This window comes from Salvelinus fontinalis, chromosome 13, assembly GCF_029448725.1.
Source record: "Salvelinus fontinalis isolate EN_2023a chromosome 13, ASM2944872v1, whole genome shotgun sequence".
Classification (NCBI taxonomy): domain Eukaryota; kingdom Metazoa; phylum Chordata; class Actinopteri; order Salmoniformes; family Salmonidae; genus Salvelinus; species Salvelinus fontinalis.
In genome coordinates, this window is record NC_074677.1 from 41459491 (window position 1) to 41599543 (window position 140053).

At 42.5% G+C, this 140053-nt stretch overlaps 5 protein-coding genes and 1 long non-coding RNA gene across 10 annotated transcripts; 4 read left to right on the forward strand and 2 right to left on the reverse strand.

The window, feature by feature from the left end:
- The first annotated feature begins 2076 nt into the window (after nt 1-2076).
- LOC129868704 (uncharacterized) lies at nt 2077-5101 on the forward strand. The gene is made up of 3 exons (XR_008761794.1): nt 2077-3688; nt 3800-3923; nt 4191-5101. It is a non-coding gene; the product is annotated as an uncharacterized LOC129868704 (long non-coding RNA).
- Nucleotides 5102-13491: 8390 nt separating this feature from the next.
- On the reverse strand, nt 13492-16665 carry LOC129868705 (gamma-aminobutyric acid receptor-associated protein-like). 2 transcript variants are annotated; one of them, XM_055942888.1, is made up of 5 exons: nt 16647-16665; nt 15581-16080; nt 15094-15172; nt 14894-15012; nt 13492-14671 (listed from the first exon to the last, which is right to left on the reverse strand). In XM_055942888.1, the coding sequence occupies exons 2-5, from the start codon at nt 15668-15670 to the stop codon at nt 14591-14593; spliced, it is 369 nt and encodes a 122-aa protein (XP_055798863.1). In that variant the 5' UTR covers nt 15671-16080; nt 16647-16665; the 3' UTR covers nt 13492-14590. The 2 variants fall into 2 exon arrangements, with proteins under 2 accessions (XP_055798863.1, XP_055798862.1); XM_055942887.1 differs by lacking the exon at nt 16647-16665 and having other exon boundaries at nt 15581-16368.
- Nucleotides 16666-24870: 8205 nt separating this feature from the next.
- On the reverse strand, nt 24871-47212 carry LOC129868706 (CTD nuclear envelope phosphatase 1A-like). 2 transcript variants are annotated; one of them, XM_055942890.1, is made up of 9 exons: nt 47034-47212; nt 46616-46849; nt 35892-35958; nt 33849-33979; nt 33646-33717; nt 30860-30970; nt 30483-30594; nt 26170-26254; nt 24871-26040 (listed from the first exon to the last, which is right to left on the reverse strand). In XM_055942890.1, the coding sequence occupies exons 2-9, from the start codon at nt 46718-46720 to the stop codon at nt 25965-25967; spliced, it is 759 nt and encodes a 252-aa protein (XP_055798865.1). In that variant the 5' UTR covers nt 46721-46849; nt 47034-47212; the 3' UTR covers nt 24871-25964. The 2 variants fall into 2 exon arrangements, with proteins under 2 accessions (XP_055798865.1, XP_055798864.1); XM_055942889.1 differs by having other exon boundaries at nt 46616-47212.
- Nucleotides 47213-58333: 11121 nt separating this feature from the next.
- On the forward strand, nt 58334-71750 carry senp3a (SUMO specific peptidase 3a). 3 transcript variants are annotated; one of them, XM_055942891.1, is made up of 12 exons: nt 58334-58514; nt 59216-59440; nt 61605-62293; nt 62565-62744; nt 65632-65746; nt 66000-66147; nt 66481-66528; nt 66768-66845; nt 67111-67248; nt 67778-67861; nt 67953-68003; nt 69325-71750. In XM_055942891.1, the coding sequence occupies exons 3-12, from the start codon at nt 61654-61656 to the stop codon at nt 69433-69435; spliced, it is 1593 nt and encodes a 530-aa protein (XP_055798866.1). In that variant the 5' UTR covers nt 58334-58514; nt 59216-59440; nt 61605-61653; the 3' UTR covers nt 69436-71750. The 3 variants fall into 3 exon arrangements, with proteins under 3 accessions (XP_055798866.1, XP_055798868.1, XP_055798867.1); XM_055942893.1 differs by having other exon boundaries at nt 59228-59440; XM_055942892.1 differs by lacking the exon at nt 59216-59440.
- A 10767-nt stretch (nt 71751-82517) lies between these two features.
- LOC129868708 (eukaryotic initiation factor 4A-I) lies at nt 82518-123921 on the forward strand. Its single transcript, XM_055942894.1, has 11 exons — nt 82518-82624; nt 92800-92857; nt 93069-93201; nt 93831-93970; nt 94668-94836; nt 96685-96794; nt 111628-111771; nt 115630-115767; nt 118643-118732; nt 119100-119179; nt 122843-123921. The coding sequence occupies exons 1-11, from the start codon at nt 82602-82604 to the stop codon at nt 122985-122987; spliced, it is 1230 nt and encodes a 409-aa protein (XP_055798869.1). The 5' UTR covers nt 82518-82601; the 3' UTR covers nt 122988-123921.
- Nucleotides 123922-135610: 11689 nt separating this feature from the next.
- Nucleotides 135611-138064, forward strand: LOC129868710 (transcription factor Sox-19a-like). The gene is made up of 2 exons (XM_055942895.1): nt 135611-136563; nt 136839-138064. The coding sequence occupies exons 1-2, from the start codon at nt 135908-135910 to the stop codon at nt 137149-137151; spliced, it is 969 nt and encodes a 322-aa protein (XP_055798870.1). The 5' UTR covers nt 135611-135907; the 3' UTR covers nt 137152-138064.
- Nucleotides 138065-140053: the final 1989 nt, after the last annotated feature.

Sequence of the window (140053 nt, forward strand, 5' to 3'; positions counted from 1 at the left end):
ACATCTAATTGACTCAAATGATGTCAATTAGCCTTTCAGAAGCTTCGAAAGCCATGAAATAACTTTCTGGAATTTTCCAAGCTGTTTAAACGCACAGTCAACTTAGTGTATGTAAACTTCTGACCGACTGGAATTGTGATACAGTGAATTAATTATAAGTGAAATAATCTGTCTGTAAATAATTGTTGGAAAAATGGCTTGTGTCATGCACAAAGTAGATGTCCTAACCGACTTGACAAAACTATAGTTTGTTAGCAAGACATTTGTGGAGTGGTTGAAAAACGAGTTTTAATGACTCCAACCTAAGTGTATGTAAACTTCCGACTTCAACTGTATGTATATAATTATTGCCGCTAGGGGGAGCTGTGGCATCAATGGAGTGTTATTGAGATCGTGAGGGTCTTGTAGATTTCTTCTTCAATCTTGGAGAATGACTACTGAAAACGAACGTTAATTTAGGTATATCATGTGCAAAAGTGAAATATGACTCAAAATGTTGAGGTAACATGGTTAATTGCATAGTCCAAGAGTTTGGAGATGTTTGAAGGCAATTGAAGGGAGTTTTAATTAGAGGTCGACCGATTATGATTTTTAAACGCCTATACCGATATCAATTATTGGATGACCAAAAAAAGCCGATACAAATTAATCGGACGATTTATATATATATATATTTGTAATAATGACAATTACAACAATACTGAATTAACACTTTTTTAACTTAATATAATAAATAAATAAAATCAATTTAGTCTCAAATAAATAATGAAACATGCTCAATTTGTTTTAAATAATGCAAAAACACAGTGTTGGATAAGAAAGTAAAAGTGCAATATGTGCCATGTAAAAAAGTGAATGTTTAAAGTTCCTTGCTCAGAACAAGAGAACATATGAAAGCTGCTGCATATACCCTGACTCACCTTGCCCTGAACGCAAGAGAAGTGACACAATTTCCCTAGTTAATATTGCCCGCTGACATGAATTTCTTTTAACTAAATATGCAGGTTTAAAAATATATACTTGTGTATTGATTTTAAGAAAGGCATTGATGTTTATGGCTAGGTACATTGGTGCAACGATGGTGCTTTTTTCGCGAATGAGCTTTTGTTAAATCATCACCCGTTTGGCGAAGTAGGCTGTGATTCGATTATAGATTAACAGGCACCGCATTGATTATCTGCAACGCAGGACAAGCTAGCTAAACTAGTAATATCATCAACCATGTGTAGTTAACTAGTGATTATGTTAAGATTTATTGTTTTTTATAAGATAAGCTTAATGCTAGCTAGCAACTTACCTTGGCTCCTTGCTGCACACGGGTAACAGGTGGTCAGCCTGCCACGCAGTCTCCTCATGGATTGCAATGTAACCGGCCATAATCAGCGTCCAAAAATGCCGATTACCGATTGAAACCGGCCCTAATTAATCGGTCGACCTCTAGTTTTAATGAGTGAAAAACTGGTTGGTATTTTCGCCATTGTAAGTAATGGAGTTTTTCAAGGTTGCTAATGGTTTACATGTAAGAGAAGGGATTAAGATGGCTTTATGTTTTTCAACAATGTTTTAGATCCAATTTGTTTTATTTTCCATGAACAAAGGCTCAGTTTACTATAGGTAACAGTTCGCTAGCTTGATGCTAACCAAATTTAGTTTGGCTAAGCGCTGGTTCGCTCTAGGCTAGTTGGTTTCAGTCAATGGTAGCTTACATGTTAGTGGTTAATAATGCAATGGTTGTAGCATTGTTTTGCATAGGCCTCCAGTAATTGAGTTTTTTTAAATTGACACTGATAGTACAGTGAGTTATATATAATGTGAATGTGCAGATGTATGGTGACTCCAGGTTTGGATGAATGGACCAGTGGGATATCCATGGGCAAGTCCCATGGAGGACAATCTGAAAGTAATTATCTTTGCACACAAAAGCAGCGTCCTCCAGAGTACTCACCCTATCTCCTGCTGTACGGACAGAAGCCGCAGCTGTTTATTATCAGCAAGCTGGAGAGGTTACAACAAACTCTGCACACCGCACAGTTCTATCAGAAGCTCCTCTGGGGCAGTCCCAGCAGTTGTCTTATGTATGGCAAGTTATATTTGCATGATTTAGCATAATTCATTAATCATTACCGGTGGCTCGCGCATGTGACTGACCAATACCTCACAAGGCTTTCTCTCTCCAAGTTGAGACCTTGAAACTGAGATACCTCGGTTGTTTCCATAGCAACATTCTGGGCGTACTGCCAAGTTGCTTATCAGTGACAGTGAGGATTCCTCCATGCACGATCAGTCAGTCACCTGCATGAACCCATCGAATTGGTTCAGAGAAAAGCAGCATTGATTTGATAGACCGCTCCTGTCTCAGCCTCCAGTATTTATGCTGCAGTAGTTTATGTGTCGGGGGGCTAGGGTCAGTTGGTTATACCTGGAGTACTTCTCCTGTCTTATCCAGTGTCCTGTGTGAATTTAAGTATGCTCTCTCTAATTCTCTCGTTCTCTCTTTCTCTCTGAGAACCTGAGCCCTAGGACCATACGTCAGGACTACCGGGCATGCTGACACCTTGCTGTCCCCAGTCCGCCCGGCCTTGCTGCTATTCCAGTTTCAACTGTTTCTGCCTGCGGTTACGAAACCCCCACCTGTCCCAGACCTGCTGTTTTCAACTCTTAATGATCGGCTATGAAAAGCCAACTGAGATTTATTCCTGATTATTATTTGACCATGCTTGTCATTTATGAACATTTTGAAAATCTTGGCTCTCTCTAATTTTCTCCTTCTCTCTTTCTTTCTCTCGGAGGACCTGAGCCCTAGGACCATACGTCGGGACTACCGGCCGTGGTGACTCCTTGCTGCCCTCAGTCCGCCTGGCCTTGCTGCTATTCCAGTTTCAACTCTTCTGCCTGCGGTTATGGAACCCCTACCTGTCCCAGACCTGCTGTTTTCAACTCTTAATGATCGGCTATGAAAAGCCAACTGAGATTTATTCCTGATTATTATTTGACCATGCTTGTCATTTATGAACATTTTGAAAATCTTGGCTCTCTCTAATTTTCTCCTTCTCTCTTTCTTTCTCTCGGAGGACCTGGGCCCTAGGACCATGCGTCGGGACTGCCGCCCGTGGTGACTCCTTGCTGTCCCCAGTCCGCCTGGCCTTGCTGCTATTCCAGTTTCAGCTGTTCTGCCTGCGGTTATGGAACCGCCACCTGTCCCAGACCTGTTGTTTTTCAACTCTTAATGATCAGCTATGAAAAGCCAACTGAAAATTATTCATGATTATTATTTGACCATGCTTGTCACTTATGAACATTTTTGAACATCTTGGCATAGTTCTGTTATAATCTCCACCCGGCACAGCCAGAAGAGGACTGGCCACCCCTCATAGCCTGGTTCCTCTCTAGGTTTCTTCCTAGGTTTTGGCCTTTCTAGGGAGTTTTTCCTAGCCACCGTGCTTCTACACCTGCATTCTAGCTGTTTGGGGTTTTAGGCTGGGTTTCTGTACAGCACTTCGAGATATTATCTGATGTACGAAGGGCTATATAAAATAAAATTGATTGAAAATTGATTGATACAAACATAACATTTCCCTCACAGTACTTTGAGATCACTGAAACCCCACCTGATGTGGTGGAAGATCAGAACGCCTTCGAGGACCACTTTCAGACACGGGCTGAGAAGGATGTGGAGGTATTTGACCAGGTAAAAAGGATTGTCCGCTGTTAATTTATTTTCTGGCCTTCCAAGATATATATAAGAGATGTATTTGTAATAATATTAAGTATAATTGCATTTATTTATATTATCATCAAGTTGAGACTGAACATGGACAAGGCGCCAGGAGAAAAAGAAGGAGAGCCACCGGAGGAGAATCAAGGGGACTAAGTGCTTTGGCATCTGGGCGAATGACTTGGCTTGGAAGAAAGACGAAAGGAAGGTGAGACCTCGAAAACCTTGCTGCTCTTTCGCTCCTAGCCGGGGTCACCATCCGTTAAGGTGAACATGAAAATCTCAGATGATAACTTTTTGCTTTTGCCTCTTCGTTGTGGTCTACCATTAACATTATTGCATGTCTAATCAAACATTTAAATTAAATCATTCAATAATTGTATTTTTACATACCTGATAAACCTGTTACCTGTGTGTTCGCTTGTTTACGTCTGTCTCCTATCCTGTTCCCTTTAACTCTGCTCCTGTTCTCCAGGATCTAGGGGTTCTGCCCAACACCCAGACATGGATCCACCTGATGTCCTCCATTACCAACCACCCTCCAACTTTTCATTACATCAGCTACTGTTATTATCATGTTGTCATTATCTGCTAAGAAAGAGCAAGAAAACTATCATACTGGGCACATAATGTGAGCTGCACAGATTAGCTAAAAACACGAGCACTGCAAACACTCAGAACAAAGAGAGCAGCAGCGCCTGGACTTTGCAGTCTCCCTCTTCCGAGACTGACTACCTGTTGAAAACCAGTGACGGGCAGAACCTCCCATCCACACAGCACCCACCACCTCTCTATTCACCTATCTACCAGAATTCCGTATTTCAGTCATACGTATTCTATCTTTTTGGTCTTTTGCGGTAACCTACCACTAATATTCTAAATTGCGGAGCATTTAATAAACCAACCATACTTTCCTGTGATGTTGAGGCTGAGCAAGACCTTCAATAGGCTAGTAGACTATGCGGAAATAATCGTGTAGTTATTCATTGATATAGCCTAGATCGCTTTATATAATCTGGACCATTGTTTGTTCTAAGTCTAAGCAAACAAGGGCTATCAAATCAAATCAAATGTTATTGGTCACATGCACATGGTTAGCAGATGTTAAAGCGAGTGAAGTGAAATGCTCATGCTTCTAGTTCCAACAGTGCAGTAATATCTAACAAGTAATCTAACAAATTCACAACAACTACCTTATACAAACAAATGTAAAGGAATGAATAAGAATATGTACATATAAATATATGGATGAGCGATGGCTGTGCGGCATAGGCAAAATGCAGTAGATGGCATATGAGATGAGGAATGTAGGATATGTAAACATTATTTAAGTGGCATTATTTAAAGTGACTAGTGATACCTTGATTAAATCCATTTATTCAAGTGCCCAGAGATTTGAGTCTGTATGTTGGCAGCAGCCTCTATGTTAGTGATGGCTGTTTAACAGTCTGATGGCCTTGAGATAGAATATGTTTTTCAGTCTCTCAGTCCCAGCTTTGATGCACCTGTACTGTATTGACCTCGCCTTCTGGATGATATCAAAGGTGAACAGGCAGTGGCTCGGGTGGTTGTTGTCCTTGATGATCTTTTTGGCCTTCCTGTGACATCGGGTGCTGTAGGTGTCCTGGAGGGCAGGTAGTTTGCCCCCAGTGATGCGTTGTGCAGACCGCACTACCATCTGGAGAGCCTTGCGGTTGAGGGCGGTGCAGTTGCCGTACCAAGCGGGGATACAGCCCGACAGGATGCTCTCGATTGTGCATCTTTAAAAGTTTGAGTGTTTTTGGTGACAAACCAAATTTCTTGGTAAGCAAATTGGAGTGGGTCTAGGGTATCAGGTAGGGTGGAGGTGATATGATCCTTGACTAGTCTCTCAAAGCACTTCATGATGACGGAAGTGAGTGCTACGGGGCGATAGTCATTTAGTTCAGTTACCTTAGCTTTCTTGGGAACAGGAACAATGGTGGCCATCTTGAAACATGTGGGGACAGCAGACTGGGATAGGGATTAATTGAATATGTCCGTAAACACACCAGCCAGCTGGTCTGCGCATGCTCTGAGGACGCGGCTAGGGATGCCGTCTGGGCCGGCAGCCTTGCAATGGTTAACACGTTTAAATGTTTTACTCACGTTGGCCACGGAGAAGGAGAGCCCACAAGCTTTGGTAGCGGGCCGTGTCAGTGGCACTGTATTGTTCTCAAAGCAAGCAAAGAAGTTGTTTAATTTGTCTGCGAGCAAGACGTCGATGTCCGCGATGTGCTGGTTTTCTTTTTGTAATCCGTGATTGACTGTAGACCCTGCCACATACGTCTCGTGTTTGAGCTGTTGAATTGCGACTCTACTTTGTCTCTATACAGACGCTTTGCTTTTTCGATTGCCTTGCGGAGGGAATAACTACACTGTTTGTACTTGGTCATGTTTCCAGTCGCCTTGCCATGATTGAAAGCAGTGGTTCGCGCTTTCAGTTTTACGCGAATGCTGCCATCAATCCACAGTTTCTGGTTAGGGAAGGTTTTAATAGTCACAGTGGGTACAACATCTCCGATGCACTTGCTAATAAACTCGCTCACCAAGTCAGCGTATACGTCATTGTTGTTGTCTGAGGCTACCCGGAACATATCCCAGGCCACATGATCGAAGCAATCTTGAAGCGTGGAATCCGATTGGTCAGATCAGCGTTGGATAGACCTGAGCACGGGCGTTTCCTGTTTAGTTTCTGCCTATAGGATGGGCGCAACAAAATGGAGTCATGGTCAGATTTGCCGAAGGGAGGGCGGGGGAGGGCTTTGTATGCATCGCGGAAGTTAGAGTAGCAATGGTCCAGAATGCTACCAGCTCATGTCGCACATTCGATATGCTGATAGAATTTAGGAAACCTTGTTCTCAGATTAGCTTTGTTCAAATCCCCAGCTACAATAAATGCAGCCAGTTTACATAGTCCAGTGAAGTTCTTTCAGGGCCATCAAGGTATCTGCTTGGGATGGGATATACACGGCTGTGAATATAATCGAAGACAATTCTCTTGGGAGATAATGCGGTCGATTGTAAGGAATTCTAGGTCAGGTGAACAAAATAACTTGAGTTCCTGTATGTTGTTATGATTACACCATGAGTCGTTAATCATAAGGCATACATCCCCACCCTTTTTCTTAGCAGAGAGAAGTTTGTTTCTGTCAGGCACGATGCATGAAGAAACCGGGTGGCTGTATCGACTCTGACAACATATCCTGAGTGAGCCATATTTCCGTGAAACAGAGAATGTTACAATCTCTGATGCTTCTCTGGAAGGCCCTTTTCTCTGATGTTTCTCTGAACTCGTGCCCTAATTTGGCCCACCTTGTTGTCTAGAGGTTAGACATTGGCGAGTGGATGGTGTGCTCGCTTTCTAAGTCTCACCAGTAGGCCGCTCCATCTGCCTCTCCTGCGGTGACCGCAATGTTTTGGATCAGCCTCTGGGATTAGATCCCATGTCCAGGGTGGAGGTCTGAACAAAGGATCCACTTCGGGAAAGTCGTATTCCTGGAAACTAATGTTGGTAAATTGACGCCGCTTTTATATCCGATAGTTCTTCCCGCCTGTATGTAATAACACTTGAGATTTTCTGGGCTAACAATGTAAGAAATAATACATAAAAAACAAATTACTGCATAGTTTCCTAAGGACCTGAAGTGAGGCGGCCATCTCTGTCGGCGCCATCTTGCTAAACAGACACTTAAACTAACACATGACGCGCAACACATGTTGATGTTTTTAAGGCGTCGTGTCTCTGACTGATTCAATTATGTGACATGCTATTTTATCAAATCGATTACCTAACGTTTGATTGATTACGTGATTGAATTAAACGGCGCAACAATCAACTTGTTAATAACCTGGGGCACCACGGAAGAGTGCTTATAGAGCTGCTGTCTTCCGAATAAACTCTTAAAGATCTGAAGATCTTTTATATCAATAGCAGTCAATTATTAATCGTCACCTTATTCAGTCTCATCTGAATGTCGTAAAAGTCTTGGTTATCTTCACGAACACTGGCTAACAAGTTGAATCAGCAATACAATAATTGGCTTAAGTATTTATTTATTAAATACATAAATAATCAGAGAATTACATATACACAGGATAGATCATACATCGATTACTAATCATGTCATGAAAGAAAAAGTCCCTAGCGGACGAAACCGATATGACGGCTGGTTACACAAAGAAAGGGGGTTGGGTTTGAATCAAAGAGCGGGAAGACTGAGGGACAAAGGAGATTGGGTCTCTATCGGACATTGAAAAGCTATGCTACTGTAAATACAGAATCTTATGCATTATATCTAATAACTGCCCATTCGGAAAAGTAAAATGCAAGATATATATTTACACTGATCTGCACTTCGATAGATGGGTCGAAGATGGAAGACTGGTTTGCCCAGCAGAGATCGCCCTTGTCCTTTGTAGAATCTGTCTGGTCGTAGTGTTGTAGGGCAGATACGTTGTACCCTGTCATTCTTATTAGGAGAATGTCTGTCCTTTCCTAGGCCACATACGTTTACAGCTGCAGCTGATACCTCAACTTCTAGGATGTATCACTTCTTCTTTAGTGAATTAGAGTTCAAGGTTCATACCATTTTGCCATAATCAGCTTGTGCTGAATTCTGTCTGGTCTAGTAGAAATTCATCCTTCCAGCATGGTGATCGTCACCTCCACGTTGAAATTAGCCCTTTTAAACGTATGGACACCAGTCCTCACGTCGTTGGGAACTAAGGTTGACTTCCGTAAATGGGCTTTTGTGTTAGGGGAGAGAAGGGCGTGTTTCATAGTTCTCAACCAATGATGTTTACTTGGGCATGGCCACTGAGTGAGCATAGTTTACTTACTTACTTAAAACAATTCTCTCATTTAGAAGATAAAATTACATTTAATATTTTCACAAATACTTTCACATTTAAACATTTAAATTGCACAACAATGCCATATGAATCTGATAACTAAAATGTGTAGACTTTCCAAGATACAATTTATGTTGTCCTATCCCCAGATATAATGTTCCAGACACTAACTGATCTAACATCATATTCTTTAAGTACCAACGGACACTTTAAACTGGTTGGATTACAGAAATATTGTTCCTTTCCCCAACCTTTTGATATTACCATACTCTTTCTATGTTAACAAAGGGCTTTCCAAGAGTCCATTCTGTAGGGTGGAGAGAAAAGGGGGAAAGGTATTTATGGGGGTCATGAACCTCATACAACAGGGCAATGTCATGACAGCGTTCATGTTAAGATCTTTCATAATAATAAACTTACAAGCGACTTCAACACGTCGGCAGTTTGAAGCATTAGAAAAACACTTTTCTCCATTGACAGTCCATGTTAATTCATGGCTGTATTTTATGGCACTAGGAAGACGTTAGGTGACTTGGTGGGAGGTATCAGTAGCTTCACAATGCTTAATTCTGGCACTTATCATCCCCCATATAAGCGCAAAGCAATATACAGGTCTTTCCCAAGTTGCGTTGCATGCAGAACCTGCACCCTCTGATCTGAAGAAACACAAACATCACAAGTCCACTTCTGGTTACCTTAACTCAACAGCATCATATTCTTTTCCCAGTCTCCATTTAATTTGTTATTAATTTTAATTTTATCTTAATTTAACTAGGCAAGTCAGTTAAAGAACCTCTAACGAGCCTCTACCCCAGATCCGGGAGCACCCCCCCCCCCCCCCCCCCCCCCACACTGATTAGCATCGCTAGCATAGCGTCACAATTAAATAGTAGCATCTAAATATCATTAAATCACAAGTCCAAGACACCTAATGAAAGATACAGATCTTGTGAATAAAGCCACCATTTCAGATTTTTAAAATATTTTACAGGGAAGACACAATATGTAAATCTATTAGCTAAACACGTTAGCAAAAATCACCATTTTTCTTTGTCCACCATTTTCTCTCAACACCAGTAGCTATCACCAATTCGGCTAAACTAAGATATTGATAGCCACTAACCAAGAAAAAAACTCATCAGATGACAGTCTGATAACATATTTATGGTATAGGATAGGTTTTGTTTGAAAAATGTGCATATTTCAGGTATAAATCATAGTTTGCCATTGCAGCCAGCATCACAAATCTCACCAAAGCTCCTAGAATTACTACAGACAGAAACGTGTATTACCAATTTACTCATCATAAAACATTTCTTAAAAATACACAGCACATAGCAATGGACAGACACAGATCTTGTGAATTCAGACAACATTTCAGATTTTCTAAGTGTTTTACGGCGAAAACACAATAAATCGTTATATTAGCATACCACATACGCAAACGTTACCCGAGCACTGATTCTAGCCAAAGAGAGCGATATCGTATCATCGCCAAAATATATTAATTTTTTCACTAACCTTCTCAGAATTCTTCAGATGACACTCCTGTAACATCATATTACAACATACATATACAGTTTGTTCGAAAATGTGCATATTTAGCCACCAAAATCATGGTTAGACAATGACAAAAGTAGCTCAGCTGGTCAGAAAATGTCGTGCACCATATTAGACAGTGATCTAGTCTTATACATAAATACTCATAAACTTGACTAAAAAATACAGGGTGGACAGCGATTGATAGACAATTTAATTCTTAATACAATCGCGGAATTACATTTTTTAAATTATCCTTACTTTTCAATACAGGTTGCGCCAAGTGAAGCTATAGCAAACAAGATGGCGGCATAAACGTTTAACATTTATCGACAGAAACACGATTTATCATCATAAATTGTTCTTACTATGAGCTGTTCTCCCATCAGAATCTTGGACAATGAATCCTTTCTTGGGTCTAATCTTCTTTTGGTCGAAAGATGTCCACTTGTCCGTCGAAATGCCCACTAACGTACGACCGGGACCCCGAAACGTGCCCGGAGCTTCAAAGTCTATCACAAAGCAATGCCTCAAAATCGCACTAAACGGATATAAATTGCTATAAAACGGTTTAAATTAACTACATTATGATGTTTCTAACACCTATAACAAGTAAAAAGATGACCGACGCTATATTACTGGCTAAACCAATGCTTGGAAAAAGGCCAGTCAGATATCCTTCTCGCGTTGAGCACAGTGTCCAAAGGAAGACTTACTTCCGGTATTTTGTCATTTATAGAGCCAATGATTGCGCAATCGACTCCATTCAAATTGTCACCACTTACTGACATCTAGTGGAAGGCGTGGGCAGTGTTTGTATCTCATAGGATTAACAGAGACTTTAAAAACTGATCTGGAACCAGAGGCCAAGATGTCTAAATCTCACACACTGGGAGGAAAAGTGCTGTAGAATGAGTTCTGTTTCACTCAGAGACATAATTCAAACGACTATAGAAACTAGAGAGTGTTTTCTATCCAACAATAACAATAATATGCATATTGTACGAGCAAGAATTGAGTACTAGGCAGTTTAATCTGTAGAGACAATTATGCTAATTTGAAACAGCACCTCCTATAGTTGCAAGAAGTTAAAGAACAAATTCTTATTTTCAATGACGGCCTAGGAACAGTGGATTAACTGCCTTGTTCAACGACAGATTTTACCTTGTCATCTCAGGGATTCGATCTAACCACTAGGCTACCTGACACCCCTAAAACAAGGGTTAGGTCTATATCCTCACATACTCCCACAATTTGAGCCCTGCTTTTAACTATAAGACATCTCCACAGAAATGTATAGCCTAAGGATTGCATGGTGACAGTGATGTGTATGTTGAACTCTGGAGAAAAAACGAGGTCAAATCATGATCCAGCACATCGCATCAGTGATTTTCAGGTCAGAGAAAGATGCCCGAGTTTCTGAATTGGAATTCCGAGTTGGATGAAAGTTCAAAACAACAACAAAAATCCCAGCCTGGGCTTATTTTTTCCCCAAGTTTACAGTTGTCATGAACGCACTGGAAGTCGGAAGTAAGAGATTGCCGAGTTCCGAGTTGTTTTGAATGCGCCACAAGAGACCTAGGCTACTTCTTATTTCTGAAAAGGGCTACCTCCAACAAAGAAGCCTTGTGTCTGTATTGATGTGAGAAATAGGCATCTACACAGTAATGGTGGCTGGCTACGATATCAACTACACTAATATTTTTTGCATTGAGGTAATATGCCCATTTTCGCTAAATCGACGAACGAAATTGATTAGATTACTCTGGCAATTAAAAATATTTTTTATATAATCATCATACATGTAGACGTTTATAAGGCATTCATGGTGAGATCTTTAATAATAAACTAAACAGACATTTAAACTAACACGTGATGCGTTCATGTTAAGATCTTTCATAATAAAAAACTTACAAGCGACGTGAACTTGTCGGCAGTTTGAAGCATCATAAAAACACTTGTCTCCATTGACAGTCCATGTTAATTCATTGTGGTATTTTATGGCGCTAGGAAGACATTAGGTGACTTGGTGGGAGGTATAAGTAACTTCACAAGGCTTAATTTTGGCACGTATCACCCCCCATAAAAGTGTGACAAAATATACAGGTCATTCCCAATTTGCGTTGCACGCAGCGCCTGCTCCTTCTGATCTGATGAAACACAAACAAACATCACAAGTCCACTTCAGGTTACCTTAACTCAACAGCACTCATCTTTTTCACCCAACCTGAAACCACCCATGGAACAGCCAAAAGGCCTGGTTCCACCCTCAATGCAAGGCTCGGGCTCCTCACAACACCTTCTACCCCTTCCATTTCACCTAGAGAACTCAAACTGGTGTCAGGCTCACTCTGAACTTGACACCAATTTTCCTCGACATACCCTCTCCCTTGTTATTGCTAGCTTCAACAGATTCAAACCTATCCTCGGTCTCCCTCAGTCCATTCAACCTCCTCTTTCTTTCCCTCCAATCCTCTCCCCACAGCTAGATGATAGGCAGTTCATAAAGGTAGTACTGTATCTTGAGAGAAGGGAGCATAGACTAGACTGGTTGGTGTGTTTGTTCAGCTATTACATTCCATTCCATAGAATGAATTGAATGGGCATCTCCATTCAAGTCAATGATGGAATAAGGGGTGGACTGGCAGCCATTTTGAGTGCACCCATGCCAGGTAGTAAAAGCTTGGTTGAAGATGACAACCTAGAGTATAAGCAGTAAGTGTACCCTTCAATCTGTGCTGTAATTTGTTGAGTTAACTCAACTGACATTACAAATAATACATCCCATTGCATGAGCATCAGTTGATAGAACATTCCAAAATACCATGGAAATGATTGCATCAGAATACCAGGCATGCAGCCATTGTGAGTTCACTCATGACTTTACCAGTCAAATTGCCAGGGTTAGAGCTTCCAAGCCCATTCTTTTCCTGCCATTCGACAAAGAGACTTGCCTTTCGGCACTCTTGAAATATGAACATTCTATCATTAATGAGTTTGAAGAGATCAGAAGATTTTATCCTGATTCGGTAACCCTCACAGCTATCATCAAATCACAAAGTTTATTCATCTTACACTGATGGGGAAACTTTCTTAATTCATACATGCTCCTACTTGGGTGTGCCATAGCTTTTTGGTCTCTCAATGGCCAATACATAGCATCAGCGATCCAGGGTTTATATACATCATTGCCTGCTACCCTTTGATAGGCTACAACTGTCTTCTCATAATAAAAAATAAAAAACTACAGATATCGTAGGCAATCAATAACTATTTGCACGTGAACATTTCATTTGCTTCATTGTTTACATGGTAAAAATTATTAAAACAGAACAACTAGACCAAAGATTGAGCAAACAAACATATTGCCAGTTTCCTGGACAGATAAATAATAATTTATTCAACTTTTATAGCACTATTCATTACATAAAGAATCTCAATGGGCTTTAAAGCTAAACAAAAATGCATGCAATTTAGAAAAAACATCACAAGATGGACAATCATTAGAAAGTTAATGGCTTGAGTGGTCATCTGAGGGAGGTGGTCACACAGGGAGAGAAAGAAACAGGTCTGGCTTTCAGGCTAACATATCCTTCATATCACCGAAATATCCTTCATTGGTCTATGCAGCTACAGTAAGATACATCACCAAAACAGTCCACTGAAATGTTTGGGTGCAATGTCAATGCATACATAAATGTGTATAGGTCTAAAATCTAATCTTTCAAGTAAACTAAAAAAGATTGCTAGCGACAGAGTAATCGGGTAGATTAAGGGCCTGTTTCTCAGACAGACTAAGCCTATTCCTAGACTAAAACACATGTTCAATGGAGAATATCTATGGAAAATTTGTTTTTAGTCCTGGACAAGGATTGAATTGTGTCCAGGAAACTATCCCTAAGCCATTTGGAAGGTGAAACGAACAGACATAAAACTGTGCTGTGGATAACTATGACAGGAGAACACAGATGTAGATTTGGTAGTCAATGTTAAAGCTAGAATACTTAGTTGTAACAACAGTTTTGGGAATAATAAATACATTATATATACACATTGATTCTTGAAAAATATAACTTATAAATGCCTCATGAGCTTAGTTCAACTGTCGAACCCAAAATAGAAGCTTGTTTTACTCCAATGTTGGTAAACATAAAAAAAACTGTATAGCCTCAAAATATTGTTAAAACTATAATTTTGATATCATGCATGGTCAGTCCTTGCATCAATAGCTCGGTCTATGAATTTGAGAGTGGTTGCATTTCTACAGGTCCATCCCGCCACTTTTTTACCAAAACAGAGGCGGGATGGTCGCTTTGTTATTGTTTCAATTAAGGATTTTAGCTTTAAAAGGGGCAAGAGGGTTTGAAAGTGCATTAAAAGACTAATCTGATGGCAACTAAATTGCTTTTATTTATCTTTGTGACGATGCAGAGTCAGACTGCAGATGTGCTGAAAGGTGGTTAGCTAGACTTTCGTTTGGCTGTCTCCGTAGACACTCTCATCACTGTAGGCAATGTAAAGAAAGAAGTCCTCTTCGTGGTGTTCCTATTACGCAGAGATTCAACATTCGGTTAATCAGGAATGTGTTTGAGACAACATAGAAAATCAAGGAACATTTCAGGATAAGTAGGATAGACCAGATGTAGGATGTCAGAAAGGCAGGAATTCCTGATTAATCAGGAGGAAATACCACAGCACCATTCATAATGTATAAGAGGGAATAAAAAATAAAAAATGAAGCCCTGCCTGGATAAATAGGCTCAGTACCTGGTAAAGTAGTCCCATGGTGGCTGAGGTGGGAGGAATGACATTGTTGACAAAAAAGAAAAGGGCATCCTCTGCCCGCAGGTGAATCCTCTTCCGTATCAGGAAGTAGAACTGTCCCACTTAAGAAATAAGAAAATACGTTAATTCAGATCAAAATGTGGAAATAGACAACACAATTCGATACATGTCCTGTATCTCACCTGTAAGATCAGAGGGTACAAGATATTTATTCTTGTCCAAATCACCAATTCTGGCTTTGGGGGCTTTCTCCACTATCACCTGCAAATTAAATAAAAGCTCCAGGCAGTCAGATGACTAAAAATTAATTCATGAAATTACCGATTCTCAAAGCAACATGTTAAAAAAAATATATATATATATTGATATTGTGTCAAAAAGATGTCAATTTAGCAAAATAGCTAACAGCTAACGTTAGTTAGCTACCTAGGAATGTAACATTAGCTAGCTGGCTAGAGCGGCAGTGTAAAACGTTCAATCAAAAACAATCTGTGACCAATTAATTTGAAAACTTTTCCCAAAGATGTAACCATATATGTTAAGGTTGTAGCTAGTACTAACACTGTCTATGTCCTGAAGTTCCTCTCTTTGTTATTGTGTGGGTTACAGCCGACAAGCTAAGCGGTTAGCATTTCGCAAGCATTGGCTAGTTAGTTAGCAGCAACTCACCGGTACTCTATCTGGGTACTTTTTCCTGATCTTTTCCCCCTCCGATCTTCTCTTCTCAAATGGGTGCTCTTCTTTATACAGGAATTTCATTGTCACGGTTTAATTTTCCTCCAAACTCTAAATTTGGATGACAGTTCAAGCTAGCCTGCCCTGTAGGCAGCAAAATTATGCAATTCTATAAAATCTGCACTTCAAACGCAAAACAAACAATATATCATATGCTACTCGGAACAAGGAAACTCGGAAATGTCCGACATGCTGATTCGTTTAACGCGGAACGTGTATAACTACAACCAGTTAGCCAGTCGGAAATGTCTTAGTTTCCTTGTTCAGACTAGCACATGAAAGCAGCAAAAGGCAAAATATTTTAAAACTGTATTTTCCGAGGATGGTAGACTATGGTAATGGGTCTGCAGGTGATTTTGTAGAGGGCAAATCTGGGAACCAGGCCGAGTCTTACAGCAACTGGACTTCTCCTCTTCCATTCTGTATCAGCAGCTCTGGGGGACAAAAAAAACAACTCATCACACAATTCAGAATAGTAGCGTCATCCTATCTATGAGCCCTCTGCCTCAGAGGAATACAACAGTGCTATCTCCCATTTATCTCACGCTCAGGCGATTCGTCAAAATATGTTCTCAAAATATCAGGAACTGTCAGCCAGGTTAAACAAAAAAATATGGTACTGTGTCCAGAGCAATTTTTTTTTAAACAAATGCTAGCCAAGCCAAAAAGTGAGTCAATCTGCAAACTCGTGGTTTAAAACGACCGATACACGCAATTAAAACTCAACGTTTTCCAGGGGTGACAGTAGATTGAATGACTTACTGGTACGGGACACCCAAGTGCGCCCACGCAATTTTTGAATACTCCAAAAATTACAGGGTAGCCTACTCTGCTGACACTGACAAACAGATCAATACAAACGGTTGTCTGATCCATATAATTGACCTACAAAAAGGGGATATACAAATACAATGACGTCCATCTAACCTGGAGGAGGAAATTGTCCAAAAACAAACGTGGTACTGACCCAATGATAAAGACCGTGAACATGCACACTCACCAAATCGTATAGCCTACATTCGGAAGGGCTCGCAATTTGGGGAGTGCGCGCTGCAAACGCCAGATATATGATTGTTAAATTGCGACTGTCAATGAAAAGCAGAAACCCAGCCAGGCATATCGCAATATTTAAAAATACAATCGCGGAAAAACTGTTTGGGAAACAAATGGATATTGCTGTAAATAGATCGCAATTAAGAGACTCCAATCTACCATTTACTTAATTTAGGCTACTGTCCGCTCAACTATTTTATTGGCACCCGCGGAGAACATCGGCCATATCATCGTAAGAAGCCAATGATCCTCTGTGGCCAAATAATGCTTTCTAGTGTAGTAGCCTATTTTGAATTATTTTGTAAAATTTCTGTATATACATGAGTAAGATTATTTTATTAAACATTTATTTAACCAGGTATGCCAGTTGAGAACAAGTTCTCATTTACAACTGCGACCTGGCCAAGATAAAGCAAAACAGTGCGACAAAAACAGTTACATAAACAGTTACATATAAACGAATGTAGTCAATAACACAATAGAAAAAAATCTATGTACAGTGTGTGCAAATGTAGAAGAGTAGGGAGGTAGGGCAATAAATAGGCCATAGAGGTGAAATAATTACAATTTAGCATTAACACTGGAGTGATAGATGTGCAAGTAGAGATACTGGGGTGAAAAAGAGCAAGATAAATAACAATATGGGGATGAGGTAGTTGGGTGTGCTATTTACAGATCCAGGTACAGTGATCGGTAAATTGCTCTGACAGCTGATGCTTAAAGTTAGAGAGGGAGATATGAGTCTCCAGCTTCAGTGATTTTTGCAATTCGTTCCAGTCATTGGCAGCAGAGAACTGGAAGGAAAGGCGGCCAAAGGAAGTGTTGGCTTTGGGGATGACCAGTGAAATATACCTGCTGGAGCGTGTGCTACGGGTGTGTGTTGCTGTGGTGACCAGTGAGCTGAGGCAAGGCGGGGCTTTACCTAGCACAGACTTAAATGACCTGGAGCCAGTGGGTTTGGCGATGAATATGTAGTGAGGGCCAGCCAATGAGAGCATACAGGTCGCAGTGGTGGGTAGTATATGGGACTTGTGACAAAACGGATGGCACTGATCAATTACATCCAGTTTGCTGAGTGTTGGAAGCTATTTTGTAAATGACATCGCCAAAGTCAAGGATCGGTAGGATAGCCAGTTCTATGAGGGTATGTTTGGCAGCATGAGTGAAGAAGGCTATGTTGCGAAATAGGAAGCCGATTCTAGACTTAATTTTGAATTGGAGATGCTTAATGTGAGTCTGGAAGGAGAGTTCACAGTCTAACCAGACACCTAGGTATTTGTAGTTGTCCACATATTCTAAGTCAGAACCGTCCAGGGTAGTGATGCTAGTCGGGCGGGCGGGCAGCAATCGGTTGAAGAGCATGCATTTAGTTTTACTTGTATTTAAGAGCAATTGGAGGCCACGGAAGGAGAGTTATAATGGCATTGAAGCTCGTTTGGAGGTTTGTTAACAGTGTCCAAAGAAGGACCAGATGTATACAGAATGGCGTCGTCTGCGTAGAGGTGGATCAGAGAATCACCAGCAGCAAGAGCGACATCATTGATATATAGAGAAAAGAGTCGGCCTGAGAATTGAACCCTGTTGCACCCCCATGGAGACGGCCAGAGGTCCGGACAACAGGCCCTCCGATTTGACACACTGAATTCTGAGAAGTAGTTGGTAAACCAGGTGAGGCAGTCATTTGAGAAACCAAGGCTATTGAGTCTGCCGATATGAATGTGCTGATTGACAGAGTCGAAAGCCTTGGCCAGGTCGATGAAGACGGCTGCACAGTACAGTCTTTTATCGATGGCGGTTATATCGTTTAGGACCTTGAGCGTGGCTGAGGTGCACCCATGACCAGCTCTGAAACCAGATTGCATAGCGGAGAAGGTACGGTGGGATTTGAAATGGTCGGTGATCTGTTTGTTAACTTGGCTTTTTAAGATTTTAGAAAGGCAGGATAGATATAGGTCCATAACAGTTTGGGAGTGTCTCCTCCTTTGAAGAGGGGGATGACCGTGGCAGCTTTCCAATCTTTGGGGATCTCAGACAATACGAAAGAGGTTGAACAGGCTAGTAATAGGGGTTGCAACAATTTCGGCTGACAATTTTAGAAAGAGAGTGTCCAGATTGTCTAGCCCAGCTGATTTGCAGGGATCCAGATTTTGCATCTCTTTCAGAACATCAGCTGTCTGGATTTGGGTGAATGAGAAGCAGGGGGGGCTTGGGCAAGTTGCTGCAGGGGGTGCAGAGCTGTTGACTGGGGTAGGGGTAGCCAGGTGGAAAGCATGGCCAGCCGTAGAAAAATGCTTATTGAAATTCTCGATTATCATAGATTTATCGGTGGTGACAGTGCAGTGGGCAACTGGGAGGAGGTACTCTTGTTCTCCATGGACTTTAGTGTCCCAAAACTTTTTGTAATTAGTGCATCTTGGGACACTAAAGTCCATGGAGAACAAGAGTACCTCCTCCCAGCTGCCCACAACACTGTCACCACCGATAAATCTACGATTAAGTTTTGGGACACTTTTCCCTGAAAAGTTGCATATCGCGGGGGCTATTTGATAGTAATGCAAAACGCCATAGGATGTTTTTATGTTGGTCTAATCAGGCTAGGCCTGTAGTTTTGGCAATTTCATTCAGTTTACTTTAGGAAAAGCGTAGCTTACGCTAGCCTTATGGACAAGCCGCCAATGCCTTTCAACGTGGCATAAAGACATCCGATTGTCAAACAATCACGTAAAAGGAGCTCCTGGAGGCTAGCAGCGCACATTGGTTCACTCCAAAAAAGAATTAGAGCATCCAAATCCCGACAGTGCACTGTGCACCTGCAATTTGATGAATGAAAGAGACAGTTACAAAGCACATACGTGTATTGTAATTAAATTCTGCGATTGTCTTTAGGCCTACACATGTAGCCTGAATTGATGCATCCACTGTTGTCCACCCGCGCCTCAGTCTCCGCCTTGACAAAATGTAAGTGTTCTCCTCAAACCACAACAGAATTGGGAGCATATACAGCCCGGTTTCCGGTCAATTCGCACATTTTTCATGCGGCTTACATGCAGTAATGTTAAATAATGGTGTAATAGTCTATAGTTTTTGGGGGTATGATGTGAAAATTACATTTTACTGGTACAGCTTACTCCCACTATTTAGTTTACCAGGTCCCCATATCGGACCGCCTTACTTTCAACCCTATTGTTATCAAAAACATAAGAGCTGATTAAAATAACAATTAAAAACCCCTACAAATAATGTACAAATGTACAGGAGATTGGTGCCTAGGCTGCTCCGACTTTAGTGCGTTCAAGACAACGGTGAACGAGCCCGACTGGAAAAATCTTTTGAAAGGTCGTCCAACTTGGAATTCCAAGTCGGTAATCCGGCATCTTTGAGCACTAAATTTCTGACATGAAGATCACAGACGTCATGATTTTACATTTTTTTTGTTCCTACAGTAGTTGTTTTGAGCTCGGCAAGAGTATCACAGTATGAGTCATAATACCCATCAAACCTAGCAGTCAAACAACGTAATGGTTCCGATAGTTTTTTTCCCATAGAGGATTTTAGGAACACTTAATATAAGGGCTGTTTCCAATGTAGTCTTAGCCTGGCATGACATAAGTGTCAATCTCTCTAGGACAAGGTGACTTATCAATATGTTTGAATGTATTTACTCCCCCAAAATGAAACGCTAATTAGCTGCTTATGTGGCTATCAAAGTATTACAAATACATTTTTATTTGTCACATACATGCTTAGCAAATGTTATTGCGGGTGTTGCGAAATGCTTGTGTTTCTAGCTCCAACAGCGCAGTAATATCTAACAGTTCACAATCTAAAAGTAAAATGGAATATATACATTTTAGGATGAGCAATGTCGGAGTGGCATAGACTAAAATACGGTAGAATAGAATACAGTATACACACATGCGATAAGTAAAGTAAAGATATGTAAACATTATTAGTGACTAGTGTTCCATTTTTAAAGTGGCCAGTGATTTCAAGTCTATGTATATGGTGCAGGGTTACGTAACCGGGTGGAAGCAGCCAAGTGATAGCTATTTAACAGTCTAATGGCCTTGAGGTAGACTGAAAAATAGCTTATTTCGGTCGCAGCTTTGATGCACCTCTACTGACCTCGCCTTCTGGATGATAGCGGGGTGAACAGGTCATGGCTCGGGTGGTTGATGTCCTTGATGATCTTTTTGGCCTTCCTGTGACATCGAGTGCTGTAGGTGCCCATCGGGTGCTGTTGGGAGTCCTGGAGCGCAGGTAGTTTGCCCCCGGTGATACGTTGTGCAGACCGCACACCCTCTGGAGAGACCTGCGGGTGTGGGCGGTGCAGTTGCCATTCCAGACGGTGATACAGCCCAACAGGATGCTCTCGATTGTGCATCTGTAAAAGTTTATGAATGTTTTTGGTGACAAGCCAAATTTCCACCCAAGGCGCTGTTGCGCCTTCTTCACCATGCTGTCTGTGTGGGTGGACCATTTCAGTTTGTCAGTGACGTGTACGCTGAGGAATAAAAAAATAAAATAAACTTTCCACCTTCTCCACTACTGTCCCGTCGATGTGGATAGGGGGGTGCTCCCTCTGCTGTTCCCTGAAGTCCACGATCATCTCCTTTGTTTTGTAGACGTTGAATGTGAGGTTATTTTCCTGACACCACACTTCGAGGGCCCTCACCTCCTCCCTGTAGGCCGTCTTGTCATTGTTGGTCATCAAGCCTACCACTGTAGTGTCTGCAAACTTGATGATTGAGTTGGAGGCGTGCATGGCCACGCAGTCATTGGTGAACAGGGAGTACAGGAGGGGGCTGAGCACCCACCCTTGTGGGGCCCGTGTTGAGGATTAGCGAAGTGGAGGTGTTGTTTCCTACCTTCACTTTCTGGGGGCGGCCCGTCAGGATGTCCAGGCCCCAGTTGCACAGGGCGGGGTTCAGACCCAGGGCCCAAAAATGTAGTTTTGATCTTGGAGGGTACTATGGCGTTGAAGGCTGAGCTATAGTCAATTAACAGCATTCTTACATAGGTATTCCTCTTGTCCAGATGGGATAGGGCAGTGCGAGGGCATCGTCTGTGGATCTATTGGGGCGGTAAGCAAGTTTAAGTGGGTCTAGGGTGTCAGGTAAGGTAGAGATGATATGATCCTGAAGTAGCCTCTCAAAGCACTTCATGATGACAGAAGTGAGTGCTACGGGGCGATAGTCAATTAGTTCAGTTAGCTTTCTTGGGAACAGGAACAATGGTGGACATCCTGAAGCAAGTGAGGACAGCAGACTGGGATAGGGAGAGATTGAATATGTCCTTACACACTCATGCCAGCTGGTCTGCGCATGCTCTGAGGATGCGGCTAGGGATACCGTCAGCCTTGCAAGGGTTAACACGCTTAAATGTCTTACTCATGTCGGCCACGGAGAAGGCGAGCCCACAGTTCTAGGTAGCGGGCCGCGTCGGTGGCACTGTGTTATCCTCAAAGCGGGCGAAGGTCTTTAGCTTGTCCAGAAGCAAGACTGTGTCTGCAACTTGGCTGGTTTTCCCTTTGTAGTCCGTGATTCTCGGCCATATATGTCTCGTGTCTGAGCCGTTGAATTGCGACTCCACTTTGTGTCTGTACTGACGTTTTGCCTGTTTGATTGCCTTACGGAGGGAAGAACTACACTGTCATCAGCCATATTCCCAGTCACCTTGCCACAGTTAAATGGAGTGGTTCGCACTTTCAGTTTTGCACGAATGCTGACATCTATCCACGGTTTCTGGTCAGGGTAGGTTTTAAGTCACAATGGGTACAACATCCCTTACACTTCCTGATAAACTCAGTCACCGTATTCATGTATTCAATGTTATTCTCAGAGGCTACCTGGAACATATCCCAGTCCGTGTGAACAAAACAATCTTGAAGCGTGGATTCCGATTGGTCAAACCAGCTTTGAATAGACCTTAGCACAGGTACTTCCGGTTTGAGTTTCAGCCTATAGGAAGGGAGGAGCAAAATGGAGTCGTGATCAGATTTGCCTAAGGGAGGACCGGGGAGGGCCTTGTAGGCATTTCGAAAAGCTGAGTAGCAGTGGTATAATTTGTTCTCAGAGCAAGTGCTACAGTCAATGTGTTGGTAGAACGTCAGTAGCGTTTTCCTCAAATTTTCTTTGTTAAAATCCCCAGATACAATAAATGCGGCCTCAGGATGTGGTTTCCAGTTTGCATAAAAGTCCAGTGAAGTTCTGAGGGCCATCGTGGTATCGGCTTGAGGTAGAATATACACAGCTGTGACTATAACCGAAGCGAATTCTCTTGGCAGACAATACGGTCGACATTTGATTGTGAGGTATTCTAGGTTGGGTGAACAAAAGGACTTGAGTATGTTATCACAATCACACCATGAGTGGGTAATCATGAAACATACCCCCGCCTTTCTTCTGCACGGAGAGTACTTTATTCCTGTCTGCGCAATATACTGATAACCCAGATGGCTGTATGGACAAAGACAGTATATCCCGAGAAAGCCATGTTTCCCGTGAAAGAGTATGTTACAATCCCTGATGTTTCTCTGGAAGGAGATTCTCGCCCTGAGCTCGTCTACTTGATTATCCAGAGACTGAACATTAGCGAGTAATATACTTGGAAGCGGTGGATGGTGTGCGCGCCTCCTGAGTCGGACTAGAAGTCCACTCCGAATACCGCTTCTCTGCCGGAAGTGTTTTGAATCAGCCTCTGGAATTAATTCAATTGCCCTGGGGGGTACGAACAAAGGATCCAAATCAAAAGTTGTATTCCCAGTCATAATGCTGGGGAGTTACCGCCGCTCTGATATCAAAAAGTTATTTACGGCTGTATGTAGTAACACAAAAAATGTGTTACTGGGCTAGTAATGTAAGAAAAAACAAAACAAAAACAAAATACTGCAAAGTTGCTAAAGAGCTAGAAGCAGAGCTCCCCTACCTGTCGGCGACATCTTGCAAAAAGTGATCTGAACGAGACTGCCGAACCGAGGCAAAGGTAAGAATCTCTGGATTCTGAGCTCCTAGAGTGTGCGGCTCTCCTTTATTTTCTAGTTTTCTACTCCGCTAGCCAGCACCTCGCCTACATAGGTGTGCGTTTCTTTTTTCTTCTAGAAGAATCTCTGGATTAACTATGTTAGCTAAATTTAGTAATGAATAAATTGTCTAAATGTCTTTAAAAATTGACCATTCTGTGAACGGTCTTGTGTACGTTTTAAATGTACACAATACCTGTTAGCAAAGGTGTCAGCTAGAGATGACATGCAGTAGCTTGCAGGGATTTGTAGTAAAGCATGATGTCTACTTTTATGCGAACTAGCATTTTCGAATTGGAGTAAATAGAGCCAAATATATATTGATAAGTCACCTTGTCCGAGAGAGATTTACATGGTTGTCACACGAAACAGACTTTATTTTAAGTGTTTCTAAAATTCCCTATGAGAAAATTGGTGGAAAAACAATTAGAACCATTTTCCTGTTTGACCGCTATGTTTTATGGGTATGTCATCACCTTATTGATATCAATAAAACGTCACAATACAGTGCAGAGCATTCAATTTGACTGCTGAGGGGCAAGAACAACCCCAGCTCCGCTAAAACCATTAAACTACATGCCGTTTAAGGGATTGTTCAATAAATGTTTGGTTTTAATACCAATCACCTCTTGAAGAGCATAGCCAGAACACCACATTTCCGATTCCCATCTTCACCCTAGATATAAACCCAAAACCAACCGAGGAAGGTTACACTGCAACGTAAACCTCATGCACCAGGGTTTCCACTAGGTAAGTCAGATTTCACAAGCAAAGTAAAAATTTGGCTAACAAATTAGCTTTTTGGTGTTAATTTAAGGGTCAGGTATAAGGTTTGCAGTGTGGTTAAGGTTTGTTTTATAATAAAATGTTAAGATAAATTGCAGGTTTTAACCATAATTCTGACTTTGTGTTAACTAGTGACAACCGTCCCTGTTAGACCAGAGAACCTTTGATCCAGGGACCTGTATTATTGTACCAGTAGTCACAAGAAAATACTCTCCATTAAATAAAAGATTGCTCTGAATTTAGTTTGAGATTCACCATGGAATGCAGCAAGTTAAGCTCACAAAATAAAGTAGTAATAGAATAATCTACATGAGACAATCATGATCTAAAAGTCAGTAAAAAAAGAGGAGTATGATGCCTAGCATTTTATTGGAAACACTGATTTGATTTTGAGTGACATAGAAACCCAACCAAGGCCTTAGCGTACATTGTTCAATGGGCTGGGATGTTGGGGTTACATTGAAGGAAATGTGATCATGTGTACATGTCGAAAGTGAATGGGTGTAAAATCAGGCTCAAGGAAGAAAACGTGCCCATGAATGGAATGCTTGTTTTATAAATCAAAAAGAAAACCCATCTTTGCTCTGTGAATGGAGAAGTACGGTAAAAATCTTCTCTATCAACTAAACATTCAAGTAATTTTCAGCTATTTCTGTAAATCTCTGAATAGAACACAAATTATTTAAGAGTAAAAAAATATTCTCAACAAAGGGAGAAAATAACTCATTACTTAATTAACCACCCTGCTGACCCCTCCGTAAAAATCCACACATCCCAATAATTGAAAGATATTGCCAACCTGGCCCGACCCAGTCCATCCCTAACCACTGAGTAAATATTCAGTTCTATTTAAGCTTGTTGATCAGTTATCTATTAGTTGTTCCTTGAAATGTTAACTTTAACTCCAGAACCAAACTATTAAAAGTACCCTTACCTGAGAAGGTAGCTGATAAACGGAAAAGATTAACAGACATGTTGAAAAAGAATGATAGACTGGGTATAGTAGTGGAGAGAGAGTTGAGTTCTAGGGGCATAAACTATAATAAAGATGGGACGGGAAATAAGAAATGACTGGTTTCTTTATAGTCTCATGTCATCAGTATTTCCATAGTCAATAGTTAAAAAGATTTCATAATTTATCTAAAAAAAGAAAATGTAACTAATGCAAGTCGACTCTCACAAATTTACACAAACACTCGCCATGAACTCCCAGAATCCAAGGACTGTAAAGGCAAGAGTTTCCATTCAGGAAAAAAAACAACCTTGCCCTCTCCACTTTGTTTTCCTTATACGTAGCGCGCCCCCCCTCTGTATTTGTGGCCCCCAGTCTTTGCCCTCCCTCTTCTTAAAAAAGGTCACACCGTGGAGATTGAGAGATGTGGGCAGAGCAGAGGAAGGGGTCGTGCAAACCAGGAGAAAGGGCATTAAAAAAAAAGAGAGGAAGTGACGGTGATGATACTAGCTCGGATGGTCGAATCCCCATAGCGGATGCTGGAGTTTTCGACTGAGGACGGATCGGACATCTGAGGTGAACCTGAGATTGAGAGGAAGAGGGCAAGAAAGAAACATTACTATGGAAAATCAACATACTAATAATAAGTTATGATGAGAGGCACCACTAATCTTGGCAGCTCGTCACAGGTGTAACATCTTTGATACATACCTCAGTGCGTCTAGCATGGGTAGCAGGTTAAGTAGAGCCGTGTCGCTTGGGTCGCTGAACCACGATTTGATGGGTATTGCGTTGTCTGTGAGGTGAACATAAATGTTTGACAAGAGGGTACGGAGACAGCCCAGATCCATGACAGAACTGTTATAACCCAAAAGCCCCTTCTGTATAAGCAATCCAATGAAAACGGCACTTGGCATCTACCTAAACTTAGTTTGAAATAATAAATAGCCAAATATACTTAACATATAATCCTGTGTGAGTTGTACAGGTAACTGACAAAATTAAAGGAAACAATAAAAGGAAAACACCAACATAAAGTGTCTTAATAGGGTGTTGGGCCACCACGAGCCACCAGAACAGCATCAATATGCCTTGGCATAGATTCTACAAGAGTCTGGAACTCTATTGGATGGATGTGATGCCATTCTTCCATGAGAAATTCCATCATTTGGTGTTTCGTTTATGGTGGTGGAAAACGCCGTCTCACGAGCGATTTCAGTGCCAGCAACAATGATATTTGAATCACATTTTGAATTTGCTTTAGGATATTGAATAACTAACTCAATTAGCCAGTATCCCTGCACATCAACTTAGTTCTGGTACCCTTTGTATATACACCAAAGCTATCGTTACTCATTGTGAATCAATTATTACATGTTTTACTTTTCTATTATTTTACTTTTCTATCTTTCTCTCTGCATTTTTGGAAGGGCCCGTAAATAAACATTTCACTTAGTACACACCTGTTTACGAAGTAAACGACAGAATGACAGAATTTATGAATTGAACTTGTATTTCATGATTTGAAACTGAATTTAATGAATATTGTATTGTTTTAAAATGCAGTTTGAATATTCTAATCTAATTCTAATTCAGTTTCAATATGGTAGATATTGCATTCATTGTCTGTGTATCAAGTATAAACTATAATTTCAAGTTTCAAATAGCATATTCAACTTCTCAGATTCAGTTTTCAAATTTAGATTCAACATCCTGGTACTTTGCCAGCCAGGAAAAGTAAAGGTCACCAGAACAGAATCAAATGCTCTCTGTGGTAAACTGAAGCTTCTGACAGTTTCTGTAGCCAATATGGTATGTTTAATTTATTTTCTTCCTATGAATTTGGCTCTAGCATTTGAACCGTTTTGGCTATAAACTATTATGACCCCATTCCTGAAAGCAAAGACTCTGTGGAACACGGTCGTTCCCCTTTACGATGATCACAGGGTGCACAGAACACATTAGAAGTGTGTCACAATTAAGAATATAGTTGAATGGCCCGGTCATAGCCCTTCTAAGGATAGCCTTTTCACTCCCTATTTAAAAGCTTGCTCTTGTGACTGACTGGGTTCGAATTAGGTCTCCTACATGTCACAAGACTATGTTAGCCCACTTAGCTAAAGCCTATAGGGATAAGTTCAGGAAGTGAATGTAAAGGACAACCTACTTCTTGCTTAACGAGTACTGCTTCCCCCTGACTCAGCTCATACAGTACCGAGATCAAACTCAGAACTTTTGCCTCAAAACACACGACTGCCCTCCTGAAGCATTCCCACCAATTGTGCTATTAAAAAAAGGCCTTCAATTGTGCAAGGGGCGACCCTTCATGCTGAGAATGGAGTTCCACAAATCCCCATCTGCTACACTAATAGAAGTCTTCAAGATCCAGCAAGGTTACTCATCAAAACAGTTTGGTTTGGTGATACATGCTACTATGATGCGCAACCTGAAGACCTGTTAGATGTGTTCGTGACCGTTAGCTTGCCGAGATAAAGCCTAGGCATTGGTCCTGTGACTTGGATAGGTCTATTCAAGGTGGTGGTCAAAGGAGGGGTGAAATGTAACAGGTGGTTTGGTGACCACGCTTGCGTGATGGGTAACTTGTCGGAGACCTGAAAAGTTGCATTGTCTGGCGCACAGGACACCTGGGTTAGAACCTCATTAGTCAAACTAACATCTCTTCAGGTCTCAGGCAAGGTTGTGTAACAGATGTGAAATGGCTAGCTAGTTAGCGGGTACGCGCTACTAGCGTTTCAATCAGTTACGTCACTTGCTCTGAAACCTAGAAGTAGTGTTGTACCTTGCTCTGCAAGGGCCGTGGCCTTTGTGGAGCGATGGGTAACGATGCTTCGTGGGTGACTGTTGTTGATGTGTGCAGAGGGTCCCTGGTTCGCGCCCGAGGTCGGGGCGAGGGGACGGTCTAAAGTTATACTGTTACAGTTGCGCATCACATGCATGGATCACCAAACCACCTCTGTTACATTTATTAAATGAGTGCACAGATCCTTCTGCTTGCCACTGAAAGTGTTGTGCATTAGGCCTGATTTCGAACACAGGCAGTTATATTGATGCCGTGATCTCAAATAGCTTGTTGCCAAAACGGTTCAAACGCTAGAGCCAAATTTTAAAAAAATCGGAAGAATATAAATTCAACATGCCATATTGGCTTCAGAAACCGCCAGAAACTTCCGTTTTTTCCCAAAAAGAGAGTGTTTGATTCTATCTGTTCTCCTCCACCTTTCCTGGCTAGTAAAGTACCTCGATGTTGGTTTGGTTTTAAAGAGGAATTTAGACAAATTAAATTTGAAAACTGAATCTCAGAGGTTGAACATATGAAACTTTGATACACCCTAAATTATAGTTTGTAAACTTGATACAGACAATGAATGCAATATACCATATTGAAACTTATCATATCAGTTTGAATATTCAACGAAATTTTACAACTGAAAGCAATACTCATTCAGTTCAGTTTCAAATCATGAAATACAAGTTCAATTTATGAATTCAATGATTACATGTGTGCCTTGAATTCAAATTCAATATCCTAATACAAATTCAAAAACAATCTGTTGGCACTGAAATCACTCCATAGCTGCTCCAGAATCTCCCATACTGTTCAGATCTGTTGACTGAGGCACACACACACTGTTTAAATACCCTATTCTCCTTTGAGACCACTCAAAGTCACAGATCTGTTCTTCTAGCCATGGTATCCAAAATGATGCGCAACTGGGCATTGTTATACATTAAGCTAAAGTCCTGCATGGGTCAGTTTTTTGGAGCCGCACCCGCCCCGGCCACATCAATTCCGAGCCCCACCCAATACCCGATATCAGGGAAGATCTCTCTAACCTGACCCACTCGCATTGAATTGTTCCGAGAGCCAATCCGTGACCCACAAAATAACATCAATTTATTTCAATTGTTTTTATGACTCCAGGCTATTAGGCTATTCCCCTTCCCTACATGAATTTGTCTGCATGTCTATCCAACATTTGGACAAAAGGAAACCATGCCATGAATTAATAACAATATCTTATTTTCCCAATACGATGCCGCACATTATTAACTGAAATCACTTTGAAAAAAAAAAGCTTTCTAATTAGCCTTCTTGTCTAATGAAAGCCTATAGCCGACATAACAAAGCCTTTACATTCAATATTGTTTAGTTCAAATAAATATTTTAATTGAAACAAACAATTCCGAGAATCGAATAGGCTGCAAAAATAGCCTACATTTATTTAGTAGTCTATCCTCATATCATCATACCGTTCCTGTACCATACCTGGGTATACGGTATTACCGGAAGTGCACACAAGAGGCGCTATTTTTATTTTTTAAAATACAATTTTCATCACTGAACAATTTAGGCAACAGGGATCTTGATCGAGAAAGGGATTGAACGTCTCTAGTCTGGGTACTAGTCTTTTTAGCTAACATTCCACTCCATGTCATTGCCAAAGAGACCGGCGTTTCAGCAATCTCAATTGCCGAATCTCAAAACATTCAATATGCAGCTAGATTTTGATGGACTGGTTTTGTCTGGACAAACAAAAAAGTATTGCTTAACTGGACACCAACATGTTCTGTGGAAGAAAAAAAGGGATATAGCACCAATATTTGGATAATCGTAATTGGATTATAGCTGTGAGGGTTATCGAATCATGATTGACTCCTCCGTTCTCCTCGAGCTCATTAATGATGAATGTTCATATTTGAAGATGGCAGAAAGGCCAGTCTCTTTAGCAATGACAAGGAGTGGAATGTTAGCTAAAGAGACTAGTACTCAGACTAGAATGACTCTGCTGTAACCAAAAAGCTTGATTTTTGACAACTACCCACTTAGCAAACAAAATGTAAAGCTGGAGCCCTGAGCTGGATATAATTTGACATAAGTCATTATATGCAGGGGCGGAGCACCCCCCCCCCCCCCCTAGTGACTTATTATCTTTCTTAAATGGTATACGGTATATCGCCCAAGCCTAACATGTAGTCATTATAACATGGTAACAGCTGCTTACCAGGATGGATGCGGTAGGCTCCAGGCGAGTTGTCCAGGATGACTACGCTAGACAGATCATTGTGCACCACAGAAAGATCTTTAAAATAGCTACCCAGATCCAATGTACAGTGCTAAACAGAGAAATGAAAATTAGGAATAAAAGTGAGTTTTATGTTGCAAAAGAGTGATAAGTGTAACTTTACATAGAGAGAACCTATAAATAATGACAGAGACAATCAAGGCCGGTTTCCTGGACACAGGATTTTTGTTTAAAGTGCTTTTTAGTGTAGGACGAGGCATAAATCTGTATCCGGGAAACCAGCCCTCAGAGTGTAAGACTGAGCAGAGTGCATAACTGTACAGAGCTGAAGTGAACCTGTCAGTGGGTTTGTTTACCTGTCTGTAGTATCTTCGTTTAAGGATGTCTCTGTCTAGCTTGTCAGACACGGCTGAGCCATATATTTCCATACTGGCCGTGAAAACCACCAGCTCATACCACTGACTCACCTAAAAAAAAAAAAACGGGTTGCATCTCACACAAACAGCTAAGAGATCCACCAAACAGACTTGCACAAAATTATAAATCAAATAGATTAACTGTATAGTACACAACCCCAAAATGAAAATGTATTGATTGCTAGCTCAAAACACTACTCAAATACATTTGTCGTCATCACGGTTGTCCAATTACCCCTACCCTGACTGACAGTCCCCCTCATTCTATCACCAAGCAACCAACCCTGTCCAATCCCCCTCCAGCAGAGGCTTTAAATACACACACCTTTCCCTAAAATCAGTGTGGCGAGCGTGGTGAAACTGAGAAGACACCGTCTTGTCTGTCATTGAGTTTTGAAGCATTCTACCTGACAAAGTCATGTTAGAATATTTCAGTTATCCTGTAAGAGCTTTTGTGGTGAATCCATTACAGTGTTTCAGATGCCAAGATTATGGTCATGTTGCTGCAGTGTGTAGGAGGGAGATTCCGAGATGTGAGAAGTGTGCAGGAGGGCACGGGACAAAGGAATGTGTAGTATCGGTGAAAAAATAAAGTCAATTGTGGCAGTGCCCATGTTGCTGGGGATCAGAATTACCCGGTGCGAGAGAGACAAGTTGAGGCTGCCAGGGTCAGAGTAGAACAGAAGGTGTCATATGCCGAGGCAGTGAAGAGAGTAGAGCAGGGCTTCCCAAAGTCGGTCCTCGGGGCCCCAAGGGATGCACGTTTTGGTTTTTGCTCTAGCACTACACAGCAGATTCAAATAATCATCAAGCTTTGATGATTTGAAGTCAGCTGTGAAGGTGTTAGGGCAAATACCAAAACATGCACCCCTTGGGGTCCCGACGACCGAGTTTGGGAAACACTGGAGTAAAGGATGATGGGTCACGGGTGAGTACCAGGCCTTGGGCAATACCGAAGCAGAAATGCGTATCACTTTGTAAGGGTGGCTTCTTCACATTCATTGCCATGGTTATCAACTGTAGAAATAGAACGGAAATCACAGAAAACAGACGGCTGTGGTGGGAGCTGCAGAGAAGTACATTTTACATTTACATTTTAGTCATTTAGCAGACGCTCTTATCCAGAGCGACTTACATACATTTTTATTACAGAGCGAGTGCATACATTTTTATTACATTTTTTACAAACTAAGACAAGGATATCCCTACCGGCCAAACCCTCCCTAACCCGGACGACGCTATGCCAATTGTGCGTCGCCCCACGGACCTCCCGGTTGCGGCCGGCTGCGACAGAGCCTGGGCGCGAACCCAGAGACTCTGGTGGCGCAGCTAGCACTGCAATGTACTTGGGTGTATGAGGTTTTACTGCAGAAGAGTTACAAGGTGTGTGGAACGAATAAGTACTGTCCTCCCAGGCCAGTAGTGGAATGGGGTGGTGTTATCATTTTTAGGAAATAGTGGTATAGACAGTGTACAAAACACCTCTTTCCAAGACAGACTGACCAGGTGAAAGCTATGATCCCATATTGATGTCACTTATTAAATCCACTTCAAATCAGTGTAGCAGACGGGTTAAGACAATTTTAAGCCTTGAGACATGGATTGTTAACCGTGTGCCATTCAGAGGGCGAATGGGCAAGACAAAATATTTAAGTGTGGGGTATGGTAGTAGGAGCCAAGCACACCAGTTTGAGTGTTAAGAACTGCAACGTTGCTGGGCTTTTCACGCTCAACAGTTTCCCATGTGTATCAAGAATGGTCCACGGCCCAAAGGACACCCAGCCAACTTGACAACTGAGGGAAGGAAGCATTGGACAAGATGGGCCAGCATCCCCGTGGAACGCTTGACACCTTTTAGAGTCAATGCTCCGACAAATGAAGGCTGTTCTGAGGGCAAAAGGGGTGCAACTCAATACATTAGGAAGGTGTCCCTAATGTTTGGTACACTCAGTGTAGGGTTAGTTGGTCCTTTTTATTTTTGTATCACAAAATGTAACGTGATCGACTACACTCCCGCACAGTAGGTGGCAGCATGAACAAACAAAAGGTGCGACCGCCACGATACCAAAGAAAAAGAAACGTCAGCGCCAGACCATAACAGTTTGCAAGTGTTTGTTACAACACACCTTTCCTCTTATAACCTTTCCTTTGTGTTTTGGATGCATTTATTGATCACATAAGTTCTTATTTATTGATTTGTATTAGAATTTGATTGAGAACATTCACTGTTACTAATTGATATGTTTACCATAACTTTATTTTACTAATGTTTTAACTTTCACTCCTGTGATATTCCTTTGAAATGTTATGAGGTTTATAAGTACATTTATATGCATTTGTTTTACCATATATCAGATCAGTCATGTATTTTATTTTTTCCCCCCAGTTAACCATCCTTTCACCGTAATCGTCCAAATATCCATTCATCCTTCAATATAATTTCATGATTTAAACTGCAATAATAAAACTGCCATCCTCCTCTCTGTATTTTAAGTGGACACCACGACAATAGCCCCAACTCAAACGTCAAGGTACAGTCCTTTATTCAAAGCACAACTAAGCAGTCGTTGGTACCAAGAAACACTTCAGAGAGAATAAACAAGATGCTAACACAAAAAGTATTTAGCTGCTTGAAATCCTATAACCAAAGCTTATTTGAATAAATGTTCATACTTGCTACTATATTGTACTTATTTGGATGTTGACACAAAAGTCCCATCACTTACCACTTCTAAGAAGAAGTCCACATGCGGCCTTTTATGTACTAAAAACCTGAAAGGATGTTTGTCAATTACCACCTTCACGGGAGAGAAAGAGAATATGAATAAAAGAGAATAGGTAAGGTTAGGCGTGTCAGTCAGTCTGGTGTTTGTTGACAAGGTGACAGCACGACGCTAATTAATCAGACAGTGAACATATAGGCCAATACCGTTAGGATGAAGTCTGGTGGAGTGCATGGTCTCACTTTAGATCTCCCTTTGGATCTCCCAGCCCCATCATTGTGGGAGTGGACTAGGGTCTCGTCAAGGTCCAGCACCAGAATCTTCCTCTTGACTGCATCTGATGAGCAGGAGCCCAAGTCCAATCACAGTCAATACCACAGAGAAAAACTAAAACAAGTAACCTCTCATTTTTCAATTTCAAAGCCATAGATCTCTGGTCTCTAGCCTGGTCCCAGATCTGTTTGTTAAGTCATACCAATAACTCCTACTGTCATAGCCTGGTCCAAGATCTGTTTGTTCTGTCACGGCAACCCCTTACATTCAATGTCATGACAACGACAATAATAGTTTAGACATAATAGACATTTACAAACAAATACAAGAACACGTTTCAGTACGATACAATACGCAAAAAAAAAAAAAGATAAATGTATCAATAATGGCTGTTGATGTAGAAAAGGCTTTCAACTGTCTTGAATGGTCTTTCCTATTAAAAAATAAATAAATAAACTCTGCAAGCCTTCAACTTTCCAGCTGAAATACATGCAATAAAAATATTATAATTATCTTAAAGCAAAAATATACAAATACATTATCTGAAATTGCTTAAGAAAGGGAACAAGACAGTGATGTATTCTCTCCCCTCCTGTTTGCACTGGCAATTACAGAAAGAATTAGACAGGACCCAAAACGTAACAGCTATCAGTATTGGTAAACATGAATATAATCTAAACTTATTTGCCGATCTCCTGATATACCTGACCAATATTGAAAACTCAATGCCCCCCCTTGTTAAAAAATAAATCTCAGGATATAAAATGTACATGTAAAAAACTGAAATAATGGCAACAGGTCAAATAAAAAGAATAACTCATGATCTACGGCAATACTTTAAGTGGACCACAAAAAATATAAAATACTTAGGATGCTTAATAAGTGACAAAACAAATATAAAAGATGACTTTATCCCATTACTCAACAATATGAAAATAGACCTAATTAAATGGAACAATCTTCCTATGAATCTTATAGGTAGAATTAACCTCTTCAGAATGGCATGGCTCCCAAAATGTATATATTTTTTATTCTCTGTAATCCCAATAACCCCACCGAAGACATTTTTTTTTTATACATTTTTAAAAGTATACTCTTCCATAAGTCTTTATATAGTTTTAACCTCTCAGACTTGGAATTGTATCTACTCACCACCCAAGGCTTTTACTTGAGACATATGTTTGAATGCACTACAGGCCTCCCGAGAGGCGGAGCGGTCTAAGGCGTCACTACAGCCCCGGGTTCGATTCCAGGTTGCGTCACAGCCAGCCATGACCGAGAGATCCATGAGACGGCGCACAATTGTCTCAGTGTCGTCCGGGTTAGGGGAGGCTTTGGCTGGCCGCGATTTCCTTGTCCCATCGCACTCTAGGGAATCCTTGTGGCAGGTGTTTCCTCCGACACATTGGTGCAGCTGGCTTCCGGGTTAAGCAAGCAGTGCAGCTTGGCAGGGTCATGTTCTGGAGGATGCATGGTTCTCGACGCTCGTCTCTCCCGAGTCCATAGGGGAGTTGCAGCGATGGGACAAGACTAACTACCAATTGGATATCACGAAATTGGGGAGAAAACAGGGTTTTTAATGCACTAAAAAGGAACAATGGGTACATATTGAAGATGGGTTGGACGATACTCTTATCAATTACTTTTTTTTCCTTCTTTTTTTACATATCTGGAAAACAACCAATCCTCCATCGTTAAGACAATGGAAAAATAATATGCTTCATTATCTAAATATTGTCAGAGTGTGGGCAACGGAGGAACAAAACGGTGCAATTTGAGGACGTGGCAGAGAGTAGCGCAGGCACTAGAGATAGGAGTGAGAACAAGTGGGTCTGGGCAGGTGTGATGTTTGTGTGTGTCTGTATGTTGACTTTTCTTACAGTACAGAACATACAAAAGACAAGGCAGCAGTAACAGATCTGGGACAAGATTAAGACCCTTTGACCTTTTAGACACTATAGTGGCAGGATACTTACCCAGTCTGTTTCTGGACACAGGCGACAGAGGTAATGTGTCATAACGCACTGTTTGGTACTGGATTATCTGCAGAGGTAGAGATGCGCAACGGTCACAATTGATTAACTGAAATGTCCAATTACCAAAACTTAACAAACATATTTAGGGGATAAACACAATAGGCCATTTGTTAAATACATTGTGGAGAAATACCAGCGTGCTGGAGTACTTTAAAAATATATTCCTTTGTTCTCTGTTCACTTGGAACTAGGCCTAGATCAGTTGTGTGAATTGAACAACCCTCTGATGGGTTCCAGACAGATGTCTATAAAGAAGTTATTTCTGTAGGTGTCAGTGTATACTGACAGTCAGATAGTTGTGGGTACAGTAGTAGTGATGCGCAGGTTGACTCAACCTGTAGTCCCCGCAGTTATGTCAGAGTGCGGCAGGTTTTAGGGTCATGAAATATTGTGTGGATGAAGGGCGGGTGGGTGGCAGGCGGTTTGAATAGAGAGAAAATAATGCATAAAAATGCCTACATGTATAATTCTTGTGCAAGTTGTATCTATAGGCGACATGGAAGTTTTATATTATTTTTTATCTGCCGTTAGTGCACAGCCTTAGCCTAAGCTTTAGGGCCTAACTGCAGCACGCCAAATACACGCCAATTGCCAAATGCAGAAAACTTGGGCAGATAAAGTAAAGTCAATAAAGTGAGGCAAAAACAACAATCGCCGTTCATTCAATAAGAGAAGTTAAAAATAAATAGTGAGTGAGACCCAGAAAAGTAGTCTGTCTGGGAAAGATTTGGTTAAGTGGTAAAAGAGGAGGAATCGTGTGATGACCGTGAGGCGCAATTTTTGTTGTTGTTGACAGTCACAAAATGGGGACTTCAAAATGGCACATCAAGGGAGCTGAACTGTTCCAGCCTAGTCTCAAACTAGACGTATCATAGTAAATATAAATCCAGGACTCAAATTAGTAAAATGTGTTACGTTTGGTATGGTTACATAAGACAGGTTACTTAAGGCAAAAACAAAAGTAGGGCGATTGGTCGAGGTGGATGGGTGGACATACAACGCGAACGTCTAGAAACCCAAAGGTTGTGTGTTCAAATCCCATCATGGACAACTTTAGCATTTTAGCTCATTAAGAACTTTGCAACTACTTACTACTTTTTAGCTACTTAGCATGTTTAGGTTTAGGTGAAGGTTTAGCTAACTCCTAACCTTAACCCCTAGCCTAGCTAACATTAGCCACCTAACTAACGTTAGCAAAAAAAAAATGGAATTCATAACATTGTATGAATTACAATTTGTAACATACACAAAAGTATGTGGACACTCCAAATTAGTGGATGTGGCCATTTCAGCCACACGTTGCTGACAGGTGTATACAATTGTGCACACAGCCATGCAATCTCCATAGACAACCATTGGCAGTAGAATAGCCTTACTGAAGAGCTCAGTGACTTTCAACGTGGCACTGTCATAGGATGCCACCATTCCAATAAGTCAGTTTGTCACATTTCTGCCCTGCTAGAGCTGCCCCGGTCAACTTTGTGCTGTTGTTGTGAAGTGGAAATGTCTAAAAGCAACAACGGCTCAACCGTGAAGTGGTAGGCCACACAAGCTAACAGAACGGGACTGCCAAGTGCTGAATCGTGTAGTGTATAAAAATCGTCTGTCCTCGGTTGCAACACTCACACTACCAAGTTCCAAACCGCCTCTGAAAGCAACGTCAGTAAAATAACTTAGTCTGGAACTTCATGAAATGGATTTCCATGGCCAAGCAGCCTAAAATCACCATGTGCAATGCCAAGCGTCGGCTGGAGTGGTGTAAAGCTTACCGCCATTGGACTCTGGAGCAGTGGAAACGCGTTCTCTAGAGTGATGAAACACACTCCTTATCTGGTAGTCCGACGGACTAATCTCCTGGCATCCGCCAAACCCAGAACGCTACCTGCCCCAATACATAGTTTCAACTGTAAAGTTTGGTGGAAAAGGAATAATGGTCTGGGGCTGTTTTTCCATGGTTGGGGCTAGGCCCTTTAGTTCCAGTGAAGGTTAATCTTAATGCTAAAGAATACAACAACATTTTAGACAATTCTGTGCTTCCAACTTTGTGGCAACCGTTTGGGGAAGGCCCTTTCCTGTTTCAGCATGACAATGCCCCAGTGCACAAACGAGGTCCATACAGAAATGGTTTGTCGAGATGGGTTTGGAAGAACTTGACTGGCCTGCACAGAGCCCGGACCTTAACCCCGTCGAACACCTTGGGGATGAATTGGAACGCCGACTGCGAGCCAGGCCTAATTGCCCAACATCGCTGCCCGACTTCACTAATACTCGTGGCTGAATGTTAGCAAGTCCCTGCAGCAATGTTCCAATATCAAGTGAAAAGCCTTCCAAGAAGAGTTGGGACTGTTATTGCAGCAAACTCCATATTAACGCCCATGATTTTGGAATTAGCTGTTCGACGAGCAGGTGTCCACATACACTAGACGACCAAAAGTATCATACAAAATGGATGATGACATCCACAAATGAATAAATACCACACGAAACGATATCATACTAATTGGAGTGTCCCGGATTTATATTACCTCAGTCCAGGTTGACTGTTCAGATGGGTTAAATGGAATAGTAGCCTAACTGAAATCTGGACACTGACTGTAGGTTTATAACCTCTCATATAGCCTACTACAATATGAGCTCCGGCAGAATTAGGGATTTCTTACAGTAAAATTATACACCAAATGTAAGTTTGCTGGGGTGGGGGGGGGGGGGGGGGGGAATATTATTTCATTCTTTCAGCATCTTGAGAGAATGAATACGCGGTTAGGGATCATCTGTAAAAGGTGCTATCTTTATCAGCATCATAAAAGCTGATCGGATTTCAACCACATAACATTTGCATCCAAACTGAACTGAAATCTTATGAAAAACATGTTTGGTCATTTTAACAGCTTTCAGTTGCCTTAAAACCATTCAAACTGAAATTTGGGATGGGAAATCCCTCACGTTAATTTAGAGTTCTTGCATTTCCCCTTGGTCCATAAATGTCTTAACTGAATGGGAGAAGCAGAAATTGAAATGTATGCCTACCAACTTCAACTACACTTAACAAAAATATAGAAACATGTAAAGTGTGTTTCCCACATTTCAAGAGGTAAAATAAAAGATCCACACGCACAAAATGTTTCTCTAATCGTGTGCACAAATTTCTTACATCCCTGTTATTGAGCATTTCTCCTTTGCCAAGATAATCCATCCACCTGGCAGGTGTGGAAAATCAAGAACCTGATTAAACAGCATGATCCTTACATAGGTGCAACTTGTGCTGGGGACAAAAGGCCATTCAAATGTGCAGTTGTGTCACATAACACAATGCCACAGATGTCTCAAGTTGAGGGAGCGTGCAATTGGCATACTGACTGCAGGAATGTCCACCAGAGCTGTTGCCAATAACTTTTGTTAATTTCTCTACCATAAGCCGCCTCCAACATCATTTTAGAGAATTTGGCAGTACATCCAACCGGCCTCACAACCGCAGACCACGTGTAACCACGCCACCCCAAGACCTCCACATCCGGCTTCTTCACCTGCGGGATCATCTGAGACCAGCTACCAAAACATGATGAAACTGTGGGTTTACACAACCTTAGAATTTCTGCACAAACTCTCAGGGAAGCGCATCAATGCTGAATGTGAATGCTGAATGAATACCAGGGTCTTGACCTGACGCAGTTTGGCGTCGTAAACCGACTTCAGTGGGCAAATGCTCACCTTCAATGGCGACTGGCATGCTGGAGAAGTGTGCTCTTCATGGATAAATCCCGGTTTCAACTGTCCATGGCAGACATGTATGACGTTGTGTGGGTGAGCAGTTTGCTGTTGTCAACATTGTGAACAGAGTGCCCCATGGTAGAGGTGGGGTTACGGTATGGGCAGGCATAAGCTACAGACAATGAACACAACTGCATTTTATTGATGGTATCACTGTGCAGTCAAGTTGCTCTGACGAGATCCTGAGGCTCGTTATCATGCCCTTAATTCGCCACCATCGCCTCATGTTTCAGCATGATAACGCATGGCCATGTCGCAAGGATCTGAACACAATTCCTGGAAGCTGAAAACGTCCCAGTTCTTCCATGGCTTGCATACTCACTAGACATGTAGCTACCCACTGAGCATGTTTGGGATGCTCTGGATCAATGTGTACAACAGCGCGCTCCAGTTCCCCCCCAATATCCAGCAACTTTGCACAGCTATTGAAGATGAGTGGGAAACCATTTCACAGGCCACAATCAACAGCCTTATCAACTCTATGCAAAGGAGATGTGTCGCGCTGCATGAGGCAAATGGTGGTCACAGCAGATACTGATTTTCTGATCCATGCCCCTACCTTTTCTTTTAAGGTATCTGTGACCAACAGATGCATGTCTGTATTCCCAGACACGTGAAATCCTTAAGATTAGGGCCTAATGAATTTATTTAAATTGACTGATTTCCTTATATGAAATGTAACTCAGTAAAAGTGTTGCTTGTTACATTTATAATTTTGTTCATTGTAGATCGAAGCATTCGTTCTGATGATTTATGACATTCTGGCGAGCAAAGGCTTATTTAGTCTTCTAGGGCAACAAGTAGACCAACAGAAGAGAAGCTGCATGTATCTAATTATAGACAAGTTGACTAACAAAATGTCGAAAAATATAAGCATAAACATATGCCTATCTAAAAAGGCCTGTCAAAATATGGTTCTGACTGTACAGCAGAATATCTATATTTCTGGGTTAGGGTCGGGTGCGATTGCAGGCGTGTGCGGTGAACAAACAGCTGACCTGCGTATCACTACTGGGTACACAAACACTTACTGTCTAATAACAGTTATGGGTCATGGCAGGACATGTTAGGATTCAGTGTTAGACTCTGCTGGCCGCTGTGGAATACATCACCGGGTCACTAATTCTATACTTTACAAAAATGTAAACGTAACAAATTGAATTAATTAATTCGAATATGGATTTCACATGACTGGGAATGCAGATATGCATCTGTTGGTCACAGAAAAAAAAAGGTCCGTAGAACAGAAAACCAGTTAGTATCTGGTGTGACCACCTGCAGCGCAACACATCTCCTTTGCATAGAAGTGATAAGGCTGTTGATTGTGGCCTGTGGAATGCTGTCCCACTCCTCTTCAATGGCTGTGCAAAGTTGCTGGATCATTTTTATATATACACACACTACCATTCAAAAGTTTGGGGTCACTTAGAAAATTCTGTGTTTTTGAGAGAAAATCAAATTTTTTGGTCCATTAAAATAACATGAAATTGATCAGAAATACAGTGTAGACATTGTTAATGTTGTATATGAATATTGTTGCTGGAAACGGCAGATTTTTTTATGGAATATCTACACAGGCCCATTATCAGCAACCATCACTCCTATTGTTCCAATGGCACGCTGTCTTAGCTAATCCAAGTGTATACTTTTAAAAGGCTAATTGATTATTAGAAAAACCTTTTGCAATTATGTTAGCAGAACTGAAAACTGTTGTTCTGATTAAAGCAATAAAAAACTGGCCTTCTTTAGACGAGTTCGGTATCTGGAGTAGCAGCATTTGTGGGTTCGATAACAGGCTCAAAATGGCCAGAAGCAAAGTACTTTCTTCTGAACCTCGTCATTATATTCTTGTTCTGAGAAATGAAGGCTATTCCATGCGAGAAATTGCCAAGAAACTGAAGATCTCGTAAACACTGTGTACTACTCCCTTCACAGAACAGCACAAACTGTCTCTAACCAGAATTGAAAGAGGAGTGGGAGGCCCTGGTGCACAACTGAGCAAGAGGACAAGTACATTAGTGTCTCTAGTTTGAGAAACAGACACCGCACAAGTCCTCAATTGGTAGTGGCTCACATCACACCATTATCCCAGAAACCCTAGACCCACACCAATTGGCATACCACCCCAACAGATCCACAGATGATGCAATCTCTATTGCACTCAACACTGACCTTTCCCACCTGGACAAAAGGAACACCTATGTGAGAATGCTATTCATTGACTACAGCTCAGCATTCAACACAATAGTGCCCTCAAAGCTCATCACTAATCTAAGTACCCTGGGACTATACACCTCCCTCTGCAACTGGATCCTGGACTTCCTGACGGGCCACCCCCAAGTGGTAAGGGTAGGGAACAACACGTCCGTCACGCTGATCCTCAACACGGGGGCCCCTCAGGGGTGCATGCTCAGTCCCCTCCTGTACTCCCATTCACTCATGACTACATGGCCAAGCACGACTCCAACACCATCAAGTTTGCCGATGACACAGTGGTAGGCCTGATCACCGACAAGACAACCTATAGGGAGGAGGTCAGAGACCTGGCCATGTGGGGCCAGGACAACAACCTCTCCCTCAACGTGATCAAGACTAAGGAGATAATTGTGGACTACAGGAAAAGGAGGACTGAGCACACCCCCATTTTCATCGACGGGGCTGTAGTGGAGCAGGTTGAGAGCTTCAAGTTCCTTGGTGTCCACATCAACAACAAACTATCAAGGTCCAAACACACTAAGACAAGACCATGCCTATTCCCCCTCAGTATACTGAAAATATTTGCCATGGGTCCTCAGATCCTTAAAAAGTTCTACAGCTGTACCAGAGAGCATCCTGACTGGTTGCATCACTGCCTGGTATGGAAACTGCTCGGCCTCCGACCGCAAGGCACTACAGAGGGTAGTGCGTACGGCCCAGTACATCACTGGGGCCAAGCTTCCTGCCATCCAGGACCTCTATACCAGGCGATGTCAGAAGAATACCCTAAAAATTGTCAAAGCCTCCAGCCACCCTACTCAGACTGTTCTCTCTGCTACCGCACGGGAAACTGTACCGGAGCACCAAGTCGAGTTCCAAAAGGCTTCTTAACTTCTACCCCCAAGCCATAAGACTCCTGAACAGCTAATCAATGGGCTACCCAGACCCCTCTTTTACACTGCTGCTACTCGGTTTATAATCTACGCATAGTCACTTTATCTCTACCTACATGTACATATTACCTTAATTACCTTGACTAACCGGTGCCCCTGCACATTGACACATTGTACATAGCCTCACTTGTTATTTTTATTGCTGCTGTTTAATCATGTTTATTTCACCTTTATTTAACCAGGTAGGCTAGTTGAGAAGAAGTTCTCATTTGCAAACGCGACCTGGCCAAGACAAAGCAAAGCAGTTTGATACATACAACAGAGTTACACATGGAATAAACAAACATACGGTCAATGAACAGTAGAAAAAAGTCTATATACAGTATGTGCAAATGAGGTAGGACAAGGGAGGTAAGGCAATAAATAGGCCATGGTGGCAAAGTAATTACAATATAGCAATTAACCTCTCTGGGATAGGTGGGACACTAGCGTCCCACCTGGCCAAAATCCAATGAAAATGCAGAGCGCCAAATTCAAATAAATTACTATAAAAATGTAACTTTCATTAAATCATACCTGCAATACACCAAATTAAAGCTACACTTTTTGTGAATCCAGCCAACGTGTCAGATTTCAAAGAGACTTTACGGCGAAAGCAAACGATGCTATCTGAGGATAGCACCCCAACAAACAAACAATCATATTTCAACCCTCCAGGCGTGACACAAAACGCAGAAGATATAATTCAAGCCTTAACTTTGACAAGCTTCTTCTGTTGGCACGCCAATATGTCCCATAAACATCACAAATGGTCCTTTTGTTCGATTCATTCCGTCGATATATATCCAAAATGTCCATTTATTTGACGCGGTTCATCCAGAAAAACACCGGTTCCAACTCGAGCAACATGACTACAAAATATCTCATAAGTTACCTGTAAGCTTTGTCCAAACATTTCAAACTACTTTAGGTATTTTTTACGTAAATAATCAATAAAATTTAAGACGGGATATGCTGTGTTCTAAACTGGAGGAAAACAATGTGTAGACAGGTTTTAGGTCACGCGCCTCTAACAAAGATTACACTTACCTCTACCCTCGTTCTGAACAGTGCTACTTCTTCATTTCTCAAAGGAAAAACCTCAACCGATTTCTAAAGACTGTTGACATCCAGTGGAAGCGATAGGAACTGCAAGAAAGTCGCTTAGAAATCTGGATTCCCAATAAAAACCCATTGAAAAGAGTGACCTCAAAAAAAACAATCTGAATGGTTTGTCCTCTGGGTTTCGCCTGCCAAATAAGTTCTGTTATACTCACAGACATGATTCAAACAGTTTTAGAAACTTCAGAGTGTTTTCTATCCAAATCTATAAATAATATGCATATCTTAGCTTCTGGGCCTGAGTAGCAGACAGTTTTTGGACATGCTTTTCATCCGGACGTCAAAATACCACCCCCTATCCCAAATAAGTTTTAGACACTGGAATAGTAGATGTGCAGAAGATGAATGTGCAAGTAGAGATACTGGGGTGCAAAGGAGCAAGATAAATAAAGAAATAAATAAATACAGTATGGGGATGAGGTAGTTGGATGGGCCATTTACAGATGAGCTATGTACAGGTGCAGTGATATGTGAGCTGCTCTGACAGCTGGTGCTTAAAGCTAGTGAGGGAGATATGAGTCTTCAGCTTCAGTGATTTTTGCAGTTTGTTCCAGTTATTGGCAGCAGAGAACTGGAAGGGAAGGCAGCCAAAGGAAGAACTGGCTTTGGGGGTGACCAGTGAGATATACCTGCTGGAGCGCGTGCTACGGGTGGGTGCTGCTATGGTGACCAGTGAGCTGAGAAGGCGGGGGCTTTACCTAGCAAAGACTTGTAGATGACCTGGAACCAGTGGGTTTGGCGGCGAGAGTTTAGCGAGGGCCAGCCAACGAGAGCGTACAGGTCGCAGTGGTGGGTAGTATATGGGGCCTTGGTGACAAAACGGATGGCACTGTGATAGACTGCATCCAATTTATTGAGTAGAGTGTTGGAGGTTATTTTGTAAATGACATTGCCAAGTCGGGGATCGGTAGGATGGTCAGTTTTACGAGGGTATGTTAAGCAGCACGAGTGAAGGATGCTTTCTTGCGAAATAGGAAGCCGAGTCCAGATTTAATTTTGGATTGGAGATGCTTAATGTGAGTCTGGAAGGAGAGTTTACAGTCTAACCAGACACCTAGGTATTTGTAGTTTTACACATATTCTAAGTCAGAGTTGTCCAGAGTAGTGATGCTGGACGGGTGGGCAGGTGCGGGCAGTGATCGGTTGAAGAGCATGCATTTAGTTTTACTTGCATTTAAGAGCAGTTGGAGGCCACGGAAGGAGAGTTGTAATGGCATTGAAGCTCGTTTGGAGGTTAGTTAGCACATTGTCCAAAGAAAGGCCAAATGTATACAGAATGGTGTCGTCTTCGTAGAGGTGGATCAGAGAATCACCAGCAGCAAGAGCGACATCATTGATGTATACAGAGAAGAGAGTCGGCCTGAGAATTGAACCCTGTGGCACCCCCATAGAGACTGCCAGAGGTCCGGACAACAGGCCCTCCGATTTGACACACTGAACTATATCAGAGAAGTAGTTGGTGAACCAGGCAAGACAGTCAATTGAGAAACCAAGGCTGTTGAGTCTGCCGATAAGAATGTGGTGATTAACAGAGTCGAAAGCCTTGGCCAGGTCGATGAATACAGCTGCACAGTAATGTCTCTTATCGATGGCGGTTATGATACCGTGACACCCATGACCAGCTCTGAAACCCGATTAAATAGCGCAAAAGGTACGGTGGGATTCAAAATGGTCGGTAACCTGTTTGTTAACTTGGCTTTCGAAGACCTTAGATAGGCAGCATAGGATAGATATAGGTCTGTAGCAGTTTGGGTCTAGAGTCTCCCCCCCTTTGAAGAGGGGGATGACCGTGGCAGCTTTCCAACCTTTGGGAATCTCAGACGATACGAAAGAGAGGTTGAACAGGCTAGTAATAGGGGTTGCAACAATTATGTTACTTTTATTTTCTACTCAACTATTTTTTGACTTAAGAAAAAAATAAGTTAACTTCTTAACGCATTGTTGGGTAAGGTTGTAAGTAAACATTTCACTGTAAGGTCTACACCTGTTGTATTCAGAGCATGTGACATAAAATGTGTCAACTGCACATTCCCTCAACTTGGGACATCTGTGGAATTGTGTTGTGTGAAAAGACTGCACATTTTGGAGTGGCCATTTATTGTCCCCAGCACAAGGTGCACCTGTGTAATGATCATGGTGTTTAATCAACTTCTTAATATCCCACACTTGTTAGGTGGATGGATTATCTTGGCAAGTGAAAAATGCTCACTAACAGGGTTGTATACAAATTTGTGCACAAATTGAGAGAAATAAGCTTTTTGTATGTATGGAAAATTTCAGAGACATTGTATTTAAGCTCATGAAACAATTTAAAATGTTGCGTTTTGCTCAGTGTAGTAGCACATGTTAAGACAACCCGTATTGATTACACCTGTTTGACAGTTTTCCTCGAGGTCTTTGAAATGTTACCATGATTTAATTTGGAATCAAATAGCACAGTGAAGTACCATTCAGACCTTTTAATAGATAGATTGGCGTGTGTATGAGTTTCCGATTAACTGTCTGTCAAGAGCATTGGCAAGTCCAAATGAGCAGTGTGTATATTAGTTTATCCAGTTTCCAATATCACTTAGCCAAGTGATATCAATTTGGGGAATACCTTAGCAGGGGCCAATATTATTACACTTTTAGTTCTAGAAAACTCACCGTCCGTAACTGCTTCCTGAGTATGTACAGAATAAACCCCCATATTCTAGATGTAACTCCGACGAAAGTGTGAATGCCAAGTAGGCGGTGACGGGTCTTCAGCATGGTACAACCCGAGCGACTCCAGTTGAGTAAAAGGACCTCAGCCTCTTCCTTCCCGAACCTGCAGGTCGAGTAGACACTGGCCAATGGCAATCGTGTGCTCAGTTCAAATCTCACTTTCGCCACACTCCACTGAAAATGAATGAACAAGTAAAAAGTAGCCTACAACGCAAAACCGTCATTAAATACGAAAGCGAGGATTCCAGACGAATAACATTCACTTGTTCTCGGTCACTACCTAGCCCTCGCAAGCTAGACTTTGATTAAAGTGTGAAAAGAAGATGTCTTTATGAAATGCAAACAATGCCCTTCTAACCTTGCTTAGTTTCGTTGATAAATAAGTTGGTTTACGAAATATGGCAAAAGTCCCAACTAGACGCGGTCAACGCAACTTTCAAGGAAATGGACAGAGCACCGCCATAAGTGGCTGGCTGTCACTTCCGTAGAGAAAAACATGCGCTCCTTTCAAATACTTTCCTCCCGCGAAATAGTCACATCCAGGCCACAGGCATTGACCTCAATATGGTTAAGACCAGCATTGACCAACAGGCAGGTCATTAGAAATACACTACTGCATTGTAATATACTGTAATCTATTATGAAGCGCAATCAATGACCGTGGTGGATAAAATAACGCTAGACAGAACTATTTTGTTACACCCAGTCCAGACAACCGCTAGGCTGCAGTTCTGTTCTAAAACGACTCCAGTCCAGACAAACGTCTACAGTGTAAATTGGGACCATAAAATTATGAATTAGAATACTAGAAGGGCCATGAACCTTACTAAGATTGTCCAAAATGTCAGCCACGTTGGCCAGGGAGTTGGTCTTACCCGTGATGAAATGTTTTCCACACATATAGCCACATTGGACACCAGGTCCCCACATTTCCTACACCGAATTCATTGATGATAAGACTTAGACAAGTTGTAAATGCAACAAGTACTCATATGTTATTATATAATAGCACTCACAGCTTTCCAAGAAAACAAAATCTGAGACATGTATGGTCTGTTTGCATATATTTCAGAGGCTATTTAAATCAAATCACATTTTGTCACATGCGCCGAATACAACAGGTGTACAGTAGACTTTACAGTGAAATGCTTACTTACAAGCCCTTAACCAACAATGCAGTTAAGAAAAATAAGTGTTAAGTAAAAAAAATATAAAAAATAAAAATTAAAGAGCAATGGTAAAATAACAGTAGCGAGGCTATATACAGGGGGTACCGGTACAGAGTCAATTTGCGGGGGGATGTCCAGGCTGTCCGGGTGGATCAAAAAAGGTGAAGAAGTCGGATGTGGTCTGCGGTTGTAAGAACGGTTGGACATACTGCCAAATTCCCTAAAATGACATTGGAGGTGGCTTATGGTAGAGAAATGAACATTACATTCTCTGGCAACAGCTCTGTTGGACAGTCCTGCAGTCAGTATGCCAACTGTATACTCCCTCAAAACACATTTTAGAGTGGAATTTTAATGTTCCCAGCACAAGGTGCACCTATGTAATGATCATGCTGTTTAATAAGGATCTGCCCCTTTTTTACATTTTTGCCTAAAATGACCTACCCAAATCTAACTGCCTGTAGCTCAGGACCTGAAGCAAGGATATGCATATTCTTGATACCATTTGAAAATTAACACTTTGATGTTTGTGGAAATGTGAAATTAATGTAGGAAAATAACATATTTGATCTGGTAAAAGATAATACAAAGAAAAAAACATGTGGGTTTTTCAAATATTTCTTTTGTACCATTATCTTTGAAATACATTTGAAAGGCCACTCCGGACGCTTTATGTGGACATGGTTCGTCAGTACTTCCAACAGCTGAAGCTAAGTAGTAACATTAACATGATGCCTAATTGCAGTCGCTGTACTCATTAAATACAGGAGAACGATCGCCTTACGGCGAGGATAGCTGTGCTGCAAGCCCAGCTTCAGACGCAATCGTTAGGCAAGGGTAATTTCAGTGTAGGAAAGGATGAAACAGCGTCTGTGCCACCAGTAAGTACAGATAGTAATGTTAGTACAAATCCCCTCGCACAGTCCCCGCAGCCGGACAACTTTCTCATGGCTTCTGGAGGGAAATGCTGTAGGAATGCTCAACCGGTGTCGCTCATTTAGCCGACAGAAACTTTCAAGCAGCGGGTCAGAGTCTGAGGCCGAGCCTTCTCTGGTCTCTACTCCTCCCGTTACGGGGTCTGAGACGCCGAAGCTTCCCACCATTAGCTCTGACAAATTGAAAACCCTAGTTATTGATGTCTCCATTACCCGCAGTATTAGACTTAAAACGAATCATCCAGCGATCATATACGGTTTACCAGGGGGCAGGGCTACCGACGTTAAGGCTAATCTGAAGATGGTGCTGGCTAAAGCTAAATCTGCCGAGTGTAGAGAGTATAGAGATATTGTTATCCACGTCGGCACCAACGATGTTAGGATGAAACAGTCAGAGGTCACCAAGCGCAACATAGCTTCAGCCTGTAAATCAGCTAGAAAGATGTGTCGGCATCGAGTAATTGTCTCTGGCCCCTCCCAGTTAGGGTGAGTGATGAGCTCTACAGCAGAGTCTCACAACTCAATCGCTGATTGAAAACTGTTTTCTGCCCCTCCCAAAAGATAGAATTTGTAGATAATTGGCCCTCTTCCTGGGACTCACCCACAAACAGGACCAAGCCTGGCCTGTTGAGGAGTGACGGACTCCATCCTAGCTGGAGGGGTGCTCTCATCTTATCTACGAACATAGACAGGGCTCCAACTCCCTTAGCTCCACAATGAAATAGGGTGCAGGCCAGGCAGCAGGCTGTTAGCCAGCCTGCCAGCTTAGTGGAGTCTGCCACTAGCACAGTCAGTGTAGTCAGCTCAGCTATCCCCATTGAGACCGTGTCTGTGCCTCGACCTAGGTTGGGCAAAACTAAACATGCCGGTGTTCGTCTTAGCAATCTCACTTGAATAAAGACCTCCTCCATTCCTGCCATTATTGAAAGAGATCGTGATACCTCACATCTCAAAATAGGGCTACTTAATGTTAGATCCCTCACTTCAAACACAGTTATAGTCAATTAACTAATCACTGATCATAATCTTGATGTAATTGGCCTGACTGAAACATGGCTTAAGCCTGATGAATTTACTGTGTGAAATGAGGCCTCACCTCCTGGTTACACTAGTGACCATATCCCCCGTGCATCCCGCAAAGGTGGAGGTGTTGTTAGCATTTACGATAGCAAATTTCAATTTACAATAAAAAAACCACGACGTTTTCGTCTTTTGAGCTTCTAGTCATGAAATCTATGCAGCCTACTCAATCACTTTTTATAGCTACTGTTTACAGGCCTCCTGGGCCATATACAGCGTTCCTCACTGAGTTCACTGAATTCCTATCGGACCTTGTAGTCATAGCAGATAATATTCAAATTTTTGGTGATTTTAAGATTCTCATGGAAAAGTCCACAGACCCACTCCAAAAGGCTTTCGGAGCCATCATCGACTCAGTAGGTTTTGTCCAACATGTTTCTGGACCTACTCACTGTCACAGTCATACTCTGGACCTAGTTTTGTCCCATGGAATAAATGTTGTGGATCTTAATGTTGTTCCTCATAATCCTGGACTATGGGACCACCATTTTGTTTGCAATCGCAACAAATAATCTGCTCAGACCCCAACCAAGGAGCATCAAAAGTCGTGCTATAAATTCTCAGACAACCCAAAGATTCCTTGATGCCCTTCCAGACTCCCTCTGCCTACCCAAGGACGTCAGAGGACAAAAATCAGTTAACCACCTAACTGAGGAACTCAATTTAACCTTGCGCAATACCCTAGATGCAGTTGCACCCCTAAAAACGAAAAACATTTGTCATAAGAGACTAGCTCCCTGGTATACAGAAAATACCCGAGCTCTGAAGCAAGCTTCCAGGAAATTGGAACGGAAATGGCGTCACACCAAACTGTAAGTCTTCCGACTAGCTTGGAAAGACAGTGCCGTGCAGTATCGAAGAGCCCTCACTGCTGCTCGATCATCCTATTTTTCCAACTTAATTGAGGAAAATAAGAACAATCCGAAATTTATTTTTGATACTGTCGCAAAGCTAACTAAAAAGCAGCATTCCCCAAGAGAGGATGGCTTTCACTTCAGCAGTAATAAATTCATGAACTTCTTTGAGGAAAAGATCATGAGCATAAGAAAGCAAATTACGGACTCTTTAAATCTGCGTATTCCTCCAAAGCTCAGTTGTCCTGAGTCTGCACAACTCTGCCAGGACCTAGGCTCAAGAGAGACACTCAAGTGTTTTAGTACTATATCTCTTGACACAATATTGAAAATAATCATGGCCTCTAAACCTTCAAGCTGCATACTGGACCCTATTCCAACTAAACTACTGAAAGAGCTGCTTCCTGTGCTTGACCCTCCTATGTTGAACATAATAAATGGCTCTCTATCCACCGGATGTGTACCAAACTCACTAAAAGTGGCAGTAATAAAGCCTTACTTGAAAAAGCCAAACCTTGACCTAGAAAATATTTTAGAAACTATCGGTCTATATCGAATCTTCCATTCCTCTCAAAAGTTTTAGAAAAAGCTGTTGCGCAGCAACTCACTGCCTTTCTCAAGACAAAACATGTATACGAAATGCTTCAGTCTGGTTTTAGACCCCATCATAGCACTGAGACTGCACTTGTGAAGGTGGTAAATTACCTTTTAATGGTGTCAGACCGAGGCTCTGCATCTGTCCTCGTGCTCATAGACCTTAGTGCTGCTTTTGATACCATCGATCACCACATTCTTTTGGAGAGATTGGAAACCCAAATCATCATTTCAAATAAAACTGTGAAGGACCTCTGCATTACTCTGGACCCTGATATCTCTTTTGACGAACATATCAAGACTGTTTCAAGGACAGCTTTTTTTCCATCTACGTAACATTGCAAAAATCCGAAACTTTCTGTCCAAAAATGATGCAGAAAAATGTATCCATGCTTTTGTTACCTCTAGGTTAGACTACTGCAATGCTCTACTTTCCGGCTACCCGGATAAAGGACTAAATAAACTTCAGTAGTGCTAACTACGGCTGCTAGAATCCTGACTAGAACCAGAAAATGTGATCATATTACACCAGTGCTAGCCTCCCTACACTGGCTTCCTGGTAAGGCAAGGGCTGATTTCAAGGTTTTACTGCTAACCTACAAAGCATTACATGGGCTTGCTCCTACCTATCTTTCCAATTTGGTCCTGCCGTACATACCTACACGTGCGCTACGGTCACAAGACGCAGGCCTCCTAATTGTCCCTAGAATTTCTAAGCAAACAACTGGAGGCAGGGCTTTCTCCTATAGAGCTCAATTTTTATGGAATGGTCTGCCTACCCATGTGAGAGATGCAGACTCGGTCTTAACCTTTAAGTCTTTACTGAAGACTCATCTCTTCAGTAGGGCATATGATTGAGTGTAGTCTGGCCCAGGAGTGTGAAGGTGAACGGAAAGGCTCTGGAGCAACGAACCGCCCTTGCTGTCTCTGCCTGGCCGGTTCCCCTCTCTCCACTGGGATTCTCTTCCTCTAACCCTATTATAGGGGCTGAGTCACTGGCTTACTGGTGCTCTTCCATGCCGTGCTTAGAAGGGGTGCGTTACTTGAGTGGGTTGAGTCACTTACGTGACCTTCCTGTCCGGGTTGGCGCCCCCCTTGGGTTGTGCCGTGGCGGAGATCTTTGTGGGCTATACTCGGACTTGTCTCAGGATGGTAAGTTGGTGGTTGAATATATCCCTCTAGTGTTGTGGGGGCTGTGCTTTGGCAAAGTGGGTGGGGTTATATCCTGCCTGTTTGGCCCTGTCCAGGGGTACCATCGAATGGGGCCACAGTGTCTCCTGACCCCTCCTGTCTCAGCCTCCAGTATTTATGCTGCAGTCGTTTATGTGTCGAGGAGCTAGGGTCAGTCTGTTATATCTGGAGTACTTCTCCTGTCTTATCCGGTGTCCTGTGTGAATTTAAGTATGCTCTCTTTAATTCTCTCTTTCTTTCTCTCTCTCGGAGGACCTGAGTCCTACCACCATGCCTCACGTCTACCTGGCATAATGACTCCTTGCTGTTCCCAGTCCACCTGGCCGTGCTGCTGCTCCAGTTTCAACTGTTCTGCCTGCGGCTATAGAACCTGTTCACCGGACATGCTACCGGTCCCAGACCTGCTGTTTTCAACTCTCTAGAGACAGCAGGAGCGGTAGAGATACTCTTAATGATCGGCTATGAAAAGCCAGCTGCCATTTACTCCTGAGGTGCTGACTTGTTGCACCCTCGACAACTACTGTGATTATTATTATTTGACCATGCTGGTCATTTATGAACATCTGAAATTCTTGGCCATGTTCTGTTATAATCTCCACCCGGCACAGCCAGAAGAGGACTGGCCACCCCTCATAGCCTGGTTCCTCTCTAGGTTTCTTCATAGGTTTTGTCCTCTCTAGGTTTCTTCATAGGTTTTGTCTTTTCTAGGGAGTTTTTCGAGCCACCGTGTTTCTACACCTGCATTGCTTGCTGTTTGGGGATTTAGGCCAGGTTTCTGTACAGCACTTTGAGATATCATCTGATGTAAGAAGGGCTATATAAATACATTTGATTTGATAATGTATTATTCCAGCCCAAGCACAATGTAGACTTTGGCCACTAGATGGCAGCAGTGTATCAGGAATCAAGGTAAGACCCAGATGCAGACATGTCGAATTGACAATGGTTTAATATTTCAACAGGGGCAGGCAATAGACAGGTCAAGGCAGGCAGGGGCAGTAAACCAGAGGTGGGGCAACGGTACCGGACAGCAGGCAGGGTCAGCAGAGGTCAACAATCCAGAGATGGGGCAAAGGTACAGGTCGGCAGGCAGGCAGGCTCAGGCAGAGTGGTCAGGCATGTGGGCTCAGAGTCAGGACAGACAAGGGTCAAAACCAGGAGGGCGAGAAAAAAGAGACACTGGGAAAAGCAGGAGCTGAGAACAAAAACACTGGTTGACTTGACAAACTGGCAACAGACAAACAGAGAACACAGGTATAAATACACAGGGGATAATGGGGAAGATGGGCTACACCTGGAGGGTGGTGGAGACAATCACAAGGACAGGTGAAACAGATCAGGGTGTGACACAGTGTATGTGCAAAGATTTTGATTTATCCAATTGCATATATGTTCAGAATGTTGTATTACGACTGCCCAAATGTGCCTAATTGGTTTCTTCATACATTTTCAAGTTCATAATTGTGCACTCTCCTCAAACAATAGCGTGGTATTATTCCACTGTAATAGCTACTGTAAATTGGACAGTGCAGTTAGATTAACAAGAACATAAGCTTTCTGCCCATATCAGATATGTCTATGTCCTGGGATTTTTGTTTTGTTTCTTACAACCTCATGCTAATCACATTAGCCTACGTTAGCTCAACGTCCCGCGGGGGTCGGGGGGGGCGACACCATTCCTGTAGAGGTTAAATCAGCTTCTTGATATGCCACACCTGTCAGGTAGATGCAGTGGCGACCAGTCATTCAGGGCAGGTGGTGCAGGGGAGCAGTGATTGGTGGGGTAGGGAGGGCATAGGCCCACACACTTGGGAGCCAGGCCCACACACTTGGGAGCCAGGCCCAGCCAATAAGGGGTCTGAAAGTATTAAAATTCTATTAGAAATAAGAAAAAAACTGAAATATTACATGTACATACAGTACTAGTCAAAAGTTTGGTCACACAGTTTCTTTATTTTTACTATTTTCTACATTGTAGAATAATAGTGAAGACATCAAAACCATGAAATAACACATATGGCATCATGTAGTAACCAACAATGTGTTTGAGATTCTTCAAAGAAGGCAACCTTTGCGTTGATGACAGCTTTGCACACTCTTGGCATTCTCTCATCAAACTTCATGAGGTCACCTGGCATGCATTTCAATTAACAAGTGTGTCTTGTTAAAAGTTAATTTGTGGAATTTCTTTCCTTCTTAATGCATTTGAGCAAATCAGTTGTGTTGTGACAAGGTAGGGGTGGTATACAGAAGATAGCCCTATTTGGTAAAAGATCAAGTCCATATTATTAAGGCAAGAACAGCTCAAATAAGCAAAGAGAAATGACAATCCATCATTACTATAAGACATGAAGGTCAGTCAATGCGGAATATTTCAAGAACTTTGAAAGTTTCTTCAAGTGCAGTCTTAAAAACCATCAAGGGCTATGATGAAACTGGCTCTCATGATGACCGCCACAGGAAAGGAAGACCTAGAGTTACCTCTGCTGCAGAGGATAAGTTCATTAGAGTTAACTGCACCTCAGATTGCAGCCCCAATAAATGCTTCACAGAGTTCGAGTAACAGACACATCTTAACATCAACTGTTCAGAGGAGACTGCGTGAATGAGGCCTTCATGGTCGAATTGCTACAAAGAAGCCACTTCTAAAGGACACCAATAATAAGAAGAGACTTGCTTGGGCCAAGAAACACGAGCAATGGACATTAGACCGGTGGAACTCTGTCCTTTGGTCTGATGAGTCCAAATTGGAGATTTTGGGTTCCAACCACCGTATCTTTGTGAGACGCAGAGTAGGTGAACGGATGATCTCCGCATGTGTTGTTCACACCGTGAAGCATGGAGGAGAAAGTGTGATGGTGCTTTGCTGGTGACACTGTCTGTGATTTATTTAGAATTCAAGGCACACCTAAGCAGCATGGCCACCACAGCATTCTGCAGCGATACGCCATCCCATCTGGTTTGCGCTTAGTGGGACTATCATTTGCTTTTCAACAGGACAATGACCAACCTCCAGGTTGTGTAAGGGATATTTGACCAAGAAGGAGAGTGATGAAGTGCTGCATCAGATGACCTGGCCTCCACAATCACCCAACCTCAACCCAATTGAGATGGTTTGGGATGTGTTGGACCGCAGAGTGAAGGAAAAGCAGCCAACAATTGCTCAGCATATGTGGGAACTCCTTCAAGACTGTTGGAAAAGCATTTTTCATGAAGCTGGTTGAGAGAATGACAAGAGTGTGCAAAGCTGTCATTAAGGCAAAGGGTGGCTACTTTGAAGAATCTAAACTATAACAAATATTTTGATTTACTTAAAACGTTTTTGGTTACTACATGATATGTGTTATTTTATAGATTTTATGTCTTCACTATTATTCTACAATGAAGAAAATAGTAGAAATAAAGAAAAATCTTGAAAGTGTGTCCAAACTTTTTACTGGTACTGTAAGTATTCAGACCCTTTACACAGTACTTTATTGAAGCACCTTTGGCAGCGATTACAGTTTTTGTGGGTATGACTACAAGTTTGGCACACCTGTATTTCTCTCATTCTTCTCTGCAGATCCTCTCTAGCTCTATCAGGTTGGATGGGGAGCATTGTTGCTCAGCTATTTTCAGATCTCCAGAGATTTTCGAATTTCAATCGGCCTTTGAGTGGGTCAAAGAGAATTGTCCCGAAGCCACTCCTGCGTTGTCTTGGATGTGTGCTTAGGGTTGTTGTCAGTTGGAAGGTGGACCTTCGCCCCAGTCTGAGGTCCTGAGCGATCTTGAGCAGGTTTTCATCAAGGATTTCTCTACACTTTGCTCTGTTCATCTTTGCCTTGATCCTGACTAGTCTCCCAGCCCCTGCCGCTGAAAAACATCCCCACAGCATGATGCTGCCACCACCATGCTTCACCATAGAGATGGTGCCAGGATTCCTCCAGACATGACGCTTGGCATTCAGGCCAAATAGTTCAATATTGGTTTCATCAGACCAGAGAATCTTGTTTCTCATGGTCTGAGAGTCCTTTAGGTGCCTTTTGGCAAACTCCAAGTGGGTTGTCATGTGCCTTTTACTGAGGATTGGCTACCGTCTGACCACTCTACCATAAAGGCCTGATTAGGGTACTGCATAGATGGTTGTCCTTCTGGAAGGTTCTCCGATCTCCACAGTGGAACTTTGGAGCTCTGTCAGAGTGACCATCGGGTTCTTGGTCACCTCACTGACCAATGTCCTTCTCCCCCGATTGCTTAGTTTGGCTGTGAGGCCAGCTATAGGTAGATTCTCGGTGGTTCTAAACTTCTTCCATTTAAGACTGATGGAGGCCACTGTGTTCTTGGGGACCTTCAATTCTGCAGAAATGTTTTTTTTACCCTTCATCAGATCTGTGCCTTGACACAATCCTGTCTAGGAGCTCTACCGACAATTCCTTCAACCTCATGGCTTGGCTTTTGCTCTGACATGCACTGTCAACTGTGGGACCTTATATAGACAGGTGTGTGCCTTTCCAAATCATGTCCAATCAATTTGTACAAACATCTCAAGGATGATCAATGGAAACAGGATGCACCTGAGCTCAATTTCGAGTCTCATAACAAAGGGTCTGAATACTTATGTAAATAAGGTATTTCTGTTTTTAATTTTTTATAAATGTGTAACAATTTCTAAAAACCCGTTTTTGCTTTGTCATTATGGGGTAATAAGTGTAGATTGATGAGATTTTTTTTTTATATAAGGCTGTAACGTAACACAATGTGAAAAAAGTCAAAGGGTCAGAATATTTCCCGAATGCACTGTAGATAGTAAGTTCACATTAACTAGCTAGCTAACTTCGCTGGTTCATTATACTTACTGTATGACAGAGCCATAGACCACATACCCATAGACCGTTTTGCCAACATTGAAGAGAGGTGGATGGCATTGCTGTTCAACTAGTCTACAAGTAAGGTGAGTCGTCATTTTAGTTTAACTTGCGCACGCCAACAAACACACACGGAAATCAGTACCATGGACAGCCATATGATATTTAGCAACGTTGATTGGACTAAATTGTTTTTGGTATCTTTAAGTTGGTTTTTGGTATATATTTAAGTTGAAATAGTACTGGAATAGCAGAGGCAGTGCTCATATTGACTTTGTGCTGACTTGCGGTAACTACGTGGTTCTAAATCAGTAGGTGTTTAGTAAACTTTTGAAAACTTGCTGCTTGACCATGCTACAGGTGATATAACTGTTTGTATGGAATATTTGCTTTGTGTACTTCATCGGACTGATGTTGCTTTCCGGTTTTGTGATTAAACAAACTAATGTGTAGTTGAATTTATTCCACCACCCTGTTACTGTTGTATTTTTTTTGGCACGGCCTTATTTTATATTAAGGTGTCGTATGAACAAATGGGTTATAGAGCAAACAATGCAATAACACACCATAGGTTGTAATATGTATTTTTTACTGGCTTGGCTTCCTCAGTGATTTTACACACCTACCGCTACTGCCATACCATAACCCTACCGTGGGGCACTCTGTTCACAACATTGACATCAGCAAACCGCTCACCCACAGGACGCCATACACGTGGTTTTCCGGTGTGATATACTGCCAAATTCTTATGGTAGAGAAATTAACATTAATTCTCTGTCAACAGCTCTGGTGGACATTCAGCAGTCAGCATGTCAATTGCACACTCCCTCAAAACTTTGGCGTTGTGTGATACATATCTTTTAGAAATACTTTTAATTATTCTTTGTATGATAACTAGTATAACATATCGATAATTGTGTACATTTTTGTCCTAATTATTAATTCACAAAGTATACCTCATGGGACACATATTCTGGAGGATTCCAAAAATCCGTGACCCGGAAGTACTTAGTTATTGTTGTCTGCTTCACAGAAGCGTAAGTAAGCGCCAGTTTTCATTGAATGGGAATGCATTTATCGTTTATTCGATGTATTCAATTCAAATAACGGAAAATACACACAAAATGGACCATTGACAGGTATCTCTTTCGGAGAAATACTAGATCTAAACGGTAAGTAGTTGTTTTCTCCCTCACTCGTCCAACCGACACCTCGCCGTGTTGAGAATCCGATTTTATGTGCTCTGCGCGCGCTTCATATGAAAGACAATTTGGCCAGCAAGATACTTATCCTCTGACCTCCTTTCCGGTTGGATGAAGTATTGTGTGTTTCATTATATTTTCACTTATCACAACGAAGGTTCTTATTCACGACACACATTTAGCGAATCCCAGTTTGCGAGAAACATTTGCCCGAAACTAAACTAAGCACTAATATTTCAGTAATCCATGCCAGGGCCTCCCGTGATAAGTAAACACTTAACCCATTTAATCTCATCGGTCACAATAGGTGAAACATTTACATTTGCACTTTACAGAGTCAAGAGAATTTAAAGTTGTACTTATCAACAAATAAGTTATATATTATGCATTATTACGGTGTCAAGTATGATTCAGGGAAGTTTCATGATTTCTCAAAATGGTCAAAAGACCCCTAAGTATAAATCTCATACGTGTACTTTTATTGACGAATTTGGTACCAAAAGTCTGTATTAAACAGCTTAAAAAATAAATACATTGTTGACTTATGTTGATTTTGTAAATATAATGTTTAGAGTGTCTAGTTTACATATCTGCCATTTTCAATACATTGAATCTATGACCAAGAGTATGTAGACACCTGCTTGTTGCTATAACAACCTCCTTTTGTTAAGGCTTTCCACTAGATGTTGGAACATTGCTGCGGGGACTTGCTTCCATTCAGCCACAAGAGCATTCGTGAGGTCGGGCACTGATGTTAGGCCTGGCTAGCAGTCGGCATACCAATTCATTAAGTTCAGGGCTCTGTGCAGGCCAGTCAAGTTCTTCCACACCGATCTTGACAAACCATTTCTGTATGGACCCGCTTTGTTCACGGGGGCATTGTCATGCTGAAACAGGTAAGGGCCAAACTGTTGCTACAAAATTGGAAGCACAGAATTGTCTAGAATGTCATTGTATGCTGTAGTGGTCAGATTTCCCTTCACTGGAACAAAGGGGCCTAGCCCGAACCATGAAAAACTACCCTGACCATTATTCCTCTTTCACCAAACTTTACAGTTGGCACTATCTATTTGGGGTAGGTAGCATTGTCCTGGCATCCGCCAAACCCATAGTCATCCGTCGGACTGCCAGGTGGTGAAGCGTGATTCGTCACTCTAGAGAATGCGTTCCCACTGCTCCAGAGTCAATGGCGGCAAGCTTTACACCACGATGCTTGGCATTGTGCATGGTGATCTTAGACGTGTGTGCGGCTGCTCTGCCATGGAAACCCAGTTCTTGACGCTCCCGACGAACAGTTCTTGTGCTGACGTTGCTTCCAGAGGCAGTTTGGAACTTGCCGGTACCGTTCCGTGAGCTTGTGTTGCTCCTAGATGTTCCCACTTCACAATTACAGCCCTTAGAGCTGTCCGGAGCAGCTCTAGCAGGACAGACATTTGACAATGACCTGTTGGAAAGGTGGCATCCTATGATGGTGCCAAGTTGAAAGTCACTGAGTTTTTCAGTACGGGCCATTCTGCTGCCAATGTTTGTCTACGGAGATTGCATGGCGGTGTGCTCGATTTTATACACCAACGGGTGTGGGTGAAATAGCCAAATCCACTCATTTGAAGGGGCATCCACATATTATTGTATATATAGTGTATAGCGGTCACATTTGCTCCAATTTATTTAATACATTTTTATACATATTTAATTATAGCAGATGTATTTATTTTTTCAGTAGATTTGAGTTGGGTTATGGATATACTTGACCAATATGATCTGACAGATTATTTTTCCATTCTCCATTATGGAAAAATAATCTCCATTATCCTTCACACATTATTCTGACAAAAACTTCATATTTTGTTATTTTGGGGAATTGGCCATGTATAGATGCATCATAAACTGAATTAGTTTAATAACTTAAAAAGTATTTAATGTCTAGGTTTCTCTTGATCAATGGTAGACCTGGTTAATGTGAGGTTTGCTGAATGATCACAAGGGTAGACCTGGTTTATCAGTGTTGGGACATAGCCACAGGTGTAAACCTGGTTCGTAGGGGTATTTTAATCTGAAATATGCAGGTGTAGGTCTTTATATTAGCATTGGGACTCAAAGGTGTGGACCTGATTTGTAAGAGTTCTGGAGCTGAGGTGCAGGGGTGGTTTACAGTTTGAGTATTCAGGCTTGGAGGACATTTAGACCTTGCTTAGTTTGACATTTTAGTCGTTTAGCAGACGCTCTTATCCAGAGCTACTTAGAGTTGTGAGTGCCTATATTTTCTAACTGGTCCCCCATGGGAATTGAACCCACAATCCTGCCGTTGCTAGCACCATGCTCTACCAACTGATGCACATGGGACCAATTGACTAATTGGGTTTATGCACAGGTGCAGACTTTGTAGGTATGTCATTTGGAGCTGAAGTACAGGTGTGGACCTGGTTTGTATGAATATTGGGGCTGAAATGCAGGAGTACACCTATTTTTACAATTGGGGCTGATGTAGCAGTAGCCCTTATTAAAAAATAAAAATGTAATCTTTTTTTAACTGGGCAAGTAGGTTAAGAACAAATTCTTATTTTCAATGACGGCCTAGGATTTTGACAGACAGATATTTACCTTGATAGCTCAGAGGTTCGATCTTGCAAACCAGTTTTTTAAACCAGTTTTCGCTTTGTCATTATGGGGTGTCGTTCTGTAGATTGATGAGGAAAATGTTTTATTTAATCCTTTTTAGAATAAGGCTGTTACGTAACAATGTGAAAAAAGTCAAAGGGGTCTGAATACTTTACGAATGTACTGTATTGGGGGCTAAGGGGAAAATGTCAGTTAATTTTATTATAGGCAGAGCACTGTATGTTTCACTCTCTCTACTCTCCTCTCTCTAAAAAGCAATATGGGTTACATGTTAGGGTTACTAATCGCATAAGATTTGCATAGTGGCTTGTCTGGAGAAAAATGTGGGAATGAATGGTTTAAGAGTATTATCTGGTCTAATACTACTATTACTATTGTTACAGTAGTTACTATCACTTGTTCCTTAACTACAATTTCCACTTCACTTGTTTTGTATTCCAGGCAGAGGCTATAAGCAGGTGTTGTTGGTGGGGTGCCCGTGGAGAGAGAGATGCGAGACAGTGGAGACAGCTTGGCACAGAACCACTGGACCAATGAGCTGACACTGGCAGGGGACCCTGAGACAGTCAGACAGGAGGCCACTGGACCAGGATATCTGTTGGACTCCAGAACGCCTCACCATGTTCATAGAAGTTCCATGCATTTCAAGCTAGGACGGCCTGAGGAGGAAGCTAGCATGTGGGGCATGGAAGAACGTATGGATATGGACCACGGTGAAGAGGATAAGGAGGAGGATTTCAGTTGGGAAGAACCAGGAGAGGATGATTGGACTGCACCACTTCTATCGCCATCCCATCATCAGAGTAGATCCACAGCCAGTGACTCTGGTAGCCCCTCACAAATAAAAACACAGCCCAATGGGTTCAGGATGCGGAGGCTGCTGCGCTGGTATAGACTCAGTAGGACTGTGAACCGCCGCACTCGCTTGGCCCTGCATTGGAGGACATGGTGCCAGCAGGCTAAATGGGCTGGGTCTTTGGGCCTGGGGTACAGGCGAGCTAGGCCTAGGAGGTGGCACCTCAGGAGCAGAAACAAACATCTCCACAACAGACAGAAGCCAGGAAGATCCTGTCTGCATGGGGGAACTCAGGGCTGCTTTAAGGGAAGGGAAGATATAGAGGCTGGAGATGGTATGTATAATGTTGTTGTTTTTGGACCACATTTAATGTTGGATGTGGCATGAAACATGAATATATATTAATATATGCCAACATGTAAACTGGAAGTTGTATCAGAATGACTTGTTTCCCTCCACCCCCTTTACTTAATTTGTGTTTTCAAAAATGAGCAGTAGCATTTCATGAAAGAAAGAATGATCACAGACTATTCTGTAGAGCTGAAATGGTTAATAAATGTTCATATTTTTTACACGATCTGCACCCATCTCCTATTTTTCCTCAGACCCTTGGGTGTGTGGGACGAATGGACACATAGGGAATGAGGTGGCGAGTAATGCAGCCAAGGTTGGGGACAGGGACGGGCTGGGCTTCCGGGAATCGTCTATAGGCCTGCCAACCATCCACAGGGATAAACCACCACCTCAGCAGCAACTCAGCAGTGAACACATCTCCTGTGTACAAGGTAAAACAGCTTTGAATACTAGTCTACTTTTCTGTTAAAAACAAATGGAAAACCACACTAGGTAGGGCTGAACCCATTTAGTCGACTGGTCGATTCTTTGGACTGAGATTTCTTTAGTTGAGCAAATTCATGGTGCGCAAGACACCTGTCTGATTCGCTCCTGTCTCAGTGAACTAATCCATTGTGGGGGCCCACAGGGATTGCACAGTCCATCACTCTAAGACATGTAATACTGAAGTTGTATATGGTTATATTATGTAAAAAATAATGGTGCAACACTAATACATTTAATATTATTTTATAATATGCGCTTTCTCCAGCGTTGGATACATTCGCTGTCCGCGGTTCTGAAACTATTTTCAGTGCGCCGTAGAATTGGCACCTTTCCCTATGTTGCTATGTGCATAATAGCAAAGTTAACCAGCGTATTAGGATTGAGAACAATGCGGCGAAGGCAGCAGCAGCAGAGACGAGGACACAGCCCTTACCTAAGAAAATTGAGGAGAGAGGAAACCCAAACTTAATTAGGTCTATAGACATTAGCTTAACTGTTAAATGTGCCTGGCTTTATAAATCATCCAACTACAGTATATTCGGAAAGTATTCAGACCCCTTCACTTTTTCCACATTTTATTACGTTACAACTAGGGATGTCCAGTTTAACGCCGATGTGCAAAACCCATGTCAAAGCTGACGTGCATACCTATATAACGTAGGTACAGTGGGGCAAAAAAGTATTTAGTCAGCCACCAATTGTGCAAGTTCTCCCACTTAAAAAGATGAGAGAGGCCTGTAATTTTCATCATAGGTACACTTCAACTATGACAGACAAAATGAGGGGGAAAAATCCAGAAAATCACATTGTAGGATTTTTAATGGATTTATTTGCAAATTATGGTGGAAAATAAGTATTTGGTCACCTACAAACAAGCAAGATTTCTGGCTCTCACAGACCTGTAACTTCTTCTTTAAGAGGCTCCTCTGTCCTCCACTCGTTACTTGTATTAATGGCACCTGTTTGAACTTGTTATCAGTATAAAAGACACCTGTCCACAACCTCAAACAGTCACACTCCAAACTCCACTATGGCCAAGACCAAAGAGCTGTCAAAGGACACCAGAAACAAAATTGTAGACCTGCACCAGGCTGGGGAGACTGAATCTGCAATAGGTAAGCAGCTTGGTTTGAAGAAATCAACTGTGGGAGCAATTATTAGGAAATGGAAGACATACAAGACCACTGATAATCTCCCTCGATCTGGGGCTCCACGCAAGATCTCACCCCGTGGGGTCAAAATGATCACAAGAACGGTGAGCAAAAATCCCAGAACCACACGGGGGGACCTAGTGAATGACCTGCAGAGAGCTGGGACCAAAGTAACAAAGCCTACCATCAGCAAGGGCATTGAAGATGAAACGTGGCTGGGTCTTTCAGACAATGATCCCAAACATGACAATGATCCCAAACACACCTCCCGGGCAACGAAGGAGTGGCTTCGTAAGAAGCATTTCAAGGTCCTGGAGTGGCCTAACCAGTCTCCAGATCTCAACCCCATAGAAAATCTTTGGAGGGAGTTGAAAGTCTGTGTTGCCCAGCAACAGCCCCAAAACATCATTGCTCTAGATGAGATCTGCATGGAGGAATGGGCCAAAATACCAGCAACAGTGTGTGAAAACCTTGTGAAGACTTACAGAAAACGTTTGACCTCTGTCATTGCCAACAAAGGGTATATAACAAAGTATTGAGATAAACTTTTGTTATTGACCAAATACTTATTTTCCACCATAATTTGCAAATAAATTCATTAAAAATCCTACAATGTGGGCCTCCCGGGTGGCGCAGTGGTCTAGGGCACTGCATCGCAGTGCTAACTGCGCCACCAGAGTCTCTGGGTTCGCGCCCAGGCTCTGTCGCAGCCGGCCGCGACCGGGCGGTCCGTGGGGCGACGCACAACTGGCATAGCATCGCCCGGGTTAGGGAGGGTTTGGCCGGTAGGGATATCCTTGTCTCATCGCGCTCCAGCGACTCCTGTGGCGGGCCGGGCGCAGTGCACGCTAACCAAGGTGGCCAGGTACACGGTGTTTCCTCCGACACATTGGTGCGGCTTTCTTCCGGGTTGGAGGCGCGCTGTGTAAAGAAGCAGTGCGGCTTGGTTGGGTTGTGCTTTGGAGGACGCATGGCTTTCGACCTTCGTCTCTCCCGAGCCCGTACGGGAGTTGTAGCGATGAGACAAGATAGTAATTACTAGCGATTGGATACCACAAAAATTGGGGAGAAAATGGGATTAAAAAAAAAGAAGATTGAAAAAGAAATGCAGCTTCAGCACGGACAGAGCTGGTGTGGTGCCTTTTCGCTGCAGTAGTTAGGAGAGTGAGACAACAGCGCCAGTCACAGGCACTCGCTGTCATTGTTTTTAACACCGTGTGAGTCATTTGCGTGTCTTCATTATTTAATCAAACAGTGTGCTTAAAGCATCAGACAAGCTCAGTGCATATGTAGTTGATTTTATTCAAACTCATAGGGTGTCTGTCTGTATGGAAAAATAATGTGAAACATTTCGATTGGTCGAAAGAACTGGATGTCTCTCAGTCGACCAAGATCTATTTTAGTCAGGGACAGCCCTTAATTAATTCACTCCAGATGTGGTAGGCTATTGAAGAAATATTCCTAAATGGTCCATTAATGGGTTAGGGTCAACGTTGACTGGGCAAATTGTTTTGACTATTTATACCAGAAATGATGCCTTGATTGAGCTCAATCTCCAGACTGAAGCTTTAACCATAGATACAATATAATAAGGTGATTTAAAACATGTCATTTGGTGATTATATAATAAAAGGTGTCATTTAATTTGTGTGGCTTTGTGACTGTCTCCGATCTCTCCCAGGTATGTTGAATGAATTCCTGCACCAGTACGGGAGCATGATCCCTATCCATGTGGATGAGGTGGTGGACAAGCTACAGGACATCTTCCCCAGCAAGAACTTCTCCGATCCACACAGGTTTGTCACGATTATTGGCCTTTAACCTCATCATGCTCATTGCATTCCAGCATCCTGGGTCATTTTCATTAGGCACACGATGGGAATTACTTTTCCGTGTTTTGCAGTGGGAAATGAAAACAAGCGTTTCTTATTGTACAAGTAGTCCCTCCCCGTCACACTGCTGTTCGAAACGTTTGGTGTCTGTGTAATGAACATGTTTTGTATTTTCATGTTGAAAAGTGTCTCATTAAGTGTTGTGTCCCTTCCAAAGGAGAGTTGTTGTGCAGCACCTCATCCAGTCTTACCAGCGTCTGTCTGGGACTGCCATGGTGAGGGGGTTCCGTGTCAACTACAAGCGCCACACCCTCACAATGGATGACCTCAGCACATTGTATGGACAGAACTGGCTCAATGACCAGGTACTTCTACTCTTTAACATTTGAAAAGAACACTGTATTCTCTGAGCCACAATAGCACATCTCAGTTAGTCTGTCTTGGTCAGGCCAAATCACCTCACATTTTTTACTTTTTGTGAGTTTTATTAGCAGTTTATTAAATATTTATTAAATATTTCAAATGTACTTATGATTTGCCAATTCTATATATGATTCAGTATAGAATAGAGTGAGATTTTCATTTCTTTTTCAGTGTGTGATTTTTGTAAACATTGGGACTAAATAATATAAATATTTCTGTTTTTAAGAAATTATATTAAAGTTTTGTCTTTAATAATATCTTGTCTTGAACCACAGATCATGAACATGTATGGGGATATGGTTATGGACACAGTCCCAGAAGAGGTGAGAAAATGAACATGCCTAGTAATATGAATGTAAAATATATGTTTAGGAGAGAGAAATTCGGATGACATTTAGGTGCTCTTACCTCATCGGTCATGTTATGCCCCATTCCTCATTTGCCATTTGCCTGCATTTTTCCCGCCAACACAGGAAAGCCCCGCTATTGTGTGTGCGCAGAAACTCAACTTGTGTATTATGTGTTCCCTTTCACACCATGGCTACTCTCCTCTTTCTTTCAGGTTCATTTTTTCAACAGCTTTTTTTACGACAAGTTGAGGACAAAGGGCTACGACGGGGTCAAACGGTGGACAAAAAATGTGAGTTATTTATTTAGGAATTTTATTTAGCAGGAGTTCTATAGTTATGTTGTCAAGTGTGTTTGTTGGTTTGTTTGTATGCATTTTTTTTGTTTGTTTTTGAATCAACATGCCAGAAGTATTATTATAATGTATTTTACGTGAACAATGCACACAAATCAGCATTTCTGTAAATGTATCACTGTAGTCCCTAGAGAGTAAAGAAAAGTAGAGAGGGGGAAAATATGTAATAAAATTACAATTCCATCCATATCTTTATTTCCAGGTGAATATTTTCCAGAAGAGGCTACTGTTGATCCCTATCCATCTGGAGGTGCACTGGTCTCTGGTGTGTGTGGACGTCCCAGAGCGCGCCATCACATACTTTGACTCCCAGCGCACCCTCAACCGCCGCTGCCCAAAGGTCTGTGTAGTGTACCTCCCTGGGCTTAAAGTCTATCTGTGCAGTCAGACCCGTGCAGTTATACGAATGTAGAAAGTATAAATCTGCCTTTATGCCAGTACAAACACTCCATTTGGTCAGTCTGTAATTTTGATCTATAGAAGTGGTATTCAAACTTTTTCAGGGGAAACCCCATTTTTTTTCCCCCCAAGAATTTCTCACGAGCCCACCCCAAATCTAATGACACAATCTTAAAATCTGTACATTTAGATTTTTACAAATAACCTTCAATCTTATCAAGATGAAAAGAAGACAGTAAATAAACTTTTGAGTAAACGTTTCACATGATCTGTCTCAAACCTTTGTATACTGTCAAATACAATAATCTGTACTCTTGATTTTTTTGTTTATAAAATGTTTTGTTCCCCCGCGACTTCGAATACCACTGATCTATAGGATTACACATCTGCTCCTCTCAGTGGATATACTTGTATTTTTGTTATCCCTCAGTGGATTCATATTCACCCCTGTATTTCTCTTGGTTTTTTAGCACATTGCAAAATACTTACAAGCTGAGGCAATCAAGAAAGAGCAGAAAGATTTTATCACAGGGTGGAAGGGTTTCTTCAAAATGGTAAGAGGGCTTTTGGAGTTTTGGTGGGCAATGTTTATTTGTCTGTTGATCCCATGTTTATGTGATTGTTGTTGTCCCATCTGTTTCCCAGAACGTGGGCAGGCAGAACAATGACAGCGACTGCGGAGCATTTGTCCTCCAGGTGGGTTAACTTAAGTATCACTATTCATATTTCAATAACAGAACCTAAAGTGCAATCTGTCTATTTAATCATGTTGTGTGTTGGTAACAGTTTTCATACTTCATTGTATGCTACACACAAACCGGTAGAAAAGTAATTTGCTTTGATATCTATCATAAATGCAGTACTCTAGTAAACTCAGCAAAAAAAGAAACGTCCTTTCACGTAACAGTCAGTATCTGGTGTGGCCACCAGCTGCATTAAGCTGCACTGGTGCAGTGCATCTCCTCCTCATGGACTGCACCAGATTTGCCAGTTCTTGCTGTGAGATGTTACCCCATTCTTCCACCAAGGCACCTGCAAGTTCCCGTACAATTCTGGGGGGAATGGCCCTAGCCCTCACCCTCCGTTCCAACAGGTCCCAGACGCTCAATGGGATTGAGATCCGAGCTCTTCGTTGGCCATGGCAGAACACTGACGTTCCTGTCTTGCATGAAATCACGCACAGAACGAGCAGTATGGCTGGTGGCATTGTCATGCTGGAGTGTCATGTCAGGATGAGCCTGCAGGAAGGGTACCACATGAGGGAGGAGGATGTCTTCTCTGTAACGCACAGCGTTGAGATTTCCTGCAATGGCAACAAGCACAGTTCGATAATGCTGTGACACACCGCCCCAGACCATGACGGACCCTCCACCTCCAAATCGATCCCACTTCAAAGTACAGGCCTCGGTGTAACGCTCATTCCTTTGAAGATAAACGCGAATCCGACCATCACCCATGTACCTGTCCTGCAGGTGTGATGTTCGGATGTACCGATCCTGTGCAGGTGTTGTTACACGTGGTCTGCCACTGCGAGGATGATCAGCTGTCCGTCCTGTCTCCCTCTAGCGCTGTTTTAGGCATCTCACAGTACGTACATTGCAATTTATTGCCCTGGCCACATCTGCAGTCCTCATGCCTCCTTGCAGAATGCCTAAGGCACGTTCACGCAGATGAGCAGGGACCCTGGGCTCTTTCTTTTGGTGTTTTTTAGAGTCAGTAGAAAGGCCTCTTTAGTGTCCTAAGTTTTCATAACTGTGGCCTTAATTGCCTACCGTCTGTAAGCTGTTAGTGTCTTAACGAACGTTCGACAGGTGCATGTTCATTAAATGTTTATGGTTCATTGAACAAGCATGGGAAACTGTGAAGTTCTGTGAAGTTATTTGGATTTTTACGAATTATCTTTGAAAGACAGGGTCCTGAAGAAGGGACGTTTCTTTTTTTTGCCGAGATAATATCATTACATTTGCCATTGATATTGACATTAACTTTGCTTCGTTTTTCTGTTTTTTCTCCACAGTACTGTAAGTGCCTAGCCTTAGAGCAGCCTTTCAGTTTTGGCCAGCTGGATATGCCAAAGCTAAGGAGACTCATGTACAAAGAGTTGTGTCATTGCAAGCTCTCACTGTGAGTTTGAATGAAAGAACTATCGTAGAACGAAAGAAGATGAAGACTATTCACCCTTCCCATCCCCCTGCTCTCTAGGCAGATATGTTTTTTACAAGATGGACATTGTTACATTTTTATTTTCTTTCTATCTGTTTATTTTCCTTTTTGATTTAAGTAAACTGTACTCCTATGAGGATACTAAACAAAAGAACGGTTGTTGCACTTAGAGTGTGATGTAGGAGATTATTATAATATTTTTTTAAATATATTTTAACATATTTTACTTTTTCTCCCCAATTTCGTGATATCCAATTGCGATCTTTTCTCATCACTGCAACTCCCTAATGGGCTCAGGGAGGTGAAGGTCGGGTCATGCGTCCTCAGAAACATGACCCGCCAAACTGCTCTTCTTAACACCCACCCTCTTAACCCAGAAGCCAGCCTCACCAATGTGTCGGAGGAAACACCATTCAACTGATGAACAGAGTCAGCCTGCAGGCGCCCGGCCCACCACAAGGGGTCGCTAGAGCGCGATGAGCCAAGTAAAGCCCCCTCTGGCCAAACCCTCCACTAATATGAACGACCCTGGGCCAATTGTGCTAGCCCAATGGGACTCCCAGTCACAGCCGGTTGTGACACAGCCTGGGATCGAACACGGGTCTGTAGTGACGCCTCAAGCACTGCGATGCAGTGCCTTAGACCGCTGTGCCACTTGGGAGGCCAAGAGAGATTATTTTTTGGTCCTTGATGTTGTTGGGGGATAGCCAGGGGTATAGTGTTGAAAATAAAATAACTTTCATTTAAGTCAAATCAAATGTATTTATATAGCCCTTCTTACATCAGCTGATATCTCAAAGTGCTGTACAGAAACCCAGCCTAAAACCCCAAACAGCAAGCAATGCAGGTGTAGAAGCACGGTGGCTAGGAAAAACTCCCTAGAAAGGCCGAAACCTAGAGAGGAACCAGGCTATGAGGGGTGGCCAGTCCTCTTCTGGCTGTGCCGGGTGGAGAATATAACAGAACATGGCCAAGATGTTAAAATGTTCATAGATGACCAGCAGGGTCAAATAATAATAATCACAGTAGTTGTCGAGGGTGTAACAAGCCAGCACCTCAGAAGTGAATGTCAGTTGGCTTTTCATAGCCGATCATTAAGAGTATCTCGCTCCTGCTGTCTCTAGAGAGTTGAAAACAGCAGGTCTGGGACAGGTAGCACGTCCGGTGAACAGGTCAGGGTTCCATAGCCGCAGGCAGAACAGTTGAAACTGGAGCAGCAGCACGGCCAGGTGGACTGGGGACAGCAAGGAGTCATCATGCCAGGTAGTCCTGAGGCATGGTCCTCCGAGAGAGAGAAAGAAAGAGAGAATTAGAGAGAGCATACTTAAATTCACACAGGACACCAGATAAGACAGGATAAGTACTCCAGATATAACAGACTGACCCTAGCCCCCCGACACATAAACTACTGCAGCATAAATACTGGAGGCTGAGACAGGAGGGGTCAGGAGACACTGTGGCCCCATCCGATGATACCCCCGGACAGGGCCAAACAGGCAGGATATAACCCCACCCACTTTGCCAAAGCACAGCCCTCACACCATTAGAGGGATATCTTCAACCACCAACTTACCATCCTGAGACAAGGCCGAGTATAGCCCACAAAGATCTCCGCCACGGGACACAACCCAAGGGGGGGCGCCAACCCAGACAGGAAGATCACGTCAGTGACTCAACCCACTCAAGTGACGCACCCCTCCTAGGGACGGCATGGAAGAGCACCAGTAAGCCAGTGACTCAGCCCCTGTAATAGGGTTAGAGGCAGAGAATCCCAGTGGAGAGAGGGGAACCGGCCAGGCAGAGACAGCAAGGGCGGTTCGTTGCTCCAGAGCCTTTCCGTTCACCTTCACACTCCTGGGCCAGACTACACTCAATCATCTGACCTACTGAAAAGAAGTCTTGATGAAGTGTTGATGGATCACAACCTTATTTTCAGTTGATTTGTATTCATTTTTAGTGAACATGGTTTGTGGTCCATTTAGCTTTTGGCGAATTAATATTTCCTATTAGATGACAAGATAATTGATTTATTTTTATTTGAATCTGAAATCATTCAACACAAACAGTTTTGTTTTGTCTAAAGGAAATATTAAATCATGAGAAAATTAATGATTTGATTATTCAAATGTTGTGTTTTTAATTATCGGTTCTGGTTCTGCCTGTGCACCAGTACGTTTTGGCCAATGAATAGTCGTGGCTTGCTGACACAGAAAATTATAAATGGGTCGTTCTTCATGTTTTTGATTTGACATATGTAATCGAATAAATGGATACATGTTATTTATTTTGTAAATATATTATTTTCATTCCTTTGATTTGATGATTGACAGTCACTATAGTGGGTCATGTGCCCAGTCCAAATTGGCCTAGGTCAATGAGAAAGCCACTTTTACATCCCTAAACACTTTAACTTGTTGTCAATATAATTGTGGATAGGCTCAATAACATGCAGCTGATCACCACAAGCTTCAGTGCCTATGAGCTTAGAAAACATAACCGCTTGATTTTACAGGAAAGCACGAATGTCATTCAATATTCCGTTATAGAGACATTTAATCATGGGAAGTCAGCCGCGGACTGGTGAAATTTGCGAGTTCATAATCTACACTGTGGTCATGACCCATGGGGAACAGTTTCTAGTTTTGCCCATTTCAGGATCTGGACATTTCTGATGAGCCTATAAACTATACTGAACAAAAATATAAACGCAACATCAAACAATTTCAAGTTATATACAGTTCATTTAAGGAAATCAGTCAATTGAAATAAATGCATTCGGGCCTAATCTATGGATTTCACATGACTGGGCAGGGGCACAGCCATTGGTGGGCCTGGGAGTGCATAGGCCCACCCACTTGGGAGCCAGGCCCAGCCAATCAGAATGAGTTTTTCCCCACAAAAGGGCTTTATAACAGACAGAAATATGGAGGTCCTGGGCTGGCGTGGTTACGCATGGTCTGTGATTGTGAGGCCAGTTGGACGTACTGCCAAATTCTCAAAAATGATGTTGGAGGCGGCGTATGGTTGAGAAATTAACATTACATTCTCTGGCAACAGCCCTGTGGACTTTCCTGCAGTCAGCATGCTAATTGCACACTCCCTCAACTTGAGACATCTATGCCATTGTGTTGTGTGACAAAACTGCACATTTTAGAGTGGCCTTTTATTGTCCCCAGCACAAGGTGCACCTGTGTAATGATCATGCTGTTTAATCAGCTTCTTGATATGCCACACCTGTTAGGTTGACGTATTATTTTGGCAAAGGAGAAATGCTCACTAACATGGATGGTAACACATTTGTGCACAATTTTAGTTAAGTAAGCTTTTTGTGCATATGGAACTTTCTGGTATCTTTTATTTCAGCTCATGAAACATGGGACCAACACTTTACATGTTGCGTTTATATTTTCATTCAGTATACATCAATAATTAGGTATGATATAAAAACTGAGCTCTGTCCACGGACCTATGAGCATATGACGTGTCCTTTGAAACTCTCCGATGCGCCACCAAGCGTTTTTAAAAGGCGCTGCATTGTCAATCTGATGTCTGCACTGGCTGTGCAGCATTTAAGGTGATATGGCCTCTGCAGAAGTCAGGGCAATCATACTTCTTGCACTTCGCGGAGCATAGCAGAGCTTTTGTGAAGGAAGTTGTCAAGGAAGTGAGTTTGTGTTTATACAGGACTTCCCGCCCTCACCTACCATCAACCAACCATGTCAATGCGGAGCTATACGGAGCCCTCCGCATTGTTACAAAATTTGAGAGGCGCACAGCGATGCGGTACAGAGCTCAATTTGTTATCTGCATGCCTCCAGAGGCTCCGCAATTGTGTCACCCCGTCCATATTGCAAGCATAAATTGGCTTTTTAAAAATGTACTTATTTTTTTAAACCTTTATTTAACTTTAAGGCGCTGCATGGTCAATTCAACATCTTCATTGGCCGTGCAGCATTTACGGTGATATGGATGCAATATGGACGCAATTTTCGTCACACCATCCACATGGACCTCCGACCACACGTCGGGTCTCCTGGGCGGCGTCATCTTCAGTGATAGTTTTGGGAAAAAGTGCCTCACAGTTCGACAACCAAGTTGGCAATGCTATTAGGCTATGGTTTACAATGTATATCTATTAAAATATGCTGTTACAGTGCAGGGGTGCAGATGCCACATAGCTGGATGGGGGACGTCAGATACATTACTTTCCAGGGATTTGGGATGTTGGTATTTTTGCAGTAGCCTAGCCTTGATTGTCAGGTAAATGTTTAGTGGAAATATAGGCTACTGGGCGATTAGCCTACAATACGAAAAAGCCACTATTGAATAGGCCAAACGTATAGCCTATCCATTTAGTTAAATTAATGATTGAGGACGGGGTTTATGCAGTATATCATGGTGTCCATCTCTATACCAGTGGTGTCGGTCAAGCGGTAATGCATCCATAGGCATATTGAGAACTGTGCATCTGGCCCGCTTGAGGCTGGTCTCAAATGCTACATTGATTTAGGACCTATGCCCTCCGCAGATGGGTTACATAGGCCAACCTGTGGTAGGCTATGGATTGTATAACTGCACAATCATTATTTAAAGGCAGTGTTTTTCCAGGCTTGTGTTCATATATAGGCCTATGCATAAGCGCTAATATGCGTATGTGGGTTTTGAATTTATCATCACCTTAGGAAGCTCATTCCATTTAGTTGTTTTAGGCATTGAAACAACATCCACAACGGCCATGTTTTCACTCAGTTTCAACCTGTTGAACTTCATTCTTCACATTGATCAATCAGAGTGAGCTGAGTTTTAAAAACAGTTATGATAAGTGTTTGTGATTTTCGATGCATTTGTATTGATGTCAGTGGTTAGAGGGACAATAGCGCCCTGAGTACCAGGCCTTTAGCGACCTGATGGTTGTTAACCAACGCATGTCCAGAGTGCATAAGAGGAGATTATCGTGACTCAAACCTGGAATTTTACTGTGGTCATGACAAGTGGTGGAAACAGTACCCCATACCTCATACTTGAGTGAAATTAAAAATACCTATAAAAAAAAAAATACTAAAGTGAAAGTCACCCAGTAAAATACTACTTGAGTTAAAGTCTAAATATTTGGTTTTAAATATACTCATGTATCAAAAGTAAATGTAGTTGCTAAAATATACTTAAGTATCAAAAGTAAAAGTACGAATAATTTGAAATTCCTTATTAAGCAAACCAGATGGCACAATTTTCTTGTTTTTTATTTATTTATGGATAGCCAGGGTCACACTCCAACACAGACATAATTTAAAAACAAAGCATTTGTGTTTAGTGAGTCCGCCAGATCAGAGGCAGTAGGGATGACCAGGGATATTCTATTGATAAGTGTGAACCCTACCATTTCTGTCCCGCTAAGCATTCAAAATGTAACGAGTACTTTTGGGTGTCAGGGAAAATGTATGGAGTAAAAAGTGCATCTTTAGCAATGTAGTGAAGTAAAAGTTGTTAAATATAAATGGTAAAGTACAGATACCCCAAAAAATGACTAAAGTAGAACTTTAAAGTATTTTTTACTTAAGTACTTTACACCACTGCTCATGACTGCCGGTGTGGCTGTAATATGCGGTCTCCGCAACAGCCCTAGCAGCCACCACAATGCTTGCCATTTAAATGTAAGAGTGGTACTCAGTGATGTTGTGGTGGATTTGCCCCAAACATAAGACTTTGTATTCTGGACAAAAAGTTAATTTCCTTGCCACGTTTTTACTTTATTGCAAACAGAATGCATGTTTTGGAATATTTTTTATTCTGTACAGGCTTCCTTCTTTTCACCTTCATTTATGTTAGTATTGTGGAGTAACTCAAATGTTGATCCATCCTCAGTTCTCTCCTATCACAGCCATTCAACTCTGTCACCGTTTTAAAATCACCATTGGCCTCCTGGTGAAATCCTGAATTTATTAAGGCTTGCCATAACAAAAGGGTTGAATACGTATTGACTCAAGACAACTTTTCATTTTTTATCAATTAATTTCTAAAAATATTCCACTTTGACATTATGGGGTATTGTGTGTAGATCAGTGACACACAATCTCAATTGAATCCATTTTGAATTCAGGCTGGAACAACAAAATGTGGAACAAGTCAAGGGGTGTGAATACTTTCTGAAGGCAGTGAAATGTGTTGTTGTTCATTTTACATGCAACCACTATAACAACAAAGTACAGTATGATATGCGGCTGTGCATGTTTTCTGTGTTTTTCTTACATTTTTTAATGATTTTTATTGGGATATTTTACAATTACCAAGAGAGTAGGAAAATGAGTGACAGGGTGGCGAACCCAGGTGTTTGGGTGGCACTAATAGCATATGCCTTGATGTCTGGCACCTTACCGCTAAACCACGACGTTAGCATTACTGCGTTAGTTTTATGTCACAATCTATAATGCGATGCTTGAGAGTAAACAGGTTCAGCTACCAGGAATTGAAGTTCTTCCTGATAGCCCATTTCCTGGATCCAAGTAGACCTCATCTCAGCAGTGCTAGAATGGTATGCACGCAGTGCGGTGTTATACATGGCAACTCACAGTAGCTGTCCTTTATAAAATGCATTACGTGGCCACAGTATGTATGTTTGCTGCATTAATTTAATTTCTAACAATTTGTTATTACCTCTTTGCTACTATTTGCCGTACCAGGCGGTGACACAGCCCGACAGTAAGCTCTCAATTGTGCATCTGTAAAAGCTTGTGAGGGTTTTAGTTGACAAGCCAAATTTCTTCAGCCTCCTGAGGTTGAAGAGCCGCTGTTAATGAAATGTGTTGTTTCAAGCAACTACATTCATTTTCTAGTGCATTTCTTTAATTTAATTCATACATTACATCGGTCCAAAAATAATGATTACACACACTAACACTGACTGCTACAGTAGCTTAATGACATGTACAAACACACGGGTGTGATGATTCTACCGTTATCCATGCAGCGGACGCTCAACCGGTGTGATTAGAACATTAGAAACGTCTCGTTACAATTGACACATCAGTCAGCATTTGAGCTGGCCACACAGTTTTTTCACAAACATTTTCCTCAATGTGAGTTGTTCATTTTTTGATGCAGATGTTCAGACTAGCAGTTCTCATCAAAATCGGAAAATGTAGGCTACATTAGTCTGAGGAAAGCTGCTGTAATATTTAATTCTGGGGGGAATAGCCCTAGCCCTCACCCTCCAATCCAACAGGTCCAAGACGTGCTCAACGGGATTGAGATCCAGGCTCTTCGCTGGCCATAGCAGAACACTGACATTCCTGTCTTGCAGGAAATCACGCACAGAACGAGCAGTATGGCTGGTGGCATTGTCATGTTGGAGGGTCATGTCAGGATTAGCCTGCAGGAAGGGTACCACACGAGGGAGGAGGATGTCTTCCCTGTAACGCACAGCTTTGAGATTGCCTGCAATGATAAGCTCAGATGAGGCTGTGACACACCGCCCCAGACCATGACGGACCCTCCACCTCCAATTCGATCCCGCTCCAGAGTACAGGTCTTGGTGTAACGTTCATTCCTTCAATGATAAAGGCGAATCCGAACATCACCCCTGGTGAGACAAAACCGCGACTCGTCAGTGAAGAGCACTTTTTGCCAGTCCTGTCTGGTCCAGTGACGGTGGGTTTGTGCCCATAGACAACGTTGTTGCCGGTGATGTCTGGTGAGGACCTGCCTTACAACAGGCCTACAAGCCCTCAGTCCAGCCTCTCTCAGCCTATTGCGGACAGTCAGAGCACTGATGGAGGGATGGTGCGTTCCTGGTGTAACTCGGGCAGTTGTTGCCATCCTGTACCTATCCCGCAGGTGTGATGTTCTGATGTACCGATCCTGTGCAGGTGTTGTTACACGTGGTCTTCCACTACAAGGACGATCAGCTTGTCCGTCATGTCTCCCTGTCTTAGGACATTGCAATTTATTGCCCTGGCCACATCTGCAGTCCTCATGCCTCCTTGCAGCATGCCTAAGGCACGTTCACGCAGATGAGCAGGGACCCTGGGCTCTTTCTTTTGGTGTTTTTTAGTCAGTAGAAAGGCCTCTTTAGTGTCCTAGGTTTTCATAACTATGACTAATTGCCTACCGTCTGTAAGCTGTTAGTGTCTTAACGACCGTTCCACAGGTGCATGTTCATTCATTGTTTATGGTTAATTGAACAAGCATGGGAAACAGTGTTTAAACCCTTTAGAATGAAGATCTGTGAAGTTGTTCGGATTTTTACGAATTATCTTTGAAAGACAGGTTCCTGAAAAAGGGACGTTTATTTTTTTGTTGAGTTTATTTACAGTGCATTCGAATAGTATTCAGACACATTGACTTTCTCCTCATTTTGTTACCTTACAAGACTCAAGGCTGTAATCATTGCTTCAACAAAGTACTGAGTAAAGGGTCTGAATACTTATGTAAATGTAATATTTCAGTTTAGAATTGTTTTATACATTTGCAAAAATATCTAAAAACCTGTTTTTGTTTTTGTGATTATGTGGTATTGTGTGTAGATTGATGAGGAAAAAAACTATTTAACTCATTTTAGAACAGGGCTGTAACATAAGAAAATGTGGGAAAAGTCCAGCTCTGAATACTTTCCGAATGCACTGTATAATGATGATGTGCTCATGTCTCTGCCCGAACGTTGTCCCAAAGGCGGGAAGGCAGGCAATAACCTTAGGTACAAAATAAGCCAATAGAAACACATTGGGCTTATTTTGGACAGTTTTGGAGATGGATAGTAAAACCTGCTTTGCCTCTTCCTCTCTGGTGATACCCAGAATGCATTGAATTATGTCAACCAACATGGCTCCACACATAGCCGGCAAATATCTTAGCATAATCAATACAACATTTTAGTATTTTACACACGTGTCCATTACAATCTATGCAAGAATCGGAATGCATGATTTATCACCACTACTTGAAAATGTGAATAAAAAACAGTGAATAAAGAAATGATTACTACACAAACCATTTTGATAGTAATTTATTGATACAAGTGGTGCGTGTTGCTGTTATTCTACTGATGATTTGACGCAACGGATGGTTGGTTTACGTTTCTACCATTGTGGCTAGATTGAGTAGCTAGGCCTAAAATGGCCCCATCTAGTGGATGCGTCAGGGACAACAGTTGTTGACAACTGTAGCATTGTAGCTAAACCTAACCCTTTTCCTAATCTAACCTCATTCTCTTAACCTCGTACGACAATTGGTACAGCAGACCCACGCTCTTCCAGCATCTTCCAGTTCAAGGACAATGGTCGACAGCTGGCAGTAAAGTGGCATGACAAACGAGATGTTCATGTCCTTTCCACTGTCCATACAGCAACCATGTCAGACATGATAAACAGCTTTGTGGAATGCCATTGGGAAAATGCCAGGTGGTATAAGAATATATTTTTCCATCTGATCGACACTGCTGTCTTCAATGGCCACATAATTTACAGTCGGCTAACAGGCGAGATGATTACCGAACAAGTTATTTTTTGTACTTGGATATACAATTCACATACAAATAACATACAGTTCCATTATACAATTATATTGACAATATCTCACCCACCTGCCCACTCACTTATCATCTCCACCCCCTCTCCCCCATAAGTGAGGTGATTACCTACCAAAAGTACAGAGAGAACCTCATGAGAGAGCTGCTGGAGGAGCACCACACCCCTCAAAGTCCATCCACTTAGGGCCATCCTGCTGTAGACAATCCCCTACACCTCACTGCATAGCATTGTCCCTCCGAAGTCCCTCAAACTGGTGCTCAAGGCAGTCGCACACGGAGGAACTACAAAGTCTGCCTGTCTGGCACCAGGCGAAGGAAGCAGAGGAGGTTGACAAAGAAAATGTGTTTAGTTAGTGACACAACCCTGTGTGTTGCACCATGCTTTGGTGAGTACCATACGCTCAAGCACTATTGAGCACATCTGCAGAAATTACTGACGGACTGACTTGACAGGTGATCTGCCATGGTACTATACCTTTAGGGGTGGGAATGAATATTGGTTATGCATATTAATAAGATGTCAGTCTTTTCTTGCAGTTTTTTCCTCTAGTAAAACTTTTTGTTCTGTTGTTCAACCACGACCAATACTTAAATAAAATAGACAACCCGGGAGGTATACCCCGGGGGTTGGTGATTGGCCTTCCTCTGACACCGCCTGGTATTGAGGGCCTGGATGGCGGGAAGCTTGGCCCCAGTGATGTACTGGGCCGTACGCACTACCCTCTGTAGTGCCTTGCAGTCGGAGGCCGAGCAGTTGCCATACCAGTCTCCTGAGGGGGAATAGGCTTTGTCGTGCCCTCTTCACGACTGTCTTAGTATGTTTGGACCATTCTAGTTTGTTGGTGATGTGGACACCAAGGAACTTGAAGTTTTCAACCTGCTCCACTGCAGCCCCATCGATGAGAAAGGGGGCGTGCTCGGTCCTCCTTTTCCTGTAGTCCACAGTCATCTCCTTAGTCTTGATCACGTTGAGGGAGAGGTTGTTGTCCTGGCACCACATGGCCAGGTCTCTGGCTTCCTCCCTATAGGCTGTCTCATCATTGTTGGTGATCAGGCCTACCACTGTTGTGTCATCGGCAAACTTGATGATGGTGTTGGAGGCGTGCCTGGCCATGCAGTCATGAGTGGACAGGGAGTACAGCAAGGGACTGAGCATGCAGCCCTGAGGGGCCCCCGTGTTGAGGATCAGCGTGGCGGATGTGTTGTTACTTACCCATACCACCGGGGCGGCTCGTCAAGAAGTCCAGGATCCAGTCGCAGAGGGAGGTGTTTAGTTCCAGGGTCCTTAGATTAGAGATGAGCTTTGAGGACATGAATAGCATTCTCACATAGGTGTTCCTTTTGTCCAGGTGGGAAAGGGCAGTGTTGAGTGAAATAGATATTTCGTCATCTGTGGATCTGTTGGGGCGGTATGCAAATTGGAGTGGGTCTAGGGTTTCTGGAAGAATGGTGTTGATGTGAGCCATGACCAGCCTTTCAAAGCACTTCATGACAACAGACGTGAGTGCTATGGGTCTGTAGTCATTTACGCAGGCTACCTTAGTGTTCTTGGGCACCGGGCCGATGGTGGTCTGTTTGAAACATGTTGGTATTACAGACTCAGGCAGGGACAGGTTGAAAATGTCAGTGAAGACACTTGCCAGTTGATCAGTGCATGCTCGCCATACACGTCCTGGTAATCTCTCTGTGAATGTTGACCTGTTTAAAGGTCTTAATCAGACGAGCTACGGAGAGCGTGATCCCACAGTCATCCAGAACAGCTGATGCTCTCATGCATGCTTTAGTGTTACTTGCCTCAAAAGCGAGCATAGAAGTAATTTAGCTCGTCTGGTAGGCTCGTGTCACTGGGCAGCTCGCGGCTTTGCGTCTCTTTGTTGTCTGTAATAGTTTGCAAGCCCTGCCACATCCAACGAGCGTCGGAGCCGGTGTAGTGCGATTCAATCTTTGTCCTGTATTGATGCTTTGCCTGTTTAATGGTCGGAGGACATAGCAGGATTTATTTGAAGCATCCGGGTTAGAGTCCCGCTCCTTGAAAGCGGCAGCTCTACCCTTTAGCTCAGTGCGGATGTTGCCTGTAAACCATGTCTTCTTGTTGGGGTATGTACGTACAGTCACTTTGGGGACGACGTCACCGATGCACTTGTTGATGAAGCCAGTGACTGATGTGGTGTACTCCTCAATGCCATCGGAAGAATCCCGGAACATATTCCAGTCTGTGCTAGCAAAACAGTCCTGTAGCTTAGCATCTGCTTCATCTGACCACTTTCTTTGACTGAGTCACTGGTGCATCCTGCTTTAGTTTTTGTTTGTAAGCAGGAATCAGGAGGATAGAATTATGGTCAGATTTGCGAAATGGAGGGCGAGGGAGAGCTTTGTACATGTCTCTGTGTGTGGACTAAAGGTGGTCTAGAGTTTTTTCCCCCTCTGGTTGCACATTTAACATGCTGGTAGAAATGAGGTAAAACGGATTTGCAATAAAGTCCATGGCCGGGGCCTCCCGGGTGGAGCAGTGGTCTAGGGCACTGCATCGCAGCGCCAGCTGTGCCACCAGAAATTCTGGGTTCGCGCCCAGGCTCTGTCGCTAATATACAACAGCCAAGGGCTGTTCTTAAACACGACGCAACCTGGAGTGCCTGGACACAGCCCTTAGCCGTGGTATATTGGCCATATATTACAAACCCACGAAAGAGCCTTATTGCTATTATAAACTGGTTACCATCGTAATTAGAGAAGTAAAAAAATATATATTGTGTCATAGGTGGTATATATATACCACAGCTGTCAGACAATCAGCATTCAGGGCCTGAATTACCCAGATTATAATTATTTCTTTTTTTTCACCCTAGGCAGGAAACACACCTCCTAAACCCAGTGAATATTCTATTAGGAGCGTGTATGAAAAAAATCAGACGAGCTATATATATATATATATATATATATATATATATATATATATATATATATATATATATATATATATATATACACACACAATTTTTTAAATATATATATTTTTTTCGTTATTACATTTCCAATTTTGACACAATAAATTAGAAAACAAGTTGTTTTCCGTTTTTCCACTTGTTTTGAGAAGGAATTCAAAATAATGAAATGTATTCAGGGATCTTTCTGACACATTTTCGGTTTTATTGGTGACCCACTCTTTGATAGTATACACATCCATCTCATGGTGTGGCTTTAAAATATTTATTTCATTATTCTGGAGAAAAAAATCTAGCCAGAACATGACTGTTTTCAGCACCTGAATATCTTTTGCCAGGTTCAGTACTGGCAGCACTGTATTTTGTCATTCGCCGGAGCCAAAATTATGTCTACTGCGTCATAATTAAGAGCTTTGATGAATTAATTTCCCCTTGTGTTTCTTCAATGGTGTTGTTGCAGGGGTGGAACGAAAAGACGCGTCCTTTCACTCCCATTATGTTGAAAAAGGCGTAGACCACAAGTTTAATGACGTCTTACATACCCAATAAAATATCACAATGGGTGTGGCCAACATTGAACGATAGTCCCCTTCTGCAATCAAAACTGTACTTTCCAGATCACGTTGTGGTACCTAAAACATTTTTGCGGCGTATTCGCCCTTTGTGACAATGTCGGCAGATTATGAAGAGAGGTAAAGAGCCCAGCAATTTTTTTATTATAACCAGTTATACGTTGATATAATAACACTGTCAGTCCAGGAATTCATGATTTTTCCCCTGCTATAAAATGCAGCATGCAATTTTATCTAGCTTGCGTTAGCGATTTCCTTGTGCTGTCGTTTTAGTGCAACGTTAGCAACTGTAAACTAGCTTCTGGTAGTCTGGTTGGAGTTGCTAGACATGTCTCTAACGCCAAGCCGTTTGCACATTTTATCACGTTATAACATGTTAACTAGCTAGTTAGCGAATATTGTGCCATGAATTGTAAACACTGATTTGCTGGTCAGCTCACGAATTGACTGACTTTGAAGGCGAACTGCAAATCGGTTAACTAAAATAGTTAGCTACCGTTACCTAACGTTAGTTATAATTTGGCAGGCGAACACCAGACAGAGGTTGCGGGAAAATGGTGGCCTGTCTCACCACCAGCGAGCCCCGCAATCGTGCACAAATTATGTTCTGCCCCAGTGAGTGTCTTTAGTCATGTTTAGCTACATTAGCTAACGGACGTTGTCTAATAATCCCAAAACAACTCCAGCTAATTTGCTAGATAATTTAGTGTCTAACGTTAGCTGGCTAACGTTACATTTCTTGGCTACCCCAAATGTTAACGTTATGTGTACGAGTTTGTACAAAATGGAAGGATTGGATAGGCCATTTGATTGACTGTTAGTATTTGGCTAATTTCAGCTAAATTAGTATGGTTATCCCTGCTGAATGTGTAGTAGTGACGTTTTGCGAGCTAACTACTAGTAGTAGGCTATGCGTTTAATCACGGGGTTTAAATTTCCACTGACGCCTAGCCAGCGAACCCCCACCAATTTTGTTATCCACAATGATCACTCGTGCTGTTCTCTTCAAAACCTCTGTCTGAACACAATAAACTGTATTTGTATGGGCGTGTCTAAATCGTCTGCATTGGGAAGACGTGATCAAATGTATCAGAAAACACGTTTCCATCCATCGTTTTTATGTGAGTAAAGTCATTAAAAAAACATAAGTGTGATGGAAACAGGAAGTTGTTGGTACAATGCTATAAATGTCAACAGACTACCAATATGTTTGTGTCTGTAAAATGTATCATGTGACGAATTGCGGTGGAAACGTTTTCTTTCACAATTGTTGCTAGAATAACCATGTGTAGGTGCATTTCAGGGGTTATGGTTCTGTCACTGTGTACGGTTACATGCACACAATGAGATTATTGTGGATAGTCGGATTAATATAATATTTCGATTAAAACGTGTACATGCTTTGCACGAACGATTTCCCTAACAATCCTATTTACATGGACATATTTTCATGATGGATGCCGGTGCAAATAAACGTTCTACCACAGCGACCATGCTATTTTTGGGTAGCATATTTGATTGAGTTTAGACATAAAGTTTGTATGTGAAAACTACTTCCATCGCGCGCATGTTGTGTTTGTCCATCCACACCAGACGCGATCAGGACACACAGGTTGAAATATCAAAACGAACTCCGAACGAACTATATTAATTTGGGGACAGGTCGATAAGCATTAAACATTCATGGCAATTTAGCTAGTTTGCTGTTGATAGCTAATTTGTCCTGGGATATAAACATTGGCATGTTATTTTACCTGAAATGCACCAGGTCCTCTACTCCGACAATTAATCCACAGATAAAAGGGTAAACCAAGTTAGTTTCTAGTAATCTCTCCTCCTTCAGTTCTCTTTGGACTTCATATGGCGGTTGGCAACAAACTTTAATGTGCATTACCACCCAAATGGACTTGAGTGTGGACCTCAGTAAATATTTCAATCACCCATGTTGGTATGTGCTCCTAAAAACCAATAAGGAGATGGGAGGAGCAGGATTTGCAGCGCATGAAGCATCACAAATAGAACCAAGTTCTATTGTAGTGTCTGGCAACGCGGATGCTCGTTGATGCGCGGAGCAGTTTGGATGCAATGATTGAATAACATGTATGTGTACATTTATTTTGCAACACTCGCGCACATCACGTGAGCGGTGTAGTCTTATATCATACATTGGGTGTTTCTCAAAATGCATATTACTGTGCTACAAGCATGCAAATTGGAGCACTTGTTTGGTAGTTTGGCTGTTGGTCGACTGAGATTGTTTTAGTTGAGCTGTAACAAATATATATGTATATATACATATATATTTGTTACAGCTCAACTAAAACTATTTTAGTATATATATATATATATATATATGTGACTTGTTATAGCATTTTCCCCCTGATCAATCTACACAATACCCCATAATGACAAAATGAAAAGAGGTTAAGAAATTTTAGCCAATTTATTTTTAAAAACTGATATCAAATTTTACATAAGTATTCAGACCCTTTACTCAGTACTTTGTTGAACCACCTTTGGCATCGATTACAGCCTCAAGTCTTCTTAGGCATGATGCTACAAGCTTGGCACACCTGTATTTGGGGAGTTTCTCACATTCTTCTCTGCAGATCCTCTCAAACTCTGTCAGATTGGATGGGGAGCGTTGCTGCACATCTAGTTTTAGGTCTCTCCAGAGATGTTTGATCGTGTTCAAGTCCGGGCTCTGGCTGGGCCACTCAAGGATATTCAGAGACTTGTCCCGAAGCCATTCCCGCATTGCCTTGGCTGTGTGCTTAAGGTTGTTGTCCTGTAGGAAGGTGAACCTTTGCCCCAGTCTGAGATCCTGTCTCTATACTTCGCTCCGTTTGTTGTTCCCTTGATCCTGACTAGTCTCCTAGTCCCTGTGTAACAGTATAACTTTACGGCGTCCCCTCGCCCCAACACGGGCGCGAACCAGGGACCCTCTGCACACATCAACAACAGTCACCCACGAAGCATCGTTACCCATCGCTCCACAAAAGCCGCGGCCCTTGCAGAGCAAGGGGCAACACTACTTCTAGGTTTCAGAGCAAGTGACGTAACTGATTGAAACGCAATTAGCGCGTACCCGCTAACCATTTCACATCTGTTACACTCACCCCCCTTTCAACCTCCTCCTTTTCCACAGCAACCAGTGATCCGGGTCAACAGCATCAATGTAACAGTATAACTTTAAAACGTCCCCTCGCCCATACCCGGGCGCGAACCAGGGACCTTCTGCACACATCAACAACAGTCACCCAAGAAGCGTCATTACCCATCGCTCCACAAAGGCCGCGGCCCTTGCAGAGCAAGGGGCAACACTACTTCTAGGTTTCAGAGCAAGTGACGTAACTGATTGAAGCGCTATTAGCGCGTACCCGCTAACCATTTCACATCCGTTACACCTGCCGCTCAAAAACATCCTCACAGCATGATGCTGCCACCACCATAAGGATGGTGCCAGGTTTCCTCCAGATGTGACACTTGGCTTTCAGGCCAACGAGTACAATCTTGGTTTCATCAGAACAGAGAATCCTTGACTTTTTTCATATTTTGTTATGTTACAGCCTTATTCAAAAATGAATTACATAACATTTCCTCATCAATTTATACATAATATCCCAAAATGACAAAGTGAAAACAGGTTTAGATTTCTTTGCACATTTATATATATTTTTGTTGTTGAAGTACCTTATTTAAATAAGTATTCAGACCCTTTGCAATGATACTTGAAATTGAGTTCAGGTGCATCCTGTTTCCATTGCTCATTCTTGAGATGTTTCTACAACTTGATTGGAATCCACCTGTGGTAAATTCTATTTATTGGTCATGATTTGGAAAGGAACACACCTGTCTATGTAAGGTCCCACAGTTGACAGTGCATTTCAGAGCAAAAAACCAAGCCATGAGGTCGAAGAAATTATCCGTAGAGCTCCGAGACAGGGCAATTGGGGTAGAAGGGCCCTGACCAAGAACCCTATGGTCACTCTGACAGAGCTCTAGAGTTCCTCTGTGGAGATGGGAGAACCTTCCAGAAGGACAACCATCTCTGCAGCACTCCACCAATCAGGCCTTTATGGTAGAGTGGCTAGACAGAAGTCACTCCTCAGTAAAAGGCATATGACAGCCCGCTTGGAGTTTGCCAAAAGGCACCTAAAGACTCTTAGACCATGAGAAACAAGATACTCTTGATGAAACCAAGATTGAACTCTTTGGGCTGAATGCTAAGCGTTATGCCTGGAGGAAACCTGGCACCATCCCTACTGTGAAGCATGGTGGTGGCAGCATGATGCTGCCACCACCATGCTTCACAGTAGGGTCACTCTGGTACAGAGAGATCCTTGATGAAAACCTACTCCTGAGCGTGCAGGACCTCAGACTGGGCGAAGGTTCACCTTCCAACAGGAGAATGACCCTAAGCACACAACCAATACAGCGCAGGAGTGGGTTCTGGACAAGTCTCTGAATGTCCTTGAGTGGCCCGCCAGAGCCCGGACTTGAACCTGATGGAACATCTCTGGAGAGACCTGAAAATAGCTGTGCATAATGCTCCCCTTCCAACCTTGAGAGGATCTTCAGAGAAGAATGGGAGAAACTCCACAAATACAGGTGTGCCAAGCTTGTAGCGTTCATACCCAAGAAGACTCAAAGCTGTAATTGCTGCCAAAGGTGCTTCAACAAAGTACTGAGTAAAAGGTCTGAATACTTACTTATGTAAATGTTATATTTTTGTTTTTAAAAAATTATTCTAAAAAACTGTTTTTGCTTTGTCATTATGGGGTATTGTGTGTAGATTGATGAGGGGGGGGAAACTATTTAATACATTTTAGAATAAGCATGTAACAAGACAATGTGTCTGAGTACTTTCCGAAGGCACTGTATATATGGAAAAGTTATTGTTTAAAAATGTTGACCAATTGATTGGTCGAAAGTACAGACGACTTCCGGTTGAACAAGACAGCCCTATTGGCTGACTACAATATTTTATATTGACGTGTTAATAAATATCTGCTGTGTTAATTTTGGCATGTTTACCTGCCTACTTATCGTAGATTGCAAGCCCATAATAAATCAATAGGGCTAACTGGCTAGCTACTACTGTTACCAAGCCAGATAGCCATGAATAATTGTTAGCTAGCCATCTACCTTGAATAACATTAGTTTTAGGTCCATTATTTTAGCTACATTATTATGATTCACAAATAACTAGCTGATAGTTATGAAGTAAAACGCTTGTTTAATCTCTATTGCTGGAAGAATGTTCAGTGAATGGTTGAGGCCATAGTCAAGTCAATAGGGCTAAGTTATAGTTAGCTAGCCACGAAGAATTGGTAGCTAGCTACCCACAATTTTTTTTTACATTACCTTGCTTTGTGTATATCTTGTTTTGTCTTTATTGCTGTCCTGGATAGAAGAAGGTTCAGTGAATGTGGAGGTGCAGCGTGAGGTAATACAGTAGGGGGAGTGAGAGTCCTTTTCAAATGTAATGTTTCATGCGTTCTCCACACTCGTCCTCACAAGAACGTACTCAGAGAACGTCCTCGGAAAATGCACTCGGAGAGTGTGGAGCATTGCATATTGAGAAACAGCCATTCAGTTGTTCCAAACTCACTTCATTCGCGCTAAAGAGGGAGGCTCGCTCAGTTGGTGCTAGAACACGTGCAGATCAAATACACTGGAACTCCGATAAAGGCGTTTTATATGTCCTAATCATTTGAAAGATTGCTCAGAAAAACAGGTGTTTTAATCAGTGTATGCTTACTTCGATTTTGATCTGAAGTCGAAATGTTTTATTTTCTTCTGTTACGCATTGTGCACTGAACTGTCATGCATGATTATTGCTCACACTCCGATGTTCAAATGAAGGGAATTAAGTCGTCTTTAATGCGCAACACCGCAGCGCTCAACTCAAACGGCAGTTTGTAGGCAACTGTAGCAAAAAGTTTACAATCTTTGCTGTAGTTGCTGGCAAAGTACATCAAAGCCTATACTTCATCATTCAGGATGTAACTTTCCAGTGCTACTATTATTGCCATGTCGCATTGGTCCTTGATCTGAACTGTATGTTATGCATCAAAGTAGCCTGTTTTGCATTGATAACCCAATATAATCTCAGCAACTGCTCAAACAATAATCCAAACAATATTGGTTATTGCTTATTTGAATTCCCCCCAAAAGGTATTTTGTTTAGAAATTATAACTAATGATTCCAGGCTATTATGAAACGGTACTAACTGCTGTTGCCGTGTGCTTTTTTCTCTCTCTGTGACCAAAACATGACATTCTATTTTTAGGTAATATGGGAGTGAATACATACAAGCAGCATATCAAACTAGGATCATTTTGTAGGTTACACTGACAACTATACGAATATTTGCCAGGTCATATTATTTAATTATAAATCTGAGATGTGGGAAGCTGAAAAGGCTAAAGCCAGCTAACTACTACTAACAAGGGAAGATGACTCTTCCTTGCTTTCACCACAAATGAGAAGACCAAAAAATAACAAAGCTATCGCCCCCTTGTGAACAAGAGTCTAGGAAACATGGAACGGCTAGGGTATCATGTTACCAAAAGTTGCGCTGCTCCAAAAAATGGACTCCACCCAATCAAAAAAATGGACTCCACCCAAACGGTCACGGAGGGATCTGCATATTGGCCTTTAGGCCAACGGAGCTCTTAAAGGGACATTGGTGTCTTAGAAGGCCAGTGACATACTTTGTAGGGTGTTCACCCATAAAATGATAAATTCATTCAAGGTTTATACAAATATGCCCACTCAATAGAACATTAGGTTAGAAAAACAATAGTCCAAACCCCATGTCTCTACCATTTATGGTTAAAAAGTTAGAATATTTACAATGAGAATACTTTAATATTAAACCATTTTTTTGTGAGTAATAATAATACTCAGGATGTTTCCAATGGGGTAAATGCAGATGGACAAGCCCCATTTTCCAGCCTGCCGGTAGGCCTATGTATTTATAGCCCTTATCTTGCGTCATCACGCAAAGCCTTTTATCTGATGGAAACACACCTCTGGTGGGGAAATGCAAAAAAAATGTAATGCACATTTTCTGATAGTCGTAAATTGCTTGGCAACCTAGCTAGTGATACTCTATATCAGAGGTGCACAATTGGCCGGACCTCGGTCCGGGCCTGGATCGAGTGAAGGTTCTATCTGGACATCGACACATTTCTCATAAATAATTGTTAAATTAAATACTGATGAAGCAACCCTTTTTTTCAATGTACACATACAGCGCAGATTGTAAGGTCCCAGACAGTTCCCCATACTACTGTGTGTTGTCCAATCGCGTGCGTAATTGAAATCACTTCACGAAACTCAGCCAATCAAAGCGAATGTTTAAAATGCATGTTAGGAGACTGACGTTGTCAGAGAGAGCAAGACCGCAAGAGAAGCAAAGGCGGAAGCGAGAGGAGAAATGATCGAATGGCTAGCATAAAAGTCAGGAAAGTTGATACAGAAAATTGAGCTTTCAAAGAGGAGTGGACAGACAAATATGCCTTTATCCTTCCCGCAGCGAGTGTCCAACCACTCTGTCTGATATGTTCAGAGATCGTGGCTCTAATAAAAAAGTGCCAACGTGAAGCGCCACTACGAGACAAAGCACAGATCTTTTGAGCAAACATATCCACAGCAGTCTGATGTGAGGGCACGCAAAATAAACAAACTCAAAGCCCAGTATGATCGGTCCACCAGAGTCCTCTCCCATGCATTCACTGCACAACAACGTGCAAGTGAATGTTCACTAAAAATAGCTTGGATTTTGGGTCAACACCAAAATCCGTTCTACTGACGGGGGAGTGGCGATGGAGTGCATGAATGCTGTTGCTGAAACTTTACTTGATGGTAAACAAAAAGACGAGCTGTGTGAAAAGATCCAAGCAAATCCCTATGTCACGTACAACAACAGCAAGAAAGAGTGAAATACTAACAGAGGATGTATTATTGCAGCATAATAAAGCTATTCGGGGTGCACCATGCATTGCATTAGCTGTTGATGGACCTACTGATGTGAGTGATAATGCCCATCTTCTGGTGTATGTTAGATTTTACCACACAGAGAAGAAGGAATTCTGTGAAAACCTGTTAGGTGTAACACCACTCGAGACACATACAAGAGGAAAGGACATATACATGGCCAGAAAGGACATGCTGAGAAAGAGGGGGATAGATCTAAAACAAGTGGTCTCTATCACCTCAGACGGGGCCCCTGCCATGACAGGAAGAGAGAGAGAGAAGCTGTGGCATGGCTGAAAGAGGAAAACCCTGATCTCACAGCTTACCACTGCATCATTCATCAGTCTGTCCTCTGCGCCAATCTGTCAGAAGAGTATGCTGAAGTGATGAATACAATGATGAAACTCATTCACTTTCTCAGGGCATCCTCGTCTCATCAACATCGCCTGCTGAGAGAATTCCTGAAAGAAGTTGAGGCAAATGCAAATGACCTATGGCTGCACAACAACGTAAGATGGCTCAGTAAAGGCATGGTGTTGAAACGCTTTTGGTCCATTCAAATGGATATAACAGCTTTCCTAGTACAGCTCAAGAGTCAGAAGGCAACACAGTTTTCACTTTTGTTGCAAGACGAGCAAAATGGATATTGTTGCTTTTTTGGTAAACATCACACCTTAATGAGCTCAATGTGAAACTACAGGGCGAGAACAATTCAGTTTGTGATCTGATGACATCTGTCCTCTCCTTCCAGAGGAAACTGGAAGTGTTCAATGAAGATCTTCAAGGAGACTGTGCACACTTCTCAAAAGTGCAGGAACAGATTCGGGGTGAGAGAGATGCTTCTCATGTTGACTTCATAGATAAGCTGATTGGAAACTTCAGAAATTGCTTTGACAGCTTCAGCCTTGGATCGCATCTCCTTCTAATCGAGAATCCATTCCTCATCACAGATGTCAGGGGATTTTCAGAGGAGGTGACACAGACCTTCAAGTGGGCACATGCTGGATCTCTACAGATGGAACTGATTGATCTGCAAGCAAATGTTGCACTAAGAGAGCACTTTCAACTAACTGATCATGACCCTTTCTGGCTGCAGGCAGAAAACAGGTCTGAGACTGTTTCCCCTGGTCTAACCAAAGTAGCACTACACACCTTGACCATGTTTGGCTCCACATACAGTTGTGAGTCTTCTTTCTTCGCTATGAACATCATTAAAAATAAGTACTGTTCTAGACTCACCAATGAGTACCTACATATGTGCATGAGAATGGCACTGACTCCATTCCAGCCAAGGTTCAAATGACTGGCAGGGCAAGCAAAAGCCTATTTCTCTCACTAAAGAAGAGAGATGGAGAAGTGAAGTGGGAGAGAGTCGTAAAGATAAATATTAAACCTGTGGTTTCTTATTTGTTCAAAAGTCAAAGCACTTTTTTCAGAAACAGGCGCTCTTGTTATTTTTTTTGTTAAGATGCAGTCTTGTTTTACTTGAAGTAAAAACATTTGTGATAGGCCTACTTTTATTTATGATTACCTCATGTTTAATGTGTCTACATTGAAAATGTGCAATAAATATTGTTGAAATGTTATTGAAATGTAGTACTTTGTTTATTAGCTATACATATACAAGAAGACAATTTAATGGTTTGGACCTGTTGTTAATCACTGGACCTCTTTGAATTCTAATTGTGCACCCCTGCTTTATGTAATGACAAGATCCGTCTTATCTATGCCCTAACAATGGGAGTCGTTTGCGGAAAGTCAGGCGGAAGGAGGCGAGATCAGGTGGGAACATTCTAGCCAATGAGAGGGCATAGTTTTTCTCGAAGTTGCGGAGATACCATGTGCGTCCACTTATATCAGTACGTTCATAACAAACTAAACATTACGGAACTTATATTAGATCAAATAAGCCTCACTTAGCAAATTAGCAATAAAAAATGTTGTTGACCAAATCTGACACTCATAGACCTCCATAGAAAAAATCCCCAATTGGTCTGCGTATCGCTGTATTTTCGCATTGACAGATTGAAGGGAGTGGAGCTTCTCGCTTCACCTCGTCCTTAGAATGTATCACGCAAGTTAGGTGTGTGCCCCAGATTTTGCATTGCTGTGCGTCAGCAACGTTATGCAAGTTTATTGAACATGGCTGCCTCAATGCAATCATTGTAATGAGCCAATCACATTCTGGCAGACCCCTTATAGATTTTTGTTTAGAAATGTAGTTTTTTCCCAAGATATCATTATAATTAGCAAATGTATGCAACATGACATGTATCATAAAGTATCAACATTGAACGTTATCCTACAGAGACCTCTCCAACAGAGACAATGGCCCAGAGGGCATGGAGCCAGATGGCATCATTGAGGTAAGTGTTTGTGTGTGTGTCAAGCTACACTTTGTTAAATGTTGGATAAAGGACAGGTTGCATTGTTGAATATCGAATGGCATGTTGTCTAATGGAATGGAAGAAAAGATGCATGTATCTCACACTTGGTTTTCTGTCTCCGCTGGCTAAAAAAATAGTACCGGCGTGCTATGTATACTGACCGTGCTCTACGAAAAAAAAATCTCCACAGAGTAACTGGAATGAGATCGTGGACAGCTTCGATGAGATGGCCCTGCGTGAGACTCTCCTGAGAGGAATCTATGCCTATGGTTTTGAGAAACCCTCTGCCATTCAGCAGAGGGCCATCCTCCCTTGTATCAAGGGTAAGTACAAGCTTCATCAAATGTAAACTCACACACACAGGATATAACCTCTGCAAGTTGTTTATTTTGTTCACGTCTCAGTCAGACCTTTTTCAAGATGGGTATAAGCCAAGGTTCCAAAATGCCTATTATGTGTTGATTCGTGAACATTGCTTTTTGCTTCAAGATGATCTAGCCTAAATTGTCGCTGACTGAAGTTGCATGGGCATCTGTACTTACTTACTTAAAAATTGTATTTAAAAAAACAAACATTTAACCTTTATTTAATTACTTAATCGTCTTAATTCCGGTGTAGAACATAAGGTTTTCTTGAGAGATCATACTATACTGCCCTTTATTCCAGAGTATCCTACCGGTCAGGTTTGGAGACGTTCACAATCTTGCCTTTCATTTTTTATTATTTTCATGCAAGTTAATGATTAAGCGTACACATTTCCTAAGCTTCAAAACAGAGTGACCCAAATGCCTTTAAAGCGTATCCTTGGTTTTAGCAACTAGGAACCAAATGGGATGAAACAGGGAGGGACCTACCTGAATTTGTCCATTAAGAAACACTTGTTTTTCTTTTCTGTTACAAAATGTTTGGCTACGGTGTGAACAAATGAATACGACCCTTCATTCCCCACCAGGTTATGATGTCATTGCACAGGCCCAGTCCGGCACAGGGAAGACTGCCACGTTCGCCATCTCCATCCTCCAGCAGATTGATATCGAGCTGAAGGGCACCCAGGCCTTGGTCCTCGCTCCTACCCGAGAGCTGGCTCAGCAGGCAGGTTGCACAAACATTAAATTGCCATAAAAACAGTTAACTGTGAATGCAACTCCTGTACCCTTTACACAGTCGTACCGATGCTGTACCATGGTGCCTCTGGTATTGTAATATGACATGGTCCTTTCCAGTACGGTTCTAGCAACTATGGTGGATGAGTAACCAGACCAGTACTGTAAAGCGTGGCTCGGCTCTGCTCCATAGTGGGAATCAAACCATGTACTATATTGTGCGATCTCTGTCTCTGGGCAAGGAAGTGTCTTTGAGTGGCACTGAGTGTTATATCTGACAAGGGGAAAGGGACAATGCCATATTCATCCCAGCCGACTCGGTGCAGTGAGCAACAGGCTGGTTCATGCTATGGGCACAAACTCATAATTGAGTTGCAAAAATCTGATTCCTTATGAATATTGTTGCTTGCCAAAGTAATACGAATTTGTATGAAAAAGCTAAAAGTATCTTGACCATGGAATTACCTCGACTTAAGAACATATGGAATAGAATTGTAATGTGGGTCTTTATGAGGATTGTGTGCATGTAAATGTAGTAAAATGTGTGCCAGAGGGGGAGCTTTCTCTTGCCACTGTGCTTCTGCTTACTCTCTGGGGTCTAGGCTGGGTTACTCTAAAAGCACTTTGTGACAACTGGGGATGTGAAAAAGGGTTTTAATAAATTGTATTGACTCCCTCTTCAATAGATCCAGAAGGTGATCCTGGCCCTCGGTGACTACATGGGAGCCTCCTGCCATGCCTGCATTGGCGGCACAAACGTCCGTAACGAGGTGACAAAGCTCCAGGCTGAGGCTCCGAACATAGTGGTTGGAACACCAGGCCGCGTGTTTGACATGTTGAACCGCAAGTTCCTCTGTGAGTAATGACCTCAGGGTCTTTGTTTACTTTTGTGTTATTCTGCATTCATTTTCTTTTTTTTGTGACCAGATTTGTATAGATAACAACAGGTTGGAACCGGTTCAGGGAACAGAACCGGAAAATATTTTTTTCCCGAAGAACAGAATCAGAACAGCGAACGAAAGTGATCTATACTGTTCTGGAACAGAACAGTTATTTTAAAAGCATGGGTACTGGTTAACCCTGTAGGTCTAAGCCCTTAGATCGCAATATCTACTATGCTAACATATGAAATTGTTTTAAAATGATCATAAAATGTATAATTTAGCCATTTGATTTGGAATTTTGGGACCTCTGTAGCTATAGATTTATTTTTTTGATGACACATTGAATTTAGACTTTACTGCTATAACCCATAGAAACGCATTGAATAACACCATTCATAAATGGCAAAACACAAAGTAAAAAAATAAATCATAAGGAACAAGGTTTTGAAGTGTTTTTTTTAACCTTTTGGCACATTTGACCCCCTAATGCACTTTTTTGCCATTTTTACAGCCCGGTACTGGCATAGAGCAGAACAACCGACACCTTCTTTTTTGTGAGAGTCCCCTTTTGATAGTGGTGGCATATTAGTTTGTAGCTCCAACGGTTCGGTCTGGACAGTCAGTTTTTTGAGAAGACCTCTTCGAAATGAGGACATCTGCGACAGAGTTCAGACAACTGCCGTAAAGCTTGTGGATATCATAGGCCTCAACAACAGAGACTGTCGTGTTCGTGGGAATCTCCACTTTCGATATTGGTGACATATTAGGTTTTACAGATGTGAAGCACGGGTGCATCAATCGACTCTATTTAAATAAAGAAAGAAATTATTTTTACGTTCTCTGGCATTTTTTTCAGTCCCACAAAAAAACGCAACAAAGTGCCTATGCAAAGCCCACACTTTGCCACTCAGAAATGTATTCCCGTGTCTGTCTGCCTGCCAGCTGAAAATCTTTGCCAGTATGTGTGCGTGTAGACAACCTGCCCCTCCCCCTCCGAAGCATAGTCTCGTAGCCTACTGACGTTACAAGCGTGATTCACAAACGAGGTGAGAGATTTTTAATTTGAGAATAGATTAACCTATTCAATGCTAGTTAAGGATACTGTTTTCATGTTTCACATTGGATTTATTAACTACAAAAAGGTAAGACTTGTTTTAAATTAAAATTCTGGTGCTGCTCTGCACACACATGCTTGCTTGCTAGCTAGCTAGCTGGTCCAACGTTGAGCCAACTCTGAAGTTCAAAGACATTCAAAATTCCTTCATAGAAGCTGCTCCTGCGTTGGTATAATTGTATAAATGCTTGTCACAACAACATGCCCAGCACTTCAAGCCTCTTCCTCTCCCCACCCACAACATTTCTGGCACATCTCGCACCCTACACTCATCTGTCCAATGCATGTAAATAGCTTGCCTGCTCCATAGCAATTAAGCTGCTCTATCTCCACTGATTGGTAAGGTAATCTAATGGCAAACTAAATGTTAATTTTTTAAAATATTTCTCAAGTTTAAAAAGGAACTGAAAGGAACGATATAAACTGTTACTTTTTTTGGGCTCGAACCGGTTCCGAACTTTATTTTATTGGTTGGAACAGTGGAACGGAACGAACAAAATAATTGTTCTGTTCGGAACAAAACGATTGAAAAATAATCTCGCTTCTAACCCCCGGAGATAACAAAACTGTTTATGTCATACTTTTCTCAAGTTGTTGTTTACATCAGTATGTTTTATTTAATTATTTGTTTACTGAATGGAGTATTGGGATTGGACTATTTTGTGTTCAAGTTGTCTGAACTAAGTGCTCATCTTCCTCCTACAGCTGCTAAGTACATCAAGATGTTTGTCCTGGACGAGGCTGATGAGATGTTGAGCCGGGGTTTCAAGGACCAGATCTATGAAATTTTCCAGAAGCTCGGCACCAGCACACAGGTAAGAGGACCACACGCACAAGTAAGGGCACAGACTGTCAAACAGTCCGTTAGAAAGCTATGACCATGACAAAATTGCGCCGACAGACACGGTCACCCCGCTTCTAGCTCCTAGACAACTTTGCAGACATTTTCGGAGTGTTATTTCTTACATTATTTGCTCAGAATGTTTGTAGTATTATTTCCTACAGCCGAAAATAACTTTTGGACATTCGATCGGTGGCCACTCACCAGAAATTTGACTTCTCTGACCTGGATCCTTCCCGAGGCAGCCCCATTCACCCTGGGTGTTACACCAAACCGTTGACGTTGGAGGAGAGGGAGAAGTGGGGTTCTAGTCAGGCTCAGTCGGCGAGCAAATCATCCACTGCTTCATAGTATATTACTTGCTAACGAGCTCAGGCCGAAGATCTCCTTTCAGAGAGACATAAGGGACTGTAACATACTCAGTTTTACAGAATCATGGCTCTCTGGATTTATTGTCTCCATACAGCCAGCGGGGTTCTCTGTTCATTGCGCGGACAGGAAGAAATAACCATTTGGTAAAAACAAAGGTGGAGGGGTATGTCTCATGATTTAACAACTCATGGAGTGATTGTGGTAACGTACACCAACTCAAGGCCTTTTGTTCTCCCGATCTGGTATACCTCACCATTAAATGCCAACCGCATTACCTCCAGAGAGAATTTTCTTCGGTTGTCACTGCCATGTATATCCCCCCAAGCAGACACCACAATGGCTCTCAAGGAACTACACCGGACTTTGTGCAAACTAGAAACCGCATATCCTGAGGCAACATTTATTGTAGCTGTTGACTTTAATAAAGGAAATCTGAGGTAAATACTTCTGAAATTCTACCAGCACATCTCCTGTGCTACACGTGGAGAGAACAAGGCCTTCCTCCGCCCTCCGGTTTGGCAAATCAGATCACACCTCCATCCTGCACCTCCCCACCTATAGACAGAAACTTATGCATGAAGCACCCGTGGTACGGGCTGTTCAATGTTGGTCTGACCAATCGGAATCTATGCTTCAAGACTGTTTTGATCACTCGGACTGGGAAATGTTTCCAGTTCGCCTCTGGGAATATTATTGACGTATACACTGACTTGGTGACTGGATTCATTGGGAAGTGCATAGAGTATGTTGTTCCTACTTTGACGATTAGCTATTATCCAAACCAAAAACCGTGGATAGATGGCAGCATTCGCAAAACTGAAAGCGCGAACCACCACATTTAACCACGACACGGTGACTGGGAACAGCTATGACCTCCGTAAGGCAATGAGGCGAAATTATAATACAGGGACAAAGTGGAGTTGTAATCTAACGGCTCAGACACAAGATGCATGTGGCAGGGACTCCAGACAGACAATCACAGATTATAATGGGAAAGCCAGCCACGTCGCGAACACCGATGCCTCACTCCTGGGCAAGCTAAACCTTTTCTTCGCCCACTTTGAGGAAAACAAGCAAATTGGGCCACCGCCGCTAACGAGGACTGTGTGCTCCCTATCTCTATGGCCATCGTGAGTAAGGCCTTCAAGTGTGTTAAACGATAAGAAAAAGTCATACAATTCCAGGTGAACTTACAATGCAGTATAATGGTCCTGTTACGTTTGTTTGACCGCTAGGGCCAGGCAATTAAGTTATATACTGAACAAAAATATAAATGCAACACGTAAAGTGTTGGTCCCATGAGCTGAAATAAAAGATCACTGAAATGTTCCATATGCACAAAAAGCTTATTTCGCTCAATTTTTTTTCACAAATGTGTTTACATCCCTGTTAGTGAGCATTTCTCCTGTGTGAAGATAATCCATCCACTTGATGGGTGTGGCATATCAAGAAGCTGATTAAACAGCATGACCATGACACAGGTCAATATCCAGCAACTTCGCACAGCTATTGAAGATGAGTGGGACAGCATTCCATAGGCCACTATCAACAGCCTTATCACCTTATCACCAATCAACAGCCTTAACAGCCTTATTATTTATGTGACGGAGATGTGGTACAGTACCAGTCAAAAGCTTGGACACACCTACTCATTCCAGGGTTTTTCTTTATTTTTACTATTTTCTACATTGTAGAATAATAATGAAGACATCAAAACTATTAAGTAACACATATGGAATAGTGTACAGTAGTAACCAAAAAAGTGTTAAACAAATATATAATATATATATATATATATTTTGTATTTGAGATTCTTCAAAGTAGCCACCCTCTGCCTTGATGACAGCTTTGCACACTCAGCTTTGGCATTATCTCAACCAGCTTCACCTGGAATGCTTTTCCAACAATCTTGAAGGAGTTCCCACATGTGCTGAGCACCTGTTGGCTGCTTTTCCTTCACTCTGCGGTCCAACTCATCCCAAACCACCTCAATTGGGTTGAGGTCAGGTGACTGTGGAGGCCAGGTCATCTGATGCAGCACTCCATCACTCTCTTTCTTGGTCAAATAGCCCTTACACAGTCTGGAGGTGTGTTTTGGGTCATTGTCCTGTTGAAAAACAAATGATAGTCACACTAAGCCCAATCCAGATGGGATGGCGTATTATTTCATAGTTTTGATATCTTCACTATCATTCTACAATGTAGAAAATAAAAACCCTGGAATCTGTAGGTGTGTCCAAACTTTTGACTGGTACTGTATATGTGACCAACATATGCATATCTTTATTTCCAGTCAGCCCTTCGATTAGGGCCTAATGAATTCATTTCAATTGACTGATTTCCTTATATGAACTGTAACTCAGTCAAATCTAACTAGTAAACTCCTTGAAATTGTTGCATGCTGGTTTATATCTTTGTTCACTATAAATATAAATGTCTTTGTGTTTAACAAACAATTTTGTTTAGCAGAGCAGCTCAAGATGATTTGATTGACAGTTCTGGTTGCCTATTGATGTCACGTTCCTGACCTGTTTTCTGTTGTTTTGTATGTGTGTGATGGTCAGGGCGTGAGTTTTGGGTGGGCAGTCTATGTTTTCTGTTTCTATGTTGGTTTTGGGTTGCCTGGTATGGCTCTTAATTAGAGGCAGGTGTTTTGCGTTTTCCTCTAATTGAGAGTCATATTAAGGTAGGTTGTTCTCACTGTTTGTGGGTGATTGTCGCTGTGTCTGTGTTTGTTGCACCACACGGTACTGTCTCGTCTCGTTCGGTCGTTCCTGTTCATGTGTTCTTCGTTTCATGTAAGTTCGTAGTTTAGGTCTGTCTAGTTCGTTTTGTTATTTTGTATATTAGTCAAGTGTATTTCGTGTCTGTTCTTCGTCTTGCAATAAAGTCATTATGTATTCACAACCCGCTGCGCCTTGGTCTACTAACTCACCGAAAGACAGCCGTTACAATTGATGGACTTTAGTCCCGCTTCAAAAGGGGCATTCCTTTACAGACAAGTAAAATGTCCATTCATATCACCAAAGAAGGTTCCATGTCGGCATTTAAAAACTGTAGTGTAGCCTACCCTAACAGACAGATAAACAAACAAACATGCCGTAGCCGAGGCTGAAACGTGTAATCAATACAGGCTACATGTGGTCATGGTTTTAAAAGTTATTCAATCTTACGTAGGCTAGTAGCCTATTAAACTTGGCTGTGGCCAGGGTCATGGAAGCTCTGTAGCCACGGTGATTTGAGCTATCCGATTGGGCAGTGCAGTAGGTGCACTCGATTTAGTCACAGATTTGCCGGTCCGCCGGGTAGGCGGATTTTGTCTCATGGGAACGCTTTGCTTACCCGGTGCTTGGACTTTTGAATCAAGTGCACCTACTGGCAACAGCTCAACATGATTTAAATAAAGGAGTGCAAGCCTTTATTGTTCGTTGGGTTTTCTACAGAAATATTTGGTGATCGACTAGGAATGTTTTGAAGATCGACGATCGACCGGTTGGCGACCACTGGATTAGGATATTCTAAATGCAACAGACCAAAGACTGAACACACACTTGCATCATTAGCAATGAGACAGAGCAGGTAGAGCAGGCAGGCCAGCTTGAGGAAGAGAGAGGCAGAAGCTTGCTCTTATGTTTTGGTAATCTGCATCTCGCAATGTCTTGTTTTGCATGACTTCCAAATTCACCAAGTAGCCTAAAGTTCGCTTCTTCCTCTTTAGTTTTATTTGAGTTACACAACTTCCCCAGGCCTTCATAGCCGATCGGCTGTATCTCGGAAAATGTTTTGTGATAAATGAACTGTGATTTTAATTAAGTGGGGGGGGGACAAAGAAATATGTTCGGTTAGGGATTTTTCTTAATGTTAAGGATCCAAACTTTGTTTAAACATTTTTAATGTTGAGGCATTATATATTTTTAATGTTTAAACATTCCCACCCTTAGTTTTGGTACTAGTTAATTTTTGTTTATTTAAGAAAGTAAAAAGTGTTGTTATTCCTGATTCCATACTGTCACGCCCTGGCCTTAGTATTCTTTGTTTTCTTTATTATTTTAGTTAGGTCAGGGTGTGACATGGGGAATGTTTGTGTTTTGTTGGTTTTGGGTGTTTCTATGGTAAAGGGGTTGTTGGGTGTAGTATATGGGTTTGTGTTGAGTTCATGTGTCTAGCGTTGTCTATGTATGTTTAGTTATCTAGGAGAGTCTATGGTTACCTGAATGAGTTCCCAATTAGAGACAGCTGATTTTGGTTGTCTCTGATTGGGAGCCTTATTTAGGGTAGCCATAGGCTTTCATTTGTTGTGAGTAGTTGTCTATGTCAGAACGTTTGTAGCCTGTGTATGTGCACGACGTTTATTAGCTTCACGATCGTTTGTTGTTTTGTTAGTTTGTATTAAGTGTTTCGTGTTTATTCTTCGTCGTCTTTAAAATAAAAGAAGATGGCTTATTTTCCAAATGCTGCGTTTTGGTCCGTCAATCCTCCACACGATCGTGACAGAACTACTCACCAATACAGGACCAAGCGGCATGGAAAGCGGCAACAGGACCCACCTACACAGGATTCGTGGACATGGGAGGAGATACTGGATGGTAAGGGGCCGTGGGCACAACCGGGAGAATATCGCCTTCCTCGTGAAGAGCTGGAGGCAGCTAAAGCCGAGAGGAGGCGATATGAGGAGGCAGCACGGAGACAAGGCTGGAAGCCCGTGAGTACAACCCAAAAATTTCTTGGGGGGGGCCTTAAAGGGAGTGTGGCGAAGTCAGGTAGGAAACCTGCGCCTACTCCCTGTACTTACCGTGGAGAGCGAGAGTACGGGCAGACACCGTGTTACGCAGTAGAGCGCACGGTGTCTCCTGTACGCGTGCATAGCCCGGTTCGGTACATTTCAGCTCCACGTATCGGCCGGGCTAGACTGAGCGTTGAGCCGTATGTCATGAAGCCGGCCCAACGCATCTGGTCACCAGTGCGTCTCCTCGGGCCGGCGTACATGGCACCAGCCTTACGCATGGTGTCCCCGGTTCGCCTACATAGGCCGGTGCGGGTTTTTCCACCTCCCCGCACTGGTCAGGCGACGGGGAGCATACAACCAGGTAGGGTTGGGCAGGCTCGGCGCTCAAGGGAGCCAGTACGCCTGCACGGTCCGGTATTTCCATCGCCACCTCCCCGCCCCAACCCAGTACCACCAGTGCCTCCTCCACGCACTAGCCATATGGTGCGTGTCTCCAGCCCTTTACCACCAGTGCCTAAACCACGCACCAAGCCTCCTGTGTGTCCCCAGAGTCCTGTGTGTCCTGTTGCTGCTCCCCGCACTAGCCCTGAGATGCGTGTCCCCAGCCCGGTGCCACCAGTCCCGGCACCACGCACCAGGCCTACAGTGCGCCTCAGCCGGCAGGAGTCGGCCGTCTGCACAGCGATGCATGAACTGCCCGTCTGCCAAGCGCCATCTGAGCCATCCGTCTCCCCAGCGCCATCTGAGCCATCCGTCTCCCCAGCGCCATCTGAGCCATCCGTCTCCCCAGCGCCGTCTGAGCCATCCGTCTGCCATGAGCCTGCAAAGCCGCCCGTCTGCCATGAGCCTGCAAAGCCGCCCGTCTGCCATGAGCCTACAGAGCCGTCCGCCAGACAGGAGCCGCTAGAGCCGTCCGCCAGACAGGAGCCGCTAGAGCCGTCCGCCAGACAGGAGCCGCTAGAGCCGTCCGCCAGACAGGAGCCGCTAGAGCCGTCCGCCAGACAGGAGCCGCTAGAGCCGTCCGCCAGACAGGATCCGCCAGAGCCGCCCGCCAGACAGGATCCGCCAGAGCCGCCCGCCAGACAGGATCCGCCAGAGCCGCCCGCCAGACAGGATCCGCCAGAGCCGCCCGCCAGACAGGATCCGCCAGAGCCGCCCGCCAGACAGGATCCGCCAGAGCCGCCCGCCAGACAGGATCCGCCAGAGCCGCCCGCCAGACAGGATCCGCCAGAGCCGCCCGCCAGACAGGATCCGCCAGAGCCGCCCGCCAGACAGGATCCGCCAGAGCCGCCCGCCAGACAGGATCCGCCAGAGCCGCCCGCCAGCCATGAGCAGCCAGATCCGCCCGCCAGCCATGAGCAGCCAGATCCGCCCGCCAGCCATGAGCAGCCAGATCCGTCAGCCAGCCATGAGCAGCCAGATCCGTCAGCCAGCCATGAGCAGCCAGATCCGTCAGCCAGCCATGAGCAGCCAGATCCGTCAGCCAGCCATGAGCAGCCAGATCCGTCAGCCAGCCATGAGCAGCCAGATCCGTCAGCCAGCCATGAGCAGCCAGATCCGTCAGCTAGCCATTAGCAGCCAGATCCGTCAGCCAGCCATGAGCAGCCAGATCCGTCAGCCAGCCATGGGCTGTCCCTCAGTCCGGAGCTGCAGTCCCTCAGTCCGGAGCTGCAGTCCCTCAGTCCGGAGCTGCAGTCCCTCAGTCCGGAGCTGCAGTCCCTCAGTCCGGAGCTGCAGTCCCTCAGTCCGGAGCTGCAGTCCCTCAGTCCGGAGCTGCCGTTCCTCAGTCCGGAGCTGCCCCTTATCCTGGTGCTGCCCCTTATCCTGGTGCTGTCCCTTACCCTGGTACTGCCCCTTAGTTCGGAGCTGCCCCTGACCCTGGTACTGCCCCTTACCCTGGTACTGCCCCTTAGTCCGGAGCTGCCCCTTAATGCAGTGGGGTTAATGTGGAGGGGGGTCATTTGGAGGAAGCTAAGGAGGCGGTTAGGGACTGTGGTGACGTGGGGACCACGACCAGAGCCGGAGCCGCCACCGTGGATGGAAGCCCACCCAGACCCTCCCCTAGACTGGTTAATGGTGCGCCCGGAGTTCGCACCTTAAGGGGGGGGTTATGTCACGCCCTGGCCTTAGTATTCTTTGTTTTCTTTATTATTTTAGTTAGGTCAGGGTGTGACATGGGGAATGTTTGTGTTTTGTTGGTTTTGGGTGTTTCTATGGTAAAGGGGTTGTTGGGTGTAGTATATGGGTTTGTGTTGAGTTCATGTGTCTAGCGTTGTCTATGTATGTTTAGTTATCTAGGAGAGTCTATGGTTACCTGAATGAGTTCCCAATTAGAGACAGCTGATTTTGGTTGTCTCTGATTGGGAGCCTTATTTAGGGTAGCCATAGGCTTTCATTTGTTGTGAGTAGTTGTCTATGTCAGAACGTTTGTAGCCTGTGTATGTGCACGACGTTTATTAGCTTCACGATCGTTTGTTGTTTTGTTAGTTTGTATTAAGTGTTTATTCTTCGTCGTCTTTAAAATAAAAGAAGATGGCTTATTTTCCAAATGCTGCGTTTTGGTCCGTCAATCCTCCACATGATCGTGACACATACAGTGTATGATCATGTAATATAATGCCTCATGAGAGCACAATATGGAATACCAACACTTTGTATTTTCTTCAATGAAAACACACGATTACGCAAACAACAACACTCAAATAAAGTGCAATATGCATTTGAAATCAATATGTAAACATGTTTCAGACATTGTATAGGTTTCTGCTATGTTTTGTAACAAAGAGAAAAATATGCATGCTTGTGTGACTCAAAGGGCATGTCTGTAGTACGGTACTTCTCATTTCCCACTCCAGGCTAGTGTGATGGGCTGTCACTGTTCAGTAGCTTCCTGTAGCCTTGGGGGTCTATCCATCTGTAGTAAGCTTGTAGTGGCCAATTCATTGACAACTTCGGCTTTAGCTTGGTCATTGCTAATGCCTTCAGAAAGTATTCACACCTCTTGACTTTTCCACATTTTGTTACAGCCTGAATTTAAAATTGATTACATTTTGATTTTGTGTGACTGATCTACACACAATACCCACAGTAAACCTGGTTCAGTCTGCTTTCCACCAGACACTTGGAGACCATTCTGTATGGTTGAAAGAGATGGGGGGGGGGGGGGGGGAGTGGCTAATATGTCTGGCTGCACATCTGACTGGCATACTTACTGCAAATTGAGAAATTATGTGACTAAACGCAAACAAAAGGAAGAGGAAACTGTTTTATGAAACCATCCAAAAAACTTTGGAGTACTTTCAATTAGATTATGGGCAGAAAGACAAATTGAACTCTTATTCATCACTAAACCATTGGATGTTGGCAATTATTTTAATTATTATTTCATTGGCAAAGTGGGCAAACTTATGCAGGAAATGCGAACAATTGTATTCATGCATGAAAAAACAAATAATGAAGGAATAGCATTGCCAGTTTGAATTTTGCAAAGTTAGTGTGGGAGAGGTGGATTTTTTTTGGTTATCGATCAATAATGACAAACCTCCTGGCATTGACAACTTAGATGGAAAGCTACTGAGGATGGTAGCTGACTCTATAGCCACTCCTATCTGTCATATCTTTAATCTGAGCCTAGAGGAAAGCCTTTGTCCTCAGGCCTGGAGGGAAGCCAAAGTCATTCCACTACCCAAGAGTGGTAAAGCGGCCTTTACTGGTTCTAAATGTCAGGAATTGTGAACAACAGAGTTTAAATCTATTTGGCTAAGGTGCATGTAAACTTCCGACTTCAACTGTATATAATGAATATGAATTGGGTGTGTTGAGATTATCACATATAAAAGCACTAAACCTCTCTAAAAGATTCACTTATTCAAAAGTTTTATTTGAACCCTAAATGGTTCTCAAGTAGATTACTAAGAAAAGCTCATCCATTCTTTAAAATTTGCCTTTGTGCAGATTTCCATGTCTCATTTTCGATTAATTGTCACGGTTGTTAGAATGGACTGACCACGGCGCAGTGTGATTAGAGTTCCACATCTTTTATTTAAGTGAAACTACTACAAAACAATAAACTAACAACGAAACATGAAAGTAGTGGTGCCACATACACAAAACATCCAACGAACGTGAAGTACAACGCGCGCACATAGGCACTAACTGAAACAATATCCCACAAAGCAGGTGGGAGAAAGGGCTTCCTAAATATGATCGCCAATTAGAGGCAACGATTACCAGCTGCCTCTAATTGGGAACCATACAAACCACCAACATAGAAATACAATGACTAGAACACCCCCCTAGTCACGCTCTGACCTAAACACCATAGAGAACCAGGGGCTCTCTATGGTCAGGGCATGACATTAATAGAAAATTATACTTTTTAAAAATAGCTCTCTTTTTCAAACAAGCATTGCAGAGCTGGCTACTATTTCAATTTCATCCCCCTGAAAAGATGGAACAAATATTATGGCTGAACTCAAATGGGCTGGTTGATAAAATACCTGTATTTATGGGAAAGATGTTTGAAAAGGTTATTTTGTTCTTAAATGATATTGTAAATTGTAATGGTAGAGTTATGTCCCTCATGAAGATTTTTAATGTACCGATTCCATGGTATGGTATGAGTTGATATATAAAACAATGCAAGATTCAAGACTTCGTGCTTTTCAGCTAAAATTATTATATAGAATTCTTGCCACCAACAAAATGTTGAATATTTGGTGCATAAAATCATCGAGGATACAGAATCAATAGACCATTTATTTTGGTATTGCCCTCTGTTAGCCTGTTTCTGGTCTCAGGTTCAGGAATGTCTGAAAATGAATAGCATTGATCTAAAATTGACCCTAGAAATAGTACTGTTAGGAGATCTGGAGAGACCGGGTCAGTCAATTAATAATATACTAATATTCTTAATAAAAATATTTATCTTTAACTCGCAATCTGTGGATTCTATTCAATTAGATAGATTGAAATTGTACGTTAAACATCACAGCATAGTTGAAAGATATGTGTTGCGTAGGAACCCGAAGTGGGTGGCCAGCAGAGATAGATGGGATGGGCTGAGGGAAGCTGAGGGTTGGGATGTGGAATTGGAGACAAGAGGGAGTGAAGTTGCTGCGCGGGAGATAGAATGATTGTCAAAGATAAGTTTTTTTATTTTTTAAGTCTACATAAAACATAATAAAAAGTCCGTTTGAATGACACTAAGGGGCAGTGACTTTACAACTAATGCCGGTTTGCCTGAGGCTGATGACGTGCAGGTGTTTGTACACATGCATATGTAACGGATGTGAAATGGCTAGCTAGTTAGCGGGTACGCGCTAGTAGCATTTCAATCAGTTACGTCACTTGCTCTGAGACTTAAGTAGGGTTGCCCCTTGCTCTGCAAGGGCCGCGGCTTTTGTGGAGCGATGGGTAACGACCGTGCTTCGTGGGTGACTGTTGTCGATGTGTGCAGAGGGTCCCTGGTTCGCGCCCGTGTCGGGGCGAGGGGACGCCGTAAAGTTATACTGTTAAATTGATGCTGTTGATCCGGATCACTGGTTGCTGCGGAAAAGGAGGAGGTTGAAAGGGGGGTGAGTGTAACGGATGTGAAATGGCTAGCTAGTTAGCGGGTGCGCGCTAGTAGCATTTCAATCAGTTACGTCACTTGCTCTGAGACTTTAAGTAGGGTTGCCCCTTGCTCTGCAAGAGCCGTGGCCTTTGTGGAGCGATGGGTAATGATGCTTCGTGGGCGACCGTCGTTGATGTGTGCAGAGGGTCCCTGGTTCGCGCCCGGGTCGGGGCGAGGGGACGGTTTAAAGTTATACTGTTACACATATACACACTCTCATTCAAATAAACGCATACAAGAACACACACATATATTTTATAGTGCCAGACACGCACACAAACATATGCAGTTGGCATTGCTGTATGATTTTAGGTGTCCTTGATGTCCTTTGTTTTAAATGTATTCATTTTTTAAATTATTTATTTTGCATTGCTCATCATTAATCACTAGTCGGTACCCCACCCTCAACCTTGAGGCTGCTGTATATGGTCATAGTCATTGAACACTGGCCACTTTAATAATGTTTACATACTGTCTTGCCCACTTTATGTGTGTATATACTGTATTCTAGTCATGGCTCATCCTATATAACTACTGCTGTACACACTTTTTCTATTCATATTAGCCCCCGACTAAAAAAAATCTTTGTCGACCCGAGTTGCTCTGTTCTTTCAACCAGTCGATTGGTCGAAAAGTTGGATTGGTCGAAATGTTTAAGCTTTATTTTTTCCATATATAGACAGGTGATTCAATAAAATAAACGACATATGCACTGAGCTTGTCTGATGCTTTTAGCACACTGTTTGATTAAATAATTAAGACACACAAATGACTCAAAGAGCGTAACGCTCACACTGTGTTAATAAAAATGATAGCGAGTGCCTGTGTGACTGGCACACGTTGTCTCGCTCTCCTTCCTACTGCAGAGAAATGGCAGCACAACAAGTGTTTATTGCGCAGCCTATCGACCAGTCGACTAAATGGGGTCAACCCTAATTTACTGACCATACTGTCTATATACACCATTTATATACTATATATTTATAAACTATATATTTATATTCTGATCTCTGACATTGCTCGTTCTGATGTTTACATTTTTTGTTGTCTTTATTACTTTTGGATTATGTGTGTATTGCTGTACTGTCACGCCCTGATCTGTTTCATCTGGCCTTGTGCTTGTCCCCACCCCCCACCAGGTGTCTCCCATCTTCCCCACTTATACTCTGCCCCTGTTGTTACAATAAACATTGTTACTTCACACAGTCTGCACTTGGGTCTTACCTTGATTCTTGATAGTGAGAACTGGCTATGACTGACCCAGCAGACTTGGACCAGCTCCGCAACGCCATCTCCTCCCAAGGAGCCACCATTGGTAGGCACGAGGAGTTGCTTCCCGGTCTGATGGAAGGGTTCCAGGCTGTGGCCGAACGTCATGACCTAGCCTTGGACGCATTGCGGGAGAAATTCCATGGGTTGTCTACTAGGCAGCCTACCACGGCGGTAACTTCCCAGCCCCTCTGTAACTCGACTGGTAGCAGCGCTGTCACCCCGGTTTCCCGGGAATCCAGCTTGCCTCCCTCGGAGCGCTACGGTGGAGATTCCATAACCTGCCGGGCCTTTCTGCCAGTGTGCTCTCGTTTCCGAGCTGCAGCCTTCTTCGTTCCTCTTGGACCGCTCAAAGATAGGGTACATTATTACGCTGTTGTGCGGGAGGGCACTCGCCTGGGCCACGGCAGTGTGGGAGCAATAGTCCACCGGCTGCCTCAGTCTGGTGGTATTCGTGGTGGAGGTGAGAAGTTTTTGAGGCTCCGGTGTCCGGGAGAGAGCCTGCCCGGAAGTTACTCCAGCTTTGGCAGGACACCCTCAGTGTGGCAGACTATGAGGTGGAGTTGCGCACACTAGCAGCGGAGGGTACCTGGAACCCGGAAGCGCTGTTCGACACGTTCCTGCATGGATTATCGGAGGAGCTAAAGGATGAGCTGGTAGCCCGAGAACTACCAATGGATCTCGAATCACTCATCGCTTTAACCATCCTGATCGATGGTCGGCTACGGGAATGTAGGAGGGAGAAGAGGTCCGATTGCGGTCACAATAGCTCACTCAGGGATCCCACCTTGCATCTGATGAACTCTGGAAGTCCCTGGCGTCTACGTCCCCGAGAGGATCCGAGCTTACCTAAGTCCCTCCAAGAGCCTCCGGAGACTGCCGATTCACCTCTTCCCGAGCCGATGCAGCTCGGCAGGGCGAGGCTGTCTCCAGCCGAACGCATATGCAGACTTGAGACCCAGAGTTGTCTGTATTGCGGTACTGCTGGTCATTTTGTGTCTACCTGTCCCTTCAAGAGACCGAGCTCATTCGTTGGAGTGAGTACACTGGTGGGTCTTGAAGATAATTGTTCTCCGCCCCCGTCTCCATGCCATCCTGCTGTGGGGTGACCAGTCCAAGTATCTTCAGGTACTCATCGACTCAGGGGCCGATGTGAGTCTCATAGACGTTACCCTGGCATCCAAGCTGTGCATCCCCACTCAACCCCTCTCCATTCCCATGGGTGTTAGAGCGCTGGACGGGCGCTCTATAGGCCGGGTCACCCCCCAGACCACCCCTTTCAACTTACGATTGTCGGGAACCACAGCGACACGATTCAATTCCTGCTGGTTGAGTCTCCGCAGGGTACTGTGGTATTGGGATTCTCTTGGCTCCAGCGACACAATCCCTCCATTAACTGGGCTACTGGTGCCAGTACTACTGGAGCCTGTCCTGCCACACTCATTGCCTGAAGTCAGCTCTGCCTGCCCCGGGAAGTGTTCCTGGGGGCTTGGAAATTGCCCCGGACCTCTCCGCCAGCTTCGCAGAGTACCAGGACATCCGGGAGGGGTTCAGTAAGGCCCGGGCCACTTCGATTCCGCAGCACCGACCGGTATCCAAGAAGGTCAAGACTGAGGCGCTGGCATGCCACTATAGTGTCGCGGCTACACCCCCGGAAGCTGATGCCTTTCCCCCCTGCTCCAAGATCATTAGCCCCTCTGCTTTTCATCCTCTGTTTCCCCATACCCTCTGTATTTTTCCTACCTTTTCTGTGTCTAGAGTCAAAACCATGTCTGACTGCCCCTTGTCTTCTGTTTCTAGGCCCATCCTTTCCCCCCGTGTCATTGGTGGCCAGCCAGCGTACACGGTGAGACGCCTCCTGAGGGTTCGGGGCAGGGATTTCCAGTACCTGGTTGACTGGGAGGGTTATGGCCCTGAGGAGAGGTGCTCGGTTCCCGCTAAAGACATCCTGGACCCGGGCCCTCATCGCCGACTTTCACCGCCGGCACCCCAGTCAACCAGGTATCCGCCCAGGTGGAACGCCAGGTGGCGTCCCTAGGGGGGGGGGGGGGTTACTGTCACGGCCTGGCCTGTTTCACCTCTCCGTGTGCTTGTCTCCACCCCCTCCAGGTGTTGCCCATCTTCCCCACTTATCCTATGGGTATCTATACCTGTATTTTCTGTCTGTATGTGCCAGTTCGTCTTGTTTGTTCAAGTCAACCAGCGTTTGTCTCTGCTCCTGTTTTTCCCCAGTCTCTCCTTTTCTCATCCTCCTGGTTTTTGACCCTTGCCTTTCCTGACCCTGTACCCGCCCGATCATTCTGCCTGTCCCTGGCCCTGCCTGCCGTTCTGTTCCTTTGCTCCGCCTCTGGATTTACCGACCTCTGCCTGACCTGAGCCTGCCTGCCGTCCTGTACCTTGGCCTCTACTCTGGATTATTGACCCCTGCCTTTCTTGACCTGTCGTTTGCCTACCCCTGTTGTTACAATAAACATTGTTACTTCACACAGTCTGCACTTGGGTCTTACCTTGATTCCTGATATATAGATTACTGCAGTGTTGGAGCTAGAAACATAAGCATTATGCTGCACTTGTGATAACATCTGCAAATCTGTGAATGTGACCAATAAATTTGATTTGATTTCATGCTCTTCCTGCTGCCTCTGGAAATTCAGGACTTTTAATTAAGATTGTTTTGCTGACAAATATCGCAACAGAATTAAGCATCATCTTGGTGAATATAGAATATTTATTTCTGAGAGAGAGAGAGAGAGAGAGAGACTTTCCTCTGTCAGGTATTTTGTTCTATAGAGCCTAGTTAATACCTTTCTCAACCCTATTTTCCAGGTGGTGCTCCTGTCTGCCACCATGCCTCAGGATGTGCTGGAAGTCACCAAGAAGTTCATGCGTGACCCAATCCGTATCCTGGTGAAGAAGGAGGAGCTCACTCTGGAGGGTATTCGCCAGTTCTACATTAACGTGGAGAAAGAGGTATTGCTGTTCTCGATGCTTGTTCTAGGAAAGTATATATAGATACAAAAATATGGCTCTTTATATATGCTTGTGATACAAGAGTTTCGTGAGGCCCCTTGCCCCTTCTAGTGATAAATAAAGTCATGGAGCAGCCTATTTAACTAAAACAGTTGATTTTAACATTTTTAAAAACATTTTTAAAAAAGGATCTAAAAGAAGAACAAAGGTCATGAAGTAGACAGATTTTGTCAAATTTTGTCACCATTTTGTCAACACAGTAACTCTTTGGGCTCGGAATTGCCTGGGGCCTCAAGATACGATATGCAATTCTGTGATTTTATTGCGATTCGAGGTTTCAAACATATTGCTCACCATATGTCTGCTTCAGAGGGACAAGAGAGAGCCGTGAGAAAACAAGTTTTGATCAGTTATGGAAATAAGTGCTCAAAACAAATTGGCTCCCTATTTAACACCAGACTGCAACATTCTAACAGTGTAATTGATAAATGTAATATATGCTATCTCAAAAATATTCATTTGATTGTGTTTATGAAGGCCTTGGATAGCATTGGAATAGGATTTGTATTGAATTTAAAATAACACAATAGCATTTTCATTAGTTTGTTACTGTAGGCTATATGTAAAAACAAAACAAACAAACAAATTCATTAGTGTTCAATCTATTTTATTGGCTGAGTGCCTGTGTTACAACTACAGTATGACACAGAAAGCATATGTTGGAACACGGTAACAGCTTTTTATAATGACAACATTTAAAAAAAAAATACCCCAACCACGAGCCGTCTAATGATGAAAACATCTGTAACCTAAACATCATTATAAGTGCCAAATGGCCTTGTTAAAATCAGAACAAAAGCAATAATGGCATTATAGTGGGCTCCAAATGTATTGAGACAGTAAACAAAACGTGTTTTTGTTTAGGTTGAGTTTCGGGGTGATTATCAGCTGGGAAATGCACTTTCACTTGTCGGGAGAAGGAGCGGAGCAGGCCCTACTGTCGGGAGAAGGAGGGGCAACGGGGGGAACCATAAAAATATGACACGCCCTCCTAAAACTGGTTAGAACTCCAGTTCTGATACTGTATGTAACTGTCGATTTTTGCAACCCCCCCCCCTTCACTAGTAACTGTTCTGATCACATACAGTTGTAGTCGGAAGTTTACATACATACACAATAGCCAAATGCATTTAAATTCAGTTTTTCACAATTCCTGACATTTAATCCTAGTAAAAATTCCCTGTTTTAGGTCAGTTAGGATCACCACTTTATTTTAAGAATGTGAAATGTCAGAATAATAGTAGAGAGAATGATTTATTTCAGCTTTTATTTCTTTCATCACATTCCCAGTGGGTCAGAAGTTTACATACACTCAATTAGTATTTGGTAGCATTGCCTTTAAATTGTTTAACTTGGGTCAAACGTTTCAGGTAGCCTTCCACAAGCTGGGTGAATTTTGGCCCAATCCTCCTGACAGAGCTGGTGTACCTGAGTCAGGTTTGTAGGCCTCCTTGCTCGCACACCCTTTTTCAGTTCTGCCCACAAATGTTCTATGGGATTGAGGTCAGGGCTTTGTGATGGCCACTCCCATACCTTGACTTTGTTGTCCTTAAGCCTTTTTGCCACAACTTTGAAAGTATGCTTGGGGTCATTGTCCATTTGGAAGACCCATTTGCGACCAAGCTTTAACTTCCTGACTGATGTCTTGAGATGTTGCTTCACTATATCCACATAATTTTCCTCCATAATTTTCCTATTTTCATCTATTTTGTGAAGTGCACCAGTCCCTCCTGCAGCAAAGCACGCCCACAACATGATGCTGCCACCCCCGTGCTTTACGGTTGGGATGGTGTTCTTCGGCTTGCAAGCCTCCCCCTTTTTCCTCCAAACATAACGATGGTCATTATGGCCAAACAGTTCTATTTTTGTTTCATCAGACCAGAGGACATTTCTCCAAAAAGTACAATCTTTGTCCCATGTGCAGTTGCAAACCGTAGTCTGGCTTTTTTTATGGCGGTTTTGGAACAGTGGCTTCTTCCTTGCTGAGTGGCCTTTCAGGTTATGTCGATATAGGACTCGTTTTACTGTGGATATAGATACTTTTGTACCTGTTTCCTCTAGCATCTTCACAAGGTCCTTTGCTGTTGATTGATTTGCACTTGTCGCACCAAAGTACGTTCATCTCTAGGAGACAGAACGCGTCTCCTTCCTGAGCGGTATGACGGCTGCGTGGTCCCATGGTGTTTATACTTGCGTACTATTATTTGTACAGATGAACGTGGTACCTTCAGGCATTTGGAAATTGCTCTCAAGGATGAACCTGACTTGTGGAGGTCTACAATTGTTTTTCTGAGGTCTTGGCTGATTTCTTTAGATTTTCCCATGATGTCAAGCAAAGAGGCACTGAGTTTGAAGGTAGGCCTTGAAATACATCCACAGGTACACCTCCAATTGACTGAAATAATGTAAATTAGCCTATCAGAAGCTTCTAAAGCCATGACATAATTTTCTGGAATTTTCCAAGCTGTTTAAAGGCACAGTCAAATTAGTGTATGTAAACTTCTGACCCACTGGAATTGTGATACAGTGAATTATAAGTGAAATAATCTGTATGTAAACAGTTGTTGGACAAATGACTTGTGTCATGCACAAAGTAGATGTCTTAACCGACTTGCCAAAACGATTCTTTGTTAACAATAAATGTGTGGCGTGGTTGCAAAACGAGTTTTAATGACTCCAACCTTAGTGTATGTAAACTTCCGACTTCAACTGTAGAATACTAATCAGTAAGCAGGTTTCCAATGACTAGACAAAAGCTCAAATCTTTGCGACATCTGTAATGGAAACGGCAGATAGAAAACATTTTCTAAAGATTAAAAAGAAAATGTTTTTACATACGTTCAACAGGGGTTGATTTTTCTTTTGTGGAACTTTTGTTGTGACAAATGATGCTGGAAACGTTTTTTTTGGAAATCATTTTGAAGTAGTGGGGCACGTGGTGTCATCAAATAACTATTAAGCTCCACATTTAATTCTAAATTATACTGCTTGCAGAATAATTTTTTCGAACTATACAAATGTTTTTTTGCAGGACAATGATTGTCCTGACTTTCAAGAATGCCGGAATTGCTTCGCTTTTCTTTTCTGGTTGGCTGGCAAGTTTCACCGCTACAGGAGTGCAAGTTTCACCATGCCACGGATCGTGGCATACGTTAACACATGAGAATTATTAGAATATGGCAAATATTAGTAAATTATTGCATTCTATGCATGCTGGTATGAGGGCATACAGGCTGTTGGCAATGTATTAATGCGCAATTTAATGGAAACACTTGAATCACTTCATTCTTTTTCGACACTGTAGGGTTTTTGCGAAAGTGTGATGTAAAGTGTGACGTCATTCCATCCAGCTGAGTTTATCGATACAGGATATTTCAATGAAACGCACCGTAGCAGGCAATTGTCGCATGTGTTTTCTACGCAAGCATTCTAAATGTTGACCATCACTGGAAAGGTTAATGAAAACATAGCTAGTGATGAGTTTAGAGATCGCCTCTCCTTCGTTAAACTTGTAGTACTTGATTATTTGATTATCAAGATGGTTGATTTTGCATGAAAATATCTTTCTACAGTGATACTAATAATGTATGGCTGTATCCTTTTAAGCACCCTTTTAAATGTTTTTGGGGTCCCAAGTTCCCGCCGTCTCCCATGCTGTTAGAGAAACGGCGTTCTTTGGCAAAGAAAGCAGACTGCTCTCCACCGTGGCTGGGATCTCTGTCCCTCTCCACTACTTAGCTTTAAAGCAACGTGACTCCCATGTCTTCGGTCTCAATTCAACCCCCTTTCCATTGTTAGGAGTGGAAGCTGGACACCCTGTGTGATCTGTACGAGACCCTGACCATCACCCAGGCTGTGATCTTCATCAACACCCGCAGGAAGGTGGACTGGCTGACTGAGAAGATGCATGCCAGGGACTTTACTGTCTCTGCCCTGGTAAGAGCTCCTGCACCTCCAGCTCTGTGTCCATGTCCCACAGTGTTGTCATACCTAACACCCAGGTATGTGTTTGGTGATGGACATATGGGTTGATAATGGTTAGTGATATGTGCGTTGATGTTTTAGTAATAATATGTTGTCATATACCACTCAGGTATGTGGATGATGATGATGATGATGATGAACAAAGGCATACAGTGGCTTCAGAAAGTTTTCACACCCCTTGACTTTTTCCACATTTTGTTGTGTTACAAAGTGGGATTAAAATGGATTTAATTGTCATATTTTATCAACGATCTACATGAAATACTCAAAGTGGAAGAAAAATTCTAACATTGTATGTAAAAAAAGACAAGCGAAATAAAACCCGAATATATCTTGATTAGATTAGTGTTCAATCCCCTGTGTCAATACATGTTAGAATCTCCTTTGTCAGCAATTACAGCTGTGAGTCTTTCTGGGTAAGTCTCCCATTTATTATTTCAAAAACTCTTCAAGCTATGTCAAATTGCTTGTTGATCATTGCCCGACAATCATTTTCAGGCTATAACACAACAAAATGTGGAATAAGTGAAGAGGTATGAATACTTTCTGAAGGCATTGTATTATGTGACTTGTTAAGCAAATATCCAAACCTTTGCATTGCTTGTTGTCTGGGGTTTTAGGCTGGGTTTCTGTATTAGCACTTTGTGACATGCTGTTGTGAAAAGGGCTTTATAAATACATTTGATTTGATACTCCTGGACGTATTTAGGCTTGCCATAACAAAGGGGTTAAATACTTTTTGACTCGAGACATTTCAGCTTTTCATTTTTTATTTATTTGTAAACATTTTGAAAAACTTCATTCCAATTTGATATTATGGGAGCGTTGTGTGTAGGCCAGTGACAAACACATCTAAATATGATACATTTTACATTTAGGCAGTAACACAACAGAATGTGGATAAAGTCAATGGGTGTGTGAATACTTTCTGAAAACTGGTAACAGTTTATGAGCTGGGTTTCCAGGTGCCGATTTATGCCTAGTCCTGGATTTAAAGCACGATCTCTCGGACTAGCTTAATCTGTGTCGGAGAGAGTGAGTGGCACTGAGTCTTATCTGCCAGGGGTAGAGAGACAAAGCCATATTCATCCCAGCCGACTCTGCCGTGAGAGCAACAGGTTGGTCCATGCTATCGGCACAAACTCGTCATTGAGTTAAACACTTAATACGGGGCACAGGGTTGAAGTGTCTGTAATTTATCCTATTGCGATGTCATTGTTTACATTAAACACGTTAGTTTGCAATATCTACAGAAGCCACGGCCTTCGATCTCCACAGTATAGTTCCTATCTTTGTCACAATGTTCCTCCTGTACTTCTTGGTGCCTCTATTTGTGCAGAAAACATCTCGTTGATCTGGTTAGATCAGCATTTGTATGATTCCCATAGATCAGTATTTGTGTGATTCCCATAGGTCAGCATTTGTGTGATTCCCATAGATCAGCATTTGTATGATTCCCATAGATCAGCATTTGTATGATTCCCATAGGTCAGCATTTGTATGATTCCCATAGATCAGCATTTGTGTGATTCCCATAGATCAGCATTTGTATGATTCCCATAGATCAGCATTTGTATGATTCCCATAGATCAGCATTTGTATGATTCCCATAGATCAGCCATTGTATGATTCCCATAGATCAGCCATTGTATGATTCCCATAGATCAGCATTTGTGTGATTCCCATAGATCAGCATTTGTATGATTCCCATAGATCAGCATTTGTATGATTCCCATAGATCAGCATTTGTATGATTCCCATAGGTCAGCATTTGTATGATTCCCATAGATCAGCATTTGTATGATTCCCATAGATCAGCATTTGTATGATTCCCATAGGTCAGCATTTGTATGATTCCCATATATCAGCATTTGTATGATTCCCATAGATCAGCATTTGTATGATTCCCATAGATCAGCATTTGTATGATTCCCATAGGTCAGCATTTGTGTGATTCCCATAGGTCAGCATTTGCATGATTCCCATAGATCAGCATTTGTATGATTCCCATAGATCAGCATTTGTATGATTCCCATAGATCAGCATTTGTATGATTCCCATAGGTCAGCATTTGTGTGATTCCCATAGATCAGCATTTGTATGATTCCCATAGGTCAGCATTTGTGTGATTCCCATAGATCAGCATTTGTATGATTCCCATAGATCAGCATTTGTATGATTCCCATAGGTCAGCATTTGTATGATTCCCATAGGTCAGCATTTGTATGATTCCCATAGGTCAGCATTTGTATGATTCCCATAGATCAGCATTTGTATGATTCCCATAGGTCAGCATTTGTATGATTCCCATAGGTCAGCATTTGTATGATTCCCATAGGTCAGCATTTGTATGATTCCCATAGGTCAGCATTTGTATGATTCCCATAGATCAGCATTTGTATGATTCCCATAGATCAGCATTTGTATGATTCCCATAGGTCAGCATTTGTATGATTCCCATAGATCAGCATTTGTATGATTCCCATAGATCAGCATTTGTATGATTCCCATAGATCAGCATTTGTATGATTCCCATAGATCAGCCATTGTATGATTCCCATAGATCAGCATTTGTATGATTCCCATAGATCAGCATGTGTATGATTCCCATAGATCAGCATTTGTATGATTCCCATAGGTCAGCATTTGTTGTGTCTTTTTTATGATTTTTGTAACCGTTTGATCTTGGTACGGCATCGAGATTCATGAAATGCTTGTGGCGTTCGTTCACTAAGGTGATGTCAGATCCAGGCTAACTATCTTGTCTGACTATAAGTGGCTCGGTTTAAGAGTGTCTGCTAAATGTAACGTCGTCCTTCCTCCCCAGCACGGTGACATGGACCAGAAGGAGAGGGACCTGATCATGAGGGAGTTCCGCTCTGGCTCCAGCCGTGTCCTCATCACCACAGATCTGCTGGTGAGTTGAGTTCAGGACTACCTTGGTAGAGCACGCTGTGCCCTGAATCTTTTCATATGTTGGATGTGAAATTATGTTAATATCTTATTATATTAATTGAATGTGTAAGTGGGCTCTATATGATTTATTTAATTACTCTTATTGAACAGTGATGACAAAGCTTGAATCAAGTGGCAACATGTATACATTTTTAGTATGTGATCACTGTTGGATCTGAACCCATAACCTTTGGCATTGCTATCACCACACTCTCTTACCAACTGATCCACGCAGGACTGAGCTAGCCTGCACCAGTGTTCAGGGTAATAAAGCAATGGCAGCTAGAGGTCAGGCAGTGCAGGAGTGTTGATCATGTTTCTCCTTTCAGGCCCGAGGAATTGACGTTCAGCAGGTGTCTCTGGTTATCAACTATGACCTGCCGACCAACCGTGAGAACTACATTCACAGGTAGGAGGGACCCTTAGGCATGGGCGTTATAGCGTATTTGACTATATACTGGTATTGATGCAGAAGCCTGAATGTTTGGTTTGTTAAATGTGATATGCTACTCCGCTAAATGTGATATGCTACGACCACTTGCGCTCAGTCTGCATGGTTAATACAGCACTTGCGACAAGATGTTGATGACAACGATGCTCATTAATATAAATCCACAACGTTCTATAATTACACTATTAGGTTGTGTGTCTTGCGGTGTGCAAACAGCTAGTGTCTTTTTTTAGCAAGTTGTTGCTAAAATTGTATAGTTTTAGCCGCTAATGCTAATCGGCAGTTAGGTAATACATTTACTGAGTCGGAGCAAACGTAACTAGCTAATACAGCCTGATACCAGTGCTGGTGTAGGCCTAAGTCATCATTGTTTTTGTGTAACAGTATCTTCTAAATCAAAGAGGAATAGGCGAAGCATGAAAATGTTAGCTATATGAAGTAGCTAAGACAAAACATTTAATGTAGCTTGATTATAGGGTCCCCTAGGTAACACTGACCAACACTTTGGTTCCTACCCTGTCACAATAATTCCTCCCTGGGCTTTTTCATTCATTGTCATGTCAAACAACACTGTATTCAAAGTGCTCACTATTGTGTTGTAACTATAGAATTTGAATAATCATTCTATTGCCTTGATTCCATCAGTTCACCCAAGTGTTTTGATCTAAATCGCAATTACACTGTTTTGGTAAATTTGAGATTTTTGGGGCACATATCGTGCAGCCCTATGTAGCAGTGTGGAAATGATCTCAAAGGAGTGCAGAAATTGATTAAAATGCTGAGTATTTAGTTTGATTTAACAATATTAAGCAATCAGAATGGAGAAAGCCCCATTTGAAATCACTTAGTGGGGAATCCCGACCCAAGTTAAGCGTAAATTTAACGGAATTCCCTTTTTATGCACTTTTCTATCAATGCGTATTCTGACTTTAAATTTAAGCATGAGAATAGCATGCGATTCAGCCGCTTTTCATTTGGGCTGAATATCAAAGAAATGGTTTGGTGGAGCTGCGTCTACAGATACTGTATTCTCATCGTGACTTAATTCCAACATAATTCCACCACCTTTACGGACGATGAAACCTGTCAGTTCCATGCGGAATTTTTTTTTAAATATAGAGAACACCATTCTTCATGCATTGTAATTATTAAAAGCAAATTGATAAGAAATAGGTAAATGAGTAAGACGTTTTAAATAAGGCATTTGTAAATATAAATTACAATTGTTTTAGATCTATTTTACCTCAACGATGGAGACAAATGTGAAACCAGTCATATGGCAGCAATTTCCACAATGAAGTTTATATGAAATGCTGGCCTTGGGATAACATTTGGAGACGCAAACTATAGGCCTCTGCAGCCATGCGCAAATTACAGTATAGCAACAAACCTAAAGAGTTGATTCATGATTTCTAGAATATTTTAATTATACCCAGACTTTTCACTGTATTTTTTACAATTTGTATCATGTTTATATATTAGCTACTATCAGTAGCCACTGTCAGGTATACCCGCATACATTTACAGTGCCTTCAGAAAGTAGGCTATAAAAATGGCACCTTGAGGAAAACCTGGTTCAGGCTGCTTTCCAACACACTGGGAGACTAATTCACCTTTTAGCAGGACATTAACCTAAAACACAAGGCCAAATCTATCCTGGAGTTGCTTAACAAGATGACATTGAATGTTCCGGAGTGGCCTAGTTACAGTTTTTACTTAAAATTGTCTTGAAAATCTATGGCAAGATTTGAAAATGGCTGTCTAGCAAAATACAACTTGACAGAGCTTGAAGAATTTGAGAATAATGTGCAAATTTTGTACAATCCAGGTGTGCAAAGCTCTTGCAATGTTTTTGATTCATCCGCAGTTTTCTCCTTTCACAGCCATTCAACTCTGTAACGGTTTTAAAGTCACCATTGTCCTCCTGGTGAAATCCCTAAGTGATTTCCTTCCTCTGAGTTAGGAAGGACGCCTGTTTCTTTGTAGTGACTGGGTGTATGGATTAGGGTTATCCCCGACCCCCAAAAATATTAGTTGACCGAACGTAGTCTCTTCTTTCGACCAATCGATTGGTGTACTTTTCCATATATAGACACACTTTGTGTTTTAATAAAATCAACTATATCTACTGAACTTGTCTGATGCTTTAAGCATGCAGTTTGATTAAATAATTAAGACCCACAAATGTTTCGAGGAAGCCAGAGATCAAGATGGCCTAACCAGAAGAAAAAAAACTTGCCTCCCCCCTTGCGCATGCTGAATGAATGCGGAATAAATTTAATTCAACCGCTGAAACGATTGTCAATGAGGTTTTCAGTACATTTATCTAAAGCCATCCTTTTAAATTTGCTGTACCTTTTTAAAAAACACTCACTAACGCTTCAGAATATTAGGGATCAATGAAAGAAAGCCATGTAAATACACTCGTTCCTCTCCTTTTCAGCACCAATTGATCCTGATACTCTGATTGTTCAATCCATGAAATATTGGAAGGTGAGAAAGTTGTACAATAGGTTGGAGCAAAAATAAGTGGATGTTGGCTAGTGAACAATGCCGGGAAAATGCAAAACAAACTTGGTGCAAAACGAACTTCAGAAGTAATCAAGGCACAAGTGAATTTTTCCCAGTACTTTTGGTCCCTTAAAATGGGGGGGACTATGTACAACAATTGCTGTAATTTCTAAACGGTTCACCCGATATGGATGAAAATACCCGAAAAGTAAGGCTGATAGTCTGCACTTTAACTTCCTTGTAACATTTCAATTCCAAAGAGCTGAAGTACAGAGGCAAAACAACAATGTGTCACTGTCCCAATACTTTTGGAGCTCACTGTAATTGAAACATTCCAGAAATCATAAATGAACTCTGTAGGTTTGGCGTTCTACTGTCTTTTGTGCATGGCTACAGAAGCCTATAGCTCGGGTCTCCAAATTTCACCCCAAGTTACAAGGCCAGCATGTCATGAACTTCACTGTGGAAAATGTTGATATGCTTCAGTTTGCTACCCTATGACTGGTTTCCCATTTATTTCGATTTATTTACAATCTCCTTATCCAAACGGTTTACTAATTTACCTAGCTCTAATCAATAGTGCATGGAGAATGGTGTTATTTGTGTGGGATAAAATAAAGATGTTCCACTTGGAACCGACAAGTTGCTCGACGTTATTCGTTGTGCCTAAAGGTATTGGAATTATGAGGGAATTAGGTAGAGGTCAGAATACGGCGTATAAAGACACCTTTGCCACAACTTCATTTTTTGGACCTCCACCCCAGAATGAACAAACAGCGTGTGAATAGCATGCTATTCTCATGCTTAAATGAAAGGTCCGAATATGCATAGAGAGAAGTGCATACAAAGGGAATTATGTATAATTTACGTGTGCTTAACTCGGGTTTGAATTCCACCCGTAGAATTTGTTGCCACCCTAAGGTCATGCACTAGTTCTAAAGCAAATGAATCAGGAATTCCAGTTTTTTTTTACATTTCCAGAGTTTTCTATATTGATCTGCTCACATTCCTCCTGGTTTGTTCATTTCATGTTTATTTCACTACTGTTTTAATTCTAAATGCAGAGCGGCAGGGTTCATATTAACCTTGTCTTTAATTGTTGTGTGCCAGGATCGGGAGAGGAGGCCGTTTCGGCAGAAAGGGTGTTGCCATCAACATGGTAACTGAGGAGGACAAGCGCACACTCCGAGACATTGAGACGTTCTACAACACCACAGTAGAAGAGATGCCCATGAATGTGGCTGACCTGATCTAGAGTAGAGTACCCTGCCCCTGGCACCCTGCCTACTGGTGGTCTACATACCACAATCATCATCTCACTGTTCTCTAAAATCTCCCATTTCCTACCTATCACCCACCTATATTCCCACCTATCCAAGCCTCTCCCGTGTATCCCAATTTTGCGCTCTTAAATGGGTTGGGGAACCCCCGGTTTCCCTCCTTTTCCATGCCCTCTGCGGTCCCTCAGCTCAGCCCCACTCATTTGGTTCTCTATGGCTTAAAGGAAAGAGACCACCACTCCTGCTAGCCTTGCCTAATAAAAACCTAGAATTGTATGTTTACTTGGCCACAGACGAGGATCAGTATGTTTGCATTAGCAGCAGACTTCATGTCCTTATGTTGTATACAAGGACCCCTTGGGACTCCATTTCAATAGGAAATGGTCACTTCTTTGGGAAATGGGGATTGCGCTATGCAGTTGCAGTCTTTGTTATTTGCATTGGAGTTGTTATATTCTATCACTCTCCATTGCTGATATGCAGTAGATTTTCTGCAGGAGAGTTTTTAAACAAACAAAGGATGACATTGTTTATAAAAAAATAAATAAAAAATCCTCCATGTGCCTCCTTGAAAGTAGAGCTATTCATTTGAACACTGTTAATGAGTGCTAAGACACAAAATGTTGGTAGATATTTTGACTAAATATATATAAAACTACCAATATTTAATTCTAAAGTGTATAATTTACATTTCACAAAGGTTGGCATTTTGGGGGAGAAACTGAAGGTGTACAGAGGGGGCTATTGGGAGTTTTGCTTTGGGTGCAAAGACATTTGATGGACTACATGGAATGAAATTCCAGTATAAACATTTTATTTATTTTCCACACCTTTTTTTATTCATTAGTTTGGTTTCATTTTACAAATTGGGGGAGGGGGGTGACTTCAATAAAGTTACCAAATAAATAATGTGTCTGTTTTGCCAGTTATTTATCATCTTATTATAATCAGTAGCTATGTTTCCATTAACTTGTCCAGCGATTTTATTAAATTTTTTTGAATTTTGTCGACACTAACCAGGTTTCCATCCAACCTTATTATGCGAGTAAAGTACACGTTGCATAAAAGATGTCATGACAGTCCTGATGGAAACAGAACATTCTCCGGTTAACTTTCCAAATGCCGACAACAAAATACGCTAGACAAGGTGGGATCTTTTTGTGTCTACCAAATAACCATCATATTGAAGTAAACTTGGGTGTCACGCGATGACATGTTGTCCTTCCACAACGACTCATCGGGAAAGCGTGCAGTTTATTAGGCTACATATGAAATAAATGACGATGAACTTCACAGGGTGGTGAAAGTGCAATGTGATGAGCTTGATGCTTCTCTCCAATATCGAGGGTATTCATGGTGACATGATCATCGATGCTTGGCTGCCCTTTGACAAATAAAAATAATATTGGTCTGCCAGATTCCATCGATCCAGGCCAGAAGGATCCACCGGCTGTGGCACTCTTCTGATGAGTGCACCCGGAGGATAACTCGCAGCATGGTTGAGGAATCAGTGTTCAAGGGAACATGACTGAGAGCCGGTGGGAGTGACACAGGGAGGCCCTCCCTCGAAGACAACTTAACCGGCTTAGTGACGCCGCGGTGCCCAATACCGTGCGATTGGAGGCAAGAAGAAATGCAGAAATGGATCAGCCTGGCAACTCAAGGTATAGGGCCTTTGGTAATAGGCCTTTGGTAATGGCAAGACCAGCAATACTTGGCTGGCTAATCCTTCCTCAGTGGGATTCAAGCAAGGCCAGTACATCGAAGGGCTTAAGTTGAGGGCCAATATTTATCCCACCCCGGAGATGCTTGCAAGAGGAAGGCAAGAGATGGATTCCTCATGCAGACGCTGTCCAGACCCGTACGAATCTTGTTCACACATCTTGGGTCGATGCCCGTCGATCCAAGGAGCCTGCATAAATAGGCACAACAAGGTAATTGACCTATTAGCAACAGAAGCCGAAAGCAACGAATGGAACGTTATCAAGGAGATAAGTTTCTTTTCCCAGAATGGGAAACTGAGGAAACCAGACTCGTGAAAAAAGCTGCAGCTTTGGTGGTCAATGTTAGTGCCATACGAATTCAACTCTTGAGTTGGCTAGATCTAAAAAGATAATGCACTATCTCCATACTGCCCCAGAAATCCTAGAGAAGCTTCCGGGAGTCAACAAGGAAACATTTGGCTTCCCGTTAGGGAACAGGGCCATGTGACCCACTCGTAACAACCAAGTGCTGCGACCCAAGGGAGTATAGCAGTCCCGAAGGGCAGCCTTCGCAAAGCTGGTAAGCCAGAGAGTCCTGCTGTACTCCATAGATCTGCTCGAGGAAAAGGCTTTGAGTGACGAGGGTGCTTAAACCACCCGGGGCTACATCAGGTCAAGTGGGTTTGACATTCCTTGGTACTCCTGACAACGAAAACCCCAATCACGATTGGGAGACCACTTTGGCGGTCGTCAGAGCAAGGGGGCACTCTGACGATTGTGCAGGCCGAAGGGAGTGAACAAGGGATGGCCTGGTAATGAAAGTGCCTTCTCTTCCGCTCACAACACACAGCCACCCACACCCACACAGAGACGAACACAAGGTAAGGTGCGAAGGGATGGAGCGGTAACAAGTATCACACACACACTCATATTGGCAAAGCTCAAACATTTTCTTAAATAGTACCAGTCAAAAAATTTGGGCACCTACTCATTCAAGGGTTTTTCTTTATTTTTACTATTTTCTACATTGTAGAATAATAGTGAAGACATCAAAACTATGAAATATTACATGTGGAATCATGTAGTAACCACTCTTTGACTTGATATCAGCTTTGCACACTTGGAATTCTCTCAACCAGCTTCACCTGGAATGCTTTTCCAACAGTCTTGAAGGAGTTCCCACATATGCTGAGCACTTGTTGGCTGCTTTTCCTTCACTCTGCGGTCCAATTCATCCCAAACCATCCCAATTGGATTGAGGTCAGGTGATTTTGGAGGCCAGGTCATCTGATGCAGGACTCCATCGCTCTCCTTCTTGGTCAAGTAGCCCTTACACAGCCTGGAGGTGTGTTTTGGGTCATTGTCCTGTTGAAAAACAAATTATACTCCCACTAAGCGCAAACCAGATGGGATGGCGTATCGCTGCAGAATGTTGTGGTAGCCATGTTGGATAAGTGTGCCTTGAATTGTAAATAAATCAGACAGTGTCACCAGCAAAGCACCCCCACACAATCACACCACCTCCTCCATGCTTCACAGTGGGAACCACACATGCGTAGATCGTCCGTTCACCTATTCTGCGTCTCACAAAGACACGGTGGTTGGATCTAAAAATCTCATATTTGGACTCATCTGACCAAAGTACAGATTTCCTCCGGTCTAATGCCCATTGCTCGTGTTTCTTGGCCCAAGCAAGTCTCTTCTTATTATTGGTGTCCTTTAGTAGTGGTTTCTTTGCAGCAATTTGACCATGAAGGCCTGATTCACGCAGGCTCCTCTGAACAGTTGATGTTGAGATGTGTCTGTTACTTGAACTCTGTGAAGCATTTGTTTGGGCTGCAATTTCTGAGGCTGGTAACTCTAATGAACTTATCCTCTGCAGCAGAGGTAACTCTGGGTCTTCCTGTCCTGTGGCGGTCCTCATGAGAGCCAGTTTCATCATAACGCTTGATGGTTTTTGTGACTGCACTTGAAGAAACTTTGAAAGTTCTTTAAATGTTCCGCATTGACTGACCTTCTTGTCTTAAAGTTATGATGGACTTTCGTTTCTCTTTGCTTATTTGAGCTGTTCTTGCCATAATATGGATTTGGTCTTTTACCAAATAGGGCTATCTTCTGTATACCCGCCTGACTGATTGGCTCAAACATATTAAAAAGGAATTCCACAAATGTAAATTTTAACAAGGCACACCTGTTAATTGAAATGCATTCCAGGTGACTACCTCATGAAGCTGGTTGAGAGAATGCCAAGAGTGTGCAAAGATGTCATCAATGCAAACGGTGGCTACTATATATTTAGATTTGTTTTTTGGTTACTACATGATTCCATATGTGTTATTTCATAGTTCTGATGTCTTCACTATTATTCTACAATGTAGAAAATAGGTAAAATAAAGAAAAACCCTTGAATGAGTAGGTGTGTCCAAACTTTTGACTGGTACTGTGCGTCCTTACAATGGCCGAGGGCGCTACCATCCGATTCCCAGACGAATAATCCCTCTTATGTTGCCCTGAGGTGTCTCAGAGTGTCAGACGGAGACAAGCAGTAAGAAAACGGATGCCCACCCCAGCTGAAGGACGACCGATAGCATTGTCAGCCCCAGTGTCAAGCTCTCTTCTCCATGTAAGTAGTGTGTAGCACATTGATGACTAAATCAAATCCAAATAAAATTTTATTGGTCACATACACATGGTTAGCAGATGTTAATGCGAGTGTAGCAAAATACTTGTGCTTCTAGTTCCTACAGTGCAGTAATATCTAACAAGTATAATAGTCTACCTGGCCATGTGGCGCAACCGAATGACAAATTGATGATATTCAAAGGAGACGAGCCCCGTTTCGCTGGCGCTCCTCATGTCAAAGTTAAGAAATCAAATGAAGCGGGGTAAACGGCGGGTAATATGACTCTCGAGGTAGCCAAATGGTGACACACTGCTATAAAATGGCCAGTGGAGCGAAAGCTGGTCTCGTGTGTCATTTTCTTCATTCATAGAAGTCATATGTGATGAAAGTAATTAAGGTTTTTAAGAAGTATTTGTAATATAAAACCGATTAACATTGATAAAAATAGACTAAGTCAAAAAGGCAAAAATGCAGGGGCGCAACTTTCAACTGGGGATGGGGGGGACATGTCCTTCCCCACATTCTGAAATATGCATTTTTGTCCCCCCCCAGTTTCATCATTGGAATGATATACAAAACGAGTTAACGGTGTGCTTAAGAACCATGCGGATGCCTCTGCGCGGTCAGGTAGGTTGTTTGGAGTGTTTATCCGTTTTTTAAATTTTTTTATGTCACCCCCAATTCTAAAACCCTGCAAAAATGTATTTCTGTGGATTGGTGGGAAGAGGTCCCTGGACTAATAACAGTTGGTTGTATTCATGCAAGTCATATTGGGTTAAATATATTGAAGTATAGGAAGTATTTTCAACATAAAAAGCCCTGGAAAGCGTTGCGGTTCCGACAGTGTCCGGTGAGCTCTCGCTGGCCCTTGAAATTCCAGAAGAGAGGGTAGGGTGTAAATCTCTCCCTGGACAGTACCCATATCCGTAGCATCTCTACAAGGTGAACAGCCTCTGGCATGTTAGAACAAAGTATGTAAGGGAAGTCGGCAAGTCAGATCTAAAGGCTGGGTCGGTCGGGCTGGCGTGCGAAGCAGGGCTGGGCTCGAGCTGGGGAGAAGTCGCTCTGAAGCCCTCCTCTCGCAACCGTCGGAAGTTCGTTGTGCGGGCCGACTCGCGTACTCTCGTGCATGGTCTCGCAAGGGGCTGCGTGCGGAGGTTCGTCTGAGCAGTGACCCCGGACGATGGCGGACCGGTGGGGATTTGGTCCGGCGGGTGGCGGCGGCTACTCTGGTCGCGTGCCAGGCCCTTCTCGTGGATCTCCCCAGCTACGGCGCTTGCCTGCCCTGTTCGCGTGTGGGTCTCCGGCGGGTCGCCTTAGCCGGCGCCTACCAGCTGACTCAGAACTGGTGCGGACCAGGGGAATCCGACTGTTTAATTAAAATAAAGCATCGCGAAGGCCCGAGGTGGGTGTTGACGCGATGTGATTTCTGCCCAGTACTCTGAATGTCAAAGTGAAGAAATTCAATGAAGCGCGGGTAAATGGTGGGAGTAACTATGACTTTCTTAAGGAGACCTTAGCCCAGGATGATAGTAAAAGGGGCATTAAGATACATTATAAGAAGGGGAACACATATATAAACATAAAAGACAGTTGCAGGTCGTAGGGCCATCTTACAAAACAGATCCACTAGATAGGGCCTTACCCTCTAGAGTTTGCAAGGAGTGGGGCTTTAAGCTATGAGAAACTAACCGTGAGAGGCACACAGGCACGGCACATAGAATGCATCATTCTGGGGATAATAATTACCCTCGTGGTGACTAGATTCGAAAAGAGTGCAGGCCGAAGGGAGTAGACAAGGGGTCTATTAGATGAAGGCGGCTCGAACAAATCCCCGGCTCAGGCCAGGAGGAACAAAGGCGGTTGTCAGAGCATGAGGGCACTCTGACGACGGTGCAGGTCGAAGGGAGTAAACAAGGGATGGCACGGTAATGAAAGTGACTTCCGCTCACAACACACATACACCCATACTCACACATACAGTTGAAGTCGGAAGTTTACATACACCTTAGCAAAATACATTTAAAATAATTTTTTCACAATTTCTGACATTCAATCCTAGTAAAAATTCCCTGTCTTAGGTCAGTTAGGATCACCACTTTATTTTAAGAATGTGAAATGTCAGAATAATAGTAGAGAGAATGATCTATTTCAGCTTTTATTTCTTTCATCACATTCCTAGTGGGTCAGAAGTTTACATACACTCAATTAGTATTTGGTAGCATTGCCTTTAAATTGTTTAACTTGGGTCAAACGTTTCAGGTAGCCTTCCACAAGCTTCCCACAATACGTTGGGTGAATTTTGTCCCATTCCTCCTGACAGAGCTGGTGTAACTGAGTCAGGTTTTCTAGGCCTCCTCGATCGCCACACGCTTTTGATTATATTCAAAGGAGACAAGCGGTGCTCCTCATGTCAAAGTGGAGAAATTCAATGAAGTGGGGGAAAACTGCAGGTAATATGACTCTTAGTGTAGCCAAATGGTGACACACTGCTCTAAAATGGCCAGTGGAGCGAAAGCTGGTCTCTGTCATTTTTTCATTCATAGAAGTCATATGGGATGGAAGTAATTGAAACTTTTAAGAAAGTTTTTGTCATGTAAAAACAAGTAACATTACAAATAAATAGACAGTCACAAAGCCAAAAAGTAATTGCTGTGGATTGGAGGGAAGAGGTCCCTGGACCAATAGTTCATGCAAGTCAATATTGGGTTAAAGCTATTAAAGTATAGGAAGTATTTTAGACATACAATTGTAGAAAATGTATAGAAAAAAATTGTGTATTCATGAAGGTATTATGGGTTGGAAGCTATTAAAGTTTTAAGGAAGTCAATTTGAATTGATTGAAAATCACCATAGTAAAAAAGTATATATTACAGTTGACTTGAGAGTTCTATGTCATCTGATTGTTTTTCTAGATTCCAATTGCAATTTTAAGATGGTCCCTGCCATAGAAACGACTAAATGGACTGAAAACAGAACGGAACCGAGAAAAGGGGTGTATGTAGCTTGTTCACTATCGTCAGGTGACTCAGAATATGTCATTTATTTCATCCTGGCATATTCTGTTAAAGAGGTATTGATGAGCAAAATCCGCATCTTTAATATAAAGCAGTCTCATGAAGGAAATTGGGTTGCCTGCTTCCACACCAGTTTCAAGTCCTGTGACCCGCACATTGAATTTAAGGAAATCATTTTTGGTTTATTCTGTTTTCTCTTTTAGGAGTATGATTATCCCTTCCAATTTAGGTTGCGCTTTTTCCAGGTCATGGATTAGCACCTCTGTTGCATTGGCTGTCATGTCCAGACTTTCCACTTTAGTTGAAAAGTTATCCTCTTCAGCAGTGAGCACTGCCAATGATTCATTTAACATTTTTTGTGGTAAGTCAAGGGCAGAGGTAATCTCCTCATGAGCAATCTCTTGTATAGTAGCGGACAGCTCTTTCTATTGTCTGGTGTTGAGAGCCTCCATCTTCCCACAGTTTAATTGTGGACGGACAAATTCTAGCTGCTGGAGCGAAATAGACCTGCTAGTTATTTCTTGTCACACAATGAATGTCCCACACCTTAATATTTTGTTTAGTATTAGAAAAAAATACATTTTAGGAAATAAGTCCATTAATTCATGGTAATTTGCAAAAGAAAGCCACGATAAGGCCACATGTTTCAATGCATGCCAACGGAACCGGATGTCAAAATTCGAACATATACACTGCATGACCAAAAGTTTGTGGACACCTGCTCGTCGAACATCTCATTCCAAAGTCATGGGCATTAATAGGGAGTTGGTCCCCCCTTTGCTGCTATAACAACCTCCACTCTTCTGGGAAGGCTGTCCACTAGATGTTGGAACATTGCTGTGGGGACTAGCTTCCATTCAGCCACAAGAGCATTAGTGAGGTCGGCCACTGATGTTGGGCGATTAGGCCTGGCTTGCAGTTGGCGTTCCAATTCACCCCAAAGGTGTTCGGTGGGGTTGAGGTCAGGGCTCTCCAGTCAAGTTCTTCCACACTGATCTCGAAAAACCATTTCTGTATGGACCTCGTTTTGTGCAAGGGGCATTGTCATGCTGAAACAGGAAAGGAAAGGGCGTTCCACAAAGTTGGAAGCACAGAATAATCTAGAATGACCTTGTATGCTGTAGCGTTAAGATTTCCCTTCACTGGAACTAAGGGGCCTAGCCCGAACCATGAAAAACAGCCCCAGACCATTATTCCTCCTCCACCAAACTACACAGTTGGCACTATGCATTGGGGCAGGTAGCGTTATCTTGGCATCCACCAAACCCAGATTCGTCCGTCGGGCTGCAAAAAAAAGAAAATGCGTCTCCACTGCATGGCGGTGAGATTTACACCACTCCAGCCGACGCTTAGCATTGCGCATGGTGATCTTAGGCTTGTGTGTGCGGCTGCTTGGCTATTCTACTGTCAATGTTTGTCTATGGAGATTGCAAGGCGATTTTATACACCTGTCAATAACGGGTGTGGCTGAAAGAGCCAAATCCACTCATTTGAAGGGGTGTCCACATACTTTTGTATATATTGTGTATTTTGTGGAAAAGAGATGTTGTATGTTTCTAAATGATGCATCATGCTGCCTTGTTGACAACATGACCGAGCGGTGCAGATTACTGTTCTATTTGAGAAGGGTGCTCCTCCCTCACTGTTTTTGCCCATTTACGTCACTGTCTATGACTGCAGTTCATCTTAATCGATCTCCCTCAATATGACCCATATTAAGAGATGTAATGATCCTGTTTTTTGGAACATCCAAATGGTCATGCAGGGGGGGGGGGGGGTTATTGCAAAAATAGTGGGGCCATGAAAGAATTGCATTCTTGTCTTGTATAAACCCATATATTTTGTTTTCAGATGCATTCTCGGATTGTCTCTAGGACCAGGCAAATGTCGTACTGTGAGCAAATTTGGCTGCATTTACACAGGCAGACAAATTCTGATCTTTTCCCACCAATTGGTATTTTGACCAATCAGATCAGCTCTTTTGACAATAATTTGGCAAAACTTCAGAATTAGTCTGCCTGCAAGCGTTTTAAGATTTCTGCTCAAACACAGTCCACAACATTGACGTTGTAGACGAGCTGAAACGTAATGAAACAACAGCAACAATCATACAAACGTAGACTAGCTGAAATAATTGATTTTTTTTTCTTTTTTTTCTTTTTTTCTACAGAAACAATGTAAGAAATAATTTCTGCATTGGATTCTGCTCTATGTAAGTGTGGATGTCTTTGATTTAATAAAAATGTTCCGCTTCTTTGGATGTTTGCAATTGAACTGATTTGATCACCACAGAGTGCTCTTAATCACATTCTTAATCACATTCTTAATCACATTCTTAATCACATTTGGTTCATTGAAATGCACATGCAGTATGCTTGGCCAGTACCATTTTAGGAATAGAATTTAGAATGTTACTGCTTGTTTGACATTACATATCAGAGGAAAAACAAATGTATTATGACAATGGGGCTGTTATACCTGTGTCTGCCACCAGATGGATTCCAAATACTGTCCAATTTTGGGTGCCTTCCATCCAGTGCTGCTGCTTTAGCAGTGCCTATCATTCAGGCATTTAGATTTTAAAACATAAATCACTTTTTATGTTTAAATGCACCCACGGAAAAGAGAGATGGACCCAAGGTGGTAGATAAGTCAGAAAGACTTTGAACAAAGTGTCAAGTGTCATTGATAAACCACTGAAGGTATTCGTGAGTTAGAATTTTTACAAATGTACATTGTTTTACTGGACTAGTTACTAATGGAGTTACTGACAGTCATAAAGTGGATCTGGTGAATAATTCCATGTTTTTCTGAAATTATTTTCTAGCATATTTCTACAATTTGTATTATCTCTGCTGTGTGTCTTTATGATTGTCCGGAATAGGCCTAAGTGCTCTTTAGAAATGTTGTAGGTCTATAGGCTACAGCCTCTTTTAAAGATCTCTCAGCGTGTCAATTGAACAAATCTACATGAATCAGAGTTATTAGAAGGTAACAGCATGTCAGCGTCCTATTTCTTAAGAAACAAATCCTCACCCTTTAAACTTTTACAGTTGAGAATGGCATCGAACAGCCTCTTGTCATTCTCACACACGGTTCCTGTTGTCATTTCATCACTTTTCCTTGTGTTATTAAACGCAACCAACCTAGACCAATGTATACTTCTCTGGCTCAGTGTAGGTGGTCATTCCTCCAATTTCTCTTTCCCCCCCCCCCTCCGGTATCCATCCTTCACTATTTCTCTCACCAGGATTGGCCTCCCAACCGTGACCCCCCAACCCCCCACTGGCACCCCAATTGTTGGCAGGGCAATTGTGTGTGCGGGAGGCTCGTAAAGGGCCCTGCCTGGGTTCCCCTGCCCTGTGACGGATAGCTGGGAGACCGCAGGGCCCATTTACATGAGAAGAGCCGGAGGAGAGAGCGATGAATAGAGCGACTTTCAATCTGCTCGTCTCTGAGGACTTTCTCTTCCAACCACCAACCCCCCATCACCAACCCTTTGTTTGTGCTACTCTCTGTTTCTTGGCCTCCCTCTCTTTCTATCCTCTTTCTTCTCCTCAACCTCTCCACTTCATTTTCCTTTGCCTCAAATCTGTCATTGCCAATCTCTGTTTTTTCTTATGTATATAATGCTAGAGGCTTTCAAATCTCACCCCCTCTGTCCTGTCGGTCTTTTATGTGCCCACTTTAATGTTGAATTGATTGTCACCACCACAACGCCAGGAAACATACATGTATTTCCTCTCTTTCCCTTATCTTCTGCTCACAAAAAGCATGACCCTGGCACAATGGGAGAGGCATACTCCAAGTACAAATAGTAAAATAAGTTGCATAATGGCTATATTATCTTGGTCATTGGAACCAGTCCAAATAAATAGGATAATGGCTGTGTTATTGTGGCCATTGGAACTAGCTAGTCCAAATAGATTGGATAATGTATATATTATTGTGGACTTTCAGTCCAAATTAACAGATCATTCTCTCAACCAACCAAATCTCTCTGATGCTAAGGGGGACTGGGATTTATTGTGCAGATTGTGGTCTATTTAAGCAATAAGGCACCTCTGGGGTTTGTAGTATATGGCCAATATACCACGGCTAGGCTGTTCCTAGGCACTACGCAAAGCGGAGTCGTGGTATATTGGCCAAATACCACAAACCCCCGAGGTGCCTTATTGCTGTTGTAAACTGGTTACCAACGTAATTCACCAGTTTATAGTTTTTGTTATATTTGTCATTATCCCATTTGATTATATCACTCTAACATTCTACTTGTATCACTCTACTCAGTGCTTGAAGTGGACTGAAATAGTAGGTGCCAGCTGGTACTCATTTTGGGTGCCGGCCCAGTAGTCTTTATATGTAGGTGTCAGTAGTCATCATATTTTATTGACTCTATTCTATAGGAGATCAGATCAATTCAAGCCCTGACTTAACCCTGCAAAGCATAATGAATGAGCTATTTACTGATGGATGGCTATGGGCAAACACCTAGCCCCCAGTGGAGGTGTAAAGTGGTGCCCATAGAAACTAGAAAAAGGTGTAATGGGTATCTACTAGTAATGTCACACCTAGCCTCATTTTAGAACCGCAGGGAGCTGCTACTGGATAGAGGAGGCATGGACCATGCATGGGCTATACTGTGCAATGGGTCATGTTTTGTTGACATGCTTTCTCTCTGAAAACATAAGCCTACCAGGCGTTTGACAATGGAATCCAATGGAATGTACATTGTAATATGTTATTAGGTCGTTCATATATGCTACAGATGTCAGTCTGACATTACATTGATTTGAAAAGCCTAGACTTATTTTGATTACTGTCAACAAGTGTCATTAATGTGGTGGCCAATATTATAGAGACAGATCTGAAATAAAATAATGATATACCTTAAGTAAATAAGAATGATGAATCTGAAAATGTAAACTCGTTTTTTAAGTTTGTATTGGAGAGAGAATTGGGTGAGTGTTTCCCTGCCTTCTCCCTCCCTTGCCTTAAACATGTCTGTTGGCCAATGTTATGGAGAGAAGCCTGAAACAAAAGTATTCTTTATCTTAAATAAACAAGAACTATATATTTAATTTAACAAACTAAAGTTTGAAGTTTGCGTTGCAGAGAGAGAAAGAGTGTGTGTGTGGGGGGGGGGGGGGGGGGCTGCCTCCCTCCCTCCCACAGCGATTCCGCCTCTCTTCATATTCACTCAAGTGCATTCCAAATTCACCGCACCCCTTCTATAGTGATGTAAATGAGTGGGCTGGAGGGAGGGAAGTTAGGAGCAGATTTGCTTGTGAAGAAGTTTTATAATCACCAGCTACCAGTGGGATAGGGAGTTATTTCAAGAAGGAACTCTACAGCAGTAACTCTCTTCTCATTGTAGTTTAAAGGCCTGCATCTGAAGTCGTGAGTTGGAAGCAGGATGTTTTTGCTCCGATTTTGTTTCCATCTCTGACAATTTGTTTTATTATTGTTTTCAACTTCTGCTTGGGATGCTTGGTTGACATTACACAGCCGGTGTAATTTTAAAACTGTTCAAACTTTGTATATTTCGTTTAATGGTAAATATGTATAACATTATAGAGCACCAACTCAAGTCCTCTGTTCCTTCACATCATCCTGGAACAGGGATGCCACCTGCGAACGGAGTAGGGGGGCACGAGGGCGGCCACACAGGTTCCAAATTACCGACAATCCAACCTGACCCGATGGACAAAGTCAAGCGGCCCATGAATGCCTTCATGGTCTGGTCTCGCGGTGAGCGACGGAAAATGGCTCAGGAAAATCCCAAAATGCACAATTCTGAGATATCCAAACGGCTGGGTGTCGCGTGGAAATCTCTAACAGACGCCGAGAAAAGGCCCTTCATTGACGAGGCAAAGCGCCTCCGCGCGGTGCACATGAAGGATTATCCGGACTATAAATACAAGCCCCGTCGTAAAACCAAACCGATGCCGAAGAACAATACTCTAGCCGCCCAGTATCAGATGTCGGCCGGTAACCACCTGCTGAGTGCGTCCGCGGCTCAGGGACAAGTTGGAAACCCCAGAATGGACGCGTATGGCTGGGGCCACACAGGGGGCTACACTGCGGCGATGCAGAGCGAGGCGCTCGGCTACAGCCAGCAGCTTCACCGCTATGACCTCTCAGCACTTCAGTATCAGTCCAGCATGGCCCAGGCCCAAGCCTACATGAATGGTGCCAACGCATACAGGTGAGTCTAGATTGTTTGTTACTTTTTCTATGATTTGAATGGCTGTCTATAGTTTATTCAGGTATATTTTCTTTCCAATGTACCATTGGCAGTTATAGGCCTAAACTGTTTTTGGATATACAAAACCTATGGCCAGGTGGTTTTATTGGCACGAATAGTCTATACCCATCTTGTCAATTTATTTTTGGTCAGTGACCCTTTTGTGACTTTTTGAAGTCAAATAGTTACTCTCATTAGTTTCTCAATTGATCAGTAACCCAATCTCTCTCCCCCAGCCCCATGTCCTACAACAGCAGCCCACAGCAGGTCAGCCCAGTGATGTCCATGGTGAAGCAGCAGTCTGATAGCCACAGCATGTCCCCCTCCCCCACCGGGCCCCACAGCCCCCTCCAGCAGCACCACCACCAGGCCCACCAGCAGCACCAGACCCAGCGTGGTATCCAGGTCCAGGGAGACCATCTCAGGGACATGATCAGCATGTACATGCCTGGAGGAGATGCCTCAGAGGCCCAGAGAGGGTACTCCGTCTCTGCAGCAAACATCCAGCAGCATTACCTGGGAGGGTCAGCTCCACTCACCCACCTTTGAATTCCCTCTCGCACACCTCTAAGCTGAACTCACTCACCAACTCGCACACCTCTGAACTGAGACATTATACTGATTCAATCAACCTTGTATCATGTTGGTTGAATTGCTGTCGACTCCCCTCCTAACTCTTGTTGGTCCCTTATCCACATCTGACCTACAGGGTCTGACCCTGTTATTGTGGAAGTCCAGAAAGATGGATGTTGGCAAACAACGTGATCTGACTTGATGTGCTGGCATTGACTGGTGGCAGCCCAATTGGGTCAGTAAATGTGCAGGGACTGAAGAAAGAAAATGTTCATTTTAATACAAAGATGAGATCACTCACTGACACAGACAATATTTTGTGACACGATGATGTCATCATTGGTCGTTGATTGGTTTCGGTGTACATTACAGTTGGAATGCCTTGATGGTTATGAGTGATTCCAAACCCTAGATATTGTCCCATTCTGCTATTTCTCTAAACCCACCACCTGAAAGAGTATTAATGACTGCAATGGGAACTCGAAAAAGTTGAAGTGGAAGTATGAAATTTTGTTTTTGTGAATTCTGAACGAAATGGCTTCGACATTGACAATCTCAAATGTTTCTCTCAGACAACTGCCATTTCTATAACCGTTCAGAAAATGAATTTACCTCTAAATGGGTCTACACCCTGTAATTTATATAAAAGTTAAACAGCAGTTGTTTTTTTTCGCAACTTTTTGAAACACAAAACTGAACCAATATTTGAGGATTTTGTTACTGTTTAGTTTAAATCGATGCTGCTTTTCTGAGGTTTAGGCCTTATTTACCGTTGTGAAATGTATTGAATGTTTTATTAATACCCTTATAGTAAGGGTATTGTTATTTCAAGTCACTTGACAAGAATGATGTAAAAAAAAAAAAAAGTAATAAAGTGTTATTATTTTTCTATTTTCTACTGTCACATAATGTGCCTATGATAAATTCCTAAAACTCACACCATTTACATAAAACATAACTAAAGTCTACCAATGCAACCGTAGAATAAACTCAAGGCCTATATGATTTAACGTGGAGATAGACGAAACTTTCACCGGGCCTTTGCCCGCTTTTCTTTCCCAACAGAAAAGGAGAGTGGAAAGCCATCCAACTCCAGAGCATAATTACCCGTTTCGGTAAATCTCATTGTTCCCTCACTGCTTTAGAGCATGCAGGTGCACACAGTAAACCGTGGTTCTCAGCGTGTCTTATGGCTGGCTTTGTCCTCTTTTCTCTGGGTGCCCCATGGGGCAGAAAATTAGCGTTGCATTGAATGCCCCTTCTTCCTTATCCCACAGTCCAGGCTTAACCCTTTCCCTGCCCCTCACCATTCTCATGGAAATAAGGCCTGCCATCACATCACTGACTGACTAGTCAAACTAGGCTAGGGAATGTCGTAGGGTAGGACATGGATTCATATTAACGGACCTCAACAAACTTTTGTGACAAAACAATTTCCTTAACCGAAGACAAAGTTAGTTTTATTTAAAAAATATTGTCTGAGTTGGGGCAACTAGGAACATGTAAACTAACAGAGTGTGATTCTGCATGTAAGCTATACTCTTGGAGAAAGGGGGGGTACCACTTTTCTGAAGAGATCTCTTAGCAACGAGCAGTCTTCCACAGGTTGTTGTTACCAAGGGATACCCCTGTCACCAAACCACCCCCTCCAGTTAAATGACTACGCCATTCCATAGACACTCTTGTCCTCTTGCATCATAGCAAAACACCTCTAAATCTACCCACCCAACATTTGTTTGTAGATGTAAAATGATGTAGGCCTAGACAGCACAATACAACAATTTTATAATATGCAATTGATAGTTAAACATTGATCTGTGAGTCTCGCAAACTGATGATGTTAAAACACAATGTGTGTGTAAGGGGTATACGGTTCAGATCTAGACAGAAGGCTTTCATATCTGCTCTCAATTTTTTTCTTCACATTTGGTCTGTTCCTTAAAAATTGGGCAAAGTAGAAATTGTGCAAAATAATTGCTTTTTAAAAGCCTGTTGTATAAAATTGCCTTTTAATATAAACCACATCGAAAACTCAATACATGTGATTTTTGTTATATAAATAAAGACTTGCTAAAGTGCCAAAATTCTGCATTTTGATATGTCCCTCCGTGCACCCTCTGATTTCTAGGAGGATTTTAACCCACTTAACACCAACATTTCTCCAAGTTTTCACCATCAATGTAAAGCCCTAGTTATCCTGTTGCTTTGCCATAGTCATTTCTGAAGATTATTTGTTTAACGTGATTAGTGATTCATTTTAAAGGTCAACCCTGTTACATAAAACGGAACTCTCATTTTAATATGGTTAAATATTCCTCTTAAATTTATTTTTTACAAAAGAAGCTAATAATAGTGTTAAAGCAGGTGAGCTGGTTCTACTTTTTTTTGTGTGGTGGAAAACTGAGTGGCTCGAGTGTAACACGTCAACCCTGTTACCCATAGACAGGCTAGAAATGTTTTAACAATGTGATTTTTTTTAGTGAAGCTTGGGTTCAATTGCCCCTCCCTGTTGCATACAACAAGCTCCCATTCCCCCTGTCACAGGGGGATTCATGGATGATTTAAGATGAAGTTGTCAACCCTGTTACTTTATTTGGTACTTAATAGACACTTATTATAGTACTTTTTTAATTTCACCTCTTGAGATGGGGAAACTTTTTTTATTAAGTTGAACGTGTGCTATTTATGATAGTATATCCAAATTAGGTGAAATAAAAGTGCTTTTTTTCACCAAGTTACACTACTCAAAAGGCACCTACTTGGTGGAATGACACATTTAGTTTCAAATACTTTTTCAATTGTTTTTTTTTCCTTTTCTTCGGGTTAGAGTGAGGGAATGAATAAAACTTGCAAAAGCAAGAACCACTTCCATGTGCAT

What these genes read in the sequence shown, in the direction of transcription:
- senp3a (XM_055942891.1), top strand. Translation starts at nt 61,654, where the DNA reads ATGCGAGACAGTGGAGACAGCTTGGCACAGAACCACTGGACCAATGAG. An exon ending in AGAACTGGCTCAATGACCAG is followed by an intron (nt 66,148 to 66,480) that starts GTACTTCTACTC and finishes CTTGAACCACAG; the next exon opens with ATCATGAACATGTATGGGGA. An exon ending in GGAAGGGTTTCTTCAAAATG is followed by an intron (nt 67,862 to 67,952) that starts GTAAGAGGGCTT and finishes TCTGTTTCCCAG; the next exon opens with AACGTGGGCAGGCAGAACAA.
- LOC129868705 (XM_055942888.1), bottom strand. Translation starts at nt 15,670, where the DNA reads ATGAAATTCCTGTATAAAGAAGAGCACCCATTTGAGAAGAGAAGATCG. An exon ending in TGTACCCTCTGATCTTACAG is followed by an intron (nt 15,013 to 15,093) that starts GTGAGATACAGG and finishes TTATTTCTTAAG; the next exon opens with TGGGACAGTTCTACTTCCTG. An exon ending in CCATGGGACTACTTTACCAG is followed by an intron (nt 14,672 to 14,893) that starts GTACTGAGCCTA and finishes TCTGCGTAATAG; the next exon opens with GAACACCACGAAGAGGACTT.
- LOC129868706 (XM_055942890.1), bottom strand. Translation starts at nt 46,720, where the DNA reads ATGCTGAAGACCCGTCACCGCCTACTTGGCATTCACACTTTCGTCGGA. An exon ending in TGTGTCCAGAAACAGACTGG is followed by an intron (nt 33,980 to 35,891) that starts GTAAGTATCCTG and finishes CCTGCTCATCAG; the next exon opens with ATGCAGTCAAGAGGAAGATT. An exon ending in AACGAAGATACTACAGACAG is followed by an intron (nt 30,595 to 30,859) that starts GTAAACAAACCC and finishes TTCTCTGTTTAG; the next exon opens with CACTGTACATTGGATCTGGG.
- LOC129868708 (XM_055942894.1), top strand. Translation starts at nt 82,602, where the DNA reads ATGTCGGCAGATTATGAAGAGAG. An exon ending in TCGGCAGATTATGAAGAGAG is followed by an intron (nt 82,625 to 92,799) that starts GTAAAGAGCCCA and finishes GTTATCCTACAG; the next exon opens with AGACCTCTCCAACAGAGACA. An exon ending in CCCGAGAGCTGGCTCAGCAG is followed by an intron (nt 93,971 to 94,667) that starts GCAGGTTGCACA and finishes CCTCTTCAATAG; the next exon opens with ATCCAGAAGGTGATCCTGGC.
- LOC129868710 (XM_055942895.1), top strand. Translation starts at nt 135,908, where the DNA reads ATGGTAAATATGTATAACATTATAGAGCACCAACTCAAGTCCTCTGTT. An exon ending in AATGGTGCCAACGCATACAG is followed by an intron (nt 136,564 to 136,838) that starts GTGAGTCTAGAT and finishes TCTCTCCCCCAG; the next exon opens with CCCCATGTCCTACAACAGCA.